The sequence below is a fragment of the Hyaena hyaena genome, unplaced genomic scaffold, assembly GCF_003009895.1.
Source record: "Hyaena hyaena isolate Hyena2069 unplaced genomic scaffold, ASM300989v1 scaffold_192, whole genome shotgun sequence".
Taxonomy (NCBI): Eukaryota; Metazoa; Chordata; class Mammalia; order Carnivora; family Hyaenidae; genus Hyaena; species Hyaena hyaena.
This window is the reverse complement of record NW_024080825.1, coordinates 721622-860485: the sequence shown is the minus strand read 5'-3', so window position 1 is coordinate 860485 and position 138864 is coordinate 721622. Positions and strand designations below refer to the sequence as shown.

The 138864-nt window shown below is 49.3% G+C and overlaps 6 protein-coding genes across 16 annotated transcripts; 1 reads left to right on the top strand and 5 right to left on the bottom strand.

The window, feature by feature from the left end:
- Positions 1–137: 137 nt before the first annotated feature.
- On the bottom strand, positions 138–12800 carry SMARCD1 (SWI/SNF related, matrix associated, actin dependent regulator of chromatin, subfamily d, member 1). 5 transcript variants are annotated; one of them, XR_005530077.1, is made up of 15 exons: positions 12472–12800; positions 11620–11807; positions 11295–11337; positions 11081–11203; positions 10488–10610; positions 9317–9433; positions 7954–8055; positions 7498–7659; positions 7304–7401; positions 5199–5334; positions 3456–3578; positions 1999–2100; positions 1679–1872; positions 1240–1318; positions 138–736 (listed from the first exon to the last, which is right to left on the bottom strand). XR_005530077.1 is itself a non-coding variant. In XM_039241381.1 (13 exons), the coding sequence occupies exons 1-13, from the start codon at positions 12646–12648 to the stop codon at positions 1819–1821; spliced, it is 1548 nt and encodes a 515-aa protein (XP_039097312.1). In that variant the 5' UTR covers positions 12649–12800; the 3' UTR covers positions 138–1818. The 5 variants fall into 5 exon arrangements, 1 of the variants encoding a protein (XP_039097312.1); XR_005530075.1 differs by having other exon boundaries at positions 889–1872; XR_005530076.1 differs by having other exon boundaries at positions 1240–1872.
- A 782-nt stretch (positions 12801–13582) lies between these two features.
- Positions 13583–37672, bottom strand: ASIC1 (acid sensing ion channel subunit 1). Of its 3 annotated transcripts, none has more exons than XM_039241446.1 (11): positions 37311–37672; positions 36468–36663; positions 19414–19564; positions 18665–18792; positions 18232–18382; positions 17795–17851; positions 17189–17342; positions 16661–16752; positions 16076–16155; positions 15883–15987; positions 13583–15725 (listed from the first exon to the last, which is right to left on the bottom strand). In XM_039241446.1, exons 1-11 carry the CDS (start codon positions 37670–37672, stop codon positions 15621–15623), a joined length of 1581 nt encoding a protein of 526 aa, XP_039097377.1. In that variant the 3' UTR covers positions 13583–15620. The 3 variants fall into 3 exon arrangements, with proteins under 3 accessions (XP_039097377.1, XP_039097376.1, XP_039097374.1); XM_039241445.1 differs by lacking the exons at positions 36468–36663; positions 37311–37672 and adding an exon at positions 22237–22887 and having other exon boundaries at positions 13583–14566; positions 15591–15725; XM_039241443.1 differs by lacking the exons at positions 36468–36663; positions 37311–37672 and adding an exon at positions 22237–22887.
- Positions 37673–59901: 22229 nt separating this feature from the next.
- On the top strand, positions 59902–88690 carry RACGAP1 (Rac GTPase activating protein 1). Of its 5 annotated transcripts, none has more exons than XM_039241451.1 (17): positions 59902–59994; positions 67014–67102; positions 73504–73706; positions 74720–74856; positions 75803–75872; positions 78435–78488; positions 79159–79239; positions 79849–79966; positions 80314–80444; positions 81798–81962; positions 83428–83523; positions 83610–83808; positions 85064–85169; positions 85342–85474; positions 85709–85844; positions 87091–87199; positions 87523–88690. In XM_039241451.1, the coding sequence occupies exons 2-17, from the start codon at positions 67018–67020 to the stop codon at positions 87596–87598; spliced, it is 1899 nt and encodes a 632-aa protein (XP_039097382.1). In that variant the 5' UTR covers positions 59902–59994; positions 67014–67017; the 3' UTR covers positions 87599–88690. The 5 variants fall into 5 exon arrangements, with proteins under 5 accessions (XP_039097382.1, XP_039097378.1, XP_039097379.1 ...); XM_039241447.1 differs by having other exon boundaries at positions 79849–79975; XM_039241448.1 differs by having other exon boundaries at positions 59919–60020; positions 79849–79975.
- Positions 88691–98850: 10160 nt separating this feature from the next.
- AQP6 (aquaporin 6) lies at positions 98851–101372 on the bottom strand. Its single transcript, XM_039241428.1, has 4 exons — positions 100993–101372; positions 100051–100209; positions 99722–99802; positions 98851–99063 (listed from the first exon to the last, which is right to left on the bottom strand). Exons 1-4 carry the CDS (start codon positions 101353–101355, stop codon positions 98851–98853), a joined length of 816 nt encoding a protein of 271 aa, XP_039097359.1. The 5' UTR covers positions 101356–101372.
- Positions 101373–108119: 6747 nt separating this feature from the next.
- Positions 108120–111796, bottom strand: AQP5 (aquaporin 5). Its single transcript, XM_039241402.1, has 4 exons — positions 111303–111796; positions 110069–110233; positions 109573–109656; positions 108120–108792 (listed from the first exon to the last, which is right to left on the bottom strand). The coding sequence occupies exons 1-4, from the start codon at positions 111663–111665 to the stop codon at positions 108607–108609; spliced, it is 798 nt and encodes a 265-aa protein (XP_039097333.1). The 5' UTR covers positions 111666–111796; the 3' UTR covers positions 108120–108606.
- Positions 111797–118919: 7123 nt separating this feature from the next.
- AQP2 (aquaporin 2) lies at positions 118920–123899 on the bottom strand. Its single transcript, XM_039241427.1, has 4 exons — positions 123540–123899; positions 120289–120453; positions 119836–119916; positions 118920–119129 (listed from the first exon to the last, which is right to left on the bottom strand). Exons 1-4 carry the CDS (start codon positions 123897–123899, stop codon positions 118920–118922), a joined length of 816 nt encoding a protein of 271 aa, XP_039097358.1.
- Positions 123900–138864: the final 14965 nt, after the last annotated feature.

Here is a 138864-nt window from a genome sequence, read left to right as displayed (position 1 = left end):
TAGCACCACAGCTGGCACAGCAGGTGCTCAATAAATATTTGTCAAATAAGATGAATAAACACCATGAGCATGTCTAATGGTATTTGGAGAAAGAGCTCAGGGAAGTGCTCTCCCTCAGTAGGCAGGGGGACCCATCCTTCAGAAGATTCTTTTATTAAAACTGGGTGACATCAATAAGGGGACAGTACAAAAAAAATTTTGGTCCATGAAAAAAACATAATAATTCAGTTAATAAAAACAGTTATCTTCAACAGGGACACTATGTAGGAGTGCTGAGCTTCCTTCTCATGGTTCCAGCCCCCAAGGACAGAGGTTGTCCAGTGTCCCTGTGGGAAGAACCTTTTAAGGGAGAGGTGGGTTAATGGCAGGAAGGGGAAGATGGGGAGAAAATTCTGCTGTTCCCAGCGTGGAACAGGCAGGGATATGGGGCTGGAGGATGTGCTCGCAGGAGCCTGAGGACGGGGTGGGTGGGGAAGCAGGGGCTTTGTCAGTTCTGTGGGTTTAGAGCCCAGGCTGAACGGAATTCCCCCTCTGTGCCCAGCTGTCTCCCACCCAGCTATGTTGAGTCTGCGAGCCTGGAATATGCTAACTCGGGGTGATACAACCTGGAAGAAGAATCTGAGGCTCTCCTGGAAAGATGCAAAACCATCTCAGTTCCAAGGGGCCAAGATCACAAGGTCCTGCTGCTACCTGAGGGGTCTGAAGCTTTGAGGGCAGGGGCTGGGGAGTCACAATCCTGTGAGGCAGGGAGAGGGAAGAGTCACAAACCCAACTCAGAGCTATTCGCCAGCCCTAGGCGCTTTCACTCCTCAGTGCCCTAGAAGTCACCAGTGGGTGTCAACTGGGCAGACAGGGAACAGGAAGACAGGGATGGCCCAGGGCTTTTACCCGTTTGATTTCAGGCCTGTGTCTCCATGAAGGGATGGGGGAGGCAGGGTGGAGTGAATAAATGAGTCACACCTCTAAGCAACAGCAGGAAGGAACAGCCTCTGCTGGCAATGACAACACCCCAAGGTTAGATCCCTGGAGCTCTGACAGGGAAAGGCAAGATCCTCCTCACCCAAATGCCCTGAATTAGGACAGATCAGTAGGAGAGGAATCCTATAAAGAGCAGCTATAGGGAGTGTGCTGGGAGGGAGCAACAGTTACAGATCAAACTCCAATACTGATGTGGACCCCCTACGAGGGAGTAAGAGAAGCACTGAGATGGCAGGCCAATCTAGAGGGCTGCGGACTGACCTGGGGCTCAGGGGAGCCCAAGAACCAGGGTTCCTTTAGTGCTAGAGGGCAACAAGTGAAGGAGGAGTGTGCTCCAAACCTGTGGAGGGAAGGAAGGAAATTGGATTCTGTTATCAGGAGAGCAAAGATCAACTAGCTTATAGAGTGCCCCCAGGCCTGAGTCTCAGAGAAGGGGCTGAAGTTCCCAACTCCTGGGTCTCTGAAGGGCAGGATCAGTGTAGCCGGTCCCCTTGAAGACCACCTGGCCTTAGGCCCAATCCATTCAATGCACTGATTACCACTACAGGTTCTCTCTCTAATACTATCTAGAGGTCCTATGTAGACCAGGGGAGGGTAGAGGCACATGGGAACTTTGTGGGGCAAAGGGAAGCTGGGGGACAGGAAGGGATGGGATGGGAGAAGAGGGTAATAGGTGTCTTATGAGACAGAAATGTGAGACCCTCTTCATTCTGGTGTTGTCCTTGAACCAACAGCATCCCCTGGAAGGCCCCAAGCAAGACCAAGGCAGGTGTTATGAGGCAGGCAGCACAGGGCCCAAGTAAGAATCGGTGCAGCCGAATCAGGGCTGTGAGGGAGGCCCTATGTATTTCGGATTCCCAGGGCTTGTTCTAATTCTTGTCGTCTCTGCTGCACCTAGGGAGAAAATAGTGAAGGGAGCAGAAGATGAGACAAACCAGAAGCTGGTACCTAATACCACTGACCCCCACCAGGGGTTCAGACCCTTTGGTTTTCGTCAGTTTCCCATGCCCAGGCACCCACCTTGGAGTAGAAGTATCGGCACACAGCTTCCTGAGCCCAAGGCTGGAAGTAAAACTCAGCTCGGCGCTCTTCCTCTGGGTTACCCACCACATCAGTCATGGTCTGGGGGATACGTGAGGGGAAGAGAAGAGAAAAGACTTGCATCCCTCCCTCACACCCGTTATGGACTGAATTGTATCCCCCCCAAAATGTCAAAATCCTAACCCCCCAGTACCTGTGAATGCCACCTATTTGGAAGTAGGGTCTCTGCAGATGACCAAGTTAAGATGAGGTCATTAGGGTGGGCCTATTCCAACAATGACTGGTACCCTTACAAAAAGAGGGAACTTGGACACAGAGACAGACGTGCACAGAGGGAAGACGATGTGAAGACACATGGAGAACACCATCTGCACACCAAGAAGGCCTGAGGCTATCACAAGCTAGGTGAGCGGCCCGGAACAGGTTCTCCCGCACGGCCCTCAGAAGAGACCAGCCCTGCTGGTGCTACATCAGACGTCTAGCCTCCAGATAAAAATTCCTGGTGTCTAAGCCACCCGGTTGGGGTACTTTACTATGGCAGCCCTAGCAAATTACTGCCACCACGACCAAAGTCGCCTCCTGCCATCAAGTCATTGCCTTGTTCAGGGATCCTTTCTGGCACCTCTCTTCCCTTGTTCCTCTGCTCAGCCTCTAGAATCATAGTCACAGTCACCACAGGATAAGAGAACACTGAGAGAACATTTCACTCATTCAGTGCTCATTTCCACCTTCTTGTCTGAGCTTACAGTGCTCCCCTCTCTGAGAAATACCTCAAATCCCAAATTCACCATGGAGCACTCCCCAGCTACTCTAGCCTCATCCATCTCCCTTCTCCTTTGAATCACCTCATTGGTAGTGGTGAGTTCTGATAATATCTTACATGGTTTACAACTTTTTAAACCATACCAGTCTGTTCCCTTCCCCACAAAAGAAAATGACCTGGTCTGAAATAACCCTTTCTTTACTTTTGCTAAGAACTTCCTTGCTCCACCCTCCTCCTGCTTATCAAAATCTTCCATTCTGTACAATCTTCAGAGTGCTCAGAGTGCCTATTTACGGAAGGGATGCTGCCTGATTCATGAATCATTGAATTAAACCATTAGACCCTCAAATTTTAAATAAATAAATAAACAAATAAATCCTGTTAGCCTACTTTCTCCAAACAGAATGCAGACTGCTTGGAAAGGAGAGATCTAATTTTCCACTCTGCATCCCCTACAATATGGTACACAGTAACACCTCATAGTAGGTACTAGATAAACATTGATGGTTCTACCTCCAATGCCCTACTTGATTGCAAAATGGACCCTAGAACATGCTAAAGAAAACCTGGTCCTTCACTTCCCCCTCTGGCTCTTCTACCAGATGCTACAGAAATAAAGCAAATATGTGCCCCACTGACCTAAGTCCCTTTGTACCTTTCCCAGGTTCTTTACCTTGAGGTCCCGGCACTGGGACTGAAGCCAATCATTGATGAAACCCTGAGGGTCTCTGGCAAAGCTCAGCATGAACTCCCGTTGGGTCTTCAGCTGATTGATAGTTTCTATTGTCTCATGGATCTGAAAGAAGAGAAAGAAGCCCATAACATTTTTTTTTTATGTTTATTTTTGAGAGAGAGAATGGGTGGGGGAGGAGTAGAGAGAGAGGAAGATACAGAATCTGAAGCAGGCTCCAGGATCTGAGCTGTCAGCACAGAGGCCGATGCAGGGCTCGAACTCATGAACCAAAGACCATGACCTGATCCGAAGTTGGACACTTACTAACTGAGCCACCCAGGTGCCCCAAGCTCATAACATTTTCAAACTGGGAAATGCAAAGTTAAATGACAGACACTGACATCTCCATGTGCTTGCCACTCCCAACCTAGGTCCAGAGTGCTGCCCAGAGCTCTAACTGCTCCAGCACTCGGCATTCTTTCAGCAGGTGTGTACAGTTTTCCCTCAGGTCTCCACAGTGTCCACTACAGGGTAGATACATGGTGAATACTTAATCCACAGCAGAAATGGATCCAAAAACACTCAGCTAGAAAAGCAGTGGTACAGACAGCTCTCTCCAAAGCTATAGTCTGGGGGGTTTCTTCCTGCCCTTTCCTCATTCTCTATACTCTTCCTGGCACCTTCATTCATTAGCATATATTCCATTACCACTGAAAAGTTAGGGAGTCCTCAGTCGGCAGACCAGGGTCCATTTTCTAAACTCCAACCAATCCAACTGCCTGACTTCTCAAGGCACCTGAAACTCTCCAAAACGAAATTCACTACTTTTCCCCAATGCTCACTTCTCCTCCTGTACTCATTGCCAATCTGAATAAATACTACTATTCATCAAAGCTAAAAACCTGGCAGTCATGCCTCCTTTTCCCTCAAGCGTCATCCCACCATCCCCATCGCAACAGTATCCAAATCTCTTCAGTTACATTTAGGTGCCTCTCAGATCTGTCTACTTATTTTCATCCTTACTGTCAGTACCACAAGTTTAGGTCCTCAACACAGTTCACATGCGTTACTGTACTAGCCTCCTAACTGGGCTTCCTGCCTCCAGATTTAACCCTCTTAGAATTCACTCTCCACCTTCCTGCAGGTGATCATTCTAAATGCAAAAAACACATCACTTCCTCCGGTCTTTGGGACAAAATACAAACCGGTTTTCCCTGTATCAAAGCTTCTTCATGCCTAAGCTCCTGCTTCCCTATACAAGTTCTTTTCTCCAAACTTCCCATCCCGTAGCTAGCACCCTGAGATATATCTAGCACACGAAACAGCTTGTACTTCTTGAACACCAGGCTCACTCTCATCTTTCGACCTTTACATACCCTGTTCCCTCTTTCTGGAACGTCCTCTGCCTCCCACGCCCCTAAGCACCATGGTCTCTTCTCCCCTTTCCTTAACTCTTGTCCTTCAAGATATAGCTGGGGCATCAACTCTTCCAGGAAAGCTCCCTGTTCTCCTTTGTGCTCCTCAGAGCATTTTTGGCTTTACCTGCATGAACCATGTCTAATGAGGAGAGTAATAGAAAGGGCAACAGTTACCATTTGTTCAGCTCCAAACAGTACCAAGCACAGCACCTGGCATATATTAGGTGTTAATACATTCTGAATGAACACCAAGAGTCAAAAGACAGCCTAGAAGCTGTGACAGTAGGCTGATGGCACCCAAGCTACCCTGGGCAGGGGCCCCTACCTTATTGTCTAGAGTAGCAATCTCTTGCTGGCTGGCAGTAGACAGGAGAAAAGAATTCATCTGGGTCTTCAAAGTATCATCCACTTCCACATCAATGTCATAACAAGCGGTCTTTTTCTGATCATTCGGATCAACACTGGGGAGGAAACCAAAGGAGCCTGGTAAAGGGCTTGTCCCCTAAGACCTATTTACACAGGGTCAAGAAGAAGGCCCAAGAATGAAGAGTTTGACTACAAAAAGGCATAAGAGCACTTCCACGTGACAGAAATTTCCTGTACCTTCTTTGCAATGGCAGCTACTACATGGTGTTACATTTGATAAAGTCTCAAACTATACTTCAAGTGTGTGTGACCTATTATATCTAAACTTCAACAAAGTTGTTTTGCTTTTTAATCAATGGTAAAATTCAAATGGTACAAAAAAATATCCAGTGAAAACTAAGTTTCTCCCCCCCCAAAGGAAACCGCTACTATCTTATATATCTGTTAAACCAAAATTGACCTGAAAATAAATTCTAATAGAACACATACTAAAGTGCCTGGATGACTCAGCTGGGTAAGAGTCTGACTCTTGATTTCAGCTCCGGTCTTGATCTCAGGGTTGTAAGTTCAAGCCCTGTATTGGGCTCCCTGTGTTGGTGGGCATGGAGCCTACTCAGACAGACAGACACACATGCCATATAAAGTCAAGTAAAAAGTAGCTTAACCTTACACACAGGAACACAGGACAGATTAGCTTATGAACCAACACATAAGTTGGAAGAGTCACTATTGGCTAAGTGATGGTTCATATAAAGAAAAGAAGGCCTTTATTGGAATTAATATGGAGTAATGGAAAGAAAGCAGAGACTACAGCCAGCCACCTGCTGCTTTGAGGAGGAAAAAGAGCATTCCTTCACTCCTTAACTGCTGAGATGCCTTGCCCATCCATCTTTTGAACAAAAAAGTGGAAAGAGAGAACGGAATTGGGAGTCTCAGATTGGAATGTTTTACTATCCACCGAAGAGGTGGTAGCCCGTCAGCAATGAGCTGGTATTTGTCTAATGACTAATTCTCCAAAAGAGAAGGAAAAAAAAAAAGCCAATCTGTAGCAGCTTCTCATTTCTGTGGTTTAAATATTCTCAACGTGGTTGACTTTAAGCTCCTAACATTAGGTCACTGATCAAGGAGCTGGAATGTGCAGTAAGACATCGTAACACAGGTATCCCCTGCTTTTGGATTCATATTATGCCACTTTGCTTTTGTGAAAGGCCTACATTAGTCTTTCTGAAGAGGATTTTATTTATGAAAACAGGCAGAAAGCAAAAATAGCGTTCAGCATTTGTTTTGCAGCAGCATTATAGAGGCAGTACACACCCTGAGCAGCAGGTGACACCACCAGCCTCCTTCTCCGGGAACTGGCCTCAGCATCTCAGCACCAAGCTGCTCCAGCTTGGAATTGTATCTGTGAGCATGTGTGCTTTATTTCATCATATTTTGTGCAAAAGAGGTTATTGTGGGGGTCTGGGATGCTCAAAATCTTTTCCATAACAATTAACAGAAATCACTTTTTTGTTTTATGCCATTTCAGTTTATGGAAGTTTCCACAGGAACACTCACATTTTGGATAGCAGGGGAAACTGCCTAGTACTTCCATTACACATATGCAACAAATATAAATAACCTCAAAAACATAATACTAGTAAGATGTAATAAAATAATTGAGAAATGATGAGTTTTTTGAGTATATGTTATTCTCACTTTTACTATACTTTATTTAATGTTTATTTCTTTTGAGAGAGAGCACACACATATGAGTGGGGAAGGGGCAGAGAGGGGGGGAAGAGAGAATCCCAAGCAGGATCCACACTAAGTGCAGAGGCCGAGGCACGGCTTGATCCCAGGGCCAATCCCAGAACCGTGAGATCGTGACCTGAGCCAAAATCAAGAGTTGGACACTTAACGAAGCCACCCAGGTGCCCCACTCTAATGTATTAAATTATAAGTTTATATATAATTTAAATAACTGCTATTTGACAACCTGCTTCCTGAAAACTTAACAACTGTCTTATGCAAGTTGGTGCCAGCCCACTCCAGCACACTGCTGCCTCTCATACACATGCTTACCTGATAACATGATTAATGATGATGGGCTCTGGTGGCATAAGCAAGGCATGGAGCCGTTGAGGGATCTCTGAAAACTTCATACGTTGAGACTCAAAGATCTATGTGAAAGAAGAAAAGCAGCTAAGAAGTTGGCATTTTGAGCACAAAACTAATACTCTATTGGTCTTTGGCAAAAGAATGGCTCCTTTTCTTACCTGCTGGAGGTACTTGTCACAGATGACAAACTCCCGCTCATGAGGGTCCTGGAGCTTATGTGTCTTAATATATTGCCACAGTGCTTGGATGATCACTGGACGGGTCTGGGTGTGGATGCCCAGGAGCCGAGCCAGGCGAGGGTCTAATTTAAACTGGGGAGGCTGCAGAGAGCCAAAGAATACAGGGATGAATCTACTGAGCTGGGACTACATGCATTTTGGGGTGTTTTAGCAGGGTCATACATTCAAGCCATTTGACAAGCACTAATGTAGTGCTTTCTCTGGGACCAAAAAACACTAGGAGGAGCTCAGAGATGGCTAAGACTCCATCCCTATATCTAGGGAGCTTATAGTCTGGTGACAAATTACCCACAACTAGACTTAAACCTTTACATGTCAGGCTGCCGATGGGATGTGGCTGTGAAAGCTGGACCCCCTGACTTCACCACAGAATACCTGGTAGTCCAGCATCAGTAGGACAGTACACCGTACATTCACATCTCCTGGCCGCTTCACCTGGAAGCCATCCGTCTCCTGGGTAGTGGCGGTCCTGTGCCACTACAGAGAGGAAGATGTCAGGGGGAGCTCTCCCACAGGAAGAGCTGGGGTGGGAGGGAAGAGCTTCTGTAATGACTGAATATTCAACTTTGATTACTGAGGCTATTTGAAAAGAGCAATAGCATAAGACATTTTTTAAAACTACATAAAGCTCTGGGAATACTGTCTGTTTATAGCCCTTTGATTCTGTATAAGGTCACATTTAAATTAGCCTAAATTTTCATTGGTACTTTTATCCACAAAATGGATAACACATGTGTGCATAGTAAAACAACATACCTATCATTCCTTGAATACTTACTATGGACAAGAGACTTCTAAGATATTTATCTGGGATTATCTCATTTAATTTCCACAACAACCACATTAGATAGGCACAACTAAACCTATTTTACAGATGAGCAAACTAATGCTTAGAAGAGCAAAGTAACTTGCCCAAGGTCAAACAACCACTAAGTGGTGGCCCTGTGATTTGAGGTCTGGCATGTCTGATACTAAAGCCCATGTTCTTAGCCACTATACTCTACTGCTAAAGTCCAGTTAAATATATTTACAAATTTCTATTGATTCTATGACTTACTTCCCTTATTAGATGGTAAAGACCTTCCCATGTCTCTTAGTGGTTGAGGTTAAGGGGCTGCGGCTACACTGGCAAAGAAAGGAGCAGGTTAAGTTCATTTAGAGAGCTGGACTGTCTCATTCTGTTTTGACTCTACCCCAAAGAACACTGTCGCTAACACAGTCTTCAGAACATTGTGTAACCAAGTATTATAACAAAGGATTTTTAATGATGTGGAACGTGAACCTAAGCAGGGACCAAAAGAAAGTCCCAGATCTATCTATAGAGGTAATCCTGCAAGGACTTGAACTCTATTAGTTAACCCCCTTAATTACAGCACCTGCTATCAGGAAAAAGTATGAGTAGTGTGGATAACTACATCTCACCATTATTAACAAGCAAGATGCAGAGATGGCCTGGGATGTATAAGAGGCCTCTATTAGAATTTCCCTTGAGGCAGCAATCAGGATAACATTAAAAGGTGGGACAAGTCAGACTGCAAGAGCTCTTGGGTCCAAACAGTACCAGAACTAAACAGCTAGTGCCACCTGGAGGTCAATGTACCAACTGCAATGGTAGTACTGGATACTGGGGGGTTAGCCTCTCTTGATACCTCCCCCTCACCCTAAACATTAAAGTTTGGCTTCCACACTCATCATCCTCCAGTCATGGAGTCAAAGCCTACAGGACAGAACTACTCACTTCTACCAGATGGTTGTCTGGCCCATAGAGGTCTTTGTCCAGTTCAATCACCAAGGACTTAAAAAAGGAAGAGAATTTCCTCTTTTGTTTGGTGGCATCATATTTGGACAAGGCTGACTAGAGGAGAGAGAGGAGAGGTCATGTTAGAAAAGACCAGAAGAAATTCTTCATGACAAGAATCCCATAAAAAAAGTAACCCACAACAGTGGGGTAGAAAAACCCTCAAAAATGTCTTCTGAATCTCTCTCAGGAGATGACAAAGCAGGTGTCTGTAGGTATTAAGCTAGTCAGGGTAGCCACAGAACCCTGAAGAAGCAGCCTATAACATGTACAGGGTCACTGACCTACCCACCTCATCTCCCTTAGGGAAATGAGGCAAGTTAAGTCAAACCATTGCCCATAACAAAGCGAGTCTGAACAGAGAAAAGTCTGACTCTAGAGGGGAAATGAATCACAGGCAATAAGCAGCCAGAACAAAAACAGCTTTATTTGGATGGAATGATACCACCAGCAGATGGACTGGACCTATATAGAGAAGGAAGCTCTGACACAGAGCCCCGGTTCTCCTTCAAAAATGCATTCTAATTAGCTTGCTTATGAATAGCTAAAAACAGACCGTCAGAGAGTATAAGGGAATAAAAGGTGAGCTTCCCCAAGGAGCTTCTGGGATGGGAAGTATGAGGCTAACACTTGTCAGCTGATATTCCCCATGAAGCAAAGAAAACTATCCCACTCAAACTATGAAAGGTCTCCAGTGAAAATTGGGAAGGCAGAGATACCACAGTGGGAATCAAGGACCTCAAGGACTCAAAGAGGAAAGCATGTCTTCAAGTGCTAAGTGCAAAGTCACTTGATTTTAAAGCAACAAAAAACAAAAACTGAATAACCTGCAGAGGCAAAGTCCAACGGCCAGCACCATCAGGAGGAAGGTAAACAACAAATCAAATCCCAGAACAATAAGGTTCTCCATATGATACCACAGCGAGGGCCAAGCTGTGGGAGCCAGACACAAAGCACCATTGTCTTTTAGTGCAGGGAACACAGTGACACTCTCCCTGCTGTTCCCAACCGGAGCTGTGAGCACCAGTCAAGATTCCTGCCGACCAGACAACACTGTTTGCTCCCGGCAGCTCCCACCCTAGATGTCAACCACAGTGGACTTTGAACTCACATCCTCCAGGAGCCGTCCTTCTACCCGAAGCTCCCAGGAAGCCACCGTCCCTTCCCCATCCTCGGCATCTGACTTAGCCGGATTGAAAGTGTTAGAAATGAAAATTCGCAGCTTCCGTTTTTGCTGAGGAAAGCAGAAACAGGACCAATGACGGGGCTTCAGTGGTTTGATATTTAAGACAAGAATCTCCCCAACCCCCCAGATTACTCCTAACAGACTGGCTTACTATCTACCCAGTCCCTGGGCTGGGGGGATAGAGATTCCATCTAGAAGAATACAGTCCACTGGCCTGAGTGCATGTGCATACGCTAGGATGGCAAATAGACAAAGTCATGCAAGGTGCCAGGTTCCCAGAGGGGCAGAGGAGTTACAACAAAACAGGGACAGGGTATATTTCTGGTGCAAGAGATATCAAAAGCCCCTCCCCCTCTGCTGTTCAGTTCTAATGTAATTCTCAGTTCGTAGGCGGGTGGGAGAGATATAATTTAAATGCCAAGGAGAGCCGTGCTGCGCCTTTGATTTCCCATCCTAAGCCTATGGAAGGTTCCCGAGTCCTTTCCTTTGGCGCTCTGCCTAGCACTCTCCTGCATTACCTTGATGGGACGTTTCAAGGCCTCCTGGATATCTAGCCGTTTCCTCATGATAGTCTGGTCCAGCTTCCTTTCAAAAGCCAAGAGATCCATATAGGCCTGGGATTCTGGTACTAGTTCACGAATCTTAGGAACAAAAAGGTATTGTTGAGATCTAGAGCTGACCATCTCTATTTCCAAACTCAGCACATCCTCAAGATCTACATCCTGGACTCACCCTTTGAGGTAGAATTTTGTCAGCCATCTTCTTTTTCTTTGCACTGTTTGGAATAAATACTGTTATCAGGTTGGGATGGAACTAGCCAGAACATGAAGACAGACTGGTCAGCATCTCCATTTGTAGGAAAATGAAGGGACTGCAAAGCGTCTCTCAAATCAAAGACACTCCGCCTACCCCAACCCCCACCCATGTGAGGCATTCTGAAGAATGAGCACCCATCTGACACAGCACCACCACTTCTGGATTCAGGTTCTCCCACCACCTGTGTCCTCACGGGCTCCCTCCCCCCTTCCCTCCCTCCCCTACCCCAGGGTCATCTTACTTGTGGTTTCGATTTTGGACCGCCTGCTGCTGGACCTGCTGTATCTGCTGAGGCGCAGGTCTCTTGCGGGACTGGTCCATCCCTGACTGGGCCAGGCCAGGTCGGACTGAAGGGTTCCCCCCATAGCCAGGGGGTCCCATGGAAGGTCCCTGAGGTGTCATTCGGCTGCCTGGCAGCATACCTGGTCTCTACAGAGAGGAGAGGACCCAGAGATGTCATGACTTCCCTACTAACCCCACCAAGAAAGAGAAAGTGAGAGATGCCTGAGTTCTTTCAATGAAACAGGCTGGGGTGGGGTGGAACACAATGGGGAGAGCCCTGTTTCTGAAATCCAAATAACTGGAGGTTCCTGTACTCCAGTTGCAGTTTTATAGGAGAATGTAGCCCCCAAGCTAAAAGATAGCCAGATTATACTTAAATTCTTCCCAGTCTATTTTGTATCTGACACGTTGGGCATCTTCTTCTCTAAGTCCCACGTTTACTCAACTGGTACTGCGAACTATCGTCTCCTTAGAAGCTGACCTCAATTTGCTAGCTACACCTTCTGTGTTCCTCTGGGCACTAGAGCTGCCCTAGCCCTTCTGCACTCCAGTTCCCACATGCCCACCTTTGGCCCCACTTCATCCACGCTGTTTCTGTACCCTGACTCCCCAACGGAAACAATGCTCCCAGGAGAAGGTGAGGATGCTAACCGCCTCCCTTCTCTTCCTCCGCACTGCCTCCCCTCACCCCCGCTCAGGGTCCAAATCCCTCCCAGGAGAGTCCCTCCTACTTCTCCCCCACCCCTGTCACTCCCAGGCCCCCGCTCGGCCCCGCCCCCAGCCCGCGCGCCCCTCCTCCTGCCCCACTCACCGGATAGGCCGCTCCGGGCATCGGGGAGCGGTACAGCCCTTGACCCGGCGCCGGGCCCATTCGCACGGGAGGCCCCGGAGTCCCGCCTGGGCCCAGGGCAGCCGCCGCGCCCGCACCCCCTGAGGCTCCGGCGCCGCCGCTGGGAGCCACAGACTGGAAACCCGCCCGGGCCGCCATCTTCCCCGGAGCCGCCGCTGCAGCTGCACAAAGAACCGGAACCGGAACTCCCCCCGCCCCCCTCGCGCCCCCCGCGCGCCCGCCTGTCCGCCCGGCCGGCCGGCCGGCACGGGAGGCTCAGGGCAGCGAGACTGTGGGCTAGAGGGGGGAGACAGCGGAAAAGGCCTACTGACCACTCCCTCCCGTCTTCGCGGTCCAGGAGCGAAGACCATAGAGAAGAACTCTGGGATAGAGAGGCCCTGTGAGCGGGCGCCCCCAGGCTGACGGGAGGAAGACGAGGCCCTGGAAAGGGGGACCACACCTCAACCTCAACGCTCTGATGACGGGGCTGATGGAGAAACGGCTTCATGTAGGCGCAATAGATTTAACTTTCCAAAGCGCTGTGCTTTTTTGTTTCCTTTTCTATTGCTGTAAGCCTGAGGTCGTCGAAGAGGAGAATGCATCGTTTATTCCATTTTACAAACTGGAAAGCTGATCTTAGTGAATGACTTGGCAAAGATCAACCAAGTTAGCTATTGCTAATAAAGCCAAAGCCCAGAATCCGGATCTTCTGGCTCATAGCCCAGAGCTCGTTCCACAGATACAGTGCCTCAATAACTACCTCACGCTGGAACTTGAACCCAACTTTGTCCCTAAACTTTAAAACCTAAACTGCTTCCCGATTTTATTTTGGATTTTGACCCTGGCACTCTCCCAAGAATCCTTTGTGCGAGGACTTCTCTTTGGGACCTTTGTTGCCTTCGACCTGTCTTTCCCTGCCCAGTGGTTCAAACCATAACTGGTGTGATGGTCTGTCCCATCCCAGGAGGACCAGGGTCTCCTTGCTCAAGCCTCCTTACTTTTCCCCAGTTGTTTGGCCCTAAGCTAAGCGCAGTTTTAGGCACTTGGTGGAAAGGCCCAAATACTATTCAAACAAGAGAAGAACAACTGAAGAGATGGTTGAAACCCAGTTTATTAGACCAGAGGCATGCGTCACCCATAGCCCTGCCTGCTGTTCCCCATCCAGTGCACACCCCTTGGCCTTGCTCCTGCTTCCCTCTGGAGAGATCTGATCTCCAAGGAACTTCTAGGAACCAAGAGTTCCCCAACATCCCATGGCCTCACTCTCTAGCTCCAGGCCAGTGCACAGGTGACCTGCCACAGGTTCTGTTCTGGGGTTGGAGACCAAGAAACAGTTGGGTGGAGAAGACCTGGGAAGAGGTAGGGCTCTGGCCTAGGGAAGTTCCTGGGGGAAGGAGCATGGCAGGCCCTCTACCTCACTCATTTCTCATTAAGATAGGAAGGGAGAGACAGAAGAGCAGAGCTTTCAACTTCCCCTCTAGGCCTGTTTTTCCCACCATTACCAAACCACACCTCACCAAAAAATATAAGTGGTGGGCTTAGGTATCAGGTGAGGAAAGGAGGCTGGGACCCAGAAGGAAGGAAAGGTCACTGACTGAGGACCTCAACTTCTGTCAGCACCCCACTACAGCTACAAGAGTCACCAATCCACAGCTCCCCTTGTCTCTGACACCCTTGGCTTAGTGTGCAGAGTGGATCTCCACTCCCTGGGCGGGGGCTCTCTCTGTAGCTACCCCTTCCCTGGGGAGGCCGCAGTCAGCCAGGCAAAGGGCTTTGGGATTGTGAAACGGGAAGGAATGTTAAGGCTACGGGGAGGGCACAGGGTGCCCGGGTTGCGGGGGGAGAGGGTGAGGCCAGAAAGAGGCAGAGCTTGTGATTCACAGCTTCCTTTATGTCGCCACCGAGACAGTGCGAAGGTTACAATGCGCGTGTCGTCTCCTTGTGCTTCTCAGAGGGATGTGTGTACACAGTACAGACACCAGGGGAGAGAGTCCAACTCTTTATACAGGCGAAGGCATTCAGAGACCAGGGAGGGAGTAGAAACACAGAAAGGGGTACTTGGAGCAGGAGGATGGTTCTTAGAGACAAGAGGGGATGGGGTCGAGACAGACAGAGTTAGGGGAAAGTATATACAGAGATATAGCAATATAGAGTCTGTATCATATAGAAATAGAAAATGCAGATGAGGTTGTTGAGAGAAGCAAATGAAGTTGGGGAAGAGGACTTGGGAGAGTTCCATAAGAAAATTTATGGATGCGGCCCTCTGCAGGGGCCCCTGGGAGAGGGACCAGTGAGGTTAGGCACCAGTGCCCCTCTCCCTGAGCTGGAAGCCAACCAGCTGGATCTTTCATGGGATGGTAGAGGAGTGCTACCTCTTGGGATTTCTCTCCAGCAGTTCTGGGGTGGGGGTGAACTCGTAGGTATCAGGATGTGGCCTACAGCACCAGGGCCACATCTTTTCCCCATCATCCACTTCCTCAGGGGATTCCCATCCCCAACTCCCTAGATAGAGACTTCACATGTAAGAGGGTGGGAATGGGGACTAGGGTTTTAGTTCCTGCCTGGAGACTTGGGGTTGGGGGGGTCACTGGGCTGAGAGGGTCTCTTAAGGCTGGGGAAGCCCCCCCCCCAACTAGCCCTCCCCTTCAAGGTACATTCTCTGATTTGGGGCCAAATTCCAGACCCCAAGGATCCCCTCCACCCCCCACTGGGAGGGGCTTTGGTGACTGGTGGCAGCAGAATGTAGGTGGACAGTCAGATGACAGACAGCCAGACAGACATAATTCAGGCTGGGAGCTGGGGGAGGCAGCATGGAGCAGAGAGGGGCAGTCTGAGGTCACCTGCCCCATTCTCTCTTCTTAGATTTTAGTTTTTTAGTTTTTTTTTTTTGTTTTAGTTTTTTTAGATTAGTTTCAGTAAAAATAAAAAGAATAGGATAGAGGCAGGGAGAGGGCTCTATGGTCAAGACTCCTTCCTCACCACAGACAAGAGGAAAGGACTGCCCAGGAGTGAGGGACTACCTTGGGAGGGGGAAGTGAGTCCCCAGGGCAGATATGGGGGGGCGCAGCTGAGGGCCCCCTTACTCTCCTAGCCCTCCCCACCTAGGCCTTTGGTACAGTGGCCTGCGGGGCTCAGCAGGTAAAGTCCTCAAAAGTGCCTCGGGCCGGATGGTGAGGTAGGATGTTGGCAGCATACGTCATCCCGGCAGGATGGCCCCGGAGGCTCTCACACGGGTTCTAGGGGAACGGCACAGGACAGGGACTGGTTATCAGAAGGGCCACAGGTGATGCTGGGGCGTGGGGGAGGCAAAGGAGAAGAGGTGGCAAGGGGGGTTGTCCTGGGGTTTGGGGGGAAGGGGCGGGGCCTGAGGGCATCCCTCTCTCGCTCCCTCACATGTCTTTTGACGTCATCCAGGCTAAGAGCCACACCCTTGTCCGCGCTGCTCCTTTTGGCCTCCTTCTGGCACTTTCCTCTTCTGCACAGCTTGTGCTTAATGACCTGAGACAGAGGTGGGGTGGTGAGTGGTTGGGCAGGCTGGAACCCTGAGGTGCCTGTGGCCCCACCCTGATGCCCCACCCACAGTTACCTCATAGGCGTAGTCAAAGAGCTCCAGTACAGTGAGGATGCTGGCCCCAATGAACAGGCCCATCTGGCCCCCAATGTCACCTGCAGGAGATGGGGCACAGGGATGTCAGTGGTGTCAGGACACTTTGGAAGCAGCAGAGCCTACTAGGACAGGGACAGTTAAGTTGTATTTGCAAAAAGATCCACAGCTTTTGTACGGAAGGAGCACAAAGCAATTCTGGTGGGGTTCTTATTTTCTTCTCCATGCTTTTCTGCATTTTTTTTACTTTTCTAAAGCAAACAGGTATTATTCAGAAAACACAAAATACCCCAACATTCATTCTCTGGGTAAATTTTCAATGGCTTATGAAAGAGTCCCCCATTCATGCCCATAGGCCTGTCTCTACCACTTTGCCCTAAGAGAAGTTTCAGCCCCCTCCTCCCACTATATACCAAGACAACAGAGTTTGGAGAAAGGACACAGGGGCAGGGGGGATGGCAGGGGAGGAAGGAACTTGTGGGACAGAGGTAGGCAGCCCGATTTGGGTAACAGGGTGTCGCACCATGCCCAAGGCATGGGAAGGGGACAGTGCCATAAGCAGCTCACCCAGGAGGCCTGCAATTTCATAGGCCTTCTTCTGCTCAATTGTCTCATAGTTGAGGACTTCAAAGAAAATGTCCAGCACCAGGATGTTCTCCCTGCAAAGGGGTTGGGGGAGGAGACCTAGGTTCAAGTCACATCTCTGTCCCTTACTAGCTAGGTGACCTTAGCAAGTTATCCTCTCTGAATCTGTCTCCATATCTATAAAATGAGATGTTGATGGGGGTACCTGCCTTTTATGATTGTCGTAAGGATTAAATGTGATGGCATCTATGAAAAGACACTCTGCACACTGGCAAGCATGGAGTGACCCCAGTTGCAGCAGTGAGGATGAAGATAGAGAATGAAGCAAGGAGGAAAGAGAGGTACTTTTGCTTGCTCCAGCTAGATCTGCCTTCCATGCCCACCCCAGACTCTTTGGTTGCCTTCCCCTTGTTATCTCAGCCTCTTCCTGTCTGCTGGCCCCTCAAAGCCCACTTATACCCTTTACAGTCCCAGCCCAAGGGCCCTGCCCTGCACAGTTAGAGCCCTTACCCTATGTACTGCTCAGACTTGTTGAACTTCTTGGCCAGGTACTTGGCTGACGCTTTGCTGGGGATCTTGACCATGGACAGCTCCTTGCCATAGCGGGTTAGGTTGCAGGGCATTTCACACACACAGTACTCCTGGTCCTTCTCCACCAGGAAGTCTGTGCCCGACCAGGCGAGAGGCACCAGTTGAGTGAGGCCCTTCGGTCAGCACCTTCCCAACATGAACATCCCGGCCCTGTCCAAAGCAAACCTGGACCCCCTTCTCTTTTTCTGACTTGTATTTTGCCTCAGCCCTATGCCCTCCCTGTACTGATCTTCACCCAGCCTCCCCATAGATATTTTATAATCCTATATCTCATTGCCTTAGGGACCTGAGGGGTCAACCATCAAGGTGCTGATGAAAGAAAGTGACAGCCCCTCCTGGGTGACCCCAGTTCATTTTTCACAGGGGCCTCTAGAGATGCTATTCCCAGCCTTGCTGAGGTCAGACACAGGAGAGAGAGTTCAGGTGAAGCCTGATCTAGGAGTTACTTGAAGCTTCTGGGAACTTGGTCTGAAACCCCCATGCACATGGCTCCTCCCAAGACCGCCCTAGGACAGGGGTGCTCACCCAGGGCAGGATCCGCACACTCCTTGTACTGTTCTGGAGTGCAGTATGGGGCATCCCCTAACAGAGGAGAAAAGACAGTGGTGCAGGACGGAGATTAAAGGGGTCTTGTGATGATGGTGGTATCAAGGGCCTAGAAACTAGAAGCTAGGAGAGCGTGGGAGGGCAGGACTAGCCAGCCCCCAGTCTGTCCCGAAGGTGACTCACCCCACAGTCCACATCCCTCTTGGACCCTTCCCATACCTTCCTATGGGTACAGGCAGGAACTGAGATCAGAAGGACAAGAGCCATAGGAATCTGGATGGGGCTAGGACTGGGTGGGGAGAAGCCAGTTAATCTTGCTTCCATGTTGGCAGGTGGTTGATATGAATGGGGAGCTGGTGAGAGGCAATGCAGGCTGCGGGGGCCCCAAGATTGGGTCTGGAGCTTTGGGGCCTGACCTGGCATGTGCACCATGCGACAGTTACAGTTCTCCACCAGGTAGCGTGTCTCACAGTCGATGCGGCAGGCAGTTATGCTGTAGGAGTCGAAGAAATCCGAGTCCATGGTAACAGCTTTGCAGGTGCCCCAGGGCGGGGGCAGGTAGATGAGCTGCTGGGAGAGCCAGGGAGCTGGGGGGTGTGGGGACTTCTCCCCGAGTCACCTTGATGGACTTCTCTGACAAGATGCAGAACTCAGGAGTCCTGCACCCTCTCCCTCTGCGAACTCTGAGAGTCTCAGAGTTTACAGAGCATTCCTGTTCATTCATGCTTCTCCCTAGTCAGACTGGTACCCAGACCTTACCTCATTCATCCCTCCTGTATTGAGTGCCCACCACTCCATCTTGACCCCTCAACACCCCACCCTGGGACCAGCCTCCCGTGGTCCTCTCACCCGCTGCTCCTGGCAGGACACAAAGGTCTGGAACCCTGGGGCCACACCAAAGCCCAGCTGGTCGATGAAGGGAGGTTCATCCTGACTGTGGATCTGCACTTTGATGCCCGCTTCGAAGGACGTCTCATCTATGGGAATGAGGGGGTTGTGTATTGGGAAGGCTTCTGACTCCCTAACCTCCTTCAGAGCTGGGGCCGCGGCACCTCTCCTAGGAGTAAGTACAGTGCTCACTGGGACAGGGGAAGGGGTTACTCTATGGGGGCCCTCGCCCAGCCCCAGGCTCCTTTCGGGTTCGCTAACTCCATGCTGCCCTGATGAACCCTGCAACCTACATACTTTTCTTATCTGGCTTCAGCTGTGCATTTTGGTGTCTCAAATTCTTTCCCAGACACTTTCTATTTCTCCCTCTCCTTTTGTCTTTTCTCCCCATCTCTCTCAGCCCCAAGGCCCCCTGAGACCAGACTGACGGCAGACGGCCCAAGAAGAGAGGGAGTTATTTATAGAGCGAGTGGCGGCCACTGATGGAAAGGGATGGCTGGTTACCTTGGAGAGTAACTGAGCCAGGAAGGGGGAGCCAGAGAACTGTGAGGGTGGCAGTCAGGTAGAGTCGGAGATGGAGATGGCAAGATGCTAGGAAGAAGGGAGGAGAGCCCGAGGCCTGCCTCAGGTCCTACAGTGGAGCTCAGGGGTCCCCTGGTGGAGGCTGGTGACTAGGGCCATGGGAAGGGGCCCCTGAGAGAATGACATACCAGTCTCTCCCCATACGGGCAGGTACTCATCCTGCTGGATGTCCAGCATGATCTCCAGCCCATTGCCAGTCCCACCCTTCATGGTCTTCAGCCGTGGACGCCCATCTCGGCCCGAGTTGAAGGTGTAGCACTTTCCGTACCGGGTGAAGACCTGGTGAGGGCAGAGTGGAGAATCTGAGAGTCCTGGCAGCACTCCCTACTTACCAAGGGCTGTCCCCAGACCCTTCAACTGCCCAGGAATGATTTCTTCTGTGCAGCCCATTCTCCATCTGTCCTCCTTCTCTGCCCTTCTTTGCCCTGCTGTGTGCCCTGGAAAGCTGATCCCGGCGGGGTGTCCTGCCCGTGTTCTTCTGTTCCTTGGACAGGCTCTGGGTTCAGGATGATCAATGGGAGCTATCAATAAGGGATCAGAGGGCAGAAGGAGACAGAGATCAGGGTGTTCATCCTTCCCCACCCTTCTCCCCTCTGAGAATGTTCTGGCAGCGGTTTAGACCCTCTGTGACTACTGAACCTGCCAGGAGGGCTCCCTGCATAGCATCACTGCTTTCCGGTGCCCCTTTAGCCTGAATGTGACAACTTCCCACTATCACTAGGTGCCTCAGAGGAGTTTCCTTCACTCCGCCCACAGCTCTGTAAATAGTCCCTTTGTTCAAGCCTTTTCTATTAAACTGTGTGGCAGTCTTTTTCCTGCTGAGACCTTGGCATATACACCCCCATCACCAGGATCCCATCACTGCCATACTCCTGGTCCCTCCTTGAGACCCTCTACTCAGGCCCAAGATCGTGGGCCCTTCTGAGATAGATCTTCTCTTCTGGATTTTTCCAGGCATCTGAAATCTTGCTCTCCCCAAGATCCTTCCCCCAAACCATGGTAAGCACTTTAGTTTCCTCTAGCAAGTAGCCCCTTATGTCCGTTTTTGTCCCATCATCACCAGAACCTGAAAGCAGACCCAGCTGCCATCCCAAGGATCATGCTCACCCAAGTACCAGCACCTCCTCTCCCAGGATTTGGTACTGAGCACCCAGGGCACGGCATGCTTGGCAATGCTTGTACAGAACCACGAGGGCCTCAGAGGAGATCTGAGCCCCGGAGGCAGTCTCTCCACCCCATCCCTCAGAGCAGCCCTTATCACAGCTCTGATTACACAGCCACAGAAAGAAGGATGAACCATTTCTTTATGGCCTTCTCCCTACAGCTTGCCTGAATGTTTCCAGGTTCCCACAAATGGGGTGACTATACTTTTACTACTGCTTGATGGTGACAAAATCCACATAGCGAGTCAGAAGGTCAGTACAGACACAGCCCAGGGAAAGAGAAAGACAGTGTCAGGCCAGACCAGAGCAGTGGGGGGTGTGGAGGTTCCTAGGAAATAGAGTTCCCTGTCCCCCTCCCCCTTCCTGGAACAGTCTCCTCCCCCAACCAGAAAAAGAAAACATGTGCTTTCCCCTATCCTTGTCCATAGCATAGGAGCAAGTGGGTGTCATCAATGTGTTGTGGACCAACTGCAGGTGGGGACCTTGGGGTTTTGGGTAAGGTCCAGAGATAAGGTAGAGAGAGAGCTCCAACGACTCCCAATCCCCCAGGCCCACAATGAAGTTTGGTGTCACTCAGTCACAGGCTCCAGACACACACCCACAGCTACCCTCCATCTGTAAGGTGAGGGACCCCAGGTGGCCGAGAGCTCCAGCACTGCCTGGGCTGAGGGCTGTGAGGTTGACCAGTGGACTGCTGCTGCCACCTGGTGGTTCCATGTGAGAAGTGTCTGCTCTACCCTTAGGTCCAGATAACCCCTTTGTTATTTCATGTTCCTGTATTTCTCGGCCTGTCTGAGGTTCAGTGGCCAAAACCCCGAGGTCCCCACCTGCAGTTGGTCCAGAACACAATGATGACACCCACTTGCTCCTATGCTATGGACAAGGTGGGGGACTGAGGGACAGGTGTGGCAGAAGGGAAGGCCTGGCATCTGGGACCTGGAGGGGGCAGGAGAGGAATCAGGCAAGACAGAACTCAGAGCTGAACTGGGGAGGGAAGGGGGTGCCACCTGGTGCCTCAATGAGGACCCTAGACTCCAGAGTGGGAGGACAAGCATGAGGCTGACTCCCATTGACGGCTTCCCTGATCCTCACTCAGAGCTGGAGGGCAGGGGGGATTTAGAGGAGGCCTATTGTTCTCCCTCAGATACACAGACAGACACACAGACACACACACACACTGTAGGAGGAGCACTGGAAGACCACACAAGGATGCACTGAAGTCCCGGCTGTGGGTCATTACTGAGAAGAGGCATGGTGGGGTGGAGTTGGGGGCTGTCCCCACCCCTCCTCCTCCCTTCTACACTCTTCTCCTGTGCCTCCAGAGATTAGGGGATACCTGCCCCAGCTCCAGTCCAGGGGTGACAGTCAAAATTGTTAAGACTAGGCATGGGTATCCACCACCAGACCAAAGGTTACCCCAAAGACAGACCAAGGTCCTAGGCTCTGCTGGATCGCAGGGAGGTCTGGGAAAGAGCTGGAGACACTAGAGAATATTCAGGGAGACACCAGGGGCCTCAGGGCAGCAACTAATTACCAGCTAGCACAGATGAATTTCAAGATTCTAACAGGAAGAGCAGTATGGCACTGACCTGAAAATAGCAGCCCAGCTCCAGACCCTGGGGCTCCCGGGGTGAGCTATGGCCAGGTCTCTCTGAGGCAGGTCATAAAGTGTGGGTGGCCCGGGTGAAGTGGTGGAGGTGGTCACCAGCCCCAGCCCCAGGAGGCAACAGTCAGGGTGAGCCATGTCAGACACTCAGGGTGCTATGTCCAGCCCGGGCCCCCACTCACCACCGAGAAGTTGTGAGGGCCACAGGGCCCCCCGCAGTAGGAACAATAGAGCAGCATGTCCTCCAGCCGGTGGCAGGAGCGATTGTAGAAGCGGTGCAGGTTAAAGGGCTCCCCAGAGAAGGCCTCAGGCCCCGGTGGGGCCAGGGGTACCCCAGGGTCATCACTTTCATCCAGCCCCAGCATGGGGGCAAGGTAGAGCAAGTCGGGGTAGCTGAGCTGGGACAGCCGCACGGCATTAGTGTTGCAGAGGGTGACCGCTGGGAAGGCCAGCTCCGTGGTGGCCACCTCGTCTAGCAGAGTCACGTGCGGGTAGCTGAGGTAATAGGCAACGCGGTCCCCTACCTGGCACAAGAAGGCACCCAGTGCCAGGACAAAAGCCACTGCCCACAGGGCCTGCCTTGGCCCTGGACCCCCCTCCACGAAGATGTGGCTGGCGCCATGCAGGGTGCAGCTGTTGGCAAAGGCAACCAAATCCATGGGCGAATCCCCCTCTCTAGCCTCCTTCCTCTCTGCCTCTCTTTCCTTCTCTTCTTCCTCTTCTGATTCTGAGTTGTCCTGCTGCCGCCGCTGGTGGCGACCCCAGACATCTCCCAAGGGCCCTGGGGCTTCCTCTCCAGAGAACGACACAGAGCAGAAGATCTGGATGGGCATCTTCTCCAGGGGCTGCTGGCACTGGGGATTGGCAGGTGAAGGGAGAGACAGATGTGATCTCAGGCAGGGTCCGCAGGCCAGCCACCCAGACCTTCTGCTAGGTCTCCTCCGCCCCACCGGCCAGCTGTCCTTCTCTGCCAGGGCCTTCGTGGCAGTGTGGCTGAGATGGGGCTGAGACTGGGCGGGGCGTGGGGAGGAGGACCTGCCTGCTCTGCTGGGGAGGGCGGGCCTCTGGGCTGATGAATAATGGATGGCGGTGGGAAAGGGAGGCTGATGGAGAGGAGGGAGCCCCTTTCCTGTCATCAGCTCCATCAGGACAGAGAGGGGCAAAGACAGTGGAAACCCTAGACAAGCCTAGGGGCTCCAGGTGAGATGGGACCTAGCAGATTCTGCTGCTCCCACAGCCCAACGCCACAGTTCCTGCCCCTCCCCCACGACATTCAAGCTCCCTGTCAACATCATCCCATTGGTTCCTCAGCATCTCCTTTGGCCTTCCTATCCCAATTCTGGGTCCTCACTCCCATTCTCACCTGGTGCAGCCATTCCTGAGATATCAGAGACTCCGCAATATCTCAGACCTCTAATTCCTCCGTGACTCCCCCTGATTCATAATCCCCCCAGTTATTTCACTGACCGTACCCCCACCATCTCCCAATACATACATAAGACCCCAGTTACCTTTCAGTTACTGCCCTGACCCCAATTTACCCTGTTACTTCCTGAACCCTTAATTCCCTTGTAATCATTGCCTTGACCTCCAGTTTCCCTCCAGCCAGTCCCTGACCCCATTTATCCTCCTCCCCTCCCTCCTCTGATTCTGGCTCAGCTTCAAGTCTGCACCCTCTCCTGTGCTGAGCAACACTTAGGTCACTTTCCCTTCCTCCATCTTTCCCTTCTGTGGCTTGGGGGGCAGCCCAGCTTCCATTAGCAGAGGTCTCTCACTGACCACAGACTCATTTATGGCCAGTTCCCGGCACCAGTGGTGGGGCAGGGGGAGGGACCCTGTCTCTTGCAGCTGAAAAGCTTCCTTGCAGACCACCAATCCCCCTCCCAGCTTGCCCACCCCTCAACCATCCAGGAGAGGAGTTCGAGGAATTCTGTCTGGTAGGTGGAAGAAATTGAGATCAGAGCAAACTGCTAGGTCAGGTGGAGGGTGTCAGGAACCAACCTGGGGTGTTCCCCAAACCCTCAGCCTCATAGATACCCCTGGCCACTCAGTCTCAGAGACTTGCCCCCAGGCCCCTGGCCCCTCTGTGCGCTCTGATTACTCAGGGCCACCTATTGAGGAACTTGAGCCACCAGCCAAGTCTCCAGGGCCTAGAAGGTGACCTGAGGGTAGGAGTGGAAGGGAGGGAGGGAGGGGAAGCTTGTTAACCCTTCCTCTGCAGGGCTGGAGATAAGCAGTGGGGGTCACAAGAGTCTAGGTGGGCCTTGCCCTTAACCATCACAAAGCCCCAGACATCTTTCCCTCTCCTTTTCTCCCCTCCCTCCCTGCTCCCACACTTCTTCTCATTTACATTTGCATGCAGAGACCCTGGAGTGTGTTGGGGATAGGGGGCAGGGTGCCAGACTCCAGCAGAACTGATTGATGCGGGACCTTTGGCCTCAGCTTTGCTGCCAGGGACACAGAGGCCCCAGAAGAAGCACGGTGTCTGAGCTCTGGCCCATCTCCACTCTTTCACCATTGCCCTCAGCCTGGCCTCCACCTCTTTTGCCTAAACAATGGCCTTCCAAGTGCTCTTCCCAATCCTCTCCCTCCTAGTAGTTTCTCCCCACCTTATATAATTCTGTATGTAATTCTGACCACTCTCCTGCATAGAGACCTTCAAATCCCAGTGCCTCTTGGTAAAATCACTCCCATCTCAAGAGAAGCTATGAGGCCTTTGCAATTTACACTCCAGCCTCCCTTCCCCATCCCTCCACAGCAGTCCAGCGCCTAGCCACCCCGCCCGGCTCCCATTCTGCATACATGCTAGGCTCATCCGCAGCTCCATGCCTTCCCTGGACTCCATCTGGAGAATTTCTACTCATTTTTCAAGACCTTACTTACATGTTACTTCCAAGAAGCCTTCTCTAATTGCACAGGACATAGTACCCACTCAGGGCACTGAAGGAACAGTCTAATTCTGCTCAAGCCCCTTCAGGCATGAGTAGTGACCAATAGCTTCTTGAAGACAGGGACTGTGAGAATGAAAGAGCAAGACCCAGGGACCATGTGAAGAAATTCGAACCAAGAAAGACCAAGAACATCCAGGGCAACCAGAGAGGTCACTGAAGAGATGAGGAGAGAGATTACCCCACCCCCACCCCCCTTCAGCTGTTGTCCTCTGGCTTCTTCTGTATGAATTCATGAGTTCCTTTTCTGTTTCTGGTCCCCCGCCCCCTCACCCCCACCCCCCACCCCGTCCCTTCCTCCAGACCTCAGCTTCTAGAAGGCTTTGCATGTCCTCAGGATGTATTTCAGAGGTTAAGTTCTAGGCCTAGGGTGAGAATGGGGAAGCTGCAGATGCCCATGCGCCCCCACACCCACTAGAGGGCGTTGTTCCTCTCCTTCAGACTTCTGGAAGGAGAGGTAGCTTAGACTTCCAAAGAAAAGAAACTAAGGCAGGGGACACTTCCACCGGGAGGCTTCACCAGAGAGAAGGGCATGCACACACAGAGCAGCTTCGGAGGATGGCAAATCCATTACGGCAGGACACTTCTTCCCCCACACCAACACAAAGACCCACACTACACACCTACGCATCACTACACACAGCTGCCTTGTGGGGCAACACAGACAGACAGACACACAGACACACAGACACACATGCCACATTTCCTCCCTCCTCCATTCTCTAACATTGTCTCCCACCTCATCTTGTTCCAGTAGACAAATCCAAAATTGTCACAGTAATGGGAAGTAAGGAAAGTATCAAGCAGCACACACAGACCCCCAAGCACACACAGAGGCCCCAGGAGAAGTGGCCAAGCAGACACGCAGGTAGGACAGCACTCGATTCTGAACCCTCTGTCCAAGGATGCAACCCTTACCTACGTCATTCCCCACCCAGCACTGCTCTTAAGCTGTGTGGCAACTCAGTGGTTTCTGACTTTCTCCACGTGTCTTTCTAAACTCCCTCCCCCCAACATCTGTACAATGTTTCATTCTCTTCAATTGATATCTCATGGGATCCTTATACAACCTAGCAAAATAAGCAGGTTGGGAGAGCCAGAGCAGGGTAAGAACAAGCTGGGGAAACGCAGGTTTGAGTAACTTCACCCCCACTTGACAAATGAGGAAACTGAGGCACAATGATCTGTTCAAGTTTCATGGAAAGCAAGTAATGGGCATGAGACTAGAATGAGATTACCCCCCTCCAAATCCCTTCCTCCTTCTTCATTCTTTCATTTATTCATCAAATATTTACTCAGTATCTATGTGCTGAGGACACATGAAGAAGGGGCACTTGGGTGGCTCAGTCGGTTAAGCATCTGACTATTGGTTTCAGCTCAGGTCAGGATCTCACAGTTCATGAGATCAAGCCCCACATCAGGCTCATGCTGATAGGGCAGAGCCTGCTTGGAATTCTCTCTCTCCCTCTCTCTCTGCCCTTTCTCCATTCTCCCTCTCTCTCAAAATAAACAAACTTAAAAAAAATGTATATATATAAAGGACCAGGATCTTGCCCTTGTGGTGCTTACTGTCTAATGGGGGAGACAGACACCATTTTCTAAAAATTGCAAAAGTAAATGTTTAATTGCAAACTATGATAAGTACTATGAAAAAAAATAATATGCCTCTATGCGAATGAATGACAGGGAGATCTGACCCAGCCTTGGGAATCAAAGCACTTCTCTGAGGAATTGATGCTTGAATTGCAATCTAAAGAATAAGGAGGCATAATTACGTAAAGGTCTGCAAGGGGGGTGGCAGAGCAGGGGCAAGGGGAAAGAGTATTCCAGAGAGCAGAGTCATGCAAAGGCCCTGAAGACCACGGAAGGAGAGAGCTGAGCAGAGGAGGATGTAGCTGGAGAGCCAGAGCAGGGTAAGAACAGGCTGGGGGAACAGGCAGGACCCAGACCTCTCAGGGCCTTAAAGGCCACAGCAAGGATTCTGGTCCGAGGACAATGGGAGGCACACCATGAGAGGATTTCAGAGCAGTGTTTTGAAGAGAGGACTCTGGAACGGCCACAGAGGTTGCTGGAAGACCTGTTAGGAAACTATTATAGGGTCTAGGTAAGAAGGGGAGCAGTGGGCTGGCTTGGTGTGGGGCAATAGGGAAGGGAAACTTAGGAGGCAACAGTGGCAGGTCCGTTAAGGGAGGTGAGGGAGACAGAGTGTCGGGGATGGTTTCTAGTCTGCATAAATGGCTGAATGGTGGGATGGCTCGCTAGGCCAGAACACAAGGCAAGGACTAGTTTAGGAGATGAGATGATGAATTTGGCTTTGCACATGCTGGGTTTTTGGAGCCTTGGGGACATCCAAGTGGAGACGTGAAGTGGGAGATTGGTCACCTCGCGCTGAGGCTGAGAGAAGAGAGCTGGATTGAGGCACACATCTGGCACTCGCCGGTGTACAGATGCTGACTGAAGTCATGAGTGAAGATGAGATGGCCCAAGAATAGAATAGAAAGTGAAAGAAAGAGAGACAGACAGAAAGAAAGAACAAGCAAGCCTGCTTTGTCAATATCCACTGAAGCTAAGCAGAATCCCAACCTGTAACTTAACCACAGCTCCTAGTTATATACCAAAGAAACAAGTACCTATGACAACCAAAAAACATAAACAAGAATGTTCATGGTAGCTTTATTTTTAATAGCCAAAAAACTAGTACATTTGTTACAACCCAAATGTCTAGCAAGAGTTGAATGGATAAACACATCTTGGTCTATTTATACAATGAGATACAACACAGCATCGACAAAGAGCTAACTATCACCATACCAAATGAGACAATCTCACAGACAGAATCAAAAGCGAAAGAAGACAGACACAAAAGCGTGTATGGAGGATACATATACTCTAGGAACTTCAAGAACAGGTGGAACTTACCTGTACTGACAGAAGTTAGAATAATGGTTAACTCTTATGGGGCAGTATTGACCAGGAAAGGTCCCAAAGGAACTTTCTAGGGTGCCAGAAATGTTTTATACTTTAATGCCAATGTAAGTACATACCGACATAATATGTAAAATATTACATTGTGAGATACACCAATGTAGGGGCACCTGGCTAGAGTCGGTAGGGCATGTGACTCTTGATCTCGGGGTCATAGCTTTGAGCCCCACATTGGGTATAGAGATTACTTAAAAAGAAAATCTTATATGTAAAAAAAAGATACACTAATGTAAAAATATACTAATGAAAAATTCATCAAGTTGCACCATTAAATTGAGCCCTCATGATTTATAAGCAGAGAAAAGTTTGGGATTGAGACCTGAGTAGTGCTGACAGTGAACAGCCAAGTAGAAGAGAATGAATTGGCAATGAGACAGAGAAGGAGGAACTAGACAAAGGAGGTAAACCAAGAGCATGTGGGTGTCAGGATAGAACAGTTTTAAAAAGAGGAGGTGGTCAACCATTTTTTGAATGTTATTGAGAGATTAAGGATAAAAAATGTTTGCAGGATCTGGCCACATGGAGGTCCCTGGTGGCCACAGCTAGAACTGTTTTTGGTGGAGTGCTGGGGCAGTCAGAAGGCAGCCTGAAGCAGATTGAAGAGTAAATTTGAGATGAGAAAATGGAGACAGTGGAATATGTACATCACTTTTCAGAATCTTGTCTGTGAAAGAAAGCAGAGGGATAGTGTGTGAGCCGGAGCTGGAGGGAGCTGTGGAGTCGAGAGACCTTTGGTTTCGGTTTTTATCTTAATCTCAACCCGGATACACAGTAAGTGCTCAATAGGTGATAGCTGTCGTTTTAGCTATGTATTTCTAGCTGGGAGAATCATAAGCATGTTTCAGTGTTAGTAGGTACGTTCCACTGGAGAGGGAGAGATTGACTGTAGAAGGAGAGGCAAAAATCTTAAGGGTAAAATTCCTATATGGGTAGGAAATCAGACGTAAAGACTAAGTTGAGATTTCAGCCTATGTAAGAGGAATGCTCCCCTCTGGGGATTGGTGCTCAGAGGAGGGCGAGTTCTTGGTTAAGGCTTCTATCTTCTCTCTGGAGTGGGAGGCAAGGTCGTCTGCTGAGGGTGAGTGAGGGGCTAGGAAAGGTGGCTGTTTGAGATGAGTGGAGGGGTTTGCAGGAGTCATTGGGAAGAGCAAGGTGACCAGGAAAACACAATATGGTTGCCAGGAGGCACTGCAGGCCCATTTCAGGATATCAATCATGGGCACAAGGTGATTTCAAGCTGGCCTGTTGTGGGACTTCCTCTGGTAGAGTTTGGCTGTCCTAGAGCCACCCTGAGGAAAGCCAGTGGTGGGTCTATCTGCTAAGGTTGGGGTTTGGCCAAATGATGCAATGAAAAGGCAGAGGAATCAAAAGACTTGGTGTGGCCGACCTGAGCCTGGGGCTCCTTCTCCTTTGCATCCTTTCTTTTCCTCCCTGCTTCCTGCTTCTTTAGAGAACATATCAAGCTGGGAAGCCAGACACCCTCCTCCCTCCACCACCCTGCTCCACACATCTGCTCCTACAGTCACACACAAAGAGCCTGGACCTAGAAGATCTGAAGTCAAGGTCCTATTCTGGCATTCACCGATTGTGTGACCTCAGACAACTCACCTGACATCCCTGGGCCTCAGTTTTCTCATCTTTCAAGTGAAGATACTAATGTCTTCCTGCCTCCCAGAATTTTGAGGACCATAAGCTAAAGCAAAGGGAATTTGTATATTGCAAAGCTCGACTGGAAGAGATGATTAATTTTGCTGGTATGTGCTCTGCATGCAACCAGAGGTTTGCCTGCACACAGCTCCCTCCCACAACCACACCAAGCTGCGTGTGCCCCCATGCACATTCACACACATCCACCTCACACCCTAATCTACATCCACATTCTCTCATTCTCAGACACCCCCATGGAGGTGTACATGTGTGCTTGTACACTTGCGGCACACATGCAGTGGGTGTGTCATAAGGAAGGCTGAGTTGGCTGCTATCCATGGTCAAGGCCACTGCAGCAGTCTCGCCCCTAGGAATGTCCCCAGCCTGGCTTGATGATGTGACATACTGATTAGAGGCACATAGCACTAAGCTACACAGTCCCACCTCCCAGGGCCCCCGGGACTGCAGCCACATCAAGGAGGTGCAGATGAGAAGGGTGAGAAAGGGTTTTCTTTCCAAGAACTCATAGTAGCTCAGAAAAATCACAACTTGTCCTCCCTTCCCCTTGGGGGTGGCCTTGGAAAACCTGAGGAGCCAGAGTCTCTGGCTCACACAGCCTTTTTGTGCTCATTTATTTTTTTTTTTTTAATATTTTTTTTTTTTAATGTTTTATTTATTTCTAGGAGAGAGAGAGAGAGACAGCGTGAGCAGGGGAGGGTCAGAGAGAGAGGGAGTCACAGACTGAAACAGGCTCCAGGCTCTGAGCTGGCAGTCAGCACAGAGCCCGACGCGGGGCCCGAACCCACGAACCGCGAGATCATGACCTAAGCGAAAGTCGGACGCTTAACCGACTAAGCCACCCAGGCGCCCCTATTTTTGTGCTCATTTAAAAATTTTCCACAAGGAAAGGGCACCTGGGTGGCTCAGTCGGTTAAGCGTCCAACTTCGGTTCAGTCATAATCTCATGGTTCCTGAATGTGAGCCCTGCATCAGGCTCATTGCTATCAGCACAGAGCCCACTTTGGATCCTCTGCCCGCCACCCCACCCCCCACCCCCCGCTGCTCATACACACACTCTCTCTCTTTCAAAAATACATAAAAATATTTATAAGATTTTTTTCCACAAGGAAGATGTCTGATCCACATGTCCAGGAAAGTCAGCACCACACATCCATTCCACATGTGGGCCAGCATGGGCTTAGCCAGAGAGGCTCAGAGGCTGAAGGACGGGCTGCCTCCTGGCAAAGAATAATTTAGCAACCTACTTAGAGCCCCCTTTCCTCACAGGAAATTGGGGCTAGAAGCTGAGAAGTGAAGCCAGATGAAACTATGCCTAAAATAGACCTCAGGGGTCCCCACGCCCAGCCTCACCCTCTGCCAGAACAAGGCACCACTTCTCATTCTTGCTGTCTGCTTCCCAGTTTGGCCTCCCAGAATCCTCATACAAGAGTCTTGACTGGGAGGTTCTCAGCCAGAGGGCAGAAGTTCCTGGAGGGGCCACCTCAGACCTACAGAGAGAGCAGACTGGCACCTAGGGTGCCCAGCCAAAGGCAGACAGTGACCCCTGCTGGAAAGCAGTGGGCTGTGCATCTGCTGGGGCAGGATGGCAGTGGGGGGTAGGAAGGAGGGGGGAGTCACCACACATTCTATAAAACAAGTTTTTGGGGCACCTGACTGGCTCAATCGGTTAAGCGTCTGACTCAGATCAGGTCATGATCTCACAGTTCGTGGGTTCCAGCCCCATGTCGGGCTGTGCTGACAGCTCAGATGGAACCTGTTTGGGATTTTCTGTTTCCCTCTCTCTGACCCTCCACTGCTCTCTTTCTCTCTCAAAAATAAATAAATAAACATTAAAAAAAAAAAAAAAAACAACCCGGAGCTTCTGAATAGATGAGCTGGGCTGGGGAGATGGAAGGACTCCACCTAGATGTCGGGGTGGGGGGAGGGGGGGTCCTCTGGTATCAGGCACATTACTCCCTGTCTCCTGAGGCTTCCTTTGTTACTGTCACCACCTTCTAGGCTCTGAGCCTCTCTGGGTACCACACTTTAAGCTCCCTGAGGGCAGGAACTGGATCTCTGGCACCCAGCATGGGGCCTGGCCATTAGAAGTGGCTCTGTAACAGGAATGAACCAAACGGAGCTACACACTTCCAACCCCAGTCTCCCTCATCATTCACCCCAGAACTGAAATTGCCTTCCACAAAGTTGAAGCATGCTCAGAAGCAACCTCTGCCCGCAGCAGAAACGGGACCTCCTTGCAAGCCTCCCCTCTGCTTCCCACAGGGACACATACCTGGTGCGGAAGTGACTGTACCTTTGAGTTTTCCGAGGAAGGGCCGGGGCAGGAGAAAGGCCCAAAGCTTGAAGGCGCTCCCCCAACCCCTGCACTTCCGACTCTGCCCCTAGAGGCACTCAGTTACTTACACCAATTCCCTATTACTTTAGCCAACAGCCTGGAGATCAATTAACTTAGAATAGCCTCCTTGCTGGGAAAGGGGTGGAGTCAAGAATGGCTGAGGAGGAAGAAGGGAGAGGGAAAGGAGGTGAGAGAGGTAACTACCTTATCCAAAGGATGTGTGTGTGTGTGTGTGTGTGTGTGTGTGTGTGAGAGAGAGAGAGAGAGAGAGAGAGAAACCCCAAGAGAGAGAGAGAGAGAGAGAGAGAGAAACCCCAACCAGGGTCCCCAGGATTCTTGCAACTGGCTCCACTCCCGGCTCCTCCTTCCAATCTCAGGCACTTCTGAGGGAGGGAGGGAGAGAAGGGTAAGGCTGGAAGGAACGCCCTCCTCCAAAGTTAACTTCTCTGCTCCAGGCTCTCCAGTCCCTCTGCAATCTGTGCATGTTCCCCCGTTCCCCTCCCCCTCCCCCCACAATCACACACAGACCACTGGGCCTCTGTCCCCGGGCAGGGTTACTCAGGACCCTCCTTCTCTCTAGGTAGCAGTCTGGGAAGCTTTTCCCCTCAGACTCCATTCACTGCTAGCTGGAGGGAACAGACTCAGGTAGTGAGGTCTGAGCTGGTCTGAGGTGCTACACAGTGGGAGGGGGGTGTGGGTGTAAGGGGTGTCAATGAAAGGGCAGAGCCAAGTCAGGGATAAGGAAGCTCCCATGCTAGTCCTGGCTCTCTGGGGCCTGCACCCCGGCTCAGCTTGCTATAAGATGGCCGATCCCTCCCTTCTCCAGGTCCCAGGATCACCCACCTACACCCACTTCTTATATCTGCTTCTCACCCCTCTAGGTGATCCAGAAGAGTCCTGTCCCCCTCCAGAGCCTTAGGGGGATTTCTGTGCCCCTGGGTCCTGGTAGGGACGGGGGGACTCCTGCAGGCCCCTCAATCCCTTATCCCCCAATTCCACCCCCACCTGAGAGAGAATACTATCTCCATTGCACACCCACCCCCAAGATTTCCATTTTCTTTCTCTTCCAGGGTCCAGAAATGAATTCCCCACTTTCTCTCCCCTAGGCAAAGGCTCTGGGTCTCAGCTGGAGGAGGGGGGTGGCAAAGGGCTGAGTGGGCAGCCATCTGCCAGCCCCCTCCCCTGGTGCTGTTCAGCATTCCAGCCACACAGGCGCTCCCACTGCCAGGGACAGATAAGGTGCAGCTGGAGGCTGGCACCAGCTGCGACTGTGCTCACTCCCTCCGGCCCCCACCCAGACACTGGCAGACAGCTGCGCCCCTGGTCCCCCGCCATGGAACTCCTGCCCTGCCTTGGCCTGGCTGGCCTCGAGGAGGGGTGGGAGAGAGCAGAGCCTCAGACCTTGTTGCCCTTGCAACAAAGCACCCCACCTCAAAGAAGTAGAAGAGGCTAGGGAAGAGGGGGTCCTTGAGAGTGACCCTCTGGGTCTACCCTCTGTCCTCTGCTTCCTTAGTCCCAAAGAGTTTCCAAATCAGCTTCTCCCAGATTTAGCCCAGGTTCTCCAAATTTATCCCCACACTCCCAAGCTGACTCAGCTACAGCTCGGGGATTGACCCCGTCAAACACTCTGTGACCACCAGACCATCCCCTACAGTTGAGCTGGATTCAGAAGCACATCTGGGGGGAACACTTGTCACTGCAGACCCCTGCCAGAGGAGCTGGGGTCTTTGAGGGACCAGAGTATGCCCTTCCTATGCCCTCTGAGCTGTCCTCCATGAGCAAGGTTCTCATTGTTGGATGAGCTTTGCCCTTGGAAACCTGGAGAGGAGTTCACATGTACCCATGCACACTATATTTTGCAAAAACTTTGAGCCAGGGCTTGGACTCCTAGTTAGAACCTCTGTTTCAAGGCAGCAAAAGATGCCAGGACAGTCTCTCCTAAACTCTGACCCAATAGGTGAATGCTTTCTGCCAGTGCCATGTCTATCTAGGGGCTAGATACATACCTCTTGGCCTAGCAGAGAATGGCAAGGATGGACAGGCAGATATTAACTATTAGACCAAAGCAGAAGAGAGAGAAGATGGAGCATCAGGCAAGGAGTGTCTACGTCCCTTAGTACCAGCGAGCTGGAGGAGACTGCCAGAACCCTCTTTTCTACCAGGAGATGTCATACAAGGACTCACAACCAAACTCCCATCTGTGTAGTAACTAACATCCCTATTGGCAGAAGTGGTAGAGTTCCTGACATGGAAAGGGGTGGGCAGGGAGGTCAACGAGAGAGGGTAGAAGAAGGGGCCAAGAGGTTTGGGTGCAGCCAGATTCAGGGTCAGGTCTTTGACATGGGCTCAGAAACATCCAAAACCTAGTCTTCCCTGACAACCCAGCACCAAGAAGTGCCAGTGCTGGGCCTGCGGGCTACTAGTTCTTGTGTCTCCCCTGGCCCCAACCCCAAACAAGAGGAAGAACTCAGACTGTTCCAGAACTTTGTGAACCAGTCATATCTCCATCTGTCTACTTAGACGTGTTCCCTCAGATAACATGGACCAATCACATTTCAGTATCTCCATTTTCATGAACCAAACATGTCTTAGCATCATCACTTGGAATCTTTCTGGACATGAGGGACAAACGGAGCTTCAACTGAACACCTTCTATGGACTAATTATACCCCCACTATACCTTCTCAGGTTGAGCCAAATATTCTGTCCATCGTCCAACATTACAAACCATTCAAGCTAATGGGTTTTCTCTTTCTTGCTGGTCCCTTCCACTCGTATACTGGGTATGTTACAGAGGCAGAAGGCTCTGCCTTTCACTTCTACCTTCAACTAACTTCTACTACTCATGGGTATATAGTTGGTGAGCCTGGGAACCCTTTGGTCTCAGGCCCTGGAGAATCCAGAACTTTCCTGTTTTGAGGAAGGAAAAGGGGGAAGTGGTTAATGCACCATTCTAAGCTCCCCATCCGCTTGGCTCAGCAAGGAGTAGAGTCCTGCAACCTTTGTCTGGCAGGATTGACGAAGGCACATGAAACTGGTCTGCAGAGCAGGGCTTAAGGAAATTAGGAATTCTTCTATAACCTCAGCAGGAAAAAAACAAGCATGACCATAGCTCCAACATTTCTACACAAACAAATGCAGTTCATGCTCCCATAATGCTGGGAGGAAGCAAGCAAGAAGGGGAGGAAATGGGCAGGGAGAAAAGGGAATGTCTGAGAGCAGAGAATTAGGGGCAGGCATCAATAGCAAGGGGGTCTTAGGGGAGGCCGGGTTTTCAAAGAGCAATGACCAGAACTGGAAATGGACACACTGACTCCAGGATCAGCAATATTAACAAAGAGCACACTTCACTGGAACTTAATCAGACATGAGTTCTAATCCTGAATCTGTCACTAGCCAGCTATGTGAACTCAGGCAACCCACTCTACCTCTCTGTGTCTCAGTTTGTGAATCTGTAAAATAGAGATAATGGGACTCAATTCAAATCCAGGGAATTGAAGGACAGCCTACAAAGCATTCTGAAGAGTTATAAGCCTCATTTTCTCATCTGGTGTTATTTTTCATACATGGCTCCAGGTCCTCTGGGCCCTTTCCAGCCCGTCTGGTTGTAACAGGAATCTATACAACTTGCCCAGGATCACCTGGCATATGAGATGCAAGTCAGTTCCCCTAATCTTCCTTGGGATGCTGGCTTTGAGGCAGCCCCATCCATGGGGAGTGGTGTGTGTGTCTGTGGGGGCATCTCCATTTTAAGGAGGAAAGGGATGAAAAAAAAGTAAAGGGAATTTCAAGTTCAGCCATGACTGTGTACCCCAAAAATCTCTCCTTCCTCAGACCCTGGCTCTTGCTGGCAAGGGGGGAACCCAATTGGACAGTGTGTGTGTGTGTGTGTGTGTGTGTGTGTGTGTGTGTATGGGCAGGGGTGGCACAGAGAGAACTACCTGTCTAGCTATTTAAGAGAAAGCTTCCCTTCCCAGGTTTCTCAGTGCTTCCCAAACTTAAGTCCAAATCACCTGCCAAAATGCAAATTCTGATTCGGTCTGTTGGGGAAGTGGAGTAGCTAAGTCCTGTAGTTGGTTCAGGCTCCCAGGGGATAGTCCTCACACCTCATTTCAAGTAATAAGGCTGCAGCTTACCCACCACCACGTCCAACTCTGACACCTGTGGCCCACAAAGTAAGCTTAGTGGGGTCAAAGCCATGCTAGCTCACGTGCACGTGCGTGTGTCCGCTGCCTCTGTATGTTATGCACTGTGGGCTCTCTTTCCTGCCATCATGGACACAAGGCTGATGCTCAGGCACTCACACAGAGCACATGTGCCTCTGTGCTGAACTAAGTCCCCTCTGGACAGAAGCAAGTCCCAGGGACCCACAGCTTCCTCTCCCTGAGTAGCAAGCTCATTGAGAGGCCCGAGGCTCCTAATCTCCTCCTCTGGGGGCAGGGCTGACTCTGCCCCCCACACCTGGGGACTCACTCACCACCTTGAAGTCTTCGGCACTGCAGACCTCCCCCCGGAAGTGGCAGGAGAGCAGCATGTCTCGAATGTCGTGCCCTGCACGGTCGTAGAACTCCCGCATGTTGAAGGGTTTGGGCTTGAAGCTGCGGAAGTTGGCCTTGTCCTGCAGTATCTCCAGCTGCTTTTCATCTGCCATCTGTGTGTCCGGTATCTCATACCTGGAGCCCAGGGGTGAGCAGCGCATGGATCAGCATGACCTTCCATTCCTGCCTCCACTGGGTCTCCAGTGTCCCATACCCAACCTCAGGGCGGGGGGGGGGGGGGGGGGGGGGGGGGGGGGGGGGGGGGGGGGGGGAGGGGAGGGGGCGGGGAGGAGGGTAGCAATCAGCCCTGGAGAGCAGGGCGTGTCCAGAGGACCTGCACCCCGGGATCTGAGAAGACAGTAGGATCTGCAGTGGCCACATGGGTAAGGGAGAGGTGGGTAGAGTCATCAAGGCAGGAGCTATCTTTTATACTACAGTCTCTACCCTTTAAAGATGGAGAAGCGAGGAGAAGATCAAGATATAGTGGCAGGAGGGTGGCAAAGGTCACTCCAGAGAGGGTGCTAATGTCTCATAGCTCAGGCTGGGTTAGGGGGAGAGCTGTTTGGGACTATGCTGGGATCAGAGATTGGGTGCCCTTAACTACGTGCTCAGCAGCACCCCAATTCCTTTGCTCTGAGTGGCAGGCTTGGGGGCCTAGAGGACAGGGATGTCTGGGCTCTACAGAAGGGTCAGGGAGGCAAGTACCCTGATGGGGGTATCTAGAAGCTGGCATGCATGCAAGCCCAAGGAGCCCAGCTAGCGGATGGGTGAGAGCCGCCCACCTGTTGTTGAGCAGGGCCAGCAGCTCCCCAGCGTGGTACAGGTCATTCTTGGAGACTTGGCTAAAGCGGAACTCGTTGAGGTTGCACAGCGTGACGGCGGGGAAGGTGAGCTGGGAGGCAGCCACCTCATCGAGCTTGGTGACGTGGTGGTAGTGGAAGTAGTACTGCACTCGCTCAGTGCACACACACAGCAGCACAGCCAGTGAGCCCAGGAAGCACAGGGCCCAGAGCGCCCGCTTCAGAGAGAGCCGTTCGTAGGAGAAGATGTGGGCCAGGCCGTGCAGCGTGGAGCTGCTGGCGAAGGCCTGGATGCTCACTGGCTGGACGCCACCCACCTCTTCCTCCTCGGCCTTCAGTTCCATCCTGGCCAAGGGGATCCTAGGGAAGGGGGGTGGGGAGTCTGCTATTGTCCTGAGATGAAAGTAAGTACACATGGGGGGCCCTGCATGTGTGTCATTCAGAATCCCCATCATCAGAGATCACTGCCTCTGGGGCAGGAGACTTCCCTCTGTGTGGGAGCCCAGAGGTGGCCGCCAAGGGACACACTCATAGAAGAGGGTTCCTCCAAATTCAGGGGCTCTGGGGTCAGCTCAGGCCAAGAGAATGCTCTCCCAGGAAAGCTTCCCAAGCCAGGGGAGACCCCAGATGTAGTCACCAGAGGGTGAGAGGGAAGTCCCAGTATTTCCACAGGCAGGCACAGGAGTTCCCTCCAGATGTGGGGTCACTCTGGGACAGGAATGTCCACCCCATCCTGGAGACGAAAACTCCCCCAGATGGACAGAACCCAGGGTTAGGAGCTCCTGGCCAAGGGTGTCCCCAGGACTGGGCTTTCACCTGGCTAAGCTAAACCTGGGCTAACTCCCCGCGTCCCCGCCCCCGCCGGGAGGTGGGGAGGGGCCCAGCCCGAGTCCTCACCTGCGGGCGTCTCCAGTTCTAACAACGCAAGCTATATGTGTGTCGGTTTGGGGTGGGGGGGTGGAGGGCAGCCCGAGGTGGATGCATGGGGGGGGCACGGTTCCCTATGACAGCTAGCTGTCCCCGCCCCGGACGGAACCCCCCCCCCCACCAGTCCAGCTTCTCGACGCAGCTAGATCCCCTGCTCGGCCCCCGCCCCCCTCCCCAGCCACCGAGCCGCCCCAGCAGCTGGGGAAAAGCGAGAAGGGAGGAAAGTCTCGGCTTCGGGGCGCTGGGGAGTCCCGCAGCCAAAGGCGGGGGGATCGGAGACCCACCTGAGGGGGCTTCGGGAACCCGGCAAGCTGCGGCGGGTCCTTGGGCGCGGGGCCGGACGCGGGCTCAGCGCCGAGCCGCGGAGGGGCTCATGGCCCGGAGCCGGAGCCGGCGGCTGCCGCGGCACGCCGCGCAGAGCCCTGCAGGGAGCGGCCCGCCCGGCCCGGCCCGGCTCGGCTCTGTCCGCCCGCCCGCGCGCGCTCGCTCGCTCGCCTCGGCTTGGTCTGCCCGGGCTCGGCGCGGTGCGCGGTGCTCTCAGCCCCGGGATCTGCAGGGATCCATCGTCCGGCCGGGAGGCGGCGGGAGGGAAGGCGGAGGGGGAGGGGAGAGGGTGCGCGTGCGCGCCTACGAGTGTCTGCGATGGTGTCTCTGGGCCGATGTGCGCGCGGGGCCCCGGACGCAGAAGCGGGACCGAGGGCTCCCCCCGCTGCCTCGCCCCCTCCTCCCGGCCGCTCTCGGCGGCTCTGCTTCACTCCGGTCCCGGAGCCGTCTCCCTGCCTGTGAGGCCCTATGGCTTGTGTGTGACTATGTGTGGGGTGTGTGTGTGTGTGTGTGTGCGCGCGCGCGCGCGCGCGGGAGGGTGTCTGCCCCCAGCGTCCCCCTCCCCGCGCTGTCTCCTTCGGATCGATGCTCCTGCCTCTTGCTGCTGCTTCCTCTGGTGACGCGCGCGCGCGCGCGCACACACACACACACACACACGCACACACACACACGCAAGCTCCAGAGTCACACTTGACTGATTCAAGCACTTGCTCGTGTGGAGACACAGACACACATAAGACCAGAGTCACAGCACGCCACTCACAGCCACACACACCCCACAGACACGCACACATCCCAGTGGCCTGGCCTACAGGGCAAGCACCCAGGAGCTTACACTTATTCACTTGTTCTTATCCCTGCTCCCACCAACATGTGACATGTGCACACATGTACATATGTAAACAAACATACAGCCTTGACCACCCAAATTCCATCCTTGTAGCCTTGGGCTTGCCTTTGGAGGGTGGCATGTTTGCAGCCCCTCACTGATAAACCTCTGAAGGAGCAGAGAGAAAGAAGAAATAGCCAGAGGTCAAGGTTCTGGACAGAAGTCAAGAAACGGAAAGGGGAGGGGGTGGAGAGGGAAGGTAGAGGGTTAGGAGGGTGGAGGCGGACAGGATGAGGAAGAGATAGAAGGAGGAGCTATACTCAGGAATGGAGCAGAATTCTGGGGCATGAAGCTCAGACCTGGGGGCTGCTCCTGTAGCTCTCACTTCTCTCCCTCCCTCCTCCCTTTCTGACAGGCCTTGGGGGGCCCTCCCTATCCAATTAACAGAGAAGGAGCAATCAAAGGGAAGTTGTTAATTTGCTGATGCTCATTAGGGGCTCTTAGCACGGAGACTGTTGAGGTTTGATGGTGTCAGATGATGAGGAGGGGGGTGTGGGGGACCAGAATTCTATCTCTAGCAACTCCTTCACTCCACTTGCAGGCTGGCGCAGCTCTTGGAGAAGGAAGGTGAGAGGTGTTTTTTCAGGGCTTTAAGTGAGAAGAAAGAGCCCGTAACAAGGAGAATTGGCACAATGGAAAGAAGTTGCATGAGAAGTTGTGAGGTGTTGGGGGGGCAGAAGGTACAAGAGAAACCAGAGAAGGGAGCTGGAGGTCCTTAGAGGGTGTTTGGGCTTAGGACCCCGGGAGGGAGAGCGGGATCCATTTACTAGGGGCCTGGTCATGGCGCTGCCAAAGGGAAAGGAGGATACTGGGTTCTGGGCTTGAGTTGGGGAGCTGTCCAGCAGCACCAGACAGTGCTGGAGGGCTGCCATACCCTTGGACAGCCACTGGGTGGCAGCACTATTCAGGATACTTAAAATCAACCCAAGGGGGCATTTGGGAGTGGGAGTTTGGCCTCAAACAGGGACCGGAGGAAGCATGGGGCAGGATTATTGAATTCCAAGTGTCTTCAGGGGAGGGGAGGACCATCTTGGAGCATCTGTAATTACCCTAACTCCCCACCCTCGCAGGCTGAGTGACACACGGAGCTTCCTCAAATGGCTGCAAATTGCTTCAGTCACCTGGGATGTTATTGAGGGAGCAGCGGGGGTGGAAGGAAGGTGATGAGGTGAGGTGGAGGCTGGCAAGGACTAATCGAGGCCAACGATCAGCCTCAGGAGTCTGAGAGAAGATAAAAGTTGTGAATCAGGTAATTTTGGCTCCAGAACTGGCCCTGTCATTCATTAGAATGGGCTGGTTTCCTGACATCTCTGAGCTCAGTTTCCTCATCCATAAAATGGAGATAATATTTAGTTCACAGTAATTTCTAAGGATTATAAGCTAATGCATGGAAAGTGCTTAGCACATTAGCTTGTACATACTAAATCCTCAATAAGTAATTATTATTATTAGCATTAGTGTTTGGATTTTGCAGTAAAAGCACCAGGGCAGCCAAATCAGGGCAGAATCTGAGAGTGGTTTTCAGCGCCTGCTGCACATCTGAATCACGTGGGGAGCTTTTTAAACTGATGCTGTGGCCCCACCTTAGTCCAATTAAATCGGAATCTCTGGGGGTGGGGTCCAGATTTCCCAACTTTTCAGGACCTCTAATATATAGCATTCAGTCTTGAGAGACCTTGATCTGGAGAATCCACAGTTCTGAATCAAGGCTTCAGTACAGTTCCTTGTATGACAGCCCAGACTTAGACGTTCTTTTTTATGTACAACCTAGGTACCTCGGTATTGTTTCGTCTTCATTTGAGGTGAGATGGATCCCCATACAGACCCCCCCCCCCCCCCCCCGCCCCATCCCTGCCCTATACATTTCAGCAACCCTGCACTGTGTCAAATCCCAGGATTGGCCTTAGGGACATGGTGAGGATTGGCATAGTCACTGCCTTCAAAATCTCCCAGTGTCAAAGGAGAGATGAATGTGTTGACAAATGACTAGTACAAAGGCCAAGAGTGAAATTGAGGGATGGGCCAGGGCTGCCAACTTAGAGTGGCAGAGGGGCAAGTCCTACTGACAGGGGTTTGTGTTGCAGGGATGAGGAAAAGGTGAAGCTGACTTTGGCAAGATGATACTTGAGGGATCCAAGGACTGTGATTAGTGTCCCTCTGCTCTTTTCTGCCTCTCTGGACCCACCTACCTCTTAGGCAGGATGTGACAGATCCTAGCTCCTTCAGCCTCCTCCCTGACCCTTGTCCACACTTCCCTCCTCTCTGGCCCTGTAGTCCGTAGGTCTCAGTGCCCCTTCTCCCCTGGGGCTGAGAGAGAAATAACCCTGGAAATATTCCTCCCTCCACTGGCATGAGACATCTGGCCAGGACCCACATAGAGCTTTGGCATTGTGCTGACCAGGGTTCAAATTCCACCTCGGTCACACCAGTGCTGTGTGATTATGGACAAGTTATTTAACCTGTCTGAGTCTCACTGTTTCCACAAGCCATAAAATCTAGCTAATGCCCAAAATGATGAAACAATGTGTGCCTAGCAAACAGTAGGTGTTCCATCAATAGTAGCAAGTACTATTTTCATCTCTGAGAGGTTGACGGGGGCAAATTCCCCACGGACACTTCCTTTGCAAATGGCCCCATCTGCTTTAGGTACAGAAGCGCCCTCCAGCCTCTCAGAGACAGGAGTGTGAGGGGGGAGGGCAAAGGGAGGGCGAGGCCCTCTGGGACTCCCAGGCAGCTCTTCTCTGCTCCCCCATGCATGAAATCACACAAGCCCCAATCTGTCTGCATTCACTTCATCTGCCAGCTCAGCAAATGCAGAGACAATTAAGGAGTTAATTAACAGGCGGGTGGGAAGGGGCTGTGGACTTGAGGCTGATGGGACCCATCAACACCCCTGTCTCGGGGCTCCACGTTGCCTCTGTGACCCTCAGCTTGCCCTCACTTGCTTTCTCTTTTCTAGTCCAAATGCTCCTCTTAACCCCTCACTCATTTCGCTGCTACCCTTGTCCTTTCCCCTCAACCTGTGATATCCTCCTCTCTTCTTCCCTGGTCCTGTCTCTGATCTCTCTCCTCCCCCATTTAGCTTGTCCTCCCTTCTCCACCCAAGTCACTGCCTCCTCCACCCTTTGGGTCTCAGCCTTCTGATGTTTCCCTCTTATTCCAACCCCTCTTCACCTTCCACCCCTTCTCCCTCACCAACTTGAATATGGGTCTCAGAGAATGTGCCTTATTAACTCATTCAAACGTGGGGCTCCAGGAGTCAGTGGGTTCAAGGCTGGCTGCCAGGGTGTAATTTGAAGGGGTCTCCTCTGTTCCTCATCTTCCCCAGCACCTCTCACCCCTAGTTCTCTGGGTATCTCAGTCTCTTTCCTGTGCCAGTGCCTCTTTTGATGCTCTCTCCCCAAACTGCTACTGCTCCTGCATTCTCAGGGTCTTGGCAGTTCATCTGCATAATCAGGAGCATGCTGGACCCTTCTTTTTTTCTCCTTTCCTCCCCAGGGAAGGGGGCCAAAGGATGACCACCTTTCTTCCATCATATACCCCAATTTGTGTGTCATCCTGTCATTCGGGAAGTCAGGATTCAGAAGAAAGGAATGATTAAAGAGAAGGCAGAGACTGAGAGACAGAGAAAGGCAGAGTGCCAGAGAGAGGGGAGAAATTGGGGCCAAGGCAGAGATTAAAAGGGCAGAAGTGGTGGAGGGAGGAGGAGGAGGAGGGAAGAAAGATTGAGAAAGAGAACGGGTAAGGAGAATGGAGTAATAGAGACGGCAAGATAGGGAAGAGACTACTAAGGTCCCTCCCTGCTTTAAAATTCTCGGTCTTTGGGGGGCACCTGGGTGATTCAGTCAGCTGAGCATCTGACTTTGACTCGGGTCATGATCTCACGGTTTGTGGGTTCGAGCCCCACATTGGGCTCTGTGCTGACAGCTAGCTTAGAGCCTGGAGCCTGCTTTGGATTCTGTCTCCCCCTCTCTCTGACCCTCCCCTGCTCATGTTGCACCTCTCTCTCTCTCTCTCTCTCTCTCTCTCTCTCAGAAATCATTATACAATTTTTTTTTTAAAATAATAGAATAAAATAAAATTCTGGGTCTTTGAAGAGTGAACAAAGGAGAAAAAAAGACCCACAGAGTGCCTGGGCCTTTTCCTCTTTCAGGAAACTTGCCTGGTTAATCCCTTACCCTAGCAGTGACCTCCAATTCACTGCTGCACCAGCTGCCTTGGTCTCTGTTTTACGAACTCTGGCGGCCCAGAGAGAGGGCTGTCCTCCATCCTCCCCTAGGCCCCCCGCCTCAAGGTGAAGTGCCTCAGCAGAGTGGGTAGCAGCTCTCTAGAGCTCCACAGGAAGGAAGGGGGGAAGCGCTGTGGACAAGGAAGATGGAGGAGGGGACAAATATGTTCCACTCACATTCAGTAGCTGCATTGGATCCTGGGCACCTTGAGGGCAGGGACTGCATCTCCAGCTGTAGGATGCCAGACTTGGACCTAGCCTGGCACTTACAGCTGCTCAATTGTGTTTAATGAGCTGCATAAATGAACATCCCTGGGGGCCATCCCTGGGGGCCAACATCTGAGGGTTCCTTGGACTTGGGGACATCTTCCATCCTCTGCATCAGTTGGCCCTGCAGGGCACTTGTGTCTCTGAGCTGTCCCCCACCTAAGCACAGTCCTCCCCTCTGCCTGCCCCCTTTCCCCAAGGAGGACTCTTCTACAGCCCTTGCCTTCCCCATGGACCCTCCTCCCACCTTACCCAGGCCTCTCTGGAAGGTGCAATCTCAGTGCCCAGGGCAGCCTTTGAGCCAGAGGAGGCAGTGCCGGTGAATAATTCATGGGGCTGGGAGGCCCTTATCTCCCAGGCAGGCCCCACCCGGAGCCCCTGCGCTGGGCCGCTGTCCCGCGGCTCCCCGCTTTATCTCGACACCCAGCTTGTAATGCAGCCCGCCATATCACAGGCAGAAGGGGAGATTAATTTTCTGGTTTTGCATGGGCGGGGAGGGGGAGGGGGCGTGGGGAGGTGCTGGGGAGCAGAAGCTGGGATCTTTCCGATTTCAGACTCCAGCGGCTTAATCCTCTCCCAGGCCTGTAGGAAGGGGAGGAAGAGGGTGTTGCAAGCCAAATTTCATCATCAGCGGCAGCCCCAACAGAGGGAGGAGGAGGCGAGGGGCAAACAGAAGGGAGAAGCAGGGCGCTGGCGCAGGAAAGGGAGTTGTTTGGAAACAGGATAAAAGGCAGCCCTCTCAGCCTGGGCTTACAGACTGCTCGGCTTGTCAGGAGAAGAGACTCGGGCATGTGGGGTGCACATGTGGGCACAGATATGTGTACACACAGGAGTTCCGGGCACACCTCTTAGGGAAGTGGCACCAGCACTGGCATCTGCCATACCTCACACAGGGCCTGGTGCAGAAGAGTCCGAAAAAAATCTTGACTGAGGGGTTGAATGTCTGGGAGAATGATGATAAGCTGAGCAGATATAGCTCTACATGCTCCTGGAATCTGGCTGTGCCATTTTTCCACCTGCCCCATGGGCCCTGGTACACACAAGATTGTTGGCTACTTTGGTTTCCTGTGCTCTATGGTCTATGTAGGCCAGCAAGGGTGGGGACACTGGCCTGAGGAGTCTGGAGGTCCCTGTTGCTTCTGCTTAGATGACACAGCTGCTCAGAGCTAGAAGAATCTAACACCTGTTAACTGAGCACCTATTACATGCCAGGACCTGGGTGGGCAAGGCTGTCATGTGTTCCCAGATCATTTAGAAATGAGTCATATCTTCGAGGAAGGTATGGCCTAACTGAGATGACCAGACACATAAGTAATTGACTGTGATGCATGACAGAATGTGATGCTTGCCAGGAAAGAACTACTAATAAAGTGCTCCAAGGAGGGAGAGAGTTGAAGATGACCAGGAAAATGTCCTGGAGGATGTAGCATTTGAGATGGGTTTTGAAGGGTGGGTAGGAGTTTGGATAGCCATAATGGCATAAGAAGGAGACAAGGCATTTTAGGAGGAGGAAGAAATGGAAGAAATGATGATGAGGATGACAGCAAAGCAAAGAGATGGTAACTTTGTCTGGTGGTGGTGGTGGTGAGGGGGTGTTGTGAGGGCCAAGGCTGGGAAGCAGGCAGAGGTGAGGACATGAAGGTTTTTGATGTGTGGAGGGGCATGCATTTGTTCGGGGTCACTGGGGAGCAACTGAAGGGTTTCGAGCAGGATCACAGTGGTAGTGGGGGAGGATAAGATAGCCAACATTATTGAGGTGTTGTGTGGTAGGTATTGTTCTAAGTGTTATGGAAGGAATTCTCTCAATCCTCACAGCTACCCTCTGAGTAGGTAATAATATTATCCCATTTTGTAGATGAGAAAATGGGGTCACAGAGGTCTTGGCAGGAGAATGGGAATTAATTGAAGACTGTAGAAATCACAGATGGGAAGTTTAGGATGATAAATTCTTTAATGTCTCGAGCACTTTTGGGGCATAGAGGGGAATACTTAATTTTTCTACTTTGATGTCCAATTTATTAGTCTTTATTCAATTATTAACATCCCCCTAAATATTCTTTTTTAAAAATGTTTATTTACTTTTGAGATGAGGGGTCAGTGAGAGCGGGGGACAGAGGATCTGAAGCGGCCTCTGTGCTGATAGCACAGAGACTAATGTGGGGCTTGAACTCATGAACTGTGAGATCATGACCTGAGCTGGAGTCAGATGCTTAACTGACTGAGCCACACAGGCATCCTTCCCCTAAATATTCTCATACCACTTTACAACCCATGAACCAAAAACTTATGAATTTGGCAAATTGTATGTCCCCAAATATTTAAACACTGATTGCAAATGAAATCAATTAAACTCTTCATGAAGCAGGTTTTCTTAAAAACTTTCAACATCTTAAAAGCAGACAAAACAATACTACAATGATTGGCCCCCAAAAGTCCATTATGAAAACAATATCATGGATTTAAATTTCTTTGTTCAATATTTCTAATATTATTTTCTTTATTCTTATTCTTTTTTCTCCCTGAGGTAGGATTTTCCTGACTTCAGCCAAAGAGTCAAGGTTTACCCGCTCCAGTAGGCTGAGGGTTCCAAGTGGGTTGCCTGGAGTTGATCTGGGACCAGGCACAAAGGTCCTGGCAGAGTGGGGCTTCCAGAGAGATTCTCCTGGACTTCATTATGCAGCCCTCCACCTATTTCATCAGGAACTGTCCTCTTTATGCTCAGACCAATCACAGATTCTGAATTTTTGCATGTGACCCTAATCTCTTGCACAGAATGATTCTACTTCTGAGTGTCTTATCTTTATTGTACAGCCCACTGTGTTCTGAGCGGGGCCTGGTCTGGTTCAGCTAAGTCCAAAGCCCTTGGTCAATTGGTTAACTGGAACTACATCCTTCCCTTCTCATCGGCTGCTAAGACCTACACTATTGTCAGCTGGAACGCTGAAGCAAGGGTCTAAGACGAGGCATTAAAAGCTTGAATTAAAGCAGTGGCAATGGAAATCAAAAGGAAAGAACGGTTTTCAGAGACTCCATGAAGGCAAAATCGACTTCTATTAAGTGGGAGAGAATAGTTTACCTCATGGAATCAAATAAAAATACATGTGAAGGTCCTTTGTGGCCTATAGGAACTACTAAATCCTAGTTGTTTTTGCTTCTGTTATTATGTTACCATTATGAGATGCTAAGGACAAAGCCTTAGGGAGTTCATCTAAACTGAGGGGGTGAACAACAGGATGGGAGGATGGGAGGAAAGGAGGCTGGAAAGAGAACCAAAAAGGATTGGTCAAAGAGGAGAACCAGGAGAGACAGGTGTCATGCAGACCAAGGGGGTGGGAGGCATGGGGACAGTCAGATGTGTTTTTTCCAGAGGTCCAGGAGAGAAGAGGTAAAGGCTGAATTAGGGTGGGGACAGTATGGGTGTGGGGGTGGGAGGAAAAAGGAAACAAAAGAAGAGAGTGATGTCTTAGAGACAAGTGGCAGATGGGGACTGTCTGGACATGCTGATGAAGGGCCAGAGGAGGAAGCTGGCAATTCTAAGGTCATGCATCTGGGGATGGGGGGCCTGGAAAGATACAGGAAAGGAAGGTTGGGGTGGCCCTGGGCCCTGCAGCGTAGAGTGAAGACCCCCTACTATGACCAGGTGTCACTATCCTTTGCAAACAACGCTATTCTGTCAGCCATGTAATCCTTGGCTTTCTAGCCTGGCTATCAACCTCCACTCAACTTCCACCCTTCTTATGGGAATTAGAATCAGAGAACTTCAGAACTGGCAGGGTCTTTAGAGGTCATCTGATCCACCCTCCACCTTCAACTACCACCATTAAACAGATGAGGACATTGAACAGAAGTGGCATGATTAGTGAGTGACAAATCTGGGATTAGAATCCTGGTCTCCTCACTCCCAATCTATTTTACCCCTGTCACTCAACCTGATGATTCTACTGCAAGAGGACTTGGCTCCACAGCACCCAATATCACCTGGCTGCTTAAAGAGACTTTTCCAGATAATAGGCTTTATTTTGGCTTACCAGACCTGAAAGCCTTGGCATTGGGGTAGTATTAGGGGGCTTAGTGATGGCTATGGAAGGTATGAGACATTAGAAAAGATGAGCCCCTTCTGTGCTTATCAAGGGAAATATTGGGAGGGGGGGTAGTTAAGGAAAGGCAGGTAGTCAGAAGTAGGGAGAGTTTAGAGGAATGAGTTAGAGGCAGGGGGATTGGAGAGGATGGGCTGCTCTAGGCTTAGAGAAGCTCTAGCTTAAAGCCTTTGTGAAGAATTGAGAGAGGGAAGATAGAGGGATGGTGGTGGTGGGCTATTTCCTACGGGAATGTGGAGCCAAAGACCAAGGACATGAGGACTCAGTATAGGATCAGGTGGATGGCTTTATCCAACTTGCAAGAACCATAGCCCAGCCCCCAAGCTGGCAGCACCTCTCTGTCTCCCTTGGGGCTCTGACCACTCTCTTTTGATTGCTGGTGGTAATTGCTCTCCATTTGGCCATTACTTATCTCATTAATTGCCTAAAGGAGAACATCAGCCTAGGGTGGGGGTGATTGGCAAAGAAAGCAATGGGGAGGGAGTACTCTAGGGGAATGGATATGGGCCTGGACCTGGGATGGGGCTGGAGTGTGGTGGAGAGTGGGTATTGTATATCTGGCTCCAGTCAGCTGTAATCCTCTGCCCATATCTAGTGTGGTGGAACAATTTTCAAACTCTAATATGGACACCAATACTTTCAACTCTCCAATACCCTACCATCCCTGATGCAGTCATATCCTCCATGTTTCCTCCTCCACCGTCTCATCACCACCATAGCCATTGTAGTAAACAGCCTCTAAGGTAACTCCCAGTGGCCACTACCTCCCAGCATTCATGTCTTTGTATAATCCTAACTTGTCAAGTATGGGCTGTATTAGTGTTGGTGAGGATGTGGGGGGAAAGGAACCTTCATGCACTGTTGGTGGGAATACAAGGTGGAGCAGTCACTGTGGAAAACAATATGGAGATTCCTCCAAAGCTTAAAAATATAACTACTCCATGATCCAGTAATTGCACTATGGGGTATTTACCCAAAGAAAACAAAAGCACTAATTTGAAAAGGTATATTCACCCCATGTTCACTGCATCATCATTTATAATAGCCAACATATGGAAGCAGCAACTTAAGTGGCCATCAAAACACAAATGGATAAAGAAGATGTGATATTTATACACCCACACACAAACACACACATGTGTGTGTGTATAAAAGAAGTTGTGATATATATATGTTACATATATATATATATAATGAATATTATGCAGCCTTAAAAAAGGATGTGATATGTTATTTGCTGCAACATGGATGGACATAGAGGGTATTATGCTAAGTGAAATAAAATCAGACTAAGAAAGACAAATACCACATGATTTCACTCATATATGGAATCTAACACAACAAATGAATAAACGAAATAAATGCAGAATCAGACCTATAAATGCAGAGAACAAACTGATGGTTGCCAGAAAGGAGGGGTAAGGGCATGGACAAAACAGGTGAAGGGGACTGGGAGATACAGGCTTCCAGTTATGGAATGACTAAGTCATGGGAATAAAAGGCGCAGCATAGGGAATATAGTTAATGATACTGTAATAGTATTGTATGGTGACAGATGGCAGCTACACTTGTGGTGAACATAGCATAACACATAGAGCAGTTGATTCACCGTTGTATACCTGAAACTAATGTAACATTGTGTGTCAACTATACTCAAATAAAAAAATTAAATTATGGGCTGTATTTAATGACCCACTTCTAGTGAATAGAATTCAGCAGAAGGGATAGGATGTTACTTCTAGATTAGGTTACAAAGAGACTGTAGCTTCTGTCCTGGGTATTCTCTCACTTGCATCAAGGAAAGCCAGCTGCCATGTTGCCAGCTACTCTATGGAGGGGCCCATGTGACAAAGAACTGAAGGAGGCCTCAGGTCAACATTCAGCAAGGTCCAAGAGCCCAAGAGGACCTGAATCCTGTCAACAATCACATGTGTGAATCTGGAAGCAGATCTTCCTCCAGTACAGACTACAGATGAGATTGTAGTAGCCCTTGCTGACACCCTGGTTGCAGTCATATGAGAAAACAAGCAAGATGCATCCAGCTACACCATGCTCAGATTCCTCTCCTGCTGAAACTATGAGATAATAAATGCGTGTTGTTTTGAAGTATTAAGTTTTGGGAGTACTTTGTTATGCAGCCATAGATAATTAACACGGCCACTATCACTACCACTATTACCACCATCACCATCATTATCCCCATCACTACCACCATCTTCAAACTCACATCATCAGCATTACCACCATCACGACCAAAGCCACCATGCTCTCAAACTCACCACCGTACTTACCATTACAGCTACCAGAGCTGTCACCATCCCCACCTCTACTTCAAATGTGGATTCTATCATGAGTACCACCACCACAATCATCACCTCCAGCTATAAATGTTTTCCTAACACCCAGTATGTACCAGACTCTATGCAAGCCCCAAGGTTACAAAGAGGTAGGAGACATAGTCTAGGCCCTCAGAGCATCACTTAGGGACTCTCTTGTGGGATCAGGACACATTCATAAAAAGTGAATAGTAAGTCAAGAAAGTCTATCCTTATTGCCACTTTGCATGGTAGCAAGACTTCATGGAGACCTCAGAGGATGGGTGAGATCTGCATAGGCAGAGGGGGGAAGGGAAGACATGAATAAGCCTGATGTATCAGATGAAAAATAAAGTGAGGAGATCCGGCCAGAGTGGAGGACCATGCAGGGTGGACAGTGGGAAATGAAGTGGGAACCAGAAAAGAAGCACACAAAAGTATAATGCATTTGTGAAGGGCTCTCCACCTTCCAAAGCACTCTCTATGTTCCTTGGTTGAGTAGTACAATCTGCTTAAAGATCCACCCAGGTTCCCATCTCAGCCAAGGGAGCCAGGACTGGGACCGAAGCCTTGCACCTTCTGCTCCAACAAGAGGCAGCACCAAGTCCTGTGGTTCAGCTAGAGTGATAGATCCTTGCAGCATATGACAACGACAACGGGCAAGCTATCCAACCTCATGTTGGTTATACCTCCTTCTCAGGCTGTTAACAGTAGAGACCAGAAAGCATATGGAAAACACTGCAGGTGTTTCCAGGCAGCCTGGAAGTGAATGTGAATTCCATCCTCTAGGCTCTCTGTGCCCTCTCCTGCCTAGCACCTTGTTCATTTGCCTGAGGGCTGGGCAGAAGTTGCCTTATTAGCATCCATTGCACAACTCAAGGGGCACCATTCCCTGTACACATGAGGGTAGGAGGTTGGAAAGAGATACTATTGACCAGTTGCTTCTAAAATAACCTCTGTCTCCAGAATATCTTTCAGGATTGGTCCAGGAGAGTCGACTCTTCAGTTCAGGTCTGTTCGACCGAAAAGAAACAAACAAACAAACCTCATCTGCCTTTTCCAGAGAAACTACTCCTTCTACTCACTGGGGAGAGTGGGACTCAGAGCCAAGATCCTAGGGCTGGAAAGAACCCTCGAGCTTCTGGATGAAGCTCGGGCTCATCCTTCAGCCAGGGAACATATTGCAAATCCCCATGAAACAAGACAATGCTATGTCACACTTGTTTACAGCTTTCTTATCCAAGGCTTTGTTGACACTCGCCACCACCTTAGGACATAGATAGGCCTTACTATTTGCTTCATCCCCACTTTATAGATGAGGATGAGAGCTCAGAGAGGTGAAGTGATGATACCAAGACCACTGTAGTGGTGAATGGCCAAGCTGACCTCAGGATGCCAAATGCCATGTTGTCCCCCAACCCATACCACCCCAGGCTCAGAGATGCTCAGTGACTTGCATGAAGTCCCTGGGCTTAGACACAGCAGGGGGGTTAAAACCCAGGCCTCCTCTCCAGCCCCTAGAGCAGTGTTCTTTCTGCTCCATCACCCTGCACCGGGTAGAAAAACTGCTGCAGGGAAACACAAGTTTGGCAGTGGGAAGGGAGAAATGACGGGAGGGTTGGGGGTGGAGCTGCAACCCTGCGGGTGACTGCAGAGGATGGGGTCGATAAGGAGATGGGAGTGCTGGGATTCCAGGGTCCCTAGTTGGCTGGGGCTGGGACCAGCCCTCCCCACTCCATCAGGCCTGAGGCTGCAGGCTGCCAGTGTTCCTCCGCCAAGACCCCTGGAGAGCCCGAAATCAAATATTCCTCTTCCCCTGTTCAGGCAGCCTTATTGCCATTGACAGCAAATGTATTGCTCTAATCTTTTCTCATTTTGCCAAGATGGGCTCCATTCTGACCTCCCTCCCAGCCTTGAAGGCTTCACAGAGGTGGGAGGGATGCACTGAGGTGGGAGGGAGGTGCAGGGGCTGGGCTGTAAACGGAGCAGCTGCAATGATCCCAGATTTGGTATGGCCTTGTCTCTTGAAGGCTGTAAAACTTGAAAATTGGGGGATGTCTGGAGTGAACCCATGACTGAAGGTTCCCCTGTGAAAGCAGATGGGAAATGCTTGGTGGGCAATGAGGAAACAAGCCCTCGGGGCCCCAGGAAAGCAGATTTCTGCAGAGCAGATAGGCCTGGTGTGTGTGTATGTATAATATGTATGCGCATGTGTGTTGCAGCCAAAATTCTAAGCTTAGGAGGTAGTCCTGTTGAGATGGGGACAGGCAGGGTGTGCCCACCCTCTCCAGAGTGGCTGGCTTGCCCCGCCTGTCCTGCTGTCCACTCTGCTGCCCAGAGAAGCCCTGCCAATATGAATGGCCCTTCCGGTTGCCTCTCCTTCTGGTCTTCTCTGCTTAGATGAACACTCAGGCTCAGCAAATCTCAGAAAGGTACCCTGGAAGGGCCAGAGGTGTGGGAGGGCAGAAGGAACAAGGCTTGGGAGACATTCAGCCTGGGGCTCAGGGATGGTACCCCAAGCCCAGGCAAATGGGGAGAGGGGGGCCATATAGGGCACAGTGGTTATGGGAAGGAATTTGCTGCTTAGAGCCAGCAGGGGTACATAAGAGAGGAATAGCAGATGAGTACAGGTTGGCCAGGGAGGAGAAAGGGGTGGCCCATCTACAGCAAGAGTGAGGCATTACGGGGTGAGGGTCCAGTGCTCTGGCCCAAGGGGCCTGGAGGCTCTGTGTCATTCTTCATTTGTTCTTTTTAAGTTTTTTTATTTGGAGAGAGACAGAGAGTACAAGCGGGGGAGAGGGAAAGAGAGAGGGAAAGACAGAGAATCCCAAGCAGGTTTGAAGTCACGAAGGTGAGATCATGACTTGAGCTGAAATCAAGAGGTGGACACTTAATGGACTGAGACACCCAGGCACCTCTTTCTTCACTTGTTCTGCTAAGATCAAGCCTGAAAGAGAGAGAGAGAGAGAGGAAGAGAGAGAGAGAGCGCGCTTATCCTGGGGTGGTGCAGTCTCTGTGTCCATCATGGTGAGCACCCCTCTGTCTGTGTGTACCTTCAGGTTGGGTTGGAAAGTCTTCTGGATCCTGACAGTTTGAGTAGACATTCTCAGCCTCTGAGGGTTGTGTGTGGGAGCCCACTTCCCTCTTTAAGCTTCTCTGGGCCTTGCCAGGGAGAAATTCCTGACTGGAGAGGCTGAGCTGGGTCAGAGCCCTGCTCAGGGTTCAGCAGAGTCAGTGGGGTGGGGGGTGGTAAGAGAGTGGAGGGAGACTGCTGGCCTCTCCTGTCCTCCCCTCTGGCTGTGAGCTGCTGCCTCCTATTGCCAAGCAATAATTATTCCCTTTTTATACAGAATTCCCTGCCTGAACTGACCTTCTTGCTCCTCTCTGATTGTCCCCAGCTCCACCTTCAGAAAGGCTTCCCTGCCTCCCCAGGTCTTCATCAGTTCCCTGCATTCCTGAGGCGCGTGCCAAGGCCATGCAGGATGGCCATCTGGGCCTTGTTTTGTACCTTTTCTTCCCTCAGTCCCTTCCCTTTGCCCAAGGATAGCTGAGGTAGAATGTGAGGACCATGCTATGTGGGAGACTAGGAGCTGCAGCTCAAGGTCCAACCAGATGGGAATTACGACTCCCTACCAGAGGTGTATGTACAGTGCTGAGTGACCTGGGACACAGGTCACTGTCCTCTCTGGGTCTCTTACCTCCCCAAACTGCAGAGATACATCTCTCTTATAGAACCTTACGTGTAACAGGTCTCAGTGGTCTACAGACCCAGGACTGGAACCTTGGGTCCCACCTTGTCCTAGTTTGGAACTGTCCTCTGGCCCATGGGCCTCAGTTTCCACTCATATGGGGACTGCAGCGCCCCCTGGTGGTATAAAGCCCAATCTCCACTGCAGCTGGGTAGGATGGTAATTGCAGAGCTTTCAGAGGATACTTAGACCAGATGTTTCCAAAGTTTTTATTTCCAAAAAATTTTTTCCATGATCCTGACATGATAACAGTTGTATTTTTTAAAAGTAAACTCTATGCCCCATGTGGGGCTCAAACTCACAACCACGAGATCAAGAATCACATGCTCTACAGACTGAGCCAGCCAGGCACCCCAACAGTCGTATTTTTGATAACTATTGGTTGAGATACTTAATGACCAAATTCTGGATTGCATCATTAAAACCCATTTGTATTTTATTCTTCCCCCAGAAATTACACAGTTCCCCACAGACGAGGTCCTCAGAGTCTTCATGGAGCCAGAGGCTGAATTTCCTGTGATCACTCCAAGGCTTCTACAGTTTGGGAACCACAGATTGAAACCACTCCTCTCATCATAGATGATGAGACAAGCTAAGAGGTATGCAAGGTCCCTCACACTGTGATATCAAAGTTCTTTCCGGTTTTACCCCTCCTCACCAATCAAGATCCTTGCTTTTCTGCCACACTGGATCAGCTTCTCCATTTTCTCTGAACACTTCCTGACCACTTTACTTCCTGCTCCCTTCCGGGGTTGGGATCCTGTGTATGTTTCAAAGCTCAGCTTAAAGGCCTCTTCTTCCAGGAAGACTTTCCTGATCCTCAGCCAGAAGTGGGACTGGCTCTCCCTGAACCCCAGAACACAATCCCCATCTCTGCACTCTGCCCTCTCTATACCCGGCTGCACCCCATCTCAGTGCTTAGAACACTGCCTGGAACGCAGAAGTGCTCAAAACATCACGGTTTAATTGACAGAACAATAAATCTCGAATGGAGGAAGGGAGTGGGACCTCTAGAGATGAAGATCAAAGAAGGAACCGAGAGAGGCAGGAGCCTGGACAAAGCAAGAAGGATGAAGACGAACACCCGAGTGTGATTAGACGGACTGCAGCCAGGGACCGGGTCTCCCCTCGGCCTGCCAGGCCTCTCCCACTGCCCGGGGACCCACGGTGACAGTAGCTCTGTCGCGACTTCTGGGCAGGCAGCCCGGCCCTGGAGAGGTGGGGAGCGGGGGCGGCGGGGTGCGGGCGCGCTCCGGCGGTCACCCGAGTCCTCGCCATTAGCATAAATCCCATTAGCGGCTCCCCGCGAGAGGCGGCGAGGCGGGCGGCGGGGTGGGGTTGGGGGGGAAAGGGCTCAGGTGATCGCCCTCCCCCTCGGGCTGCGAGGGCGGGCGGCGCGTCCCAGGGCTCACGCATCCCGACGGCGCGTTAGGAGGGTGAGGCCCTTTCACAGCCATTACCTCGCTGGCACCGCAGAACCACCCGGCGAGTGAGCGAGTGAGACTCGGGAAGCAGGAGATTAAATAACCAAGCCCAGATCTCGCCTCTAATAAGTGGCATAGCCGGGAATCAAACCCATGCTTTCTGGCACCAGCTTTCACGCTTTTCCCACAAGAGGTGCAACCCCAGATGCCTCCCTAACCAGAGAGCTACCTACAGTTAGGGAAGAAAAGGGCTTAAGACAACCCAGCCTCCCCCGCCACACACACATACCCTCACCTTTTCTGTGCCTTCTTCTCACCGGGCTGGTGCAGCAGGAAAGGTGCTTGAGTGGAACTGGGGTGGAGGGGGTGGGGGGAATGGTGGTGGTGCGTTGGGTCGAGGGAGGCATAGGAGGGCAGACAGTGTTTTCAACCCTCATGGCTACCACCATCCACTGAACTCACTTCTGCTCACTTAGATGCCCGTTAGAGCTGCAAAAGCAAGAGAATACGGCAGTAAATTAGAGGAATACAATCTCTTGTTCTCTGGGAGTTTATAGTTTAGTAGGGAAAATAAGGAATATTTCCTGAGCACTTTCTGTGTGCCACGTACTATGCTAGGTGCCTTACATGGTATCTCATTTATTCCTCCAAACAACTCTAAGTAGGTACTATTATGATTTCCATTTATAGACAAGTGAGCAAAGGCACAGATGACTTGTGAACAGCCATGTAACTGGTAACTAGGAGGATCAGGAAGATGTACAAATGAGGTGACATGTATGAAAGGCGGTGCAGGGGGAGCAGGGTGCTAGGGGAGCTTCTAGCAAACGTGCTGCTCCAGGCCTCGGAGACTTTCCTGAAACAGGTAAATCTCTCTCTCTTTTTAAGTTTATTTATTTATTTTTGAGAGAGAAAGAGAGAGAGAGAGAACACAAGCTGGGGAGGGGCAGATAGAGAGAGGGAGACAATCCGATGCAGGCTCCAGGCTCTGAGTTGTCAGCACACAGCCCAATGCCATGAACCATGAGATCATGACCTGAGCCGAAGACAGACGCTCAACGGAATGAGCCTCCCAGATGCCCCTGAAACAGGCAAAACTTAAGCCTAAGTTTTTAAGCTGCCCTTGTAGGGTGCATAGAACTTAGCCAGGTGAAAAGGCAGTGGAGATATGGAGGAAGAAGTGCAAATAAGTGCTAGGACGGTCAGGAAGTGCAGCTCCGGAAGCAAGCCTGGCCTGTTTAGGGAGCCTTGGTAGGGATTTTGGTCTTTACTGAGGAGGAGGTTGAAATCATTGATGATTTCAAATGAGACAGAGACATGATTAGAGTTGCATTAAAAAAATGTTTATTTATTCATTTTGAGAGAGAAAGCACGGGTGATGGAGAGGCAGAGAAAGAGAGAAAGGGAGAGAATCCCAAGCAGGCTCTGCACTGTCAGCACAGAGCCTGACTCATGGCTCATTCTCATGAACCGTGAGATCATGACCTGAGTGGAAACCAAGAGTCAGATGTTTAACTGACTGAGCCACCCAGATGCCCCTAGAGTTACATTTTTACAAGATCACTCAGGGTGTAAGGAATGTAAGTGAGGGGTAAACAATTTCACTGGTGGCTAAGACTACTGAATTGGACTAGGGCGGTGATGATAGAAAGGAAAAAAGTGCGCGCACACAAGAGATGCTTAAGGGTTGCGCTCGGTAATTGGATAAGGGATGAAAGGGAGAGGGAGAACGCTGAGTGGTTTTACACCCCCTTCTCTTTTTCCAATCATTAGGTCCAATCATTTAATAAATGCACTTCATTTCATGAATATCTTTCCCATCTGTCCCTCCTTTCCATCCCTTACTGACACTGGCCTAATTCAGCTCATGTCTTCTCTCCCTAATGATACAGGAGGAGTCTTTGTACCTTCAGATTTTTCCCTCTCCAGACAATCGTCCATGCCAGCTGAGCATATGACCCATGTAAAATGCAAACCTAGTCAAAGTCAGTCTCAACCCCATTGTTTTGTCATTGTGTCTATTTCAGGACAAGTCCAATCGCTTCTTAGTCTGGTCTCTACATATTTTGCTAGCTGCTTCTTCCCCTCCTCAGGCTAAAGCTGCCAAGAAGGCATCACACCCACTGAACCCTCATCACCTGCATGTCGAGGGAAATGTTCCTTCACAGCCGTAAACCTTCATAAATTGTTTGCTTGTGTATTTATTAAAAATACACATGACTCATTCCTGAGACGTCACAGGACCCTCCCATTGCGAGGAATGTGCCACCCCCTTCTATCTGGTAAGTTCCTATTCACGTTTCAAGTACTAGCTCAGATATCAAGTCTCTGTAGGCTTTTCTAACACTCCCACTCCCCAGATAGGATTAACTGTTTCCTCCTCTGTACTTCTAAAGCACTTTAAACATATTGTGCCCATACTTATTGTATGATAGATATCTAAGGTGGCACCGACTAATGCAATCAATGAGTGCTCCTGACCTTAAAGGGTTGTGGAGAGGATTAAGTGGGAAAATACATGTATGGTCAATATTTTCTTTCTTCATATCTTCCTTAATAATATTCATAACAGGGGCATCTGGGAGGCTCATTCGGTTGAGGGTCCGACTTCGGCTCAGGTTATGATTTAGTAGTTCGTGAATTCGAGCCCCATGTCAGGCTCTGTGCTGACAGCTCAGAGACTGGATCCTGCTTTGGATTCTGTGTCTCCCTTTCTCTCTGCCCCTCCCTGCTCGTGCTCTTTCTCTCTGTCTCTCAAAAATAAATACACATTAAAAAAACAAAAATAAAATAATATTCATAACAATCTGTATTACAGCTTACAAAGGTTAAGCCTTGATAGTGTTCCACACACTCTTATTTGATCTGGGAATAAACCTGTGAGATAAGAATAGTACTATTATTTCTTTATTTATTTTTTTTAACAGTTTATTTATTGGGGCACCTGGGTGACTCAGTTGGTTAAGCATCTGACTTGGGCTCAGGTCCTCATCTCCTGGTTCATGTGTTAGAGCCCTGCATCAGGCTTTCTGCTGTCACAGCAGAGCCTGCTTCAGATCCTCTGTCCTTTTCTCTCTCTGCCCCTCCTTTGCTGTGCCCTCTCCCTTTCTCTCAAAAATAAATATTTTTTTAAAAAAGAGAGGGTGCGAGTGCATGCATCTGTGTGAGAGAAGGGGAGGGGCAGAGAGAGAGAGAGGGAGAATTCCAAGCAGGCTCGGTGCTGATAGCACAGAGGCCAAGGTGGCTCATCTCATGAACCTGTGAGATCATGACTTGAGCCAAAATCAAAAGTTGGTGGTTTAACCCACTGAGCCACTGGGCGCACAGGGGTTACACTATTATTTCTGTTTTATAGTTGGAGAACGTGAAGTACCTAAGGGTTAAAAAGTGATAATGAAACTGGTTCTGTGGTATGCCTACTGCACAAAAGGACTCCAAAGGTATTTGTTTAAATGGAAGTTTTCTGGTTATAAAACCTGTGACCTATCCATTAAACCACACTGTTTTTTGTATGTGTTAGCCAGCAGTTTTTCAAATTGCACGTAGCCACTCAATATTGAGTAATCAATTCAGTGACATAGAAACAACCAACATGGAGGCAGGGGTAGGAGGAGAATAGAAAAGTTCAGACTACATTACGTTGTAGTAAGGATATGTGGAACTCTGTGATACTTGGTTGTATGAAAAAGCTCTGTGCTTAGCACGATGCCAAGTTCCAAATGGCTGTTTATTAAATGGAATTATAGTACTTTTATTTTGCATTTATTTTTTCACCCTGAGCTGTTTCTTCCATTCTTGGCTACTGGAAAGCAGAGATCGTATCACCTTTATTTTTCCGATAACTAGTAGTGTGCTTGTTACAAATTAGGCGCACTCAATAAATATGTGTCAAGTGAAAACCTGGATGAACGCATCAGTGAATGACGGCATTACATAGCTCAATAAATATGGTTACAAATGACTGTTCTATCTTCCAGCATTCTTCCTATTCAACAGCGAGACGGGACACTGCTCAATTGACAATTTCCAAAAGCCCTGTTTCCCTGCTTGGGGAAAACAGAGAGGCTAGCCATAATCTGTACTCATAAAGTATCACTTGCCTTTGGTCACACGGTATCCTGAACGGCTTCAGGAAAGGGCTCCGAAGAGAAAAAAACCCCTAAAAACAATCAACGCCCCCGCCCACATGTTGACCTTAGTCAAAATGGCTGCCTTCGGCGTCGTCCTAGCAGTATGCGCATGCTCAGTCCTGGGCCCTCCCACCACCCCGTGGCGCTGCGGCGCGCGACGCAGCGTAGAGGGACAGCGCGGGAGGAATAAATTTCTCTGTGATTGGTTGGTGCAGGATTTCAAACCCGAGCCGGAGGCGCGTTGCTGCTTTGCCGTTGGGTGAGGCGCGGAGGGAAGTGGAAGGCGGCCCAGGTGGGGCCCGGCGGACCCGGCCAGGTTGGCGCTAGGGGCTGCCCAAACAAGTGCGTCTGACTCTGGGTCTGTGGTAGGAGACCGTCTGGGGTGGTGAGCCGGGGTCACCGCGGGGGTCGGGGAGAAGGCCGGCGCCTACGACCCCTCCGCCGGGGGTCTCCACCGGCCGGGAGGGGCAGCGGTCTGAAGGGGCAGTGGTCTGAAGGGGCAGTGGCTGGGAGTGGAGGGTTTCTTTCTCTGCGCTGTGTTTTGCGAATTGCTGGGGGCCCCTTTTTTGAGTTGATGGCTTGAACTGGGCAAGAACCAGCTCCCAAAGAAGTGATTTTCACTTAAATACAGAGTTTGGGAGTAGGTGCGGTAATACTCCCATTCTCTTCGGAGGAGCAAGGGTTTTGGGAAGGGAGAAGCCCTGGTGTTTGAGAGGCTGGGGTGGCTTGAAGTGGAGCCTCTCTCCCCTGTGGGCTGCGTGTTATCTAGGTAGGTTGGCGGAGGCAAAGATATCTTGCCCGTCCCATCCTAATTCTCAGCCTTCGGAACAAGGAGGTCTTAACTTTTGCAATTTCATGTACGTTTCTCATCTCGTTCGTAGGCAGAGGGAGTGTTAAGCAACGTGGGGTGGGTGAGAAGATAAGCCTTTAAAAAAAAAGACGTATCCTTATTCTCTTGAGTGTGTGGGGTGAGCTTTTTGACTTAGTGAAAGTGTTCAGAGAAGGCGCTTTTCCTATATCTTAATCATTCAACAAGTATTTATTCAGTGCATACCATAAGTACAAGACAATCTTATTTAGTCTTAAAGGAGGTTGCACTTTATTTGGGGTGATCGAACTTAAAAGACAGCTGTGGTGAATCTAGTAGGCCTCTACACTGTTGAGTATTCTTAACATTAGTATAGCCCTTTTGGAAAATATTTTGGCAATATTTATCAAGAGCAATAAGAGATTTTTACCCTGCGATATAGTAATCCCAGCCTTGGAAATCTATTCAAAGGAATACAGCCATCTGAAGAAAATAAATGTTCACAGCAATGTTCATTCATTCAATGAATATATATATTTATATATATATTATTTGCCAACTGTCAGGCACTATTCTGGGCACCAGGGACTCAGTGAACAGACAAAAATCTGTGCCTTCTTGGGACTTAAACTACTGGGGAGGCAGACAATAAAAATAAATGAGTTAATATATAAGTATGTTAGATGGAGATAAGTGCTTCGAAGGAAAACAAAGCAGAGAAGTGTAGGAGGGATAGGCAAAAATTGAAAATTGGGATAGTTAGGAAAGACCTCACTGAGAAAATGACATTTGAATAAATCCCTGCAGGAGGTGAAGGAGTAGTCATGCAAGGGGTTACAGGTAGATGTAACTGAAAAACTGGAAATTACCTAAATATCCAAAGAAGAGAATGGTTAAATAATTGCTAATCAACTTTTTGTAACTTAATGGAAACATGATAGAGAAGAGCAAAACACAAAAGTCTGTCAATCTATGATTGCAATGTTATGAAATATGAGTATATAATGGACAAAGAAAAAGGAGATGCACCTGATTGTTTAGGGTGATGAGGTTTTAATTTGACTATTAGAGAAACACTAATTGTTTTGAACGTAGAATGTTCATAATATGATGCAGTGTTTTATATCTGCCAAATGATCGTGAGAGCTAATAAAGAGACAATTTTGGACCGAAATTGTCAGGGAATACTTTAGTGAATTGGTAAGACTTACACTAGACCTTGAAGAATGAAACTGCAGAATGGGAAGAATCCACAGAATCAGAGAAAAAAAGAAAACTTAGTATATACTAAACTGGTAATAATTTTCTGAGAAATAATTCAACTCATCTCTTTAGTCTCCATTCATGTTGGACTGAGAACATTCTGTTTACTCTTTCTGCAATTGATTTGCTCCTAAGAACATTTGGTTTCAAGCTATTCCTTCTGTGTGGCAGTTGTGTAGAGGCTTCTGATGCAGTGAGGCAGAAGCTGGACATTTGGGAAAAAGAATTGCTCTGAAATGCTTTCACATGAAAGAATCTTGTAGTATTGAGACTGTCTCAGGGAATGGTTTTCTTTGGCAGGGGAGAACCTGTATTGCTGAATTCTTGGGAATTTCCAGATTTAGTAATGTTTGTGAGAATATTTTTCATTAAAACTCTTTCCTGGAAAACTCAGCCTTCTGTTGCTTTGTCTTACAATATTTAACACCCTTGATGCACCTAAAATGTGATGTATAGGTCTCTTAATAATGTTGTTTCTAGGAGGAAGAAGAGGATAGACTTTTCCCAGAATACTCTGCAGTTAAGATCTGTAATAGTCTGTTATTCTGAAGGACGGTGTCTGTCTCTTGGCTGGGTGATTGAAATTAAATTGGGGACTCAAAGCAATCACATCAAGCTGAGACTCTTTCCTGGTGATGTGAAATTGCTCCCTTAGGGATACTCACAGATTGGGAATCTGTAACACAGTGACTTCTCCACCTCTGGGGCTTCTCATCAATAACAGCTGAGATTCTCTAGCACCTTTTTGTTTAAAGTGCTCCACAAACTGATTTCCTTGCTACACACAGGGATCATTTCAGCTTTCCCAAAAGGCAGCTGCCTCTGTAGTGAAAAGTGACAGCTGTTTTACAGCTGCAAAGCAATGTAGTACAATATGACTTTGTTTTTGTTTCCTTTCACATTAGTGTGTCTCCTAGCTATGGAGCTAAATAATAAAGGGGGAGAAATAAAGGAGGATTTGTGTGGGTGAAAATGTGACCCAGCAGGAAAATTAAGACCATTTTTAATTGACATTGAATAGGATGAGTAAATTTTAGCTTTTTGAGTTACAATTTGGCTGAGATATCAGAGTTAGTACTGAGGCAGAAAGATATTTTTGTCATCTATAAATAACTCCTGAGTGTCACTTCTATAGAACGTTAATAAAAATGCATAGTCCCCTAGCATATAAAGAGAAGAGGATTATATTTTGCTAGTGCCGTTTTTGGATTACCCTAAGTAAACCTGTGTTAGAGGGAAAACTATTCTTAAATGCTACAAGCCTCATGTAAAACAGCTTGCTAAAGAGCCTAGACCGGTCAGATTTTTGCTATCTTTCCCATTCTTCTTGGTCTGGGTTCCAGCTATGATTTGGTAATCACTGTGGTAGGATGTAAATGACCATCAGACCAAAGCAAAAAAACAAAAAAAGTCATACCCACTATAATACCATTTATTTTATTTCGTTTCATTTCATTTCTTGACGTTTATTTAGTTTGAAAGAGAGCAAGAGTGAACTATGAGCAGGCAAGGGAGAGAGGGAGAGAGAGGGAGCATCCCAAGCAGGTTCTACACTGCCAAGGCAGAGCCATACATAGGGCTTGAACTCATAAACCTTGAGACCATGACCTGAGCCAAAATCTAGAGTTGGATGCTTAATGGACTGAGTCACCCAGGCGCCTTTCTAATGTCTTATATTTTAATAGTAAGGTTCAGTTGATACATTATAAAACTTCTACCTGCATGAATTGATGACATTTTGTGAGGTATATAGGGTACTGTTATTGTTCCCAATTATAGATCAGTCTCAAAATTTGACTTACCCAAAGTTATACTAGTAAATAGAAGAATTAAAATTTTATCCCAAAGCTTTTGTCCAAACCACCCCTTTTTTAACCTGTTCTTTCAGTTTTCGTTTATATTACACATTGATGTTGAGGTAGAATGTAAATTCTTTTGACAGTAGAATCAGTGGTGTGTGTGTGTGTGCGCGCGCGCCCTGATTTCCATTTACCAAATATTACTTGATTGATTGAACTCTATGCCCAATGCGAGGCTCACACCCACAATCCTGAGATCCAAGAGTCACATCTCTACCAACTAATCCAGCCAGGTGCCCCTATCAAATACTTATTTTTAAATATTGAATGTGTGTGTAATACAGTAGTTCCAAAGGTAAGGTTTCTTCTCTCACATGTACAGTCTACCTGGGACATAGGGTAGAAACAATTTTTTTTTTTTTGAGAGAGAGACAGAGACCAAGCATGAGTGAGGGAGGGGCAGAAAGAGAGGGAGACACAGAATCTGAATCCGGCTCCAGGCTCAGAGCCTGACAGGGGGCTCAAATGATGCTTAACCAGCTGAGCCACCCCAGGAGCCCTGAAGCATGGTAAAGCTAAATCAGAGTGTAAGGTGTGTGATGTCTGAATGCCAGCTGAGCACACACAGTAGCGGGGGATAGGTCAGTTGAAATGAGTGATGATGGCCTGCCAGTGATGAGGGGATGGGTATAAAACATGAGAGAAGAGTCCATGGTTGTTAGAGGGGAGTAACTTAGGGTGATTCTGGGGGTTGGAACTGAGTGAATGATAAAAATAAGGAAACCAAAATTGGGAGTCGAGTGGTTAGAATAGTTGCTAATATATGCGGGGGAAAGATAGAATAAAGTCTCAGAATCAGGCTCCACCTCCAGGGCATCTCCAGCAAACTGAGAGCTGTAGGACTGGACTTAGGAGAGGTGCTGGGTTCAGGAGCAGGTGATCCTCTGGAGAGCTGTAATGACTAACATGAGATAGTGTGAGAAGTTCTCCTAGAGACGGGAGGATTGAATTTTAGGGAATGTCTGGTGTTGAGACGGAAGAACAGAAAAAAATTCATAAATTCTTCATAAAACTCTAAATCTGGAGACTCTGCTGGTCTGGCAGTTAAGGGTTAGCTCTTTGCTTTATAGCAGAGCACTGGGAATTCAGTTAGACAATGATCTCCTGGGTAGCAGGCAGCATGTTTGGAGAATAACGTAGGTACAGGTGGTTGTAGGAGGTAACACTTAATGTGATCAGGAGACGTCCCCAGGTAGGTTGTCTCTCTCTGTCTTTAGTGTTTTTAGGAATCAGGTTGTGTTTTCAAGAGTACTTCCCCACAACCCTCACTCTAGGGAGTGGTATGCGCAAAGAACATAGGCAAGAAGAATAGTGGGCTAGAGGACCTTGAGAAAATGTGAGGGTTTCTTTTAAAGGGGACAAAGGATCAGGTGGTTGTATTGTCACTTAAAATATCAAACCTTCTGATTTTTTTAAATGTTTTTTATTTATTTCTGAGAGAGAGTGAGAGACAGTGTGAGCAGGGGAGGGTCAGAGAGAGAGGGAGACACAGAATCTGAAACAGGCTCTAGGCTCTGAGCTGGCTGTCAGCACAGAGCTCGATGCAGGGCTCCAACCTACGAACCGTGAGATCATAACCTGAGCCGAAGTTGGACGCTGAACTGACTGAGCCACCCAGGCACCCCCTGATTTTTTTTTTTAAACAACCAGTTTTTAATACTCTAGTTGCATCGTGAAATCTTCCTTTTCTGCCTTCTTGGGCAGATAGTCTTCCTACGTACTGAGTTCACTGTCTTATGGCCTCAGAATATATAGATGACTGCTGAGATAATGGAAATCAGTGCCATTAAAACTGATCAGTCTCTTCCCGTTTTTTACTGGGGCCAAAGGAAATCCTCATTTGAATAACTACCAAATGTCCTCCTGCTCTGTAGCATTTGAGTATATATGCCTATTTTGTCATACTGTTAAATCATGGGCATCTTCAGGACTTAACAGATCTCGTCCTGTCAGTTTAATGCTATTCTTTTAGTTTTGCTCTTAGTTTAGAGAAATCTTTGTAATAAATTTGTTAGTCTGGTTGCTTAGCAGCTTGCTGTGATTATGTAGCTTGGAACAGATACGTTGCCATTTGAAAATCTTGGTTTCCGGCCCTGATTCAGGTATATGTTGCCTCCAAGCTTAGAACTGAAAGCTTTTTGGCTACTAGAACAATCATCCTTTGAGTACGAATGAATAATTCTGTAGCATTTAATAGAAAATATCTTTATGTTTATCTGTTTTTTTATCTTTTGCAGATTTTTTTTACACCCTGTTCAGCCCTTCTAGCTTATGGTGCAATCTTAAATACATTGTAAAATCAGTAAACCTTCAGAAAAGAGTTCTTAAAATTTTATTTAGATTCATGAAATAAGGACCTGTACTAGAATGTTGAAGGAGTGACTTGGAGAAATATAAGAATCCTTTAATGGTATTTCTGAGAACATTCAATTTTCAAATGAAATTTATTTTTTAATTCATTTTCTTGATAATTTTTGTGACATCCAGTTGATGTCTTTTTTTTTTTCTTGACTGTTTAATGAAGATCTTATTTCTTCAACGTGTTTCCAGTTAAAATCTATTCAGAACAAAACTGCTGTAAGGACACTGCTTTTTAATGTAATATCAGCAGGTCTTTGGGGGGAAATATGAAGCCTGAAATTCACTATACAGAATACAGTAGCAAATGATTTTTTCCTTTGCCCTTCTAACTGTGAAGGTGGTGTATTGTCTCCTTGATTCCAGAATGTGGTACAACATAATCCTTTGCCTATACTTAGTATAAATTTATTAGACATAGTCCCTGCACACAGTCCAGCAGAGAGCCCTGCATTACAGAAATAATTCTTGTGCTGCTGAGCTGGCGATTTCCTCACTTAATCACTTGTGTGACGTCATCTGTGCCGTTGGTAGGAAATGTGCTGACCATGTCCTGCGTTTTAAAAGACAGTTGCAATAGGGATACTAGCTAAAAGTAAAATTAAAAATAAACCTTTTAAGTTATGTTGAAGGTCCTCACAGTCCAGAAGGATTAAAGTGGAAAAAGCATTATATTAATCAATAGACTGAGAACCACATTTTATAGTTGGTCATCTAATAATCAACTGACATGCTTGTCCCTAACTGCTTTATTTGCAGCTCCAGAATGATTGCAGAGTGGGGGAAAGAAGTAGGCAGGAAGGGAGATGTTATATTCAGAGGTCTGAAATGCTTTTCTGATTTTCAAATGAGTGTTAAAAACATTCCAACTTTGTTTTTATAATAAAGATTATACAAAACACCAATTGTTGGCTTGAGATCCTTATAATGGTAGCTACAAATGGAAGAGTCCAGATGTTAGTCACTGATGGCTGTGTTGGATTGCTACTGAATCTTTTGTTTGGGGGAGAAGGCAGGACCCCTAATGTATATTTGATTTCTTGGCAGAAAGATGGATACGACGATGCTGAATTTGCGGAATCTGTTTGAGCAGCTTGTACGCCGGGTGGAGATTCTCAGTGAAGGAAATGAACTCCGTAAGTCATTCTGAGCTAGCCTGCGTGAAGAGGAAAAGCAGATTTCAGATCTGAGCTTTTTGCAAAACTGAAGTGTGTTCCAGTCTTAAAGTTGTTTTCATTGGGTTTCCTAAAAAGAAAGTGATGGTTACTTATCCACAGTCAAAGCTTACTGGACATTCATTCTAACTGGTCACTTTTTTCGGATAGTTGTTCTTAAATGTGTTCACCCAGACTTCTTTCATTATCAAGATTCTCTTTCCGTTGAATCATTGGTATTAGTTGCCAATTTCATTTTCATACCAAGAACTGGGCAAAATCTAAAGTTCCAAGGATGTTGCTTTTTTCTTTAGTGGTTGTCTATATTTTTTTTATCCTGGGCTTTTTTCCCTGTGTGATATAAAACATTTTCAATTGAAGAGGAGAAAAATGTCATTTCTTTTTGAAGAAGGGACTATTCATCTGCTTCCACCTATTTCATGTATTTGATTCTTAGTAATAAAGGATTGAAACTGGGTAGAGAGCTGGGGAGAAAAAGGAGGTGGTGATAGAATAGTTGTCTGGGAAGTAGATTAGTGAGAAAGGAGGTGGGTTTGATGGCACTGACTAAAGTGATCTAAGGAAATAATTTTTATCAGCTTTTCTTTGGGTTGCCATCCTCTCCTATTTCAGATTTTCATTAATACCTAATTTAGTAAGTGTTGCTCTAAAGTCAGCCTCACTGGTATAACAGTAATATAAGAAATGCGTCTTCAACTTTTTTTTTTTTAATCTTCACAGTACTTAGTATGGTGTCTTATGCCATTCAGCATTTTCTTTAATTTGATGTTTTTAATAGCTCTTATCCACTTTCAGGCCTTTTAAAACAGTATTCTATTTTTTTCTCTCTTAATATCTGCTCCAGGGGCACCTGGGTGGCTCAGTTGGTTGAGTGTCCAACTTTGGCTCAGGTCATGATCTCACGGTTCGTGGGTTTGAGCCCTGCATCGGGCTCTGCCCTGACAGCTCAGAGCCTGGAGCCTGTTTCGGATTCTGTGTCTCCCCCTCTCTCTCTCTCTCTCTGCCCCTCCCCCACTCGTGCTCTGTCTCTCTCTGTCTCAAAAATAAACAAACTATAAAAAAAAAATAGCTGCTCCATGGCCCTATCATCTGATACCAGTTCAGTAACCATGATGGCATACTCATTAGGCTTCTCTTTGAGGTCATATCATCTCAGAAGATGGATTACTTTGGAGTCTAGTGGGGAAGCTTATAGAATAAGAGATCTTAAAATTCAGGCTCATTCAGCAAATATTTAGTGAAAACCTAAAACGGCTTTTAGCACATGTTGAGTTGGGGAAAAGGGATGACTGACTAAGTGGCTTCACGGACAAAAGTAGGGTTTGGGTGGAGCCTTAGATGTAGGGTGAGATCCCAGCAGACATAGATGAAAGAGGGCATTTACGTGGAGGCAGGCAGGTGTGGGGTTTGAGGGGAGTAGGAGTAAGGGGGAGCGGCATGATCCCAGCGGTGCTTTTGGAAGATTCCCCAAGCAGAGGTGGAGGCTGGGAGACTGATGAGGGCATAGTTGCCATTGCTCAGGGAAGAAGCCTTAACTGGAGTGGTGTTTGTGAAGTGAAGATAGAAATAAGGGGAAAGGGATAGAAGAGACTGTGATAATAAGATCTCTAGGAGGAGGCAGCTGATAGGATGTGGGGGCAGAGGGAGGAATCTGAGGTTTAGAATCTCAATAACTAGTGCTGCCTTATAACTGTTATTTCTGTGTCTGTTTCTCCATCTGTAAAATAGGAATTCAAATGTCTTTATCTTCTTTGTGGGAGTGCTATGAGCATTTGGGGATAAAACGAGATACCAGTTGTGAAAATACTTTGGAAGTAATTACACCAAAAAAAAAAAAAAGATATTTATTTTTACAGGTATCCTTGTTTTATAAACACATTTTTATCTTCCCATTGATTTCGGTTATAAAATAGAAGTATATTTTTCCTCCGTCTCCAAATCCCTAACTTGGAATATTGGCTTTTGAGAAAATAGAATGGCTTCATGTTTTCTAGACTCTAGTATCTCTCTCTCTCTCTTTTATTAATGTTTATTTATTTTGAGAGAGAGTACACACACATGTGCAAGCAGGGGGAGGGGAGAGAGTGAGTCCCAAGCAGCCTCCACGCTGTCAGCACAGAGCCCTTCATGGGATTTGATCTCATGAATCGAACTATGAGATAATGACCAGAGCCAAAATCAAGAGTCGGACGAAATCAAGAGTCAGATGCTTAACTGACTGAGCCACCCTGTTTCTCTTAGGATCTCCTTTCTGCAACGGCCTCCGTCTGTCCTCTTCCTTGATCCTAGGAATTTCTCCTATGACTAAATATCCAGACTCCTTATTCTTGTCTGTCATCATAGTAACTTCTTTCTTCTTTCTCCTTTTTGTATAGTTTGTTTTTTTAAAGCTAAGTCTGAGTTTCCTGAAAGATCAAAGTAAAGGTTAATATTCAAATAAAATAACTTTAATAGCCTAGGTATTTTGCTATCTTTGTTTTCCCTAGTCTACATGATTTTTCTTTTATCAGGAGCTGCCTGAAATTTTTTGAGGTCATTGGTGTGTAAATTAGGAATAAATATAATTAATATTTATCAGGTGCTTATTGTGTGCCAGCACAATGCTAGGCTTGTGCTGTGCTACAGATTAGGTGATATTACGGTGTGTATGACATGGTGCCTGTCTTCAAGAAGATTATGATATTTAAGTTTCAGAGACAGGTTTCTTATGAAACAGAAGATAAAACAAGTATCAAAATATATCCTTCTGGGAAGTATAGAAAAAAGTAATGTGGAGCAAACAGATTAGGAAAGGATTCGTAGAACAGATGGGACTAGAAGAATGGATACATAAAGAAGAGTGTAGGTAGAGCATTCTGTTTGGAGTATATAACTTGATCATGAGAGAAGGCAGAAATGAGCATGGGTCTGTTCTGCGAGCAGGGACAAGAAAGAAAGAGTAATGTGTAATGATGGGAGGTAAGTTTGAATAGACAGGTGAGCTTGGATGCCTGGAGTTTAAATTTGATCTGGGGCCACCTCCTTGGTGGCTCAGTCAGTTAAACATCTGACTCTTGAGACTGAGCCCACTTTGGGCTCTGTGCTGACAGTGTGGAGCCTGCTTGGGATTCTCTCTACCCCTCTTTCTCTCCTCCTCTCTCCTTCCCTGCTTGCACTTTTTCTCTCAATGTAAATAAACATTTAACAATAAATAAATACATTTGATCTGAACAGCAATTCTTCATTTATCCGTTCAATGAATAAAGTGCCTACTGTGCAGTACAAGGCACTGAAGATAAAAGAGACACATGGCCCTTGTCCTTAAGAAGCTTAGAGAGTAGGGGGAACAAACAAAGGCCCCAGGAGGAGTGAACTGAAAAAACAAGATCTCTGGGACTGTTGTAGTCTATTTGCTAAACTGAACTAAACTCTGTTGTGTGTTGTGTTTTTAATGAATCAAAAGTTATCCTCAATTTTTTAAAGTTTATTTTGAGAGAGGGAGAGAGAATCCTAAGCAGGCTCTGCATCCCAGGTGTGGAGCCCAATGTTTGGGGTTGAACTCATATCATGACCTGAGCTGAAGTTTGATGCTTAACTGACTGAGTCTTCCAGGTGCGCCCTCCCCCTACCCCCCCCCACTTTCTTTTTTTCAATTTTAGAGAGGGTGCGAGCAGGGGACAGGGACAGAGGGAGGGAGGGAGGGGGAGAGAGAGAGAATCTTAAACAGGTTCCCCGTTGAGTAGAACCTGGTGTAGGGCTCAAGCCCATGATCCTGGAATCATGACCTGAGCTGAAATCAAGAGTCAGATGCTCAACTGACTGAGCAACCCAGAGACTCAGTGCCACCCATGTCCCTAATGTGCCATTTTGACCGATCGTAGCAAACTTAGTTTATTCATAACAGAATTGTACATAAGTAGTATCTTAGGCATGCAGATGTTCTGGTTTTGGTCTAATATAAATCAAGTTGAACTAATTTAATCATTTGAGGGGTGTCTGGGTGGCTCAGTCGGTTAAGCCTCTGACTTTGGGTCAGGTCATGATCTCATGGTTTGTGGGTTCAAGCCCCGCATCGGGTTCTGTGCTGACAGCTAGCTCAGAGCCTGGAGCCTGTTTCAGATTCTGTATCTCCTCCTCTCTCTGACCCTCCTCTGCTCACGCTGTCTCTTTCTCCCTCAGAAATAAATAAAATATTAAAAAAAAATAATTTTATCATTTGTAGTATTATAGGAAATCTTTCCTTGAAATGAACTAATATTTTATTTGGTTTGAGTTCCCTTGTCCAGTCTGGTTAGACCTATAATATATGCCAGTTGCCAATAGGAATTAAAACTCAAATTTAATAAAACTTAGCCAAGAAGGAATATCCTAAAGAACAAACAAACCAACACAGGTCCAGTGGAAATCTTTTTTCAAAATTGTTTTTCACTTCACTAAATACTTAAGTGTGTGTGCAGCACCACTTTTAGAAACATTTAGTTGACTACAGTGTGGAGCTAGAAAGATTTTAGATGTATAGTTGAAAAGTGTGTTTCTTGTTCTTTATATTTTGAAATTGAAGTGCTGTTACATACATCAGAAAAGTACACAAATTGTAATGTGTACTACTTGATAAATTGCCAGAGTGAACATGGCTAAGAATGAGCTCTTTAAAATAATTTTTGTGAATCTGCATTGTTGAAATAAATATGCAAAAGGAAATATTCTTTGTTTTCTTTTTCTTTTTATTTGTTTTTTTAATGTTTATTTTTGTGAGAGCACAAGTGGGGGAGGGGCAGAGAGGGAGACAGGATCTGAAGTGGGGGTGCTCCAGGCTGACAGTAGAGAGCCCGATATGGGGCTCTAACCCACAGACCACGAGATCATGACCTAGGCTGAAGTCAAATACTCAATTGACTGAGCCACCCAGGTGTCTCTTTCTTTCTTTCTCTTTCTTCCTTCCTTCCTTCCTTCCATGTTTATTTTGGAAGAGAGGGAGAGAGTGCACAGCCCAATGTGGGGCTCAATCTCGCAGAACCATGAGATCGTGACCTGAGCTGAAATCAAGGGTTGGATGCATAACCGATGGAGCCACCTAGGTGCCCCTCTTTTTCTTTAAATTCAGGAGGAAAAAACTTAGTATTGTGTTCTAAATTGTTAACAAAACCAGCATACTATTTAAAGCTATTTGTAGATACGAGTGTGTGTGTGTGTGTATCTTTCTTTGATATTTGCATTTAAGATAACTAGGTCATAATATCCTGTTCTGCTAAAACCTGTTGTTTGTTATAAACTCAAGTGTCCTTATGTGTAAGACTTGCTTTCTCTAGATTGAATTGGTGTCCTAGTTTGTAAGTATGAAATTTAGCCAAATTATTAAAACTGCTTTAAAAGGGCACTATATTCATTGTTTCTGTGCTCTTAGGTTAAATTCAAACAGGAAAAGTGCACTCCCTACCCAAGAATCTGCTAGCTTTGTGTGCCTGTGGCCTGGTTTCAGCTGTAAAAACTGGGTTAGTTTGACCAGCAGCAGATGTACACCTTGGGAACTTCCTCCATGACAGTGGCAGGGAGTGATGCCTGGAGATAGATTGAGGGTAACTAGAAAATAGGAAGGCAGTGTTGAACAGTCTGCCAATAGCAGGTGGCAAGTGTGAATGCCACCAGGGCTATCATGCTTTGAGGCACCGCCTTGGAAGTGATGCTCCCTTTGCAGACATTTGAGGAGAGTCCACATTCTGCCATCAGTGACTCACCCTAAGTTAGTATAATCTGTTCTTACTGTGGCTTTTCCACAGAAATGTTTGCATGCCCTTCAGGGCAGTGTTAAACAGCACAGGCAAATTGGCTCTTTACTTTCAAATCAATATTTGTATAATTATATAGTTGAATGGAATTGCAGGCCCAGACATCTATAATATTAATCTACATCTACTGGAGCATATTACAGCAGTTATATTTGAATTTGCTATTTAACGTCTCTCTGGCGCAACAATGCGTGACTCTAAAGGAGGCTGTTTTTGTTTTATAGCTGTAACTGTCCTGGTGCGTGACAGCTGCCCCAAAGGTATCCCCTTTTGATTGCCTTATGTTCAGGAGCTTTCAGTGTTGGTATTACATCTGGAGCCAGGTGACTAATGAGTTCCTTATTCCATAGCAGATGCCACGGCTAAGCCAAAGTAAGTAACCTATCAAAACAGGAATTGCTTTCCACAAAACTGACAGGTAGGGTGATGACCATATATCCAGACCTGCTCCTGGTTATTTTCAGTTGGATTTGCCCAGAGTTTGTTTAACTGATCCCTTAGTTTAAAATTTGGAGGAAAACTAACTAGAGGACTCATTCATGAGAGCATTGTACCCTGCTTGGTGCTTAATTTATTGAAGTTTTCCCCTTTCCTTAGAATTCATCCAGTTGGCAAAGGACTTTGAGGATTTCCGTAAAAAGTGGCAGAGAACAGACCACGAGCTGGGGAAGTACAAGGATCTTTTGATGAAAGCAGAGACTGAGCGTAGTGCGCTGGATGTTAAGCTGAAGCATGCACGCAATCAGGTGGATGTCGAGATCAAACGAAGACAGCGAGCCGAGGCTGACTGTGAGAAGCTGGTGTGTATTGTTCTCTATGCCAGAACCTTGCAGTGGGGGGAGGGGGCAGCGTCATCTGGTAACGTTTCCACCTGCCAGTTACACTCCCTTCCTTCCACATTAAAGAACTAAAAGCAACCTGTTCAATGATAACTTGGCCTTGATCGGAGCTGAAATTGCAGCATAGGAATCCTGTTCTTCATAGGTTGAAACTGAAACTTTTTTTCTCTTTTAGGCTTGAAACTCTGACTTAATAGATTTCAAATGAGAATTTAAAGAATTAAAACTAGGGAATACCTAGTATGCTTGATCTGTCACAAGACACTGGCTTGCTCTCCTGCTACGCAGAATGTCCTCATCCTTTTGTTGATAGCTAGTACCTTGTTACTGATACGGGCAAGACAACGCTTAGGTTTTTCCTTCATTACTGCTCTAATTCAGGGTCAGGGGCTAGGTGTATTCATCCAGTTGAGCAACGTGACTAACGGGGAACACTATCATTTTGATGTACCAGGGTGGGTCATGGTACAAAGGAAAACCTTTTCGAAGAGACACTGATCCATCTTGGTACAGTGTTAAATGCTTCAGTAAGCTCAAATTGACTGGTTCCAGTGCGTCACAGCTTTGTATCCATTTTAATGCATTTTGCTCCACCATTTAGAAAGGTGGGTGGCTGCTTTGATCCATAAAAGAGGCCAATAATTGTCCTGATAAAATGACACTAAATTGTTTTTGCTGTGTGAAATCTATTTTAGGACTCTCATTTTGCAATACTGTCTTGGATTAGCAGTTTGACCCAAAAGTCTTGCAGCAGAAACCCCACTATTCTAGATGGAGTTCATTTTACCAGTCAGAAATCAGAGGCACAATCTGGGCTTGATGTGAATTAATATGCTATTGGTGTAGCAGCCTTCCTGAAGGCTCATTTGCATAATGCTGTATTTTAATGTCTTCTGGTCTGTCCGTCCCATAAATTTGAGGTGAAGCTCTCTCCCCTGGTTAGTTAGGATATTTCCCTTTGCTTTCGTCTGCAGGAAAGACAGATTCAGCTGATTCGAGAGATGCTCATGTGTGACACATCTGGCAGTATTCAACTAAGTGAGGAACAAAAATCAGCTCTGGCTTTTCTCAACAGAGGCCAACCATCCAGCGGCAATGCTGGGAACAAAAGGTGGGGAAACTGCATCTGTTGTTATCTGATCACAAGCAATGCAGCTGTCAGAAGTTCTTGTTATCTGAACTCTTAAATATACTGCTTCTGGAATGTGTGCTGAATAAAGCAGAAAAAGACTTTGGAGGAAGGGTGGGTGGGAAATAAAGGCACAGGGGCCTCCCTATTTCTTTTATCTTACTTTGTTTTTGATCTTTCCTTAGGATGTTGTTTTACCCTAGGTAAAATTTTGATGTTGGCGCTAAATTGCACATCAATAACTAATCCTGCTCATTGCTGAGAAGCCTAAAGGTGAAAGTGGCAGTTCAGCAATACTTTCCGTGTTTACTCTCCAGAGAGCTCTTGTAGCTCTTCTGGTTTGGAAGGCCTGTGAGCCAAGACCAGACAATAATTTTGGTTCTACTGCATCACTATTTAAAATAGTCTCAACCAGGCTTTGAATTTAACGCCCCCAATACAATACGTAGGGAAAGGTCAGCACTCTTAGAGCTATTTATTTTGTTGCCTGGTTGTTTTATGGGGAATCTTTATAACTAAGAAGATATATGGGCTTAATTTCTTCAAAAGCTAATGCTGGGTAGTACTCTTTCTTGTAGAAAGCAACCACAATTGGGATCAGATTAAACTTAATTCTTCTGCCTGTGAATTTTTAGTAGCCTATTCCGCAGGGAGTAGCACCCATGCTCCCGACCATAACTTTGAACTGCTGCTGTGAGGTCTTTGCTGAAAAAGCACCCTGCTGCTTGTGTACTCATGCATGCACAGCTGGGCTCTCCCATGGAAAGCATAGCAAGCAGCCACCACAACTAGGCTTTGAGCTTGTAGTTGTCTCCATAGGAAGGTACTACCCTGAAATTGCTGGTGTTACATGACCACCGTCACTTGTTCTGGGTGTTTATGGATTTTATTTTGTCTTCTCTAATACTGTATTGTTTGACTCATCTAGGTTGTCAACTATTGACGAGTCTGGTTCCATTTTATCAGATATCAGCTTTGACAAGACTGACGAATCGCTGGTAATGAACATTTGATCTCTGAGAATTGTCCTTTTTTTTTTTTACCCCGGCTCCCTCAGGAATATCTCCTCTCCTCTCTTTTGAAGTTCCTTTATTACTGTTTTGTTAGTTGATGTGTTATAGATACTGAGCTAGCGTTTTAAGATAAAAGTCTACATGAGCTGTAAGAGACTGGCTTTTACCTTTAGTTTCTGGAAGCGAGAATGTAGAATTCAAAGTTTGGCATGAGGTTAAATTTCTTTTTTTATTAAAATTTTTTTTAATGTTTTATTTATTTCTGAGAGAGAGAGAGAGACAGCATGAGCAGGGGAGGGTCAAAGAGAGAGGGAGACACAGAATCCGAAGCAGGCTCCAGGCTCTGAGCTAGCTGTCAGCCCAGAGCCCAACGTGGGGCTCGAACCCACGAACTGTGAGATCATGACCTGAGCTGAAGTCAGATGCTTAACTGACTGAGCCACCCTGGCACCCCATGAGGTTAAATTTCTTTAATGGATCTGTGAACTACTTATACTAACTGGTTATATTTTGGCTTATTAAAAAGCCCAGCTTGGGGTTCCTGGATGGCTTAGTTGGTTAGGTGGCCAACTTCAGCTCAGGTCATGATCTCACGGTCCATGAGTTCAAGCCCTACTTTGGGCTCTGTGCTGACAGCTCAGAGCCTGGAGCTTGCTTCAGATCCTGTGTCTTCCCCTCTCTCTGCCCCTCCCCCGCTCATGCTCTGTCTCTCTCAAAAATACATAAACGTTAAAAAAAATTTTTTTTTTAAAGATTCTCTTAAAAAAAAAGCCCCAGTTAGTGATTAAAAAAAAATTTTTTTTTTGCAAGACTACCGAGTCAGGGTTTATTTTCTGCTCTTGGAGACAATAGACTTGTGCCTTATTTCAGAATTAGTTTGGTTCTTGGAGAAAACTTTGTCATACTTCACAGTTAGAAAGAAATTGTTGCAGGGCGCCTGGGTGGCTTAGTTGGTTAAGCCCGACTTTCGCTTAGGTCATGATCTCGCGGTTTGTGGGTTCGAGCCCCGCGTCGGGCTCTGTGCTGACTGCCAGCTCAGAGCCTGGAGCCTGTTTCGGATTCTGTGTCTCCCTCTCTCTCTGACCCTCCCCTGCTCACGCTGTCTCTCTCTCTCCTAGAAATAAATAAAAATATTTAAAAAAAAAAAAGAAAAGAAACTGATGCTCTGGAACTTTTGTCAGAAGACTGACAGTTTCCAGACACTATAAGGCTTTGCTCAACAATGGTTAATGTATCTAAACTCTGTTGCCTTGCCTTTGTGGGGCAGCACCCTTTTCTTAACTTGTGGTGGTGTTTCTGCATAAAAGGTCATCTCCTGATATTTCAGTCTTTGATGTTCAGGAGACTGGTGGTTTATTGGTTTGTGTATCTTTCCTGTTTTACTGGCTGAAAGCTAGCAAAGCAATAAATCAGGAGGTTATCCGTGTTTGGTTTTCTGATAGCGAAACAAGTGACAGCTACTTGTTGCGTGGGCTAGGAGCATTGTGTCCCAATTCAGTGTTTGAGGAAATCATTGCCATTTTATAGATATAAGTACTAATGGTAAGTATCACCTTTTTGAAATAAGGAATGATATGAAGTCTGGAATATATAATACAACTAGAAGAGGGGCCCCTGGGTGGCTCAGTTGGTTAAGTGTCCAACTCTTAGTTTTGGCTCAGGTCATGTATGATTTCATGGTTCTGTGAGTTCGAGCCCCACATTGAGCTCTGCACTGGGAGTGCGGGGCCTGCTTTTGATTGTCTCTTAATAATAATAAAAATTTAAAATAAATAAAATAATAAAACTTAAAAAAAAGTAGAACATATTAATAGCTGATTTTGGAGCTAGACCTATTAATGGTATATCTTTGTAACCAAAACTGAATCAAACCATCAGCTAAATTACTTGATTGTGAATTGGAGAGATTAAATTTATTTAGCTAAGCTGCTGTTTCTGGGGTTTTCAGGGATTATCAGGAGTAAAGAAGTCACAGGTAGCTACTAACAATGAATGTAATTGGTTAAAATAAGTGAAACTAGATCACAGTAAAAAATAATTCTTTAGTGGTGAATGTCTTTGTTGGGGCATAAGGAAGAGGGATGTTTGAGAAACATGAAACCTAAACTAGAACTTTTTAAGTGGGCATATATTGTACAGACATTTGATTAGATAATAACAATCCCTTAAGAGCAAGAATCACATCTAACATGATCAGTATAGTGCCTAAGATTCTGTAACTTCTAAAACTAATTACAAAAATAATCAGAAATAAAGGACCAGACACTGGAGATAATCACGACAGAAGTTGATTCTTTAACCTTTTCTTGCCTCTGAGGTATTGATTCCTGATTCTATTATAATAGCTTCAATTTTGGAAAGAAAGCCTGTTAACTTACTATGGCTCTGGAGCTACAACACTTGAGGCCCTCCCTTACCCCTCTCTTCAAATTGTAAGTTAGGTAGTCTGACTCAAAAAGCCTTTAAAGTTCCCTGTAAATTTATTTGCACAGGATTTAGGGGAGGCCTAACCACAGAAAGAAATTAATACAGTGTAATTGTCAACAGGATTGGGATTCTTCTTTGGCAAAGACTTTCAAACTGAAGAAGAGAGAAAAGAGGGTAGGTATGGTTTTGTTTAATTTTTGTTGCTGTTTTTACAAAATAGCAATAAAGGGATTCTCTCTAGAATTTTTGCCATGATAGAGCATTCCTGACATGTTGCTCTAGCCATTGTTAAACACTGACTACGAATGAATTCATGCTGGGGGGCGGCATTGATGTTCCTTAAGGTAGGAACTCAGGGCAGAATCTTGTCCTATTTCACTGTTCTGGCTGCTTTGGTTCATTCATGGGGTGGAAAAGGATGTTCTTAAGTTTGTTTTGAATTGTCATGAATTTTTATGCAGGACTTTTGTACTCTAATATAATTTTCAGATGGAATGTGTGTATAATGGGATATGTGGAGATCTATCTGTGTGCATTTGTTTAAGGTACTTCATATGTTTCCAGAGTCTTCATGTACTTCGGTAGGATTACAGCTCTTCTCTTTCTGGCGCTGTCATATAGATTTTTCCAAAGCTTGCTTGTTTCTTCTAGGGCACTGAAGGCATTTTTGTATTGGTTCAACATAAGCTTTAAGAAATGGAAACAGAATGAGAGAGCACATTGTTATTTACCATAGCCCTGGTACCCAAGACTTGCACCAGGTTGTCTAATGGAATAATTTTGTCTTCTGTGCTTCAGATCTTCTATTTGGCACTGAACTTACTGGTCTTTGTCTCCTTTCTAGCGTTCCAGTAGCCGACAGTTCATTGATGGTCCCCCTGGACCTGTAAAGAAGACTCGTTCCATTGGCTCCACGGTAGACCAGGTAAGAAAATTCAGGCCAAGAAATTGTGGTTGTGAACACATCAGAGATTAGTGGCCCCAAGCATTAAAAATCCTGAGTCAACATTGCATAGTTATTTTGAGAGAGCCATTTGGTGAGTTTTTCAGTGTAATAGGATCCTTATCATCCTTATGAATGGAATTACTCTGAATAAACAACTGTCAGCTTTATATTTGATTCTTCATTGCTTGTATGTATGCCTCTGTGACCTTTATTTGTTTTTTTTTTCCCAATATTCTTTTTATTTATTTAGTTAGTTTTTAGTTTTTGAGAGAGTGTGAGCAGGGGAGGGACAGAGGGAGAGAGAATCTTAAGCAGTCTCCAGCCCAGCACAGAGCCCGATGTGGAGCTCAGTCATGAGATCATGACCTGAGCTGAAATCAAGAGTTGGGCACTTAACCGATTAAGCCACCCAGGTGCCCCTGTATTTCTGTTCTGAAGTATGAGGTTTCAACTTAAGAGTGTTTTAAGCTAGGGCCTTAAGCCCTGACCAAGATTCAGGAATTTTTCACCCACTGTGAAACACCCTGATAGTGGAGGGGAAATTAGATTCACATGTTTATTCTTTGCTCATTTCTACTTTTGTTTCAGGGGAATGAATCCATAGTTGCAAAAACGACAGTGACTGTTCCCAATGATGGTGGGCCCATCGAAGCTGTGTCCACGATTGAGACTGTGCCATATTGGACGAGAAGCCGAAGGAAAACAGGTCCACTGGGTTTGTGGCTAAATTGCCTGTGTAAAGCAACTGGTAAAATTTGGGGAGACTTGGTTTTTTAGAATCCTCTGCGACAGGAGTTTGGTTGTTTCTTTCCGCTTCCTACCGAGGACCAGGGCACACACGGTATCATACTCTACTTTTGGGTTGCTAGCCTGGCCTAAGCCACTTGCGTATAACTTGTTATTTTTTAACTGATTTTTCTGTATAGCTGTTGTAGTCACTTCTGAGTAGGGTTACAAATTACTGGTTGTCTACCAGTTATATTAAAATCAGGGTTAAAATTCAGAAGGGACAAAATATTAATGCACAAAAGCTTACAGTTGGTTGTTTTCTAGGTACTTTACAACCTTGGAACAGCGACTCTACCTTGAGCAGCAGGCAGCTGGAGCCAAGAACGGAGGCAGACAGTTGCGGCACTCCACAGAATAATGGAGGGATGCGCCTGCATGACTTTGTCTCTAAGACGGTAGATCTATGATTGCTTCTCCTTTGGGGCACACTTAATTTTTTTTTAATGTTTGTTTAATTTACTTTTAATGGAAAATTTTATTTTTTAAATGGTTTTATTTTTTTGAGAGAGAGAGTGAACATACATGAGTGGGGGAAGGGCAGAGAGTGGGGGGACAGAATTTCCAAAGCAGGCTCTGTACTGACAACAGAGAGCCTGATATGGAGCTCAAACTTACAATTCATGAGATCATGACCTGAGCTGAAGTCGGATGCTTAACTGACTGAGCCACCCAGGCACCCCAGGGCACAATTAATTTTTTGATTGTGAAATTAGTATATACCAGGAGCAGATTTAAATAACTTAGTGTTAGAAAGTTAAATGTCAAGTCTCCTTTCATTTCCATTTATCAGGGCTGACTACTGGTTACAGAAAGTGTGTACCTTTCCATTCTGTAATATTAAATGAAAACAAAGCAACTTTTCAGAAGCATTTGTTTACGCTTTTCTGTGATACATATTTACATTGTATTTTTTTGGTAAACATTTATTTTTGAGAGACAGAGACAAATCATGAGCAGGGGAGAGGCAGAGAGAGAGAGGGATACACAGAATCAGAAGCAGGTTCCAGGCTCTGAGCTGTCAACACAGAGCCGGACACGGGGCTCGAACCCACAAGCTGTGAGATCATGACCTGAGCTGAAGTCGGACGCTCACCCGACTGAGTCACCCAGGCGCCCCTACGTTGTATTCTTAAGAATAGCATGCTTTAGGGGCTCCTGGGTGGCTCAGTCGGTTAAGCGTCCAAGTTTCGCTTAGGTCATGATCTCGCGGATCGTGGGTTCGAGCCCCGCGTCGGGCTCTGTGCTGACTGCCAGCTCAGAGCCTGGAGCCTGTTTCAGTCTGTGACTCCCTCTCTCTCTGACCCTCCCCTGCTCACGTTGTCTCTCTCTCTCTCTCCTAGAAATAAATAAAACATAAAAAAAAAAAATAACATGCTTTACGTTTGTCCCATTGGATTTCCTGATAAAAACCCAAGCAAACTGACTGAGGCTCAGAAGAGCCACAGGACAGTTTGGGCCACAGGACAGTAAATGGCAGAATTAACATGGAGGTTTTGTGACTCTTTGTCAACAGATTCTTTCTACTACTGTACACTGTCCACTTCTAGCTGGATAACCTTATGCAAGTTACGCAGCCTGTTTTTGCTTCTGTTTCTTTATCTTAAAATAAAGAAAACAAAACTTATATTGTAGGATTATTGTGAGAATTACAGAAAAAAGTGTAAAGGAACTAGGAGCTTGTTGGTCATTGATGATGATAATTGTCTAACTCAGACCCCTCTCTTCTTTCTGTCCTCTCTTGTCCTCAGGTTATTAAACCGGAATCTTGTGTTCCGTGTGGAAAGCGGATAAAGTTTGGCAAGCTGTCTCTGAAGTGTCGAGACTGTCGTGTGGTTTCCCATCCAGAATGTCGGGATCGCTGTCCCCTTCCCTGCATTCCTACCCTGATAGGAACGCCTGTCAAGATTGGAGAGGTATGCTCTGCGGGAGCTGTCCTTGTGTTATGGCTTCTTTAGCTTTTCCAAAGCTTAATGTCTGTTTTTATCCTCAAATAAGTGATGCCAATGGGGCGCCTGGGTGGGTAACTCAGTGGGTTAAGCGTCCAACTTCAGCTCAGGCTATGATCTCGCAGTTCATGAGTTCGAGCCCCGCATCGGGCTCTGTGCTGACAGCTGGCTCAGAGCCTGGAGCCTGCTTCAGATTCTGTACCTCCCTCTCTCTCTCTCTCTCTGCCCCTCCCCTGCTCACACTCTGTCTCATTCTCTCTCTTACAAATGAATAAACGTGATGCCAAGCGTATTTTTTTCCATGAATATTGAAGAGAAATTATAAAACGTTAACTTGTAGGAGAGCCCTGCTTGGGTTTGTCTACTTAGTAACTTTTCTACACCGAATTCCTCTTCCCTTCCCACCTCTCCCTCCCTCCCCTTCTCCCACCCTCTACCCCCTTCCTTACTCATACTCCCTCCTTCCCTTTTCTCCTTCTTTCCTTATTCCTCCCTTCCCTTTTACCTTCCTTTCCCCTCCTTTTCCTTCCCCTCCGCAATCTATTCCTATTTTGTAAAATTTCAAATACATACAGAAGTAGAGAGATTGGAATAACTAATCCCTGGTTCCTATCACCCAACTTCTGTGATTACTAGTCATGTCCAATCTTGATTTATCAATACCCCCATGTCCTCCTGGCCCTGTCTAGTGAATTATTTTGAAACAAATCCCAGCCATCATATAATTTCATCTGTGACTGTAGTTTCTCTTATGTTAGAGATATTCCATATTAGGCTATTAAGATTAGATTGCTTATTTCTAAAAATTGATTCAATCTGTTAATAAATTATTTATTGTACAAGTAGTGTTAATAAGATTCAAAACAAAATGATTATGTTGCTATCCAGCCCCCAGCAAATCAAACTTTGCTTTCTTTAATCTTAAGAGTTCTTATTTGTGCATGTAATTGGTTGTAAATTTCTTGTACTCTGATGTAGAACAATGGAGCTCTCCCTACAGATATGTTTGTGTCCCGAGCAACTGTGATTTGTGTTAAATAATTTTTCTTACTAAGAGTAATTAAAGTGTAAAAAAGGTTTTCTTTTTTAGAATAATAAGTTAGTTTATATTAAAGGCCATACCTGTAATCTTGTCATTGCTTGTTTTCTCAGGCTCTCGAGTAGGAGAGAAATAGAGGCAGAGTTGTAGGTAGTGGTCTTATTACTTGTTCATGTAAGAGTGTGGTGTATGTGACCAGAAATCTGTCCTGGTGTGGAGGTAGGAAAAAACATGGAGAGTCTCTGTTCTAATGTACGCTTTGGGAATAAGAATTTAAAAGTAGACATGATGTCCCAGCCTGAGTATTAGTTTGGACATGTTTCTTCCTACTCATCTTCATTTGCTGGTCTAAGTGGTAATAAATAATAATAATTTAAAACTCTCCCTTTTCAGGGAATGCTGGCAGATTATGTATCCCAGACTTCTCCAATGATCCCCTCCATTGTTGTCCATTGCGTCAATGAGATTGAGCAGAGAGGGCTGACCGAGGTAAGAGTCAATCTTCAGAGAGCACCTATTTGTTATTTGTGTTAATAATTAGGAGGTTCTTTCTGAAAGTGTCACCTTGATAATAGACAGGCTTGTATCGGATCTCTGGCTGTGACCGGACAGTAAAAGACCTGAAAGAGAAATTCCTCAGAGTGAAAACTGTACCCCTTCTCAGCAAAGTGGATGATATCCACGCCATCTGTAGCCTCCTGAAGGACTTTCTTCGAAATCTCAAAGAACCCCTTCTGACCTTTCGGCTTAATAAGACTTTCATGGAAGCGGCGGGTAAGAGTAGATCTTTAATTCTAGAATGGGAGTCCCAGAGGGACTCTTCTGTTTACTGCCCAATACAGTGCCCGCCACATAGTAGATGCTCAAATACTTTGATGAAGAATGCCTATTTCCATGTTCCGGGGCCTGTCCTCTTCCTGTCTAAACTATACAGGGTATTAACAGGGGTGGTTGTTTTTTTTGGTAGAGTTTGAGATTGTCCTTTTGAACTTGGAGCAATCTTTGATTTCTTTTCCCCATACCACATTTAATCCATTGGCAAATCTGGTCAGCAGAGATCTTGTAAAATTTATGTTAAAATTGAAATTTGCCACTCCTACTACTACGACTCTCGGCATCTCTCATCCTGGAGTGACAGAAGAACCTAGTGTTTTCCTTTTTCTACTCTTGCCCTTGACACTGTGATCCTCATATGGTATCCAGAGGAGCCCTTTTAATGTTTATATTAGATGATGTCCCTCCTGTACTTAGTATCTCCAGTGGCTTCCCATCACTCTCATAATAAAATCCATAGCCCTTAACATGGCCCCAAAGACCCCACCTTATGTCTCTAGCATCATTTCTGTCCGTGTCCTTCCCTTCTTCCTTCTCGACTTATTGGGGTTCACGTGACCAAGTTCACTCCCATCTTGAGACCCTTGCATTTATTATTGTCTCAGCCTGGAATGTATTTGCATGATTTGCTCCTTCCTTCTTCCCTTTCTTTCTTGTGGGTTTCTTCTTGGGTATCTTCTCCTCAAAAATACCTTTCCCAACCACCTTGTCCAAAATAACTGCTCCCATTGCTTTCTAGCTTCCCCTATGTACCACTACCTGCTAGATACCTGCTTTTTGACTGACTCCTCTGATAGAATGTAAGTTCCATGAGGCAAAGTCTTTGCTTAATTCTGCTTTACCTGAGCACTTAGAATAGTACCTGGTACGTAGTGGGCCCTTGAACATGTTTTAAAGACGGACACCTTTCTGGTAATTGTAGTCACTGTGGCTGTAGGCCTGCCTTCCCAGCGCATGGCTTGCTAGCTGCTTTCCCTAACTTTAGCAGCCGATTTTTGTGAAGGTTCTGATTTCTGATATTGAGCTGTTGGCTTCTGTCCTGCTTGCTAATGACACTGGAGTTTGATGCAGTCATGAACCTAATCAGAAGTTTCAGAAGCTTACTGTATAGATGAGACTCTGTGGTCGATCACTTGGAAGCCCGCTGTCAAGAAAAAGAAGTCTAGGCTTCTTGGTGCTTTCCTTTCATTTATAGAAATCCCAGATGAGGACAACAGCAAAGCTGCCATGTACCAGGCTATTGGTGAGCTGCCCCAGGCCAACAGAGACACATTAGCTTTCCTCATGATTCACTTGCAGAGGTGAGTACAGCAGAAACCTATTTCTGGGAGATCGGGAATTTGCCATGGAGAACATAATGTGGATTGGGTGTTAGGGAGAGAATGTGAGGGGTGAATTGTTTTCTGGTAGATCTTATATTTTGGTCTGCGTTTAAGTGGACAGAGTCTTCTAATTGAATGTTCTCTTGTTTAGAGTGGCTCAGAGCCCAAATACTAAAATGGATGTGGCAAATCTGGCTAAAGTCTTTGGGCCTACCATAGTTGCCCATGCTGTGCCCAATCCAGATCCAGTGGTAATGTTGCAGGACATCAAACGTCAGCCCAAGGTAGGCAAGTGCATTTTATGTGTGTATGTACATATGTATGTGTGTGTGTATATACATACGCGTATGTATGTTAATGTTATACAAGTTTTAATGTACTTCATATATATAAATTTGTGTAACGTTTCATATATATATATATACATATAAACTTGTATAACATGATAAAATGAGAGAGTGGTGAGAGGTAAGCCCTGAGCTTTGGCGGTATGCTAACATGTTTGGTGGCTTTTTTAGGTGGTAGAGTGCCTGCTGTCACTTCCCCTGGAATACTGGAGTCGGTTCATGATGGTGGAACAAGAGAACATTGACCCCATGCATGTCATTGAAAACTCAAATGCGTTTTCAACACCACAGACCCCAGATATTAAAGGTAAGGCCCAAGTTGTGCTTTTTTTTTTTTTTTTTTAAATAGTAGGCTTCATGCCCAGTGCAGAGTCCAAAGTGGGGCTTGAACTCATGACCCTGAGATTGAGACCTGGGCTGAGATCAGAGTCGGATGCTTAACCAACTGAGCCACCTAGATGCCCCTCCAAGTTATGCTTCTTAAGGGACCTTCTCCGTGCCTTTGCTAGAACTATTCTGAATTCATATTTGTCAATAAAAAATTTTAAATTCATTATGAGGATTCTAACATTAAAAGAAAATTTGTACAGTTCTACCATCCCTTTTTTAATGTTCATGGAACATGGTTCTCCTTCCTTTCTTTACATACACATGGATATTTTAAAAATATAACAACAATTTAGATACAGTTTGATCTTATTTCACTTAGCATATTGTGAGAACTTTTCCTGTTACTATGTATCACTTTTATGGTTGTAAAGTATAATTTACTAACATGGTCTATTAGGAATTGATGTTATTTTTGAAATTTTCATAGTTATTAATAATACTGCCATCAGCATTATATGTATATGCTTTTTTCCTCCTAATGATAAATTCCCAAGAGTGAAAATCACTGAATTAAAGGCCTTGAACATTTTTATGTTTTAACCAGCTTGATTTCTTAAAGGCTTTTGTCAATTTGTATTGCCACCAAAAATTCACGAGGCTGGTTTCTTCCAACTTTTACGGCATTGGAGACCGACTCTTTCATTTGTGCAAGGTCTCCCACCCCCTTTTTTTTTAATGATTATTTTGAGAGATCACGAGCAGGGGAGGGGGAGAGAGAGAGAATCTCAAGTAGGCTCCATGCTGTGCGTGTGCTGTGTGATGCAGGACTCTGTTCCATGACCATGAGATCATGACTTGAGCCTAAATCAAGAGTCAAACATTTCGTCGACTGAGCCACCCAGGTGCCCCAAGATCCTTTTTAAGAAAGCATACTGTTTTTTCTAATATAGATAGGAATCAAATGATCAGACATTAGATTTGTGAAGGCTGGAGTTTGAGAATGGCCTCAATCAGGAAGTGAAAGTCAGCTATTCACTGAGCAGTTGCTTGCATAGGTCAAAAGATACACTGGTGTATTACAGAACAATGACAGAAATGATCTCTGGGACTTTGGGTCTCTAACCTTAGCTCTTAAGCGCTTCGTAGGATACTCAAAACTGGCCACCGAAAGGGTGCTTTCCTTTTTGCCCCTCTTTAAAAATATGTCTTAACTTTGATTAAAGTGAGTTTACTGGGGCCCGTGACCACTCCTGAGCATCAGCTTCTCAAGACTCCTTCATCTAGTTCCCTGTCGCAGAGAGTCCGCTCCACCCTCACCAAGAACACACCCAGGTATGTGGAACTGGCTGGCTTTGGAAGTAAAAAAGGGCTGCTTCCTTAGCTCTCTTTTCCCATCACACCGAAGCTTATTGAAAGAAAGAATTGAATTAGACCTTAGCTAGCACCTAGGCGTTAAAAGGTAATCTGGAGCCATAACAACCCCTTTTTTAAAAGGATCTAAAGGTTTTGTTTTCCCCTCTCTCATCTCAGGTGACAAAGAGTAGTTTACAGAGTAGTTGCAGAGGGCTTCCTATTTTTAGATGATAATATTAAATAATGTTACAGGTTACCTTTTTTTATAGACTACTTTTTCAGTTCATTTTCTTTTCCTTTAGATTTGGGAGCAAAAGCAAATCTGCCACCAACCTAGGACGACAAGGCAACTTTTTTGCTTCTCCAATGCTCAAGTGAAGTCATGTCTCCTGTTTCTTGCCTACATTTACTGACTGCAGGAAGGGTGCACCTGTATGCTCTGCTCTGTAGCCTCCTGTACTCATTACTACTTTTAGCATTCTCCAGGCTTTTAATCAAGTTTAATTGTGCATGGGGGGTTTATTAGAACTATATATATCTCCCTCTCTTTCTCCTCAAGTAATATAATATCAACACCTTGTGCAGTCGTTGTTGGGAACTTGTAGATGGGAGATCTTTACAGCAATGGAAAGGATAATATGGAATTTGTTGTGATTCTGGGGGGAAGCTGGGGGAAGGTACATCCCTTTGGCTTAAAGCCAAATGCTGCTCATGGAATGATCTTTCTCTGGTGTCATTTGGAACTAATTTCCCTGAGACAGTGACAAGCCCCACCTCTTTGGTAAGACTGACTTGTCTCAGGGTGGGAGGTGGGAGGGCAGGGTAAAAGAAAGGTTGGACAGAGGATTTAGGGTGGCTCCTTCTGAGAACTTGGAAGGTCCCTTTCCCCCAGTATGAACTAAGCTATAATGTGGAGCCTTCATAAAAATGGGGTTGGATGAGGACAGAACTAGTAACGGAGGTGTGCTTAGTTTTGATTCAGATTGATTAGGTTTAATGGTGTTAAGTAGCACATCCTATAAAAGTGATTTCCTACTTGTATTTATCTCTAATGGGCCTCTGGTTGGACTTTGGGTTTGCTTGGGGTCAAAGCCAGTTTGCACTTCCATTGAATTCATTCTGATGCTTGACCCTCCTGTCCCCTTGTCCATTGGAGCCCTACTTCTGAAGGTCATATGCCGTCTATTTGGCATCCCAGTTTGCAATGAAGAGTAGGCTCTAAGGGAGATTGTCAATATTTTGTGTGGCAAGAAAAGCCACACTTTTTGTCTTTGCACTTTGGTTGCTAAAATCTTCCTATGGAACATAGCCACAGCTAGATAAATATGAACTTTTTCTTTTATTAAAATTATTTCCAATATCTATAAAAATGCTTTTTTTCTGTAGAATGTTTTTGACCCATAGTGCCCTGTCTGTAAAACACATATTTGGAATATTTGGAAAAAAAAGTAAATAGTTTTTTCAAAATGACTGCAAGGTTGATTTCTTGTCTTGGAAGGTAACCGTCAACAAGAAAATATTTTTCCTCAGCGTTTTGGTCTTACTATTCATTTCCATTCACTTCCCTTCCCCAATGCTGCCACCGCCAGGAGTCAGTTTCTTCGTTTCTCATTCAGTCTTTCATCGTCCAAACTGAAGTCCTAGATTTGTCCTTTGACTGTTACCCTGTCATCTGAGGAAACTACTTTAAACAAAACCCAAACTTTTTAAACAAGTCTTTAGGGACCAGAATGGTGCATTTAAAAAAAAAACAAAAAAAAAACCGACTCTGGCTGGCTGCCTGCCTGAAACATCCTTCACTGCTGGAAGTGCCTCTGGAGTGAGCTGGGATGATTAACTGAGGGCACCTGCACTTGGAACTCTGAGGCTGGTGAACAGAATGTATCTGAGATTGAGCGTAAACAGTTGCAGGCTTAATATGTAACCGCGGAGAGAGGAGGCAACCTACTGGCTCTTTTCCCGGGAGGTGGCAGCTCTCACAGCAGGGAGATTTTGCCTCAGCAAATTGAAAGAGGATGGGTCCCCTCTCCTCTTCCCCCACCCCCTTTACACACACACACGCCTGGTAAGTTTTATTTTTAATTTTTTTTTAACTTTGTCCTAGATGCCATCTCTTTTCTTACGTCTGCACAAGCCTGGTGTTGGCCCGGTTCCATATTTGCTGTTCTGTAGTATCTCCCCTAGGTGCATTTTAAGTCACTAATGTGGAGGAAGTAAATGGATTGTATAACGTTAGTGAAGGCAAGACTACCCTATGCAGGAACTGATGGCCCATTAACGAAAAAGGAAATGGTCCTGTGTGTCAGATGTTGGCAGCTAGTTGCTCAGTTTTGAGCTAGGCCAAGAGACCTCAGCCGTGAAAATAATTCTGATATTAGCAAAGGGAAATATGTACCCACCTTCAACTTCTTTAATAGTACTTCATGTGGAACAGCTTGGCTTTCGAGGGCTTCCTTAATTCAGTTGTATTGCCCTGATGTGAGATTTAAGGAAAGGGTCCGGTGCTTTGGATTAGCTGTCACCCCGGCTCCTGCTCCTCACCTGTCCTGATGCCACCTCTTCCTCTGCCTTTAACGCAGTTCCGCTTTACTCTCTCACTTGCTAACAACCAGAGTCTAAATCTCTAAATCCGTTCTCCATCAGTCTAGGTAAGACTCCTAAGTCTGATGTTTATTTAACTGGGCAAGCATTACATGGTTTGATTCAGCAGCAACAATTTGCATTTATTACTGGGTATGTAATGATTTCTCCTTAGGAAGGCAAATTCATTGCTTGCAGAAATAGAAGGCACCTGAGTTTCCATCACAGGACTCGAGTGTTCAGGTGATTTATCATGACAAAAATGGTCATTTTGGGCTATGAACTACACCTGTGGTGTTGAAAGGGGTCTTGAATCCTTAAATTCATGCTTAAATTACTGGGCAGCACAAAGTGACGAGTGCTGAGTGAGTGCAGGGAGCAAAGCTATCAGCCTTGCTGGTTGTGTTTGTTTGTGTTACAGCAGGGCCTTCCTGCCCACCTCAAGCTTCAAACAGACACACACACACCTCATATACATATGGTATGTGATTTCCCATTGGAAAAGCATCCAGGAGACCCATTGTGCTAAGCCTGGCATACCGAGCAGTGGTTTGCTTAATCACGTGTCACCTTTTCTTGGGTTCAGCTGTGAGAGGGGAAGAAGTGGTTATGGAGTCCCCATCTCGGAAGCAAGGGAGGCACAGAGCTCAGTGTTCAGTTTGGCACAGTTCATACAGTAGGGTCTTGATCCATGTCCTTTGATGATTTCCTTGATCATGATTCCAGTTTCAGCCACTGGTGTGAAAAGCTATTAAGCATGCAGAGTCGGGGCACATTAGTCATTGTGCTTTTAGTGTAAACAGGATTTGGAGACTGGTCACTTAGCCTAAGAATTTAATGATTAAAAAAAAAAACCTCCCTGTAGTTGGTCTATTTTGTAAATAAGTGAAGCCCCCAGGCCAGGGGGTCCTTACGTTGTGTAATTAATTAGACTCTGGTTCTCAGAGTCTGTATTTGTTGATGGTTTCTATTCACGAAGTCAGGCAGAAGGCAGTTTGACGTCACCAGGAATAACCTTGTAGTGTGTGGGAGCCTTGTCCTCCGCAGTTGTGTGGGATGGGAAAGGAGGCCACTTTTCAGGGACTTAGAGTTGGAAGCAGGAATTTTCCTTTTGTCTACCTTCTCCCTCTATAACTCTTGCCAGCTTCATTTAGCTGCATTGTTTTTATACAGATTGCTCTCACATCTCACACAGTTGGACACCATCTGCGTGCTAGGCTCAGACACGTGTAAGTGGATATTTAGATTTCTAATAAAGCTCTTGCCAGTTAATATCGTCTCTGGTCATCAGTGAAGATGGAATTAACTGGTTCCTCTAGGAAATGTGATATGGTGATTGACAACATATCAAGTGCTTTCATTCATCATCTTGACATCACCACACCCATATGGGGTGGGCAGGTGATCTTAACCCAATTGGTAAATTCAGAGGGGTGATTTGGCTCAAATTCCCACAAACTAATCTATAGTTTAGGATAAGAACCTGGGGATTAGAGCTCCCACCAGAGTTCAGCTGTGGCGCTTGCTATTTAAATCAGCATTGTGGGGTCTGTTGATATATTATTAGGTATGTAAATGATTCCACTCAAGGCTGCATGTGGATGTGCTTATGTACAGATGACCCAGAAGGAGCAGGGAGGCCTAGACTGCTGGGGAAAGCATTTGGGACAGGAGAATGAAATGTCTGCTTTTTTTTCCCTTTTTTTTTTTTAAATTTATTTCTGAGAGAGACTGCGTGAGCAGGGGAGGGTCAGAAAGGGAGATACAGAATCTGAAGCAGGCTCCAGGTTCTGAGCTAGCTGTCAGCCTAGAGCCTGATGCGGGGCTTGAACCCATGAACTGTGAGATCATGACCTGAGCCGAAGTCGGATGCTTAACCGATGGAGCCACCCAAGCAGTCCTGAAATGTCTCTCTTAATGGTTAGGCTTACTGTCTTACAGAGGTGGAAGTCCTGGGCATGGTGATCCAGGGCTGTTTCCTTCTTCTTTTTAATGTGTATTTTTGAGAGAGAGAGACATGGGCAGGGAAAGAGGAGAGAGAGTGGGGGAGACACAGAATCTGAAGCAGACTCCGGGCTCTGAGCTGTCAGCACAGGGCCCGATGCAGGGTTTGAACCCACAAACCACGAGATCATGATGTGAGCTGAAGTCGGATGCTCAACCTACTGAGCCACTCAGGCGCCCCTCCAGGGCTAAGTTTTCTATGTGGAAGGAGGAGGATGTGTTGGTGTGAATGTTTGCAGTTTCTCCTGGTGGGAGTCCATTCTCGGGTCATCCATGTGCATCTTGTGTGCTCTGAAGCTCAGAGCCAAGAACAGGCAAGTCTCTGAGCCAAAGCCATCAGCCTGCTTCTAGAAACGTGTCATCGGATTAGCTTATTGGCTTTCCCCCTGAGTGGCATTAGCTCTCACCCCGTCTCATGTTCACCATCTGGCTTTGAGTAAGAAGTCTTCGAGTGATCTCTCTTCAGCAGCCTGCTCTGTGCCAGGGCTTTCTGAGGGCTGTTCGGCTTTCTTCCTCATCAACCCCAGGGCCCATTGCTCTCCAAGAAGAGGTAGTCAGTCTGTTGTGTCCACACACACACCTGACATCAGAAGAGGGAACCAAATCAGCTCGAAGGAGAATGAGTCTGTGTGGTCTAAAGTCTTCTGTTGTCAAAACTAACAAGTGAATCTGTCCTTAGGTGAATTTTTAAAATGGAGTTGCTGGGGCACCTGGGTGGCTCAGTCAGTTAAGCATCCAGCTTCAGCTCAGGTTATGATCTCACAGCTCGTGAGTTTGAGCCCTGCGTCCGGCGCTGTGCTGCCAGCCCAGAGCCTGGAGTCTGCTTCTGATTCTGTATCTCCCTCTTTCTCTGCCCCTCCCCCACTCGCTTGCGCACGCCTGCTCTCTCTCTCTCTCTGTCAAACAATAAATAAACATTAAACAATAATAATAAATTAAAATAAAATGGAGTTGCTCCTACCACAGAGAAAGCTCTTTCTGCCTGTCAGATGGTAGAGTTTGTGCAGATTTTAGGAGAGCAAGACATTTGAAGGGGCTGGGATTTTTATTCCTCACTGGAAAGCAAGGCCTCAGGTGAGCTGCGTAAATGAACCGCCTCTCCTCCCCCCAGGGAGCAGGCTGCTTTCTCCTCCTAGGTTAATATATGTTGACTGGGGCTAAACGCCTGATGCTTCTGGACAGAGTCCAGCCCCTCAGCAGAGCAGCCGCACTGGGGAGATACAGCTGCTGGCATTATAGGGCTAAGCCCTTTCCAGCTGCTTTGCTTTAACGGGAACTGCCTGCAGTCGGCAGCTTAACGGAGCTGTCTTAGCCCGATTAGGAGGAAATGACTAATCTCGGCATCTTCTCATGGCACTGGCCTGGAGGCTCTGGGGAAGATAACCCGGTAGGGTGAGAAGTGGTTGGATAAATGGTATTGGAGTGCTAGGCGATTATCCCCTCAAAAATGGTGGTCCCTGCTTGGCATGATTTGTGTTTTGTCTCTGTAAAAAACGTGGGGCTTTCTTCACTGACCTCCCTGGTACTGAGGGAGAGGGGATGTTTACCGTGTTGGGTGGCCTGGGTATTTAAAAGCTAGAATAGAGTTGAGAGCGTACGAGGGCAATGTGCCTATCCCCTTTAGAGTCAGGAGAAGACTTGCAACCCTCTAGTGTGGCCCCCCACTTTGGCCTTCCATTTCCCTTCACTTTAAAATCTGATGTAAAGAGCCAAGATCTGAAGGAGAAATGATCATTTCCTTGGTCATAAGATGCACTTAAAAAAATTTTTTTTTAATATTTCTGAGGATTGGGATATCTTATAATCAGTGGCATCTTACAAATACAATGCAGTGTTTTTCTCCTTTAGCAGCTCATAAAGTAGTGGTGCATCTTATCATCAATGTTATTTGGACTGGAAACGTTGGCTGTTTGTGGGAGGTAGGCTATTGGCTAGACCACAAGTGGAGACCAGGGAACCTGCTACTTAGCTGTGGTCGGAGAGCTTTAAAACAGGGAGTTCCTTGTGTCGGAAGGAGGCTGCAGGATGGGAAAAGCAGGGCTCAGCCTCGGGACATCTAACACAAAGAGGCAGGCAGGCAATGTGTAGGATAAGATCAAAATCTGTCCCAGTCATGACCCATCCTAGAGCCACTGCACATGACCCCTGAGTTGGGGAAAGGTAGCAAAAAGCCATTGTAAATCAGTGAGGCTATGACCAAAATAGTGGTACTTTCTGGTGCGGTTCTGAAATCAGTACATAGTGCTGAAACATTGGGGTGCTTTAACACGTAAAAGAGATCAGAGGTCTGTTCGGGCAGGGAGCTGGTTGTGTTTATTGCAATCCTTGGTCCAATTTGCTCACAAAACCTAGAATATCAGAGGTCTTTCCTCCCTTGAAATTGGAAGGTCATGGTTTGGGGACCCCATAAAAAAAGGACAGTCAAGTTAAGGAACCTGTTGCCCTGAGACAAGAAGTAGACTAAAAATATAATTTTGTTTAAGAAGGTCCTCATGTTCCTATAGGGAGAGGTGTTCAAACAACTGCATAGTGTGTTCAGTGCTAGGATGGAGGTGTGTGCAGAGTGTTGGAGCTCAGGAGCGGGTGGCTGGAGGCTTAAGAGCCTCAGAGGTGATGACATTAAAGCTGCGCCTCAGGATGAACAGTAGAGAGGGCCCGGAAGCAGATTCTGGGCGGAGAGGCACCTCCAGTCTGGTGCCTCATAACTGGACATCCCCGGCAACTGTCCTGGCCTCTCCTGATCTTGGCCTGGGCCCTGGCCTGGCTGGGCCTTGTTTCATATGTCCATGGGACTAGGGTGCAGTTGTTGGTCCCTGCCACTGTCAGTGGCACCCTCCATTCCTCACTCTGGCAATAACTGCCCCTTCAGCCGACTTAATCAGAGCTCTGACACAGTTTTCATTCCCCCCTTTTCTGCCCATTAACTGCAGTCTATTAATTAGTGCTGTCGGACTCCACACTCTCATAAACCGCCTTCACTAACCGAGCTCCCCTCCAGCTTTTGCTAACGATGGATTGCTCCTCAGCGTAGCCGCCCCTCCCTGAGAGGTGATTGCACATCTTGGCTGTGCAGACCCCCCCGCCCCAGCTACCCAGTGGCCACTGTTTGGCCGGATGCTTCTTGATTAGCCCTTAACTTCTCCCTTCCCTTCTTCACTCCCTGTCTTCCCCCTGGTGTTGCTGGGGCCTGGCACCGGCTCTGGGTTAACATCCCTCTCCATAAGGAGCTCTCTTCTTGTGCTGCTCCAGGTCATGAAGCGCAGTGCCGTGGGCCCAGAGGGACTGAGGCGATCGCCTCTCCTGACCCAGTGCACTCCCCCATCAAGACCCCAATCAGCTTGTTGCAGATCCTTTGACCTTATTATAGATCAGAGATCACAGACTTTAATCTGTGCTACCTTTTAAACCCTCAGCAATGATGGCTGCTCCCCTTATGTTTTCTTAGCTTCCATATAAAATTCCAGATGTTCAAAGCCCTGCATCTTTTTACCCCTTTATACTGGCCCAGCCTCCTTCCTCTCATCCCCTCGATCTTTCCACAAACTCTCAGCCATGATCGATCACTCTAGCGCTCCAGTTCTGTGTTCTGGGGAGGTCTTTCTTTCTTTCTTGGGTTTGATTCTTGACTCCTTTCCTTTGGGATCCTCCTCCCCCAACACTCTCTCTCTCTCTCTCTCTCTCTGTCTCTGTCTCTGTCTCCTTTGCTTAAGCTAACTAAGGCTGGGGAACGGAGAGGAAGTGTTTCTTCAGTACTAGCTGGCTGGGCTGCGTTTGAAACTGCCGGGGAGGCAGCTTAGCCGCTGGCAGAGGGAGTTGCAGTCTACCGCAGAAATGGTGACCGCCCTACCAGGGACTGAGATCTGTGTCAGCTGCCTTGCCAAACACACACATTCCATGTGGTTCCAGCCCCCTTATCGAATAGACCCCATTTTCCAGATGAGGAAAGTGAAGTAGGATCCTTAAGTAACTTGCTCAAGTTCACAGAGCAGTATAACTGCCTGACCCTATATTTAAATGTTTTCAACCCCTATTATATACCTTTATGTAGTCTTTTTTTTTTTTTTTAAACTATGGTACACAGAAACCTTTAAGTCAAAGTGATTTTGTTTGGAAAGTGAAAGTCTCTGGATAATTCTCCAGTCTTCTCTTCCTCTCCCCTCAGTCCAAAGTCCGAGGAGCCTAAATGTGTCCCAGGGCCTGGCCCCTTCCTGGGCTCTCCCCCCAACCTTGCACAGTGTGGTCTCAGTGTGTCCTCTTTACAGCCGGAGGTAGCAGTGGGGGCGGGAAGTGGAGAGGGGCTTCCTGCCAGCCAATGGGGGAAGCGGCAGCCCAGGCTCTGTGCTCACATCATCTGCTCCTGCTAAGACAATCATCAACATAAAAGGCTAATTGTATTAATCACCAAGGCACCCCCTCCCTTTTGGGAGAATTATGAATTGCAATTGCAGATGGCTCCACTGATTGAAGGCAGTGCTCAGCGGGGAGAAGGGCCAGATCAGATTACACACCATTAATTAAAAACTTCCCCTGACAAACAGGAGGAAGGGCAGGCACACCAAGGGTCTGCCTGGTTGGGTCTCCGTCCTCCCCGTGCTCCTGTCCCCCACCCAGACCTAGGGGCTGGGACTGTGAAGCTCCATTGCCCCTGGCCAGAACCTCTGAATTTGGCTCCCTGAGGGCCAGCCTTTCCCTCAACCAAACAGATGGCTGGCTGTCCTATTAAAGGGCTCCAGAGAAGGAGAAACTAACCTTTGGTTACTCATTCCTGTGTCTAACTTTGGATGCTCTTCAGATTCTAACCTATTTCCTCACTTTTCATGAAGCTTGTGTCTTCTTGCTCTAGTCTATTCTGACAGCATAGCTTTAAAGAAGTATTTATGAAAACAGCCCCCCTTACCCTTTTGGCCTGGAAGTTCCTGAGACAGATTACACATTGTGGTCTGGAGTAGTTGGGGGTGGGAGGGCACAAGTGGCTGTGCACTCTTGTGCAGCTACCCCTCCTTTGGAGCATAGGCATCTCAGCTGCTCTCCTCCTGGCTCATCTGAAGTTATAACTCCTGAATTTTCCTCTTGATCAATTACTGCCTCCCCTCCTTCCCCAGTCACCCGGCCTCAGTCATTCATTCATCAAACTTTTATTGAGCACCCAGTGTGTGCTCTGCTCTGGGGATGCAGAGACGATTTGTCTAGGAGCTTCAGAGCCCACTGCAGGAGCTCCACCCCTCCTGCCCTCTTTAGCCTTCTAGTTCTTGTTTCCTTCCTCCCTCTGGCTGCAGCTCAGATAAGCCCCCCTGGAGCTCTATTTTGGAGAATTCTAAGCTGGAGCTGGGGAGACCTTAGGGGGCTGTGGTACTGAGCTGGGTGACCTTTAGCAAGTCGATTATATCCTTTGTACGCGCGCGCTCACACACACACACACACACACATACACACACTCAGCTGTCCCTGCTTATGAAAGGGCACAAGAAGCCCCTGGGCACTGAGAGATTGTGAAGATGGATGAGTGGGGCCCGGCTTGGAGAGACGTGAATAGTACTCTGCACTGACAATATTAAAGAACGCTGAACACGGCCGTTGTGGCCACGAGGACTTGGGGACTCAGCTCTTGCTCTGTCACCCTGCCCTTGAAAGACTTTGGTAGCCCCTCCATCCCCAGTGCTTTTGGAGACATCATGGAAAAGGACCTATCTTTTTTTATGGATTTAGTTGCTGTATCTCAGGGTACCATGGTGATGGGCACCATAGAGATGGGAAGAACTGACTTTTATTGGTTTATCTCTTTGTTCCAGTGTCCCTCCTCATCCCCCTCCACACACACAAAGCTCCCAGGTCAGCAGACCCAGGAGAGAAGATCGCAGGGCCCCGTGTAAGTAGAACAGATGAAAGGAGAAAAACGTACTCTCTTTTCCCTCCCTCTCAATCATCCCCCCATCTCTCTTCTTCCTCCCTCCCTCCCATTACCAACAGCAATTGTATTCAAACCCAATAATTACAGTAACAGCTACAATAATCATCATTTATTGGGTTTGTTTTTTAAGCATTTTAACTTCCAAAAACATTTTCCAATCTCTTGCCTTCACAGCAGGCCCTGGGGGAGGACTATGCCCATTTTATAGCTGAGGAAGCCAAGATCCAAGTAGGGCCCCAAGTCATGGGGAGAGTATATTTACAGCAGCTTGTAAATATTAGCAAACCAACTGACACCGAGTAGTCTCTCAGAGGCACTGAACACAAATCGGTTTCTTGGGTCATTCCTGAGTTCTTACCATCCCTGGACTTAAGGGCTTTTTGAGGATCTTGGTAGAACTGGGTGGAAGGTGGGCAAACACCTGGAAAAGGCCTGTTTGGCCCAAAAACCTCCCTTGCCCATATGCTGCTCCTCTGCCAGCCCTAGAAAAGGTTCCTCTCTGCGTCAGTGCTTCCCAAGGGTGGGGTCCTCTCCTGAGCATTTGGAGGTGTGAGGAATGGAGGTCTATTGGAAGGGCTGTCCCTGTCCTCAGGAAGCCCCCAGGCTGAGGGCAGGTCGGTAGCCCCCAAACCATATCCAAGAGCAGAGATATACCGCTGAGGAGTTCAGAGACTGTTCTGGGGCCTGATTCTTCTGGGAAATCTGGCTTTCCCCCCACGGGTGGGGTGAGAAGTTGGGGTTCCCCAAGGTCTCTATATCTCTTAGTGTCTAAGCTGAGTGGCTCTGTGGCCTCCAATACCCAAGGAAGCCCAGGATGCCCACTAAGGTCCAGATGGATGAAAGAAGGAGAGGACAATCATGAATTCACCTGCCTCCTGCTCTGTCCCATTAAGAGATGTAGGAGGAGGAAGCTGAACAGATTTGCTCCCCAGATTCTTTCTATCCAGAAATATAATGCTGGGGATAGGGAGTGGCATTCCCTGCCCACTGTGTTTGGACAGGAGGCTAAGCCTTCCCATCTTTCCTGCCCTCATTCACCCCCAACCCCACTTTCCTGTAAAACCTGAAGTCTAGTCCTACAAGGCATGCTACCCACCTAAAGGGCTCCTCTCAGAATCCAGAAGGCAGGGACCAAGTTCTATATTATCTGACACACGTTCCCCATTTCAGTATCCCCTGAACTGGAGCGGGATTCTTTCTTCTCGGGCTCTACCCCTGTCACTTTCTCCACTTCTTCAGTGCCCATGAGGATGACCAGTCGCTGGGCCACGGTTCTGGTGTTAGGGAACAGGATAAAATTGTAGATCAGCGAAGCCAGGACAGCTCCTGTCAGGGGTCCCACCCAGAAGATCTGCGGAGGGAGAGAGAAGTAGGCACCCCACTCAGGAGCGATGAGGATCATAGGGTAGCTTTGGGATCCCTGCCTGCTTCCCTAGTGTTTCCTCTGTCTCCCAGGACCCCTTGAGCTGTCACAAGGTGACAGAATTGAGAAGCAGGTGTTCTGCATACCAGGTCCATGCAGGTGAGGCGAACTTGCCTTCAATAGGGTGGGCCTGGTCTCCTCACCACTCCCGTTTCCCTCGTCTCCCCTCCCTTGTTCTAACCAGAAGCCTGGCTAGTGCTGTTCCTGCCTCTGCTGGTGTGTGTGTCTATTTCTGTTTGTCTTTTTCTTTATCCAAGTTTGGAAACTGGTCCAGCTGGAGAAAGTGAATAAGGAAACAGCCAGGACTTGAGGCCTGGGCCAAGGCTGCATCTTCTGCCCTGGCCCATTTATTGACATTCCACTGGGTACTCCGGGCTATTGAAGCTGGAAAGATAGGAAATACAAGCCAGGATACTCGCCTTTGTCTTCTGAGCTTAGGGAAACCTCCTTTGGGGGTCAAGATGGCCCATGGTAGGGGTTCTTGTCTCCCCAAGTCCCTGTGGACCCACTGCTGGTGAAACGCATAATCCCTGTCTCCCTTACTCAGGCTTCCCCCCATCTAATGGCTGCCAGTACAGGCTCTCACCCAATGGACCGCGAACTTCCCAAGGATGATGGCGGGGCCAAAGGAGCGGGCCGGGTTCATGGAGCAGCCGGTGAAGTAGATCTGGGGCGGGGCAAGTGAAGGTTTGGGGTGTGAGGAGGCTTAAAGCAGGCCTGGGAGGGGACAGCCCCCTCTGCCCTGGCACCAACCTTGGGCACTGCCGTATCCTGGGCCCAGATTGCGGGAATACAGCCCTCAACCCAACACATGAGGGGCTCAGGGAGGGACACTTCCTGGCCTTCAGGGCCCCTGCAGCCTCCCCAGGGAGGAGCCAGTGTGTGCATATACGCAGTACCCTCTTCGCCTCTTACCCCAGTGAGATGGCCCAATGCCACAGAGATCCCAGTCATGATAGCTGGGGAGCCCGATGCCTGACGGCTGTCAGTGGAAGCAAAAACACAGAGCACCAGCTGCAGGGTCAGAACCAGCTCCACTGCCACGGCCTGGCCAGTTGAGACGTTGCTCCGGACCTGGGTGAGGAGGCTCTGCTGGAGGCACAGGGGGCTCTGCCACGGGCTGGAGACCCCATTGGACCTCATTTCCTCAGTGTGAGGAGGTGACACCTCACCACCACCAAGTCCAGGACTTACGGAGATGAAGGACCAGGGCCAGCTGTGCAGTACAGTTCGGGTCAGCCCTGGACACTTGCTCCCTGCAGAAACGCATGGCACCCCTCCTAGCCCACCGGTGGGTTGGGGCCAGTAGCTGGTGACAGGCTCAGGACTGGTGGGGAAGGGAAGGCTCAGAGCAGCTGGGGTGCATGTTTTTGAGCAGACTGGGAGGAGACCGTGGGTAGGAGTGGAAGGAGGAGACTTGGGGACGTAGGTGGAAGGATAGATGATTAGGGGAATCTGGGGGAGTGAGGCCTCAGGGTGCTGAGGAAGGAGGAACATGTGAACACAGAGGAGCAGGGCACATGGGGTGGACCTGGAGAGAAGGGCAGGCCGGGTCCCCTGCATTAACCCCCCCCCCCCCCCACCTTGCTACTCTGCCCCTTAAATGCCTGGTCCTTCTCTGATTCCTGCCCCTTAGTGTGGCTTCTCTCTATTCTCCCTGTTCTCATACCTTAATCCCACTTCTCCTCTGCCTGTGCTAAGGCCACAGTCTGCTTCCCCTGGGTTCCAGGGCCCAGCCCAGAGCAGGTAAGAAGCACAGGGTCCAGTTATCACCTCCCTGTCCCCTCCTCAGGCCTGGCCCTCCACCTGTGTAGGCATCCCTTTCCTGGCCCTGCTGGTGCCCCTCCTTGCACCTACCATGTTAATCCCAAGGGTCTCTCGGATGTCTCCTGGTACGACCCCATAAAGCACCGCGGCCCCCACAGTGGCCCCCGCCAGCTGAGCAGCCACATAGGCCATGGCACGGGGCAGGGAGATTTGGGAGCCCACTAGGAAGGCCAGCGTCACAGCAGGGTTGATGTGGGCCCCGCTGGCCTTCCAGGTGACCTGCACAGCCATGGCCGTGACCAGGTTGAAGGTGATGGCGATCTGTAGCACCGTGGGAAGCGCCGAGGGCCAGGGCAGACTCGAGCCCACACCGAAGAACACGTACAGCCCTGTAGCCAGGAACTCGGCAAACAGCGCCTTGCTGATAGCTCTCCAGAGCTGGCCCACCAGCATCCTGGCCAAGCCTGACCACCTGGCCGCACGGTGTCCTGGTCCTGCTGCCTTGGCTGCCGCCTCCACTCCCGGGACCTCTTGCTCTGATCTTCGCTGCCTCCTGGCGTCTCTCGCCTCTGGCCTGCTCTGGCTGTCTCGCTGTGTTGAGGCTCCTCTGGCCCCCACCTGGTCAGACTGGCAGGGAGCGGGCTGGCAGGAGTCTGTGTGTCTGGGTGGGTGGGAGGTGTGGGGCTCATATAAGGAGTGGTGCTCACATGCCTGCTCCACCCTGAGCTCACCTGACAGCTGGGGGAGGGGGGCAGCCCCCAGGCACTGAGCCGGAACCTCCAGGTTTCCAAGCTGGACGGGCCTCGCTTTGCTGCAGGCAGACGCCTGGCCCAAGGGCGGCAGGTACAGGAGTCCTGGCGCGCAGGGGACTCCTGGGCGCTCACATCCCGATGTCAGCTCAGAGGCCTCAAGCTGACCATTTCCCCAAGTCCAAGGCCTGCTTCAGAGGGTCCTGTGCAGCTTCAGAGGCCTGTTCTCCTGGCCCCCTCTGCCTGCAGGCTCTGCCTCTAGATGGGCTGACACTATTCTACGACCCATAAACCCGGATGTGAAATGAAGCTCTTTCCCCCATTCCCACCTAACCCCCTACTCATAGAAAGCAAATGTGAATAGTCAACTTTACTAACTAAGGACATGGGCCTGTGTGGGTGCGGAGGGGACAAAGGGAGGAGGGGCTTATTCCACAGCTAATGAGACGACATGCACGGCAGTGGAGATTTCCCCTGCCAGCTGGGAATTTCCACTGGTCCTTCACTGGCGTGTCCTTGCCCCTTTCTGTCTCCCTTGCCCACCCCCTCCCTTTCAGCCCCTCTCTCTTCCGCTCTCTGCTCTCCTCCTCCTCAGGGGCCTGAACAATTCTGCTCGAGCCTCCCACACGGCAGCCAAACCATTTTTGTGGCAGTGCTGGCCCGGAGGTCACCCATGCCCCAGGCTCTGCCCTTTTTTTTTTTTAATTAATTTTTTAATGTTTTTTAAAATTTATTTTTGACTGAGAAAGAGATGGAGCATGAGTGGGGGAGGGGCAGAGAGAGAGGGAGGAGACACAGAATCTGATGCAGGTTCCAGGCTCTGAGCTGTCAGCACAGAGCCCCATGCGGGCCTCAAATTCATGAAGATCATGACCTGAGCTGAAGTCGGCAACTTAACCGACTGAGCCACCCACAGGTATTTTCTCAAACAAAGGTGCTTTCTTTGTGTGGCTGTTAAAATAACAGTTTCGTCTTTTAACCACACTGGGGTGCCCCCACCTTGCCCCAGGCCGTGGGTCCCTGCTCCATGGATACTCCCTCCGCCCCCCCCCCCCCCCCCCCCCCTCCTTAGGCTCCTCAAATGCAGCCTGTTTCAGAAGGAGACCTCTCTCTGTGCCCCGGCCCCAATGCACTCCCTGTTTTCTCCAGCTCCGTTGGTGGCACCTGGGAAGCATCCTTGACCCTTCTCTCCCTCCTGCCCCCAACCAATAACGGCATCAAATCCTGCTGGTTTTGAATCCTAAATATTTCTTGACAGTGCCCTCTTCTTACCACCCCTGATGCCCTGCGGCCTTTAACCATTCTGTCTGCTCCCTCTCTCAGCTCCAATCAATTATCCACACTGCAGCCCGAGTGATCTTTCTAAAATGCAAATCTGATCCTGCTGTTACTCTGCTAAAATCCCTTCAAAGCGTCCCTCATGCCTGGTCTACAGGGTCCGCTGGGATCCTGCTCCTCCTACCTCACCTCTCCCTGCTCCCTGCTTTGTCCTTTACCCTGTGGCCTCACCAAAGGGCCAGTGGTTCCGGAACACTCCGTGCTGGCCTTTCCTTAGCGGATGCCTTGTCTTCTCCTCAGAGAGCCCTTCCTACATCCTTTGCTTGGGTAACTCCTAACTCATCCCTAAGGCTCAACTTCAGTGTCCCCTCCTTTCCTGGGTGAGGGAGGACCCCTCTGCGTGCTCCCACCGCATCTGGGCATTTCTGTACACTCCAGTCACCAGAGTGCTGTCATGGTGTTAACGTGTCTCCTTAATGAGGCAGTGAGTCCCTCAGGAGGCAGGAACAAAATTTCACTCATCCCCACATACACTGTTTTTGCACAGGGATTAGCCATAGTTGGTGCTCAGTAAATATTTGTTGAGTGAATGAATGGATGAATAAAAGCTTCTTGACCTCCCCAAGGCAGGTGACTTTCATATCTACTTCATTTCAGTCAGCTGTCCTTACGGCCTGATACCTTCTCACCTGGGACTGAGCCGTCTGAAATCTGCCAGTGGAATGTCCAGCTCTAATTATAGATTCTGTCCATCCACTCTCTCCCATCTCAGGGTCTGTAAAATGCCTCCCTCATCCCCCTTCTGTTCTTCCAGCCTTGCTGGCCTCACCCTCCCCTCCCCTGCCAGATCCCCAGGTGTCAGCACCCCACTCCCTGTTCTCTCAGCCCCACCCCCTGCATCTCCCCATTTCATTCTCCTTGGCAGTCCTCTGCCTTGATCCGCGCTGCTGAGCACTGCTGGAGAAACTCGCCCATCCATGCTGACTGCTGCCATGACAAGTCCATGGTCTCTGGCCCCAGCAGGGGTCCCGGCTCTGCTCAGCAATCCTTATGCCATCCTCAGCCTGCTCTCTCCCCATACTTCTAAGGCCTACTTCCAACCTTGCCCAAGCTCTCCAACTGCCCCCATTCCAGCTTTCTTCCAGAGCACCAGCTTGCCTCCTGTGCCCCCTAGAAAGAGACACTCACAGGCAAGACTTCTTATCCTTCCGAACTCACCTGCGGATGCCCCATGCCCTCACCTGCTTCCCTTGGGCCCTGAAGAAGAGGCAGCCTTTCTCTTGCATCCAGTCAGGGGCGCTTCCTTGTGCTCCTGGCTCCCTTTGAGCAATTAGGACCCTCTCAGGGCTGGTCCCAGTCTCCTCTGGGGCTTTCACTTCTCCCTTCACTTTGATAACAGTCCTGGATAATCCCGGAGTAGTAGAGAGACCATGGGTTTCTTATGCCTCTTTGTCTCCCTTTCAAGACTTTGCTCGGGTCTAGTTCCTCTCTGAAGCCTGCCCTGATTTTCCTCTCCAGCCAGTGGCTACTTCTGGCTTCTACCTCCCTAGTGCCTCCCCTGTTCCAGTGCAGACTCCCATGCTTACCTGGTATAAAAGAGGCTTTCAAAAAATGCTCAAGGAATGAAGGAATGTGGCCACAGGAGTAGTGTGGGTGACATTCCTCCCTAGCTCGGTGGGTTCTTTGCCTAGGGGCTGTCCCAGGAAACCTCAAGGGCATCTTTCTCTTTCCCTTCCTGCAGATAGGGCCTCAAAGGCCTTCCCTATACCTTACCTAGACCCTATACCTTACCTACCTTCGGTTTCTGCACCTGTCCACCGAGGAGCACTAATGCCTAGCTGTTGAGAGCCTTTGATAAGACAATACAAGCAAAAGCAATTGCACACTGCCCTGTATACTTCACCCTTCACCAGTATGTAACTTCTGTGAGCTGTTTCCCCATTTGTAAACGGAGATAATTCCCACTTCCCCACGTGTCATTAGGGGTAAATGTGCTGACACCTAGAAGAGTGTCGCTGAGCCAGAAAATGTTGGCTGTTAGGATTGCCGTTTCCCTCGCCTCTCCAGGGAGACGGGTGTGGGCTGGGTGGGGAGGGGTCCTGGTTGTTGTGGCAGCTCCAGGGCTAGTAGCTCCTGGGGTTCCTGCTCTGGGCTCTGGATGCCGAGAGAAGCCAATGCACCAGCGGCTCTGGTCTCCAGCTGGCCTAGAGCAGAGCCTCCTGTGGCCACGTCTGGCCCAGAACAAGGTCCTTCACCCCCTGAGGCCAAGTGGGCCTTGACCAGGGCTTGCTCCCACTCCAGCTCCAGGTGCAGCCTGCACCTCCCTGGACCCCACCAGATCTGGGCTCTACTGCTGAGCTCTGAGGTCCCTTATGCTCAGAAGCTTTTTGCCAAGGCCCCACACTTGGCTGCCTACAGATGCCTGTCAGGTGGCCATGGGCTTTTAACCTCCTACAGGCCCGTCTCTGGACGCCCCAGCCAGAGCGGGATGCGGGGTGAGTGTAGGTGCATGTGCACCAGGGGCAGTGTGAGCTCTGACTGTGGTCCTCTCAGCTTGGGGAATGGAGAGGGAGCAAAAGGGGCCGGGGGGGGTGGGGGGGGGGAGGAGGGACGTACTGGGACAGGAGGGAGAAGCACACCAGAAAGGGGATTCAAGGCAGCTTCCCTCACATCATCTCACCAATCCTCCCGAACTGTGGAAGCCTCGTCCACACCTGACAGAGGAAGCTGAAGCTCCGGAGGGGCTTCGAGAACCAACTCTCCCCTCAACCCCTACATCCTTTCTCTGCCTTAACCCCTGGTCCTCTTCCATCTCCCCATTGTGTCCCCAAGTCCACCTTGCTACCTGGAGAAAACCAGCGGCCCCTGGGCAGAGAGCGGGGAGAAGCCTCCCATAGGAGAAGCAAGGCTCTTCCCGGGTTCCATTTCCAGGAGGAGCAGAGGGCCAGGGGTGACTGAGCATGTGTGTGCTTGCGTGTGGCGCACACATATGCCTCTCTGAGAACACAGGGAGCCAGACTCCTAGATCTGATCCTCACCAGCCCTGTGACAGAATGGAGGTGGGTTGATGTGGCGCTTCTCATACACACACACATGCACACGCACACGTAGGCACACACATACACACACACAGAGTGAGCAGTTTACACCGAGAAGACACAGCCCCTTGGGTACAAGTGAAGGTCAGTGTAGATGTGCAGGGTTACTGTGTGCGTGTTCAGTGTGCACAGGCTTCTGTGGGCTCTGGACCGAGCCGCGCGGATCACACACCAAGGAACACAGCGCCATCTGCTGGCCAAACAGCCCGCCGCTGCAACTTGTCAGTCCAAAGCCCTTGGAACCCCCTCTCATCCTCTGGCCGGGCCAGGCGGGCGCCCCACCCACCCCTGAAGATCTGTCTCCCAGAGGCCCACCGTTCACTTCCTTATGCTCCCCTTGAGGCCCATCCAACAAAGGAACGCAGGTCGCTGGACTGGAGGGAGAGGCCTGCCTCCCAATCATATCTGTGCCTGTACCTGAGTCATGTGGGGACGAGAGGGGAAGGGATCTTCTCTCTTCTGCACCCCCTCTTCTCCACCCCGATGTGGACTGGGGGCAGCTGCTTCCTAGTGGCCTAGGAGACCCAGGCCTGAGAAGCTCCCTGTACCCCCATGTGGCTAGAGCCGGGACCCAGGACTTGTGTTAGAAGAAGCCTAGCAGCCGCGGATTCGATGGACGAGGTCCCCCCCCTGCTGGTCAGAGCGGGCATTTGCGGCTTGGCTCCAGGGTAAGGGCCAGGGGTCTGGGGAGGCAGGTGAGGGCTAGGAAGTCTGCCCCTCCTCACCCACAGTCCCTGGGGCTGCCGCTGGCCAGGCGGGGTCCATCATCTCTCCCACCCCTTCTCAGTCCATCTCCTGGCCCTACTGGCCCCTCCTCTTCCGAGGCAAAACTGAAGACCACGAGGAAAGAAAGGTGCCCATTCCAGAGAGAACCAGTAAAACTCAGGTTCAAACGCTCTCAGGAGAGCAGAGGCCCGGAACTGGAGTGTGGCTGGGGTCCCAGATGTGTATGTGCTGGTTTCTTTTCGCACTAGTTTATTGAGCACACACTCTGAGGTGCCTTGTCCTGTTTGCACAAGCATTTTCCTTCCATCCACTGTCTCGTTTAATGCTCACAACAATCTATGAGGTGGGTACAAGTATCCCTATTTTATAGACGAGGTAATTAAAACTCAGAGAGACTATGTTAGCCAAAGTTGCAAAGCAGGATTTGAACTGCAAGCCAGATTCCTTAACTCTGACACAGGACTGGATCCTAAGCTGCTCATCTGTGTGACTTCTACCATTTTTCCTACAGAGAGAGCCGACTGGTCCCAGGAATCTCACTCCCTTCATCTCACATTCATTCCCACAGCAACCCTGTGAGGAAAGCGTTTTCTAAACTTGCTTTATAGCTGAAGAGATTGAGGCTCAGTGAATTTAAGGTGGTTGCCTGAGGAGTGTCAGTGACCAGGGGACAAGGCTAGGTAAGAGCAGAGCTACAGGCTCAGAGGGGAAGGCGGTGGGAATAGCAGCGGGCAGAGGCAGGAGAGAGGAGACCCAGGAAAAAGCTGGGCTGGCTGTGGCTTCTGGGTATGTGTGTGGGGCAGACGGGCGGTTTCTCCCTCTGACCGCAGGCACCTTTATGGAACAGTGAGGTACAGAGAGGGGAGTCCAGGGCTGTGCCTTCTCCGTGATGACAGACCTGGCGATCACCCCCTTGGCATCTCAAGGGGCTGCCGGCTAGTTCACTTCTCCCCCCCACTGCCTGGCACTCCCTGGCCCTGGTGCCAGGCCCTCCTCAAGTGGCCCAGACTTGACATAGCTGAGATGGGAGGGGCAGGTTTGTGAGGCCCCTCCTCTGCTCTCACTGCTCGCTCCTGACCTCTAGCTCTATTTCTATATTTGGTCACTCTCCCTCACCCTCTCTCTTCCCTACCTCATCTCTATGACTCTCTAAGCCTCCCCTGGCCTCAACCTCCCTGTCTTTCCACAGAGAACCATGGAGATCATGGGGAGTGTAGGGGATGATGAAGAGGAGATAGATTGTCCACAGGGACAGAGGTGATCAGCCAGAGTGTCCCAAGGAGAGGCTCTGGGGAGAGACGAAGGAGAATATCAATGTCAGTGGTTTATTGGGAAGCGCCTACCCCAAACACCAGCAGCCCTGCCCCGTGCATCCTTGAGCAGAAATAAATAAGGCAGCATTTAATGAACCCATTTGTCTCCCTCCTAAGGCAATCTGGAGAGGGGCAGCCTTTGCTGTCCTAGGGACTAGGACCCCTCTGGCTCTTGAGGAGGGGTGGGGGAGGGCGGGGGCTTGCAGACTGCAGGCCACCCCCCTCTTCCTAGCCTGGCCCCGGGGGGCACCCTGTGAGCTTGGTGCTACTTTCACAGTCTCTGAGGTCTGACCTCAGGGTAGCAGTCTGCCCTGTCCCAGAGAGACCCTTCCCCATCAGACCCCCATGCCTGGCCCCTGCCCCTGCCTGAGTCCCATCATGGGTTCCTGCTCCCATCCCTAACTGTGAGGCTGGGGGAGCCAGCGCCTCCTCCCCAGCCCAGAGGACCCAGCTGTGGGGGAAGGAAGCTTTGCTGTCATATATATATGTTTTTCCCCTTGGGGTTCAGGGGCTGAGGGTCTGGCCCCTGCCTGACACTGGTCAGCGGGCAGTCAGCTCCATGGTCTTCTTTCGCTCTTCTCGCTGCTCTTCCCAGTCTTCCTCGGGCTCATATGTGCCCTTGATGATGGCCACACGCTCGCTCAGGCTCAGGGAGTTGGGGAACAGCAGGTAGAAGTAGAGGATGGCAGCTAGGATGGCCCCCACAATGGGCCCGACCCAGAAAACCTGGCGGGGACAGGGTAGCATCAGGGAGCTGAGTCTCGGACCTCGGAGACCCACGGCTCCCCTCCAGAGGACAGACCCATGACACTCAGAGGAGGTGGGCTTACAGACTTCCAGACCTCCAGAGGAGAGACTCTCCTGCCTCAGGAAGAGATACGTTAATTCTCTATTCCCCAGAGACAAGGACTTGGACCACAGACACTCAGATCCTCAAAGGAGACAGATCCCCAGAAGGACAGCTCCCCCCACCTCACCCTAAAGAGACACAAATGACCCTTCAAAGGAAACAGGCATCTAGATCCTCAGAGAGACAACAGAACTCTCCCATCGACATAGAGAGAGAGAGAGAGACAGACCCCGAAGAGAGAGAGCATGAACTCTCAGAGGAAGTGACAAATAGATTGTCCAGAGGGACAGGCCCACAGGAAGGAAGACTCTCTCAACCCCTCAACAGGAGCAGCTAAATAAAACATCAGAGAGGAGAGACACAAAGACACACCACCTTCCATGCCCCACCCCAGAAGGACAAACACAAAATCCTCAGAGATCAACACAGAGGAACAGAACTTCCCTTCCCTAGAGGGACAGACACACATAGTCCCCAAAGTACCCTTGTCCTTGTGCTGGCTGCATCCCATCCCCTTCTGTATCCCTTCCTTTCTCCAGCCACACCTCCCAGGGCCACCCCCTGGGCCCACAGCACCCAGACAGTCCTGGGGGCTCCTGGCCAGGTTCCCAGGCTCTCATTGCCAGGGAGCCAGGGGGTGGGGGAGACAGACTCACCCAGTGAACGGGGCTGAAGCGGTTCATGACCACTGCGGGGCCGAAAGAGCGGGCTGGGTTCATGGAGCAGCCAGTGAAGTAGATCTGGACAGAGAGAGGGAGGTGGCGAGGAGGGTAACATGCTTGTCCACTCTTAAAGGCCTGGTCTTTCCCAGGGTCACCCAGAAGTTCAGGGGCTCAACCAGGTCTCTGACTCAAGTCTCCTGGTTCCTAGGCTGGAGAGCTCTCCCTCCACAGGTCCCACCCCATGCACCACTCTTTCTTCTCAAGTCCTGTGCTTGGACTTGATTTCCTCCCTCCCCTCCAACTCCCACTTACTCCCATCTTTCCTTAGGCTAGAGAAGATTTGGGGGCACCCAGCCTGGGACACAGCACAGCAGCCTCACTCTAGGCCTTAACTGCTGGGTTCCTCAGTTGAGAGGGATATTGTGCCAGGGCCCTAGTATTTGCCCTGAGGGTCTCCCCACAACTCCAGCCAAGGGGCAGCATTGCTCACCCCCACGAGGTGGCCCAGTGTGACGGACAGGCCGATGGACAGGGCTGGAGAGCCCACAGGACTGGTGCGGCGGGAGTCCGTGGAGGAGAAGACACAGAGTGCCAGCTGGAAAGTCAGAATCAGCTCCACCACCATAGCTTGGCCCTGTGTTGTGTTGTTGTTGAGCTGAAAAGGGAGGGTGGGTTAGAACCCCTGCCTTCTAGCTCTGTGGCCAGCAGCTTGGGGGACGGGGCTTTTGGCCTCCATGGACACTGAGAGCCTAAGTACCTGGAAGCCGAGTCTTGCACACAGAGAGGTCATTTGCTGATGAAATTATATACTTGGCAGTGTGCGCAAAGTGCAGAGCACAGGCCTGTGGCCGAGGAGCAGAGTGTGAGGGGAGCCCTTCCTGGACTAGGTCTTGTCAACGGTTCTGCCCTGTCCCAGCCCCCACAAGCTGGCATTTACCCTCCCTCCTGTGGGCAGCTGCCCAGGTTGCCTATTGCACCCCCTGCCTGCCTCCCGCCCGTGTCTGACCCGCTGCCAGTGCCAACCTCAAACCCGTCTCTCCGGTGGGGCTGACTCACAGTTTGACAATGGTCGAGAAAATCCTCCTCTGTGTTTGATTAATGAACCCAGTTTGCATGGGACATGGGGACTGAATCTGGGGCTACCGGAGGGGGTGGAGGCAGGGGCCGGGAGCAGTACCCAATATTCAACAAACCCTACACACTGACATCATATTAGGGGGTTCACACTCATGGATTCTAAATGTAATCCCCTGGGCACCTGCTGTGGTGGGTTATGGACACCTCCATGTAATGGCTGAGAAAAATGAGACCCAGAGGAACCAGGGGCACCCAGAGCCAGGACTACAACCCATCTCTTCCTGATGGTTCCATGAAACCACACAATAAGGAATGGACAGGCACAGGGAAGGTTCCAAGAGGAAGGCAAGAATCAGGGTTGAGACAGGAGAAAGCCAGAAGTTTCCGGCAAGAAAAAAGGGACAGCAGGCAACAGGAAAGAGGCTTCCCCAGAAGAGCAGCAGGAGGGGAGCGGGCAGGGGAGGTGGGTATGAACCAGGGAGGCTGAGCAGGAAAACACACCAGCCTGGAGATTCATCTTCCTGTCCTTTCTGGCAAAGGTGTGCACTAGTTCCTTCTGTAGCACCCATCCTTGAGATGGGGTATGCATCCCTGGTCAAGAGCCCACCCCAGGGTCCCTGCCCCACCCTAGCCCCGTGGTCACTCACCGAGTTGACTGCCAGATTGCCACGGGCATTGAGCGGTGCCAGCCCATAGAGGATGCCCGCCCCGGCAATGGCACCCACCAGCTGGGCCACCACATAGAAGACAGCCCGGAGCAGGGAAATCTGGTTGCCCACTAAGAGGGCCAGTGTGATGGCAGGGTTGATGTGGCCGCCGCTCACGGGCCCCAGGGCCTGGGCCAAGGTGCCTATGGCCAGGCCAAAGGCCAGCGAGATCTGCAGGATGCTGGGCAGCGCCGACGGCCACTTGAGGGCTGAGCCAAGGCCAAAGAAGACGAAGATGAGGGTGGCCAGGAACTCAGCGAACACCGCCTTGAGGAAGGCCACGGAGCACACCTCTTTCTTCATGGTGGCCGCGGGGGCCTGGCGGCGGCGGCCGCGGCGGGGGGCGCCCGTCGGGGCGGCGGCGCAGGGGGCAGGGGGTTGGCTCCCGGGCAGGGCGCGCTCTGCGGCGCCCAATGCGTGGCTGGAGGCCTGGCGCGGGCCCTGCAGGGGTGCGCTATATAGAAGACGGACGCCCCGCGGCGGGGGGGCGCGCGGGGGGGAGCAGTGGGCGGCTCCCGCGCCCGGGGCGCAGCGCGGCGCGCAGGGAGGGAACCTGGCGGCCACCACCGGCTCGCAGCTGCCCCGGGCCCCGCGCGCCCCCGGCCCGGTGCCCGCCCCCTCGCCGGGGCAGCAGCGGACCCGCCCGGGCCACGTGACCCAGGCAGCTGTGTAGGCCGGCCGGGTGGCCGCGGACCCGCGCATGGTGCGCCCGGGAGGCTCCTACGCTCCCCTCCGCTCTGCTTGTCCCGGCTTCTTGCGAGACTTCTCTGGTCGCGACCTCGCCGGGGCTACTGTTCTCGGGCCGTCTACCTCCGCTGGCCCACTATCTCCGTCCTTGGTCTTCCCCTTTTCTTCTCCTCGGGCTCTGGGTCCAGCTCCTCCTTTTCCTCCTGCGACCCGGGCATCCTGACCCGGCCTCACCCCCGGCAGGGCTGGAATGATGCGATTCCCCGGAGCACAGCTCCACTCAGCTCCCTGCCCGGAGATGGCGGGGGCGGGTGGCCGGGTTGGGTCGTGTGGGGCGGTCCGGCTGTCGTGGGCCTCTCCCTGGCCGGGCCAGGCTGGCTTCCCCGGTTGGAGCGGGGGCGTTTTGGGAAAAGCAGGCACAGTGCCAGCCTATTCTGCTCTTGGCAATCCCCGACGCCCAGGAGCCCCAGGAGGCGTCCTCTTCTGTGCAGCTGTGCCAGCCTCTCCAGGGGTGCAGAACTCTGGGGATCCCAGTGAGCCCCGAAGAGGGTGGCGGCTGGGAGTCCACTCTGTCCATGGGACGGGAGGGGGCATGACCAGCTTCGGTTTTGTTCTGGGTCAGAGAAGACCCCCTGGAACTGGGGGGGGGGTCGGAGTTTGGTGCAGGGAGGGTGCAGGTCTTGGTCTCTCCTGCCTTCCTCCTGGAGTCCCCTCCTTACTCTAGATCCCAGGTTTTCCCTCTCCTCCGCTGCTCACCTCCTTTCTGTCTCCCTAGTCTTCTTTCAAACCCTCACTCAGTCTTGATTCCTCTCCCTTTTGCAATCTCTCTCTGCTCTTTTCTTCAGTCTTCCCCTCCCAGACCTGTCTTTTTTTCAGACTTCTTGTCTCTCTCTTCCATCTCCCCACCTGCCCTCCTCTCGTTGGTAGTCTCTTCCTCTCTCTCTGTCTCAGTCTGCCTCACAGTCTCCCTGTCCCTCTGTCTCATTTCAGTCTCTGCCTCTTAGGCTCTCTCTCTCTCTCTCTCTCTCTCTCTTTACAGTTTCCCGTCTTTCCCCCTTCTTTCCTTTTATGGTCTTAGCTTTAGGCTCTGTCTCAGTCTCTCTTCACCTCTGTTTTTATCTCTTCCGTTTCATTTTCCTCTGCTTTTTAATTTGTGACTTTCTTTGTTTCTGTCTCTACCTCAATTTCCATGTCATCTCTCTTACTTGTGGTCTTTTCCAGCCCTCCCACCCCAGGAATGGGTGAGACTTTCTTCCAGCTCCCACCCCCCTCCTCCTCTCCTTATCCCTTCCCTCTGAGCTCCCAGCTGCTCTCTATCGCCCTCCCGCCCCTCCTTCTTCCCAGTCTCAGGTTAGGCACGTAGGGAATGAGGCTGGAGGGCCCTCCAGGGTTTGGAGGAGGGGCAGGGACCCAACTCCAGGATCCCTGGAGAGGGGTTCCACTAAAGACTCCACCACCTGCTACTACTACCAGGTGTCCTTGGAAAGCACCACAGTGCCTGGTACCGAGTAAGGCTAGTAAAGTTTCCTCCTGTTGTTTGTGTACGCGACTATAATTTTGCAAGTCCCCGGAGGGCTCTATGCAGTGCTATGCAGAGGGTGCAGCAGAAGGAGAGAACAGGTGCTCCTCTGGTAGCCTGTCCAGCAGGGATGAGGGGGAGGGGCCCGGAGGAAAGCCAAGGACCCGGAGGAGCGGGCTCTGGGCTCCGTGGCAGCTAAGAGGCCAAAGAAAACAGGGACCAAAGAAACCCTACTATTGTTTCTCCTCAGTTCCGTGTTTCCTGCCAGAGCGGCTCCTCCTCCACTTCTCTCCTCTTAAGGTAGAGGTCTGTCTGTCCTTTTTGCCATGGGTCGTGGAGCCCTGCCCTTGGAAGAGCATAGCAGCAGGGTACTGGATTTTCACCTGGGTTTGGGGCTCAGGGCAGGCCTGTCCCAGACTGGAAAAATGACCCTGATGACCACACAGGCCTCGGAGGGCACAGCTGGTCACGTTTCCAAGGCCCTGAGCACTTGGGCCCTGCCTTGTCAGCCCCAGAGGAATGCTTCCCTTGGACCTGTCTGGGCTGGGAGATAGATCTTCCCATTTGTGGCAGAAAGAGTTAGAATCTCTCAGGGAGAGCCCCTTCCCTCCTCTCCTGATATGGGGACTCCTGTATTTCCTGGGAACAGGTAAGGGCTGGAGGTAGAAATGGTAGGGTAACTGGCAGCAGATATGCTCCTAGAGCCCCACCCATTCCCCAACATTGGGGGAGAATCATCCATTCATTCCACAAAGACTTATTGAGCAGTTTTATGTAGCAGGCACTGTTCTAAGCACTGGGGATACAGCCAAGAGCTAGCAGACTACTTCTCTGCCTTGAGGAGCTAACGTTCTAGTGAAAGGAGATAGACAATAAACAATGGACACGTGTAGATTATATAGGTAGCATCTGGCAAGTGCTATGGAAAAATAGGATATGTTAAGGGGGCTGGGCAGGCTGGGATGGGAGTGAGGGTTCCTTGAAATTTTTAGCGGGGTGTCAGTGTAGGTCGTATTGAGAAACTGACATCTTGAGAGGAGAGGGAGCAATCCAGGCATATATCTGGGGGAAGAACATTCCAGGCAGAAGGAACAGCCAGTGTTGCCGGAGCAGAGGGAGCAAGGAAGAGCATCAGGAGATGAAGACAGAGGCGGTGGAGGGGGGCAGACCTGTGCACCACCAAAAAGGCCTGCAAGCTCCACTGGAGAGACCAAAGGAGTCGCTGAGCTGAGGACTGGTGTGGTCCATCAAAGTTGGTTTTTTGGTTGTTTTTTAATGTTTTTTATTTATTTCTAGGAGAGAGAGAGAGAGAGCGTGAGCAGGGGAGGGTCAGAGAGAGAGGGAGTCACAGACTCTGAAACAGGCTCCAGGCTCTGAACTGGCAATCAGCACAGAGCCCGACGCGGGGCTCGAACCCACGAACCGTGAGATCATGACCTAAGTGAAAGTCGGACGCTTAACCGACTAAGCCACCAGGCGCCCCTAAAGTTGTTTTTTTTTTTTTTTTTTTTTGAGAGAGAGAGAGAGAGAGAGCAGGGGAGGGGCAGAGAGAGAGGGAGACAGAGGACCTGAAGTAGGCTTTGCCTTGTCAGTTCAGAGTCCCATGCAGGGCTCAAACTCACAAACTGCAAGATCATGACCTGAGCCAAAGTCAGATGCCTAGCCGACTGAGCCACCCAGCTGCTCTGACAATGAGTTTGACACGACTCCTCTGCTGTTGTGTTGAGAAGAGACCAGAGGGGCAGGAATAAAAGCAGATAGGCTCCTTCCAGGGAGAGGTGACAGTGGCCCGGATCTGAGCGGAGGGACTGAAGGATTCTGGATCCCTCGTAAAGGGAGCGCTGACTGGATCCCCTGATGGAGTGCACGTGGCATGTGAGAACAAGGAGTAAGGTGACTGGAGCTTTTTGGCCTGTGCAGCTGAAAGACAGAGATGTCTACGTTGAGATGGGGAGGATGATGAGAGGAGCTGGTCTGGGGATCAGAGCAGGTCAGTTTCAGACACGTTGAGTATTATTAGGTGTCATCCAGACCATGGAGCTCCTGACTTTCCAACACCTTGCTACAGCCAGCATGAGGGGACCAAAGGGAGCTGTTCTCTGCTCTCTCTGGAGGCCACACAGCTTGCCCATGTCTCGGTGCCCATTTTGGCCAGGTCGGCTGTGGGAATTTGCCACCACAGGCTACCTTAGTTGAGCTGCGTATTCAGCATTGACATTCCTTCTGAACCATACCTAACAGCAGCTCTGGGGAGCTCATGACATGCTAGAGATGCCAGTCTGTCTTCTGGCACTTTGGACGATACTGACCTTTTCTAAGTTGTGGAAGAAACAGCACTGAATTGGCAAATGAGCATTTATTGAGTGCTTATTATTTGCAGTGCACCATGCTAGACAAGACAGAAGAAGGAAGATAGATAGGAGAATACCATCCAAGAGCTGGAAGGAGCCCTGCCCCCAAAGGGCTTACAGTCTTGCCTGGGAAGCACTGCATATACACAGAATCACAGCTTAAAGATACAAAACGTCAAAGCAACACTTGCAGGCACAAAGTGGGGATGTGGGAATGGATGTTTCTGGGACCTGGTGGTTAACTACCTTTTTTCTTCAGCTCAAAGCCTTTTCTGTCCCCAGCTCAAGGACCCAGATGCCTACCCACCTGCCTCCTTGGTGCTCTGCCTCTGTCTGGTCCTGAGTGTGTTTGACCTCCATCCTCCTCCAGACTGGGAGCTTTTCAAGGGCAGAAGCCAGCCTGGTGTTCTTTGTTCTTTTCTCCCTACCCTGATGTGGCCCTCCCCAGGGGTCTGTGTCCATCACAAGATAGAGGGCCGGGCTTGGACAGACTCCCAAGGGGGAACCAAGACTTGCCTCAGACCAGACAGACCCCGTCTCCTGTGAGTTCTGCATCGACAGACCATGGGATTTTGAAAAGAAGGCCTGAGTCCAAGTCTTGGCTCCACTACTTTCAGCAGTGTGATTTGAGACCAGTCTCTGAAATGCAGCTCCTTAATCTATAAAATGGGAAGAACGATATTTGTTCTGCCTGTCTCACAGGGTTGGCAGATAATCACAGGAGATGATAGGGATTGTGCTGGAAATGTTAAAACCCTGCATAGCTGGAAGCCATTGTCCTTCTCTAACCCACCTGAAGTTTTTAAGAGGAATAGATGAGCCAGTGCATATAAAACCCCAACACACAGGTTGGGGGCACAAGAGATGCTCAGTAGGTGTCCAGTCCCCTCATCCTCCTCACTTTGAATCCTATTTTGACCTCTGACCTTAGTGGCCCCGATTGGAACAATCAGGACAGGAGTTTGTGGGGATCTGTTGGGGTGAGGTAGGGGTGAGGTAGCTGAGACAATTCAGGCTTGGCTCACAGCTCAGTGCCTTTCTGCCTTTGAATTTCCAGAGCAAGGACACTCAGCTACCAGGAGCACAGCCCTGGAGGTTATTTCTTTAGTCTCTAATATAACCCCTTCCCTGGTAGTGAGCAGTGAGCCAGGTGGCTGTCACCAGCTGCCTGGGGTTTGGAACAATCCTCTCCATAGCACCCATGGTCCAGGGCAGCCTTTTTGTGACCCCAAAGGGAGCTTTGGTCAAGGAAAAGAGAAAAAAAGCATAGATGAGGAAGTGGTCACAGCCACAGATGTTCCTCATACACAGTCCATCTCAGAAGGGAGTGGAGGTCGGATGGGACTGGAGGCTGGTGCACGGTGGGTGTGGACACAGTGTGGGACAGACACAGATAAAAGCCTTAAAATCTCAGAGGCAACAGTGCATGGAAAAGGGGCTCAAGATGTGACTCTTAGGGTCGCTACACAGCAGGCTGGAGAGGGAGGGGGGGAATGGACGGGCTGAGTGGTGGAAGAAAATGGGAGAACAGGCAGGGGGTGCTCAGGGTCGGGAGAGATTAAGAGGCTGGCTGAGGACGGGGCCAGCCCCAAACCCACCTCCTCCTGGCTGGGCTCCCAGCGCTCTCCTTTGCACTGACCACCAACTAAAGAAGGTAAAAGAGGCTAAGGATCAGGCCCCTTCAGTATTCTCCCCGCAGGAAGCGGAAATAATGAAATAATCCCAATAATGCGTGATAATGGTATGAGGAATTACAGTTCACACAGCATCTTTACATGCATCATCTCACTTAATCCCAGTTAATCTCATTTGAGAAGCACTGCACTGGTCTGGAAATTTAGAAGCCCAGGCTCTAGACACGGACCTGCCTCTGCCTGGACAAGTCATTTCTCCTCCGTGGTCCTGTCAGTGCTGTCAGAGCTGCTCTCCCCCCAGTAACTGACCTCTGGTGGAAACGTGAAGGGAGGAAGGGGAAGGGAGATTCCTGGGGAAGAAGGGCTGTGCCTGGGGAGGGCGCCTGAATGCCTTGCCCAGCCAGGCCATCCTGTGAGCTGGGAGAGAGGGCTCACTTGCGAAATTGAGTGTCTCCTTTCACCAAGTGTCTGGTTGCAAATCTCCTCTCCCCAAGACAAAGGCCAGGGGCCCACAGAGGCCTTTTGTTTTCTCTGCCACAGGCTAATCTCTGGGTCTGGAGACCCCTGGAGATGGGGGTCTCATGCACACTTGTAGGGCATGCACACACACATACAGGCATGCACACACACACGCCTGCTTCCTTCTCTGAAGCGGTCTTCTCTCAGGCCATTCTTGGCCACCCAACCTTCCCTTTTTCCAGAGGCCACTTCTGGGGGAGCCATTCTCTGGCTGATACTTCTCTGTGTCTAGCAATGGATGTTGGCAAATCTTGGGGCCTAGCGCCAGGGGAATTTTCCAGGAGAGGCAGGGTGGGGGTTGGCAACCAGGGCCCTCCCTTCCCTTCTTCTGGGGAGCACTCTCTTAAAGCTCCTGGGGATGCAGAGGAAGTGGATTTATTGGGGGTAGGGGAAGAAGGGGTCCGCAGGGGAGTGAACGGTGGCCAGCCAGTACACTTGCACCAACACAGGCACAGCTGCTCACACTCAGGAGCGTGCACAACCGTGCACTTGGGGACAGAGAGGCACTCATACTTGCACACAGCAAAACCTGACGCACCATTCCCAGACCCCCTGCCCAGCAGTACCCGATGAGGCCTCTCCAGAGCCTTCCTCTGCCTGCCGGCCTTCCCTCCCCAAGCGTCCAGCTCCCTGCAAGGGGACTGACTGACTACTCGCTGCCTGCAGCCTGGGGACAGGGGGTCCGCCGGGGCTCACCGCCACCCCGCAGCCCCGGCAGCGGCTACTCGGTACCGGGGCGGACTGCGGATCCGGGGAGAGCAGAGGCGGGGCTGGCGGCCCGCAGGCAGTCACTCGGCGCTCCCCCGAGCCGGGGGCGGGGGGCCTCGGGGCCGCGCGGGCGGCGCGCTCAGGCCTTGCTGCCCCGCGGAAGGCTCTGCGGCGAGTGCAGCTCCACCGACTGCCGCCGCCGCACCTCGCGCTCCTCCCAGTCGGCGTCGGGCTCCAGCCCCTTGAGCACGGCCAGGCGCTCGGCCAGGCTCTTGGCCGGCGGGAACAGGACGTAGTTGTAGATCAGCGAGCCCAGGATGGCGCCCACCAGGGGTCCGATCCAGAAGACCTGGGGCGGGCAGAGAGGACGGTCGGGGCCCGGGACGGTGGGGCGGAGCCCCGACTCCCCCGCGCCCTTCAGCCTGGAGACGCGCTCCCCGCACCAACTTCGAGTTGAAAGGAGGGAGGCGGTCTCCCAGGCGATTAATGCAACCACCTGCGGATAGGCTTCGTAATGACAGCCGCAGCTCTCGGGGAGGACTGCTTAGTGGGAGGTTTGGGGTGCGAAATCCAAGCGGACTGCCTGTGCCTCAGTTTCCATTCATTGTAATAACACCTACCTCCTAGAGTGGCCGTGAAAACTAAAGCAGTTAATATTAACTACGTTTTTAAATATTAGCTAAAGCAGTTAATATTTGCGAAGCACCTAGAATGAGGCCTGGCACGTACTAGCCCTAGGTAAGTGCTAAATAATAAAAATATACGTGTTAGTATCAGTAAGATCATTTATGGAGCTTCTAGTGCGCTGCGCGGAGCTGTTTCACACCTCACTTAAGTAACTTCACTGGACTCTTCCACAAAGCCCATGAGGCAACAACTGCTATTATCCTCACTTGCAGATGTGGAAACTAAGTCTTCGGCATCAGACCCAAGGGAGGAACCCAAGGCTCCCGGGGAGGAGTGCAAAGGATTTACTGAGTTGTGAGCCCACTCCGTTCCAGCCCTTGCTGAGATGGGGTTCTGACGGAAGGGAAGGCAGGGAGGTTGGCCATTACCCAGTGGTCATCAAACTTGCCGGTGACAACAGCGGGAGCCAGGGAGCGGGCGGGATTCATGGAGCAGCCAGTGTAGTAGATCTACAATGGGAGGCAGAGGTCAGAGAAGAAAGGGAAGGGAGAGGATGAGGGTGGTGTGGGGAGTCCTTGCGCCCCTCTGCAGCCTAAAGGGAACCCACAGGATGGGCAACTAGTCTGTGTGTTTACAGAGCTCTGTATTCATTTGAGGCCAGAGTGAGAACTGCTCCTTTGGGGTGTCTTGGAGTCAAAGCTTCTGGTCTCTCTGGGGAGTTCTGTGTATTGGTCCCTCTGGGGGTCTTTGTGTCTGTCACTTTCAAGGGGTGGGGGGGTTCTGTGTGTCTATTTCCAGAGTGGTCGGTGTGTCTGCTTCTTTGGGGGCAGGTCTGTATGTCTGTTGCTATAGGGAGGCTGGAATCAGTGGCCATGACCTACCCCAAGGAGGTGGCCCAGGGTGACAGAGAAACCAATGGAGAGGGCAGGGGTGCCCAGGTTGTCTCCGCGACGCTCGTCTGTGGAAGCGAAGATGCAGAGCACCAGCTGCAGGGTCAGGAAAAGCTCCACGGTAACGGCCTGGCCAGCTGTCGTGTTGTTGCTGAGCTGGAGAAAGACAGAGGGTGGGGGTGGGGGCACTGAGCAGGCTCCCCACTCGGGCTCTATCTTCCTGCCCATCTGTAGTTGAGGCTCCAGAGAGGTTTCTGGGCTGGGACTGGAACACCTGGGCTTACCAGCTACCTTAGCCCAAATGAACGATGGCTTCTTCCTGGGCTGTAGCCCAGAGGCAGGGGGATGGACCCCAGGACTGCTCGTGGTCCCAAGGCCAGAGGTAGAAAACTGACTCCATTAGATTTAGGGGCTGTGGTCGTGTGCCTAATATGAGACAAAAAGGTTGCTGAGGTCTAGAATTTGTTTCCTGAACAACAGGGAAGAGGCTTTGACTGCAGCAGGAAGCTTTAGACCAGGTAACAGAAAGGCCTTCCTTGCTCTCTAGGGCCATGAAGATACTGGTGTAACAAGAGGTCTGTGGTCTTTCTTCCTGTGGGCACAAGGCCCTCAGGGAAGGGTCTTGGGACTTGGGTGGGGGATGGTCCTAGTGCGTCCCCTCACCCCATGAGCCCAGCGTACAACTCTTTCCTTTAACCTTTGCCTGATCCCCTTGATCTTACCTACTTCATTCTGCGTTTCAGGCCTCAGTTTTGCCCTGTGGATTTGTTCCCTGCACATTCTGTGGAGGTTGGGGTGGGGGCACTGGTGCCCTGTACTGTAATGTCTCCACACCCATGTGGGCTGCCCATGGTCCCAGCAGACCCTGCCTTGGGTAATGAGAGAACTTGGGGCTGAGCAAAGAGGCAATTTCATAACTGGGCCGCACCCAGCGCTGGATTTCTCCCTTGGTTTTGTCATCCTGCCCTACACCCTGCCCTACAGCACTGGGCACTGCACCTGTTGGCACTGTGACAGCTCTCAGCTCTCAGCTCCCACGCTCCCTCTCCAGGCCCTGAACCTCCACCCCTGGGTTCTAGCCCCCTTGGGTCTCTCTAGGATCTTCGGGCTGGCCCCCTTGGGTCTCTAGGATCTAACCTCAGTCCCCACTGTGTTATCCAATGTTACAGCCTCTAGTGGAGGGCAGTGAAAAGAGCTTTGAAGGCAGGTACTTTGGAGGCCTATAACTTGCCATGGGACCCTATTTCCTTCAGCCTCAGTTCATTCTTCTGTAAAATGGGGATAACAAAACAGACTGGAACTGACAAGGGCAGAGCTGCAGCCCCACTCCCACTGTTAAATGGCTTTTCTAAGGGAGAGGTGTGGACGTGGATTTGGTGTCAGACGGCTCTGCGTCCACTTCCAGGTGCTGACACCAACTAGTTCTGTGATTTGAGTCAATTGAATGCTGAGCCTTAATTTACCTATCGAGGTAGAGGTATCACGGAATTCATTTTACAGTGTTGTATCAAGAAGTAGGTGTTATCCAGCCTGGCATAGAGTAGGTGCACATTAGTGATGTCTTACTGGTGGCTAGCTGGCCTTTCCAGTGACCTCAGAGGACACCTGGGACAGCTATGGGGATCATCTAACTCTCTTCCCTGAGGGCAACCCAGACCCCCTGCTGTCCCATTCCAGCCAAAAGGGTTCTCCTTAGTTCCTCAAGAGGATAAATACTGAGCAGTGACTTGGGGGATCCTTCCCAGACCCTTCCCTTCTGAGGGCCCCAGCCAACAGTCAAATGATGGAGGAGCAGGATTGAGTATCCCAATGGCCCTTCAGCATTCCCCTCACTCTGCTGTTAAAGGAGATCCCCTAGCCACACATTCTGGGACTTTCTTGGCCATACTCTCAGGAATTTCCTTTTGCAGTCTAACTGGACCTCTCCTTGCTGGCAACAGAACCAATTTCATTCTCACTGGACATGGTCACGCTCCTCAATCTGTCTACCATCTTGGCCACTCTAGCCTTTTCTCATCCCTGAGCCCCCAGCCTCATCATATTTTCCATTTTGAAGGAGAAAGAAATTCCCCAATTGGGACACCTCTTCCCCTTGCATAAGAAAGGGCCACCTGTGCAAAGGAGGGGGTGGCCACAGAGACTGTGTAGGATTCTTCAGAGACATCAGAGCTTTTATCTAGTGGCCCAGGGATAGAGCAGGCCAAGAAACGCAGGAGACTGAGGCATGAAAGAGGCACTTGCTACCCTGGCTGGGGATGGGGGCGGAGTGCATGGAGCGAGAAGTGTATTGAGGAGACACAGACTATTCCTCCCCACCTGTGGCCTCAGATGCCCAGGCCCTGCACAGAACCAGGAGAAGGGGAGGGCAGGAACGTGGGGGGGGAGGGAATGTGGCATCCCCTCCCCCCAGCTTCCAAAATGCCTAAGGTGTCCAATTAGCTACTGTTCATGTAATCAGCAGTTAGTCACGGGCTCTGGGGACCTTCTCCAGGGTCTTGGAGAGACCTTGCCCCTTCAGCTTTCCCTTGAGTTCTGTGCTTTCCCTGGTACTGACAAACTGTAGAACTTCTGGTCCACCTTTTCCTTCTCTGAGCCTCAGTTTCCTTGTTTGCTGAACAAGTTCTTAGTTGATAGCTAAGGGGGGGTACATTGGTTAGGTGGAAAGATCATGGGTTTTGCAGTCAAGCCTGAGTTTGAAGGCTGGCTCTGGCACTTCCCCCTTTCTGAGCCTCAGTTTCCACATCCTTAAGCAATAAATATATGCATCCCTACCTTGAAGGGTTGTTATGAGGTGTCAGCATGTGGCTTGTGAGGAGCACCTGCCGTGCTGAAGAAGTATTGGGTCCTTCTTCCCTTGAGAAGACCCTTGGGTCTAGTGCTCTGCTGTTCCTCCCGGTTTAGAAAGCACATCTGCTATGGGACCTTGTCTTTTGCTAGCCCAGCCCCACTGTCTTGCATGCATCAAGTCAACAGAAACCCTGATGCTTCTCTTCCTCCATGAGGCTCAGGGCAGAAGGTGCTGGCAGACCTGCATGTATCCTGCCTCTGCTCTGAACTTCCTGCTCCTTCTGCCCTGACTCCTTATGACACTTGTGTTCCTGGCTTCAGCACCTCTCCCTCCCCCCATCTCTCTCTTCCCCCACCCAGACTTTCACCCAGAACTGGTCTCTCCCATCTCACCCTTTACCAGAGACTCCCCAGGATCTGCCCCTTATGGAAAGGGTGAAGTTCTGGCTACTCACTGCATTAACAGCCAGGTCCCCTCGGATGTCTGGTGGTGTGATCTCATGGAGCAGAGCAGCCCCTGCCACAGCACCCAGCAGCTGGGCAGCCACGTAGAAGGCGGCTCGGAGAAAGGAGACATGGCAGCCCACTAGGCAGGCCACAGTCACGGCCGGGTTGATGTGAGCCCCGCTGACGTGGCCCAGAGTCTGCACCAGGGTGCCGATACCCAGGCCGAAGGCCATGGCGATCTGCAGCACAGAGGGCAGAGCCTTTGGCCAGTTGAGGGCCGAACCGAGGCCAAAGAAGACGAAGAGGAGTGTGGCCAGGAACTCTGCAAACACCGCCCTGGAGAAGGCTATGGACCGGAGTTCCCACATGCTGTGAGGCCTTCCGTGGGCTGGCCTGGGAGTCGCAGTGGAAGGAAGCTTGTGGAGTGCTCTTTCCCGGGCTTTCACTCTCTCTCTCGCTCTCTTGCTCTCTCAGGGTCTCTGGGGAGGCTGTGCTATGGGCATTTATAAGGTTCTTCCAGCCTGGATTTGAACACGTGAGGTAGGGGTGGAGTTTGGGCCATTACCTTGTCTCTGTGATGGCTTTCTCCTGCCCCCACTCCCCACCCCTGCCCACCCGCATGCCTATCACCCCATCTTGGCCTTCACAGCTGACTAATGTTCCCCATTAATGAGCTCCAGATAAGGACTAGCGTCCCCTGGTTTTCCGTGTTTGTTCCCTGGTTACCCCAGGGCTGCTGCCCCAGGGCCTCCCCTACCCCCACTGGGTCTGTGAAGGGAGATTCTCTAAGGAGCTTGTGCCATACTCCCTCCCTCTGACCCTAATTGTTGGTCAAGACAGGGACAACACCTCACCCAAAACTGACCACGAAAGAGGATGTCAATGCTACCCCTTCTCATGATTGGAAAGTTCTTTCTGTCGTTAACCTCCAATTATTCCCTCTTGAAGGGGATGGAAAACAACTGGTTGGCATGTGACATGAACCTTCCAAGGCATAAAGGTTTTGTCTCTTCAGTGCTGGCTTTCTTGTAGTCAATTACCCATAAGTTATTAAGCTTTATCTCCTCCCTGGAACCCCAGCCAAAGAGCAGCTCCCATAGCCTAGAGGCAGGGGGTGGTTTGGTGGCATTGGGACCCTGGCCCTGGGGCCTGGGGTCAACCTGGGGCTGATGGAGGAAGCTTTTGGCTTCCATTCCAGCATCACCCTGCCCCATCTCTGTGATTTACCCTTTTTTGTCCATCTCTGTAAACAAGGGATAGTAAACTTACATGGGGTTGGGATTTGGATTAAGCGAATGTAGTGCTCAGAGCCACACTGACCCATAGCAAGCCGTTAATTAATACCAACTCTTATTCATAGCGGTATTTAGACTCTGAGGAGGAGAACAGTTCTCCCTAAACTCACACGGCAGGGTCCCAGAAGCTGTGACAGTTTGTAGGCACCCCCTGGAGCTCAGAGCCACCCAGGCCACATGGGCAGGACGTTTCTGTGAGGCAGTCAGCTGTGCAGGCTCAGGGAGGGTGCAGTGATTGATAAGCAACTCTTTGGCGTCAGTGCCCACTCAGCCCAGCATCTGGGCAATGCCACCTCCCACTGTCAGTGCTGCCTTGGCTTGGGATCTAGGAGACACTTAGGTCTGGGAGTCCCCAGGCCACACCCCCCTGCTCTCCCCTAATCCTTCTGGCCCAGCTCCCTCTCCTGAGCACTCAAAGGTAGGGTCAGGCTCAGAGTGCAGTTAGGAAGACTGGCTCCAGACTCTTTTCTACCTCCTGTCCAGCGGGCCCCCAGTCATAGTCCCAGGAACAGAAGCCTGGAGGAGATGCAGAGTGGAGCCCCTTAGTGGACCATGCATCCCTTCTGGCCTCTCCTCTTTGTTCAAGGTGTTTATGATCTTGAGCAACAGAGAGGGGGAGTGGCCTGCTGACCCTTGATTCTGGGCAGGACCTCCCTTCATCTAATCAAGTGATAATCTCTTACTTCCCCATAAACACAGAAGAGGTGTTACAGCTTCTCTCTGTAACCCATTAATTCCTCACCCAAATTTGTGTATGTGTGGGTATATGCACGTGTGTATATAATATGCATGTGTTATGCATATATGTGTACATGTATGTATACACCCATGTATGTGGGGTGTGTATGTATATGCGTGTATGTGTGTGCACATGTGTGTGTTCATGTACGTGTGTGCGCATGTATCGTGTGTATGTGTGTGTACATGTGTGTGTCGTCATTCAGTCACAGTCATAAATTTAGAACCCAGTGGGCTCATAGAGGTCATCTTGTCTATGGATCTCACTTTACATATTAGAACCTGAAGTCCAGAGAGACTAAGACTTGTTCCCGTTCCGGTCTGGGCCCAAGACTGGGCACTAACCATGACTGGGCTATTTGTGCAGTACATTCCTTTTGAGCCAGGGAGGGAGAAGTTATTCCTGTCAAAGTCCGGGGTTTTAGCTGTGGTTCCTGGTGGGCAGTGGAGGTCCCCCGGGGCGGGGGGGGGGGGCTGTATTTTGTCTACAGTGACCACCAGGCCGTGTCTTATGAGCTCCAAGGGGCCATCAGCTGTCTGATGCACCACTAATGAGTATTACAGAGATGCTTTCTTGGAGATGAATCGTGATGATTGCACAATAAAGTGTCTGTACTAGCACCACTTACCTGGCACTTACAGATGGTTGGAATGGGAGGTTTATGTTATGTGTATTTTGCCACAGTTAAAAATAATTTTTAAAAGCAGTGAAGGAAGGGGCACCTGGGTGGCTCAGTCGGTTGAACGTCTGACTTTGGCTCAGATCATGATTGTGCAGTTTTTGAGTTCCAGCCCCGTGTTGGGCTCACTGCTGTCGGCTCAGAGCCCGCTTCATATCCTCTGTCCCCCCTCCTCTCTCTCTGCCCCTCCCTGCTTGAGCTCTCTATCAAAAAGATAAATAAACTTTGAAAAATATTTTTCAAAAAAAACAGTGAAGGAAACTGATCCCCAAAATGCTTTCTTACCAATTTTTGTTTTGTATGTAATGAAAGACGTCTTTCAGATTTATTTAGATATCAATTTCTTAAGTCAAAATCACTCTTGTGCATGTATCAAAATGAAAATGAGAGGTAAAACAAATTGGCTAACACAGTCCCCAAATGTGTTCACATTTAGAGTCCAACTTTCCTAAATTTCTTTTTGATTTTTTTTTTAAGGCAGGATTCATGCCCAGCCAGAGCCCAATGTGGGGCTTGAACTCATGACCCTGAGATCAAGACCTGAGCTGAGGAGCACCTGGGTGGCTTAGTCGGTTAGGTGTCTGAGTTTGGCTCAGGTCATGATATTGCAGTTCATGAGTTCAAGCCCCACATCGGGCTCTATGCAGAGGGCTTGGAGCCTGGAGCCTGCTTAGGATTCTATGTGTCTCTCTCTCTCTTCCCCTCCCGGCTTGCACTCTGTCCATTTCTCTCTCTCTCAAAAATAAATAAAATAAACTTCTAAAAATTTTATTAAAAAAGAAAGGACTGAGCTGAGATCAAGAGTTGGACACTTAAACCACTGAGCCACCCAGGCTCTTCCCTAAATTTCTTTTTTTATTCAGAGTCCTTGATATTTTCCTACACAGCACCTTCTGTGCTATCAGGAGTATAGTGATGCACCATTTCTTACAAGACTATCCACTACTGTATCCAGAATTTCTTTCCAAGCTCCAGATACTCCTTCTGGCAGCTTTGTCACAGGCGTTTTCTTACTTCACGTGTGACTGGCAATCACTTGGCTCTCGTCTCGGTAATCAAACATAACACAGCTACGTCCACCCCTGGGACTCTTCCTTTCCCAGACCCCTAAGACACCTGGCTGTTGTTTTCCAGGAAAATATGGAAATATGGTTGTTTTGCAAGAAAATATGGAATGGTGGTCATTTTTGAGTAATAACCACTGCCCTCACTAATGTCGAGTTCTTGCTGTGCTCCTCTGTTTCCATATCTTACTGGATATACAATAACTCTGTTTAACTGCTAAACCACATTGTAACCTCGCTTTCCCCAGTTTTACTGAGAATTAATTGACACACGTTACTGTAGAAGTTGAAGGTGCACAGCCTGATGGTTTGATTTACGCATATTGTGAAATGACTACCACAATAGTTTCAGCCAGCATCCATCTTCTCATATAGATACAATAAAAAGAAACAAAAGAAGGAAAACTGTTTTCCTGTCATGAGAACTCACAGGATTTATACTCAACAACTTTCCTATGTACCATTGGCAGTGCTGGCTGTAGCCATCATGTTGTGCCTTCCATCCCTAGTACTTACTCATCTTATAAATGAGAGTTTGTGCCTTTGACCACCTTTCTCCAGTTCCCTCTCCCCCGTGTTCCTCCACCCCTGGTAACCACAACTCTGATCTCTTTTTCTTTTTCTTTTTCTTTTTTTTTTTAATTTTTTAATGTTTTATTTATTTCTAGGAGAGAGAGACAGCGTGAGCAGGGGAGGGTCAGAGAGAGAGGGAGTCACAGACTGAAGCAGGTTCCAGGCTCTGAACCTGGCAGTCAGCACAGAGCCCGACGCGGGGCTCGAACCCACGAACCGCGAGATCATGACCTAAGCGAAAGTCGGACGCTTAACCGACTAAGCCACCCAGGCGCCCCAACTGATCTCTTTTTCTAATGAGTTTTATGATTCAGATTCCACATGTGAGTTCATACGATATTTGCCTCTCTCTGACTGATTTCACTATGTTATAATGCCTTCACCTGAGATTCATTCATGTTGTTGGAAATGGCAAGATTTCCTCATTTTTATGGGTTGAATAATATTCCATTGTGTGTATGTGTATATATATGAGTGTGGGTGTATTTGTATGTGTATATATACATATGTATATATGTGCATGCGTGCATGTGTATATATCTATGTACCAACATTGTTTATCCATTCATCCATTGATGGACACTTAGGTTGTTTCCATGTCTTGGCTGTTGTGAATAATGCTGAGTGAACATGGGGGTGCATATCTTTTTGAGTTAGTGGTTTTGTTTCCTTTGGATATATTCCCAGAAGTAGAACTGCTGGATCATATGGTAGTTTCATTTTTAATTTTTTGAGGATCTATCATACTATTTTCCATAGTGGCTGTACAGTGTAACCTTTTAAACACATTTTAAGTTTTTAAGAATGAGAAGGCATGAGACTCACCTGAACAATTTAATTATTTTATTTTAATTTTTAAATGTTTATTTATTCTTGATAGAGAGGGAGAGCCAGGAAAGGCAGAGAGAGAGAGGGAGACACAGAATCCAAAACAGGCTCCAGGCTCTGAGCTGTCAGCACAGAGCTCAAACTCAAGAACCATGAGATCATGACCTGGGCTAATCATCTGAACAATTTAAATACGCATAGGTAGTGCCAGCCACTCCCAACTGCTGTAAAACACCACAACTGTAAGAGGCCTTAAAATGAGGAAAAAATTACACCTTAGAAGTGATGAAATGCCGCAGTTGTAATATTAAGTATTAGTGCTCATTCTGTAGTGCTCTGCTCTAAACATTCCTGTCTGTATTAACTCTCTTAACCCTGACAGCAATCCTAAGAGCTAAATATGATCATCCCATCTTTTAGAGATGAGGACAATGAGGCAGAGAGGCTAAATTATTTTCCTGAGGTCACACAGTTAGTAAGTGTGGACACAGAGTTAGAACCTCAGGTGTCTGGCTTCAAAAGGACTGTTTGGCTGTGAAAATGAACCCCTACCTCACCTCTCTGAACCCATCAAGATGGGAAGGAGGTGAGAAAGAAGTCTAAAGGGCTCTGGGTGATAAAGAAACAAGGGTTTGTGTATCTTCTGCTGGTGGCTTGAAGGCAGGGCTGAGAGCCTGGGAAGGTGGAGGTGGGAAGAGGGAGTCTATGGAGAACATGGCCAGTGAGGAGGCCCCATGTGGAGCCCAGGGACAGAATTCAGGACTGGTGCTGTCTGACAGCTGACATGAGGTGTGTTTCCTGCTCTGAGCTGAGTTGCCAGTTCCCTCCATTCCCCCCACAAGCTCAGTTAAAGTGGGTCACACTCCCCAGCCTGTGAGGCTATAAGAGAATAAGGGAGAAGGAACAGCGCAGGTCCATGGTCAGCTGAAGTGGGGCACGGTGAAGAGAGCAGCCCCAGGGGCAGTGGCACGAGAGGTGAGAGGCTGGGGCTCAGCCCTTGAGGAAGTCTATGGCCTATTGCAAGGCCTTATGTCTGTGCAGTTCTGGGACAGAGTGTGAGCCATTGGATTTCCACATAGGGCTGCAGATAAAGTGCACAAGGCCTGCATATGTTTGAATTTCAGATAAATAACAAATACATTTTTAGCATAAGTATATTCCCAGGCAATATTTAGGACACACTCATACTCAAAAGTAATTCATTTCTATAATTGAAATTTAACTGGGTGTCCTGTATTTTCTTTTGCTAAATCTGGCAACCCTATTTTTTTAAGTTTATTTATTTGTTTTAAGAGAGAATGAAAGAGAGAAGGGGAGGGGCAGAGAGAAAATCAGACAGAGAGCACCGTCAGCACAGAGCCTGACACAGGGCTTGAACCCACAAACTGTACAAACTGTGAGATTGTGACCTGAGCTGAGATCAAGAGTCAGATGCTTAACCTACTGAACCACCCAGTCACCCCTGGCAACCTTATTCTATTTGATTTTTTAAAATGTTTATTTATTTATTTTTGAGAGAGAGAGAGATGGGGGGAAGGGGTAGAGAGAGAGGGGACAGAGGATCCGAAGTGAACTCTGCACTGACAGCAGAGAGCCCGATGCAGGGCTCAAACCCATGAGCCATGAGATCATGACCTGAGCCAAAGTTTGATGCTTAACTGACTGAGCCACCCAGGTGCCCCAACCCTATTCTATTTGAAAGCAAATGGGGAGCCCAGAGGACTAAAGGCCTGAGGAGAGCTGGGTTTCAAACTAAGTCCTTACAAGGACTTTTGGGGATGAGTCATACTAGCCCCATTTTATACGAGAAGACACTGAGTCACAGAGAGGTTGTAAAAGCTGCCTGCGATCATAAGGCTGGTAAGTAGAAGAAATAATCTATGGATACAGGTCTGTCTGATTCGGAAATTCTGGCTTTTATTCCACTGATTGGCTGACTCTGTCCTCCAAACCCCACCTCAAAGGCCAGGCAGTCCAGATCGCCGAGGCCTGGGTGGTGGCAGGGAAGTTTGCAGGGCCAGGCTCCTGGGGAGGCACAAAGACAGCTTCCTGCCATCTGTCTCCTTCCCATGGGTTGGGGTACAGGGATGAGGAAGACGGATCTCACCTAGCCTCCTGGAGCTCCCCCGTGCCCACAGGACAAGGCAGGACCTTGGGCTTGGCACATCCTCCTTCCAACCCCTTCATTTTGGGCCCTGATAAGTGTTGTTCCCTTTTCCCAGAACAAGTGTCACTGCTGTTTTCTCATGGGTAACTCTTCCTCAAACTCCAGGCCGAGGACTTGCCAGCCTTTTTGGCTGAAGCCTGCGGGGAGACACACATTTAATATCCTAACCCAAAGACATTAGCTCAATAGGTAGATGGATATGTAGATATAGATATGGCTATAGATAAGTAAAACTATCATTTCCTAAACAGCATTTCCTAACTGTGAGGTTATTTTTTAAACTTTTTAAAAATTTTATTTAGTTTGAAAGAGAGTGAGAGAGCAGGGGAGGGGCAGAGAGAGAGGGAGAGAGAGAATCTCAAGTAGGTTCCATGCTGTCAGTGCAGAGCTTGACGTGGGGCCCAGTCCCACAAACCGTGAGATCATGACCTGAGCCAAAACTAAGAGCTGGACACTCAACTGACTGAGCCACCCAGGCTCCCTAACTGTGAGGTTCTAAACTCCTCTTTTCTATTTCACTAAAAAAGCAATCTAGGTCACAAGTACTAAATTGATTTCATGACCCACTAATGGGTTACCACTTGTAGTTTGAAAAATACTGCTTTTGATCCTGACTCAAAAATCACTATCTCGTTGGGGAAGGCTTCCTGCAGCCCCAGGAGCTCACACTCCTAGGACCGCCCACCCAGTGGTGTGCCCTGCCCTTTTGTATCCATCAGAGGCTCGTGATGATCTGCTCGGTATCTCACTCTCCTCTGGACTGTGAGTTCCCACACCACATCTGGGTTTGCTCACTATGCTCCCCCAGCGCCTAGCTCAAGGTCTGGCATGTTGTAGGTGCTCAATTAATGCTCATCCAGTGAGTAAATGAGCAAAACCATCAGCTCTTGTCCCTCCAAGCCTCCTTGCAGCCTGTCCTGAACCTTCTCTGTTGCAGCCACATGGCATTCTTCAGGGACCTGATTCAGGAAAGAACTGAGAGCTTGAATGGAGAGAGGGAGTGTTCATTTGTGCCCTGGTGGAGTGAGGAAGGGTCAGGAACAAGTTTGTCCTCATTTGAAAAGGATCAGGTGTGTGTAAGGGGCTGGGGGCAGGGAGTCCTCCTTAATAACCCTTCCTTGTGAAGTAGTGAGTTCCCAGTTGCTTGGGGGGAGTCCAACAAAGGCTGAGGAAACCCTGGGGAAGCTGAGGCAGGAGTTTCTGCATGGAGGGGAGGGTTGGAGAAGCTGACTAATGGGGCCTCATACAGCTCTGCCACATGGAGAAGCCCATTGCAGCCTCCTCACAGGGGAGCAGCTGGGAGCCACTGTGGGTGCTAGCAGAAGGGAGACCAGCTGGGAGCGGGAGGCTGCAGGAGGCACACTGTGCCTTCTTGACTCCTCCCATCACATCTCTGGGAGGCTGGGGGCCCCGATGAGCCAAGGGTGCCTCAGTGGCCCCACGACTCCCTGGGTTTCCATCCACCCCAGGCGGCCCCTCCCACAGGGCTCAGAGGGCAGAGCGGGAACGTATCTGCCAGCTGGCCAGCAGAGCTGGTGTCTTTGCCCTGCAGGGACACAGGGGCTGCAGATGCCAGGCTGTGCCGGGGTCATTACCAGAGAATGGGGTGGTAACGAACTGGAAGGGTTGTGGGCAGTGCCCCATGACTTTGTTCATAAAGGTCACCCAAACCTGTTTGACTCCCCACTCAGAACAGCTGCACCTAAACCACCCTGGCTCCCAGGTGCCTGCCTCCAGCATCCGTGGGCTCCAGCGATGCGGGGACTTGCAGGACCCTGTAGATTCTGCGCAGGGTCCCTCTCCTCCCACGTGGCATCGTGCCCACCTTCCTCCCACCCTGGCACCGCACCCCTTCTTGTCCCTCCCTCGGCCTCTGCAGCCTCACACTCTCCTGGAGCCCTGCCCTGCTTGTCCAACGTGCGAAGTGCTAGGCTCACGCTCTTCTCCACCGTCATCTCAACTATGTGGTGAAGTGGGTACCAATCCCATTTTAAGGATTAGGGGAAGGGAGGCTCAAGGACATTACATGGCTGCCACCTCCTCTGTCCACACTCTTCAGCCCCTGCCTCACCTCCATGACGGCACAGGCTGCGCTGTCCTGGTTGAGTTGCTAAGCTCTGAGGACAGGAACTGTATCAAATTCACCTTTGTAGTCCCAATGCTCAGCACATGATTGGTATGTAGTAGACACTCCAAAGAATGTTTGTAGAATGTTCTGTTTACCCAAGGGTAAAATAGCTAGGAAGTAGCCAAGTCAGATCTTCCTGGATCTCAACCCAGCCCCACACCCTTCATCTTCCTCCAAGAAGCTTTCCTTGACTTAGTCAAGGCAGCCTCCCTTACTGCACTTCCCAGAACCCTGGGTGTTTGGTATGTTCCTCTCCCCCCTCTCCCCTACATTCCTGAAGGCAGGGTCCTGGGACAGCATCTCAGGCCTGGCTCTGATTCCCCCAGCTCTGCCGCCAGAACCTCAAAGGAACTCTTTGAATGTGGGATGCCCAGGCCTGGGTGGAGAGCCCAGGAGAGGAAGACCTCACTCAGCCAAACCAACTATGTCTTCCCGCCTGAGGCCTCAGTCACCGCCTCATGACCCCTGTTCATCCAACCACAGTTCCTCCTGGTACTTGGCCTGCCAGCTTCTCACGTGTGCCAGCCAGACCTTGGTATTCTCTGGGGGTGGGTCCAGGTGGAGCAGCTAATGCTCTGCTCATTTTGCTGCAATTCAACATTAGCCTCCAATTCTCACGCTCAGCTGCCATCCTTCCCTCCTCCCTCCGGCCTCTGCTGGGGGAAGGGAGAGCTGACACCCCCCTACAGCACCTCTGAGGGCCCCTTGGGAGTCCCTCAGGCTGACTGCACCCCTGGGCATGCTCAGAGCTGAGCGCTGGCCTTGGGTTGGAGGGACGTCTGTCCCCACCAAGGGAGCAAGGCCTGGGTGTCCAGTGGCCTGGATCCCGGTTCTACCTCTGAAGCTGCCCGGCTATGGAATGCAGAGCCATACAGGCTCTCCTAGCTTCCAAATAAACAAATGTTAAAGTGCGCACACATGGTGAGTGTTCAAAAACAGGAGTGGAGGCTTCCCCAGGACGCAGGCCCATGGCTCTGGGAAATCCTTTCCTTATCTAACCACCCACCTTCTGGCTACAATGTCGGCTCATTCTCTCCGTCCCATTCTAGCTGATGAATGTCTGTTTCCTTGGGATTTTAGGGCACTGGAAACAGTTCATTGTATTTATTTATTCATGCAACAAAGAGTAATTGAGCCCCAGCCATGTGCCAACCACTGTTTTAGGCTTGAAACACATCGGGGAACAAAACTGACAAAGATCCCTGGCCTGGCCCAGCTGCCTACATGGGGCAGTTTCTCAGTCTCAGGGGCACTTTATTCGATGGACTTTCTCAGCCTGCTCTCCTCCACTTTGAATGAGAGGAGATGAAAAGAAACTGGAAATATTGGAAAAGAACAGTGTTTACTTTCAGATGTCACCTTTGCCCCTATCTTACCACCACAGCTAAGTGATGTCACATAAGTGTAAGGTTAAGGGTGTAGCGTTCTTTACAAAGTTAAACACGGAGTTACCGCATGACCCCGCAATTCCACCCCTAGGTATATATTCCAAAGAGTTGAAATCAGGCCTTCAAACAAAAACTTGTACCCACATGCTTATGTAACTCTATTCACGATAGCCTAAAGATGGAAACAGCCCAGATGTCCATCCACAGACGAATGGATAAAAGAAATGCAGTCTATGCATACAATGGAATATGATTCAGCCATAAAAAGGAATGAAGTGCTAATACCTGTTACAATGTGGATGAACCTTTTAAATTAATGCTAAGTGAAAGAAGCCAAACATGAAAAGCCACAGACTGGTGAGTCCACTGATATAAAGTGTCCAGAATAGGCAAATCCACAGAGACATAAAGTAGATGAGTGGTTGCCAGGGGCTGGGGGAAGTGGGGCAGGGGGAGTGACTGCTTAATGAGTGTAGGGTTTCCTTTTGAAGTGATGAAATATTCTGAAACTAGATAGCAGTGGTGGTTGCACAACATTGTGAACTTACCAAACAATACTGAGCTGCACAGTTCAAGATGGGTAAAGTGGTGAGTTTTGTACAATGTTATTTTACAATTAGAAAATGATAGTGTGTGCAACGCGGGACTTCTTGTCCCATGTATTGCCTCTGCTTTCCCCCGGGACCTTTGTGCATGCTAGTCCTTCAACCTGGGATACACATGCCTCCAGTCTTCTTTTATTTTTCTTTTATTTATTTATTAAACATTTTAAAAACTGTTTATTTATTTTTGAGAGACAGCAAGAGAGGTGCAGAGAAAGAGAGGGAGACAGAATCTGAAGCAGGCTCTAGACTCTGAGCTGTCAGCACAGAGCCCAATGTGGGGCTTGGACTCACAGACCTGAGCCAAAGTTGGATCCTTAACCGAATGAGCCACCCAGGCGCCCCTATTTTTTTAAAGTTTATTTTGAGAGTGAAAGAAAGAGAGCACAAGTTGGGGAGCGGCAGAGAGAGAGAGAGAGAGAATCCCAAGCAGACTTTGCACTGTCAACGCAGAGCCTGACTCTGGGCTGGAATTCACGAATTGTGAGATCGTGACCTGAGCCCAAATCAAGAGTAGGATGCTTAACTGACTGAGCCACTAGGCGCCCGCTCCTGTCTTCTTTTGGTTCATCCTTCAGATCTCAGTGGAACCATGACTTCCTCAGAGAGAATCAAGCCCTCTGGTACGTGCTTGACCCCCATGTGCCATCCTGGTGGAGCACTTGTCTGGGTCATAATTATGACATTTATATGATGAATGTCTCTCCCACTAAACTGTAAGCTTCTGGAGAGAAAGGAGGACCTGTACACTTTTCGCTCCCTGAGGTATCCCTAGGGCTTAGCTCAGTGCCTGGCACATTCCAAGTGGTCAATAAATGTTTACTGAGTGCATAAATTAATGCATGTCCCTAAGGGAATTCTAACAGAGCCACCACCCCCAGTGGCCCCATCTCAGATGGTCTCCCCACTACTGCCACTGCTGCCATTGAGCCTTCCGAGCCACCACAACTCATCCAGTTGCCACCGACAGTCAGGACAAGGCCAGCAGAAACCAGACACGGCAAGGAGGTGGAGCAGCCAAACTCCCAGGCAGCTTAGAAGGTACGACAGAGTTGGTCAATAAGGGTGAAATTCAGGTCAGTCATTGGTATTAGGATGGAAGAAGTCAGGTGGCAAGCAGGGCATCTGTCTGAGTTGGATGTGCGACCTTGAGTCAATCAGTGCTGTCCAGGATGGGCTTTGCAAGAAACGCCTGTTGAACACATAGCTGAAAGAATCACACACCAAGAGCTTGCAGGTAAGGACTGGACACATAACAGCATAATGACGGGCCCTGGGCATGTTAGAGAGGAGCCTCCAAGGGCCTTGGTGGGTGGTGGGATGTGGCGTCAAGGAAGGGGTGAGTTCAGAGTAACTCCAGGTGTGTACTTGGGCCCTGCTGACCTTTACTCATGGGGAGCACTAGAAGAGCAGCAGGTCGGGAGAGAAATGATGATACGTGTTCTGATGTTTTGATGTTGGGGTACTTCTGGGATGGGTAGGACAAGGTTCTGGAGAGTTGCAGAAGCCAGAGGCAATGGCTAGGAGTGAATGGGAGCGGAGACAGAGGAGAGCACAGAGGGAGTTTCAATGCTCACAGAGGAGCTGGGGAAGAATGTGCAGTTGGAGAGAGGGATGAGGGAGGGGATAACAGATGGTGCTCCATGCCCAAGGAGGAGGGAGGAGCTGGGGCCCAACCTCCAGGCTAGCTCTTGTCAGGAGGAGAGAAACGTGTGTTTCAGAAGGAAGAAAGGCAGGGTATGCGTGATGTTGCAACATGAAGGTGCGTGGCAAGAACTCAAGGGAATTTCCATCTTAGCGCTTCTGCTTTCTTCAGGAACGAGGAGGATGGTCAGCTGCTCAGAGGGGCTGGGATCGGTGGAGGCCAGAGGTCACTGGAGAGGCCTGGAAAGAGCTGCAATGGAGGGCAGAGAGGGGACGAGTGCGCAGCCCTGGAAAGGGCCTGTCTGAGGTAAGGTGGCATCTCCATGGCGGCTTGCTGGTCTCCAGGTGGACAAGGCAGCCCAAGGGCTGGAGGCCAAGTAGGCAGCCAGGTGGGCACCGTGGGCAGCGGTGCAGGGGGTGGGGATGTTGTGAGGCCAGAGGGTCTTGGGTCGATGGGAGAAGGTAGAGGTGGGGCAAGATGTAGGTCTAGGTGAGCGGGACTCGGGGACAGGAGGCAGGAATGAGGGACTCAAGAATCAGAAGCACAGAGGGATGTGGCCAATGAACCAAGTGTTTAAGCTTTGAGAAGTGCAGGGATTTTAGGAAAGACAAACACTAGGCTGTGGCTATGGGAGGGACCGACTGAGCTGGAGATGGGGAGGCCTTTGGGCAGAACAAGCGTGGACCTTCCCCACACAGGAGGAGAACTGGGCTTCCAGCAGGTGGGCAGGAGGTTTAAGGACAAAGCTGAGGAAATAGGAAGGCTTATCAAAGGATTCTGGAAGACAGGGGAAGGAGAGAGGGAAGAGAAGCAGAGAGAGGGAGAGGAGCAGGGAAAGGTTGGATGGCCACACGGGCTCAGCTCAGATGATGAAGGCTGGAAACGAGGCTTCCAGAACAACCCCCTCTGCAGGCCCTTGCTGCAAGGGGGAAGCAGATCTCTCTCAGGAGGGGTCAGCCACAGCTGGAGTTGTGTTTCTGAGGAACCCAGACCCTATTCTCTGGCCCCATGGATACTCTCTTCATTCAGACCTTCAGCATCTTTTGCTCTGATCCCCTGAACAGCCAATGGATCCACCCCCTGACCCCCTGACCCCAGAGACCTCTCTTTCCAGGCCCATCTATTCCCTAGCACAACATAGGTCCTGCAATCCCCCTCAGAGCCCTTCCTGGCCTGCACTCCCCTCCCTCCTCAGGATAAACTCTACCAGCACCCCCCACTCCCGCCCCGCCAAGCCTCTCACACCACCCAGGCTGAGCCTGGGACGACTTGCACTTCCCTGAACAATATCTGGTCTCCCCTTCAGGCTGTGTGTGGTAGCTCCCTCCTGAAAGGCCTTCCCCACTTCCCCACCCTCCCACCCCCACTCCCACCCCTGCCCTGGCTGGCTCCTGGCCTTTTCTTCCTCCAAGGAGCTTTTCCTAATCATCCAAGACCACCCCTTCTAGGTGTTCCTAGAGTATTCTGGGCTTTCCTTATCACAGAGCCGTCAGGACACTGTGATGTCCCTGCTCTGGCCTGCCTTCCCTGCCTTGGATGGGGCAAGAGCCGGGACTTGGGTCTTTCCAACACTGGGCCTATGACCGCACCCAGTGTAGAAGCTCAATAAGCAATGTTTTGAATCAATGGGCAAGTTGGTTGAATTGGACTGGGCTGGGCTGCTGGTGGTCTAATTAGTTCAGAGGACCAGTATCTTGTTCCTTCTCCAATGACCTTCCTAGACAGTTGTTCTGGGGGAGAGAGACAAAGTGTCAGGGATGGATCAGAATTACCTGGAGGGCTTTAACAGTATAAATGTCAACCTCTCCAGAGGTTGGAGGCGAGGCCGAGGCCATATTGTCCGAATAATGTAGGGGTGAGAACAGGGAGGGGTAGCCCACACACTCTTAGAAAGCTCCCTAGGTGCTGCTGACCTTTCACACCTCCCAGCCCCCCAGGCACTGCTATTCATGGTTCAGCTCTGGGCCATCTTCAAGGTGATAACCACCATCCCCGGGGGCTCAAACCAAGATGTGCTGAATCCTGAAACTGCTGCCCTCACCACGACCCCTCACCACTGCTACTGACCCCTAGAGAATTTCTGGTTACTTCATTCCTCTAGGGGTGACTCCGTGGGTGCCCTGCATCCTTCACACTGCCCAGAATACTGCATGGCAACTGTCCAAGTCACAGTGACACCCCACAACATCTTGCTCCATAGAGCTCTGCCCCTCCTTCTACTTCCG

Bases quoted from the DNA above. Each gene is read 5' to 3' on its own strand.
- SMARCD1 (XM_039241381.1), bottom strand. From the start codon at position 12,648: ATGGCGGCCCGGGCGGGTTTCCAGTCTGTGGCTCCCAGCGGCGGCGCC. The intron at 11,338-11,619 runs GTAAGATGACCC...TATTCCAAACAG, and splicing joins GTCCAAAATCGAAACCACAA to TGCAAAGAAAAAGAAGATGG. The intron at 3,579-5,198 runs GTAGGGGCCCCT...CTCTTCTTTCAG, and splicing joins TTGCTACTCTAGACAATAAG to ATCCATGAGACAATAGAAAC.
- ASIC1 (XM_039241443.1), bottom strand. From the start codon at position 22,887: ATGCCCATCCAGATCTTCTGCTCTGTGTCGTTCTCTGGAGAGGAAGCC. The intron at 18,793-19,413 runs GTATGTCATTCT...TCATTCCCATAG, and splicing joins GCCCGTATGGGGAGAGACTG to ATGAGACGTCCTTCGAAGCG. The intron at 15,726-15,882 runs GTGAGGGAGCGA...CCGTTCCCCTAG, and splicing joins TGGATGACGTCAAAAGACAT to AACCCGTGTGAGAGCCTCCG.
- RACGAP1 (XM_039241447.1), top strand. From the start codon at position 67,018: ATGGATACGACGATGCTGAATTTGCGGAATCTGTTTGAGCAGCTTGTA. The intron at 79,240-79,848 runs GTAAGAAAATTC...CTTTTGTTTCAG, and splicing joins TTGGCTCCACGGTAGACCAG to GGGAATGAATCCATAGTTGC. The intron at 85,845-87,090 runs GTAAGGCCCAAG...CTTTGATTAAAG, and splicing joins ACAGACCCCAGATATTAAAG to TGAGTTTACTGGGGCCCGTG.
- AQP6 (XM_039241428.1), bottom strand. From the start codon at position 101,355: ATGCTGGTGGGCCAGCTCTGGAGAGCTATCAGCAAGGCGCTGTTTGCC. The intron at 99,803-100,050 runs GTAAGAGGCGAA...GCCCCGCCCCAG, and splicing joins CATTGGGCCATCTCACTGGG to ATCTACTTCACCGGCTGCTC. The intron at 99,064-99,721 runs GTGAGAGCCTGT...CTCCCTCCGCAG, and splicing joins GGAAGTTCGCGGTCCATTGG to ATCTTCTGGGTGGGACCCCT.
- AQP5 (XM_039241402.1), bottom strand. From the start codon at position 111,665: ATGAAGAAAGAGGTGTGCTCCGTGGCCTTCCTCAAGGCGGTGTTCGCT. The intron at 110,234-111,302 runs GTGAGTGACCAC...CTCCCTTTTCAG, and splicing joins GCAATCTGGCAGTCAACTCG to CTCAACAACAACACAACACA. The intron at 109,657-110,068 runs GTGAGCAATGCT...CTCTCTGTCCAG, and splicing joins CACTGGGCCACCTCGTGGGG to ATCTACTTCACTGGCTGCTC.
- AQP2 (XM_039241427.1), bottom strand. From the start codon at position 123,899: ATGTGGGAACTCCGGTCCATAGCCTTCTCCAGGGCGGTGTTTGCAGAG. The intron at 120,454-123,539 runs GTGAGTAGCCAG...GTCTTTCTCCAG, and splicing joins GGGACCTGGCTGTTAATGCA to CTCAGCAACAACACGACAGC. The intron at 119,917-120,288 runs GTAGGTCATGGC...CTCCCATTGTAG, and splicing joins CCCTGGGCCACCTCCTTGGG to ATCTACTACACTGGCTGCTC.